Here is a 144,179-nt window from a genome sequence, read left to right as displayed (position 1 = left end):
ACTACTGGTGTAAAAATGAACGTTATAGCAGAAGTAGAAAAAAAGCTCAATTTTTGCAATCGCAAATTAAACTGCTAAAAATCACGAATATTTCAACAAAAAATACATTCAAATATAGCACTTTTGAATTCTCTAAAACAAGCAAAAAAAATTTGCAATTATATCGGACTATCAAAAGTTACAGGCATTCTTGTTTCCACTGTCAATTATATCTGGATACACTTTAGTTCGGCTTTATATTTTGAACGAATTACAAAAAGAAATCCAAAAAGAAGATTTAGGCTTATATCGCGTTGACGGCCACTTCATAGTAAAACACGGAAATGGGCACATTTCAGAAAGGATTAAAAAGAAGCTTATCCAAATTTTCAAAGACATTGGATTGAACATCGATATCGGAGTCATGCTAAAAATTGTTGATTTTCTTGATGTCACTTTCAATCTGCTAGAAAACTCGTACAGACCTTACAAAAAGCCTAATGATAAACTGCTTTAGTCGAACCATCCACCATCTTAAAACATATACCAATTAATATAAACAAAAGACTAAACCAAAACTCTTCAAACAAAAAGATTTTCGACGATGCAGTAATGACATTATTGTTCACCCTCCTTCCACCATTAAAAGATTTTTTCGTAGCATTTTAATTGCATTTCTCATCAAAATACATTTATCCAATTCCGAAATGAGACTTTAAGTTCTCCTCCGAGATTCAAAATCATCTAGTTAATTACTAAATATACGTCGTTATGACGTTTTAAATTTCGAGAAAGATGCAAAAACATGCTATGTATAAGAAATTGAATACTTTAATCGTATAAATTTTAGCGAGACTAATTTTAGCGTTTTAGTTTTCCCTATCTTCGCTAAAATAAATCTCGCTAAAACACGCCGAATCGCCAGATCGCTAAAATTTATCCGCGCGAAATTTCTGGTTGTATTGCCTTGATACATTTTTATCAATGGGAAGGGTTTCAGCGGGTTTCAGTGCAAAAAAATGCTAGAAAACGAATTCAATCAATAATGTAAAACGAGTATTCACTAAAATTTATCCACGCAAAATTTTTTGAAATCGTGATTCGCTAAAATAAATTCAAAAAAAATCAAGATTTTCCTGACAAAAAAATATAAACAAATGAAAATGAAAACACAGGTTCATTTCTAAATAAAATGGCTGCTGGAAAGGAGCCATTATAAATGTGGCTGATGTTTCAATGCAGTTTGAGGTAGTTTTGAAAGTTTTTAGCGTTTGTAAAAGAGGTTTTATGGTAAGTAGTTATGTCTGTATGCCTGGGTTTCCAAAGTTTTGATAGTCTATCAACAGGGGTTCACTCATAGGCAGCATCAAACAAACTGTACCAGACTTTTTTAGTTGCACCAGAGTCTAAAATTTTAGAAACTTTGTATGTTGAGGTAAGAGTTTTTTATATACGCTATAATATACGCTAAAATTAGTCCCGCTAAAATTTTTAGGATTAAGACAGCAGAATTTTTTAAACTTTAACCTCAAAAAATCCACCGTGCCACCAAAAGATTTTCATATACCTCAATTTCAGCTCTTCTCGGTGAGATATTGGAAAACTATTCCCAATTCAAAATTTCGTGTCATTATAAGCATTTTGTTTGATTTTACTCGTCTGATGATGTTTTTCTCACACCAGATTTCATAAATGTATTTGGTTGGTATTCTAGTATTTATTTCAAAACTTATAGCCAGCAAAAGTACGATCAGAAAAAGTTAGAGAATATTTTATAGAAATAAGAGTATTAATCATTTTTCAAAATCAGAGTCCTTCGAGCCGCCATGACAGTTGTCCTGTGTGTAAGGGTGCAATTACAAAACTGCGCAGAAATAACAAAAGTGCGCAAAGAACTTACAAAACTGCGCATAACACCATAGTACATGTGATAACACACGTCCAAATTTAGCGTAACTTTTTATCCCCGTTTCCACTTGTCAAATCATATCACTTCATACATCAAAAGAAGCGTAATTGGAGTGAAGATCACTGGACTGGCTCTGTCATAATTAATTTTTACACCAAAAAAATATAATATTAGGAAAAAATTGCCTTAATTTGCCCGAGCAAATGTTCCCATATTAATGTCTAGCAGAATGTCAGTTCACGCTTTTTTCTTTATAAGAATACACTTTATAAGAATGTCCATGATCAAAATGGCTAAAAAATTAAGAATATGCTACTCAAGCTAAGAATACCATATCTCGATTATAAATTGTCAATTACCCCCGAGTAAGGCTCACTTCTTTCACAAAAATGCCATTTTTCGTCGGATTGTTATATTTTCACCCATTCCTTTAGAGCATCAGCATGGTGGGCAAAAAACAATCACAATCTGATCTCAGGTTATTAGAATCTGTTGGTACACGAAAAGCTTCTTCTCTGAAAAAACCTTCTGCCTTGTCCTACAGTCAAACGTAAGAAAAATGTGAACAATAAAGTTGAATTGTAAAAAAGTTGTTATACTTTGGTACTGTTTTCTTTGTGATAACTTTCTAATATTTCGTGTTAAAAAGAATTTTTTTGTCATTACATTCTTTTTATGATTGTATCATATAAAAAAGTAGTATTTGCTATTATTACAAGATTTATTGATAAATAGTTGGACACCATTAATAAACCATTGAGGTATAAAGAAACAGGAGAAGTATGCTATTGTAACCAAGCTCGCTCTACGATTAAAAAAGTTACGATGTATGCATGCTCATAATCTCATATATCGTGCATTTTTAATGAGCTCTTTTATCCATAGGTGAAATCTTATTGGCTCATTTAAGCTTTAGAAATTAGATGAGACGAGATTCATTGTTTCTGACATCAGTGTAAGAAAGTATTTGGACTAAAAAAAGGCCTGTAAACTTGGCAATCCTTCATCAAATGATAAGATTTTTCAATCAATGTTTTCTTTAAGGTAAACTCTATTGCTTGATACTTTCCTCCAAAATTCTCCAGCGTTTTATGAGTCGTTTATCTTCCAGTATCTTTGATAAATTCTTGGTTTTATGATTTTATTGTGAAACATGACATAAAACCAAGCTGAAATCGCTTAAAACTCAAATATTTGAGATGCTGATACTTACCCAATCGTTTTCAAATTTGATTGCACGTGATAGGTATTAGATTTAACAAATTTTTCGCATCCTAAAAATTCAAAAAAAATTGGAAAATGATGACGTCACCATAACCATTACCGTAAAGAAACGCCTTCTGTTTTTCAGAATCTAAATACCTTAAAGCAAGAAATTTTGGCGGAAAGAAAATTTGGCAGACTTGCGGATTTGGCTAGAATCCGCTAAATTAAGTTCCCGCCAAAATTTCTTTTTTCTGCCATCCGCCAAATTAAATCTTTTGAAAATATGATCTCTTTTAAGGTGTTTTTGCATTTTTTTGCTGTTTTTACGCCATTTTGAAGATAAATTTTTCAGCAAACGCCTAGTCTGAATCGCATACCTCTACAAAATCCCAGGTAGTGTAAGGAGCACGAATCCGTTAGTGGATGCCAGCAGCCTAGCAAACGCCAAATTAAATTCTCTCTAAATTTTTTTTCGGCCATCCGCCAAATTAAATTCCCGCCAAAATTTCTTCCTTTAAGGTAATCTTTATCGGTTTGACTGTGAAAGACATTTTCGTAAATCATAGATCTTGGCTTTTTCCGACAGGTGGAAATTTTGTGATGATGTCATCAATTTTGTGTCATAATGGAGAACATCTGTACAAGTTTTCATGGTCATAGTCTATTTTCGACAAAGTTCTACAGGACTATAGCTCATCTAGTTTAAAAATAATCGAGGGTGGTAGATTCTACCCCTACCCTTGGGCTACAAAAAGCAAAAACGCTTGGGGTTAATAGGTTTAAGATTCTGTCAACAAGGGTTCACTCTCATTCTACTTTAATGGGATTAACTTTCGCGGGGATTAAATTTCGCGGTTGGGCCTATCCGCGGAATTCAAAAATTTCGCAGGGACTTAATTTCGCGGGTGGCACTATTTTCACAATTTTGTGACTTTTACTGTCAAATCATGCATGTTGGTTGTTGAAGTAGACATTATTTGCACTTCTTTGATGCAAGTAACCATTCAAATAGTATTTATTTGACATATTTTGAGTTTTGCCACGAAATACGCAAAATTTAATCCCCGCGAAAGTTTATCCCATTAAAGTATGTCATTCAAACTGCACCAGACTTTTTTTGTTGCGCCAGACTCAGAATTTTAGAAATTTTTATGTGCCCTGTAGTATGATTTAAAGTGTATCCAGATATAATTAATTGGCAGTAGAAACAAGAATGCCTGTAACTTTTGATAGTCAAATATAATTGTGAAAATTTTTTTTACTCGTTTTAGAGAATCAAAAGTGCTATATTTGAATGTATTTTTGGTTGAAACAAGGACACTTGTATAGCTACGCTATACAAGTGTCCTTGGTTGAAAAATTCACGGTTTTTAGCGGTCTAATTTGCGATTGCAAAAAATGAGCTTTTCTTCTTCCTATGCTACAACGTTCATTTTCACACCAGTGGTAGTTCAACCTTAGGTTAAGAAGGATACCAAATACATGATTCCGGAATTTCACGAAGGGCCAAAATTCGACTGTCGAAACAAAAGTGTAGAGAAAAGAACTGGTAAAGAGAGTGGGATTGTCGCTTGCTCCAAACGTTGTTTCCGTTGATGAAAGACACCCATTTTCGGGTTCACACAAGGCTCGACATTTCAGGAATGAAAGCTTAATGTGTCTTAAGTGTGCTTGTCGTCAAATAATAAATAATATTAGAGGGACGCTTCATCGATGGGACAAGCTGGAGTTTTTACAAGCTCTTATTTGATTTGGTTGGTCGTTAAGATGTAATAAAAGAATCTTATTACTTTTTCTAAAGAACACGTCATCTCTATCACTTTAAATGACCAATTAGTGAAGTATCTTGTAAAAACTCCAAGGCATCTCTCATCGATACGTCATTGCAAGGAACCTGGTTACTGAAGTTTATCCAAATTAAAATCATTGGTATTTACCAGACCAGATAACATGAATATGTTGTTAGTAGTTTTCTCTTTTCACTTCACTCCTGTCCATATTAAGAGACAAACAGTGTATCACTCTTAAGAGGGCAATGCTAAATAGAGGAAATACGTTGCGTTAGTCCACGAAAATCGTAAATGTTGTTCTTTTGGACGCAAGAAAAAGTTGAACTACAGTTGAATTACATAAATTAATATATCATTTTCAATACAAACTAATACTTTTTGAAATACAAGCTTTGACTAACTACACATTAAATTCATAAAACATGGTTTCTAATACACAAAAGAAAATTAAAAAAAAGCAGCACCCTCGACTTAAAAACCCAATGGAAAATACTGTGAGTTGACTCCCTATAATGTTATAAATGGGCTATTCCAGAAAAATTTGTACCCCCAGTGTTTAGAGGTCTTTTTTGGGAAGCGTGAACCCCTGGATTATTTTTTTAAAAATTTTAGGACCCCCCTGGATTTTCTACCTAACTTTACCGACCACCCTTGACCTACCGTTATCCGGTAGCAGAAAACGCCTGGAAATATGCCTGGCCGTGGGTCCAAAAGAAATTCATGTGGGTTCGTGGATCATTAATGCTCGTGGGTTCGTGGGTCTTAATTTTCCCGTAGGTCCGAAATTGTTAATGATTTCTGCTTTTTGCCACAAACCCACGAGACATTTTAACACGGACCCACGAACCCACGACACGCACGTAACCCACGTAATTTAGCACACTTAATTTGAAGAGATGCTGAGAAAAAATTGCGCAAAATTATAGAAGGAATATGATTACTTATCATCTACAAGATTAGCACTCAACATTTATCATAATCGCTAAAAAAATTAAAAAGATAACTGCCGTACTTTCAAAAATTTACTCAACATCAATTCGTTTTTGAGCACTACTTGCCAATTTGATACTTGATTAGTGCGATTAATTTGAAAGTTGAGCAATCTTTTGGAAAGTTAGCCGTTAATACGGAACATTCTTAATTCAATTAAAGTCAACCTCAAAAAAGAATTAGCTTTATAAAGCTAATCCATACATATAACATACGAGGCTCTTTCTAAACAAAAGCTAAAATAAAAATATTCATAATCATCAGAAATCCCCTGTTTGCCTACTTACCCACCCCCCCCCCCCCCCCACGGTATGAAAGTATGCACGTTGTAACGCCTAAGATACTGATAAAGATATTCATCGCAAAACCCACCGATTTATTTGTTACCAGATCTTGAAATAAAATAAAAGTTATTATAAAATATCCAAATTTGGTTTGACCTTCGGAAAATTTTTCACATAATGTAATAGTCATCACACGGTACAGAGTAGAATTAGTTGGGTCGTTCAGCATAATTTACGGGAAAACAATATGATCTAGCTGAAACTTTCTCCAGACCTTCTCTATAGGATGGTTATACCTCAGGAAAAATTCCCCTAAAATCCCACTGGTGGAACATCCCTTTTTTGGGACATTTCTATTTTCCCCAGGCAAAATCCTAAGGGCGAGATTTTTTGAACATTTCAAACTTATTTCCAGACAATATCATGTATACCATTCGAAAGCTCTCGAAAAACTATATAGAAGACTTTTAAACGGTTATAGCAGATTTCCCTACCTAACTCGAGATATTTCATGCGCAAGTTCCACTTTTCGCCACACTTTGGTCAAAATTGACCATAAATAGCATCTTCCGCGTGAATTATCTTGACTTAGGTAATGAAATCGGCTATACCCGTTTAAAAGTCTTTTATATAGTTTTTCGAGAGCTTTCGAATGGTATACTTGAAAATGTCTGAAAATGAGTTTGAAATTTTCAAAAAATTTCGCCCTTAGGGTTTTGCCTGGGGAAAAAAGAAATGTCCCAAAAAAGGGATGTTCCACCAGTGGGATTTTAGGGGAATTTTTCCTGAGGTATAAGCATCCTATAGAGAAGGTCTGGAGAAAGTTTCAGCTAGATCTTATTTTTTTCCTACAAACAGCCTGTATTTTTGTAACACGACCACACTAAATATGGGATATATTTTTCGAGTTCAGATTTTTCGTCATATTTATAGAAAAATAGAAAATATAGAAAACTCTTATATTATTATAAATTATATCCAATATTGTACGGGTAAAGTGTGATAACTAGTTTATTGTCAACTTGAAAAATATTAACAAACTTTAGCCTCTCCATTTGTGTCTCTTTTTTTCTTTTTTTTTTTCACTTCCTATATTTCAGTGTATTTTGGTGAAATCAACATTCGACTCTTCAGAAATGATTCGAATGGTCATTAAAATATCAAAACATTCTATTGACAACTTTTGTGAGTATTGAGAGGAAAAAAGAAAACATTCTTGAGAATAAATTTTGGGATAAGATGCAAAAGTAAGTACAAAATATGATCTCTCGCTTACCAGACCCCTTTTTCGAACGCGGTCTTGTATTTGTACGGTACAATATGAAATACAGCATTTATGTACGCGTTTTTAGCCAGTCAGATTGCTCATATTTTTCATGTTGACAATAAATGTATCTAAAATTTAATCGTCAATAATCTCAAATCAAAGGTTTATTTTCATCTGGGTCGACTACCGAATTGGCAATCTGTCGTTTTTGCCGAAACTGATTGACTTCAGTGATAAATTGTCTCATTAGGAGAACAGCGGCAATGACGTCACAAGCAATCAACATATAGAAGACGTCATCCCACGAGTGTGCTGAAATGACACCTGCCATTAACGGTCCTACAGCAGCGCCTAGTGACCCAGTAGCATCAATAATAGAGGTTACAACAGCCATTGCTTTCGTATTTCCTCGTAAGCATTCGTGTGTGCCAAGGCTTGCCGACACAGCGGTAGTTATCAAAGCATAAGGACCATTAACAAAAAAGCCAGATAAAATCATGTAGAAAATAAACAAAGATAATTTTGATTCACCATGGAATTTAAACAAGAATAAGCAAGGAGCTGCCAAAACCAACATACTAACATTGATAATACCTGGGGCTTTAGTTCGGTCAACTAAAAACCCAGCAGTGATCCCTCCTAAAGCGCCTCCAACATCGAAAAGGATGGCCCAGTCTGCAGCCTTAGCATCATCATACTGTACCCCTCCAATAGTGATATTGGTAATGTAAAGGGGCAACCAAAATAAGAAAGTATAGCTTACCAGTTTGGCGAAAAATAGGCATAAGGAGTACTCAATGACTCCAGGAATACGTAAAGCACCCCAGAGTCCGATAGGTTGTGGCTCGTGTGCTGTCAGGTCGTCTTCATCGATAGAAGACCAAGGATTCGGACTGACCAGATTCGACCGCTCATGTTTACGTTTAAAGTTTGCAGAACCAGATTGTGACAAATCATCATCTTTTTTGTTCTCATCCTCCATGTCTACAAAAGAAGGCTCGGGCACCAAGAAAACAATATTCAACACACCCATGACCGCTATCATTGCTCCTGGGATGATGAATGATAATCCCCAGGCGCTTTTGACGAAAGAGGCGGCGATTGCAGACCCTATAATATTGCCGACGGATACGTGTGTATTCCATATTCCCATGACAAAACCTCTGCGACCCTCGGGAAACCACGATCCCACAGCTTCAACGACACATGGCCAACCTGTAGAGTGAAAAAGTGATTTAATTTTATTATCATACCTAATTTAAAATACCAATTTAGTCTAATAAAGTATAGATTTATTGGGTTTGTTTCATGGTCATCACAAAATTCTAAAGAGAATAAGAATATTTAATGAGTATGGATGCTACTGTGAGTACCACAGTTCAGCTTTCTTTGAAATTAAACCTGTGTAAACGCACAGTAAGAATTTTATCGAGTATGCCACAATCAATCAAATTTCCTCTCTATATACGATAAAGAGCAGATTATCCTCATGTTAAGCTTATTTTGCACGTTAAGCATAAATATAGCTAGTTTTTTATGATTATTCTGAGATTAGAAATATCTGTGAATAAGTTGAAATGAGTTTCCTGCAAAAAAATCATTATTACTCTTACTCTTATTGGGATTTGTACTTTTTATCTAAATCAGCTCTAGTTTACTTTATTTGGGAATTGGAAAATGCTTTTTGATGCTAGTTGATCAGACCTAGTGTCCAAATGTCGACATGTCAACAAGCACACCCTAGCTTTGTTTGACAGCAAACATTAAAATGACGTAATTTTTATCAATTAATGTTAATGTATGTGTTAATTTTAATGTATATATAAATTCTTTAAAGTCGAAAAATGTGTACAAATCTGTACTAGCTTTAAAGCTAATAGAGTTCGACTGCCTATTTGAAAAATGAATCATTCATCATCATCTGTTAGTGCCCAATCGATGACGATTTCTTCTGTAGAGTATTTTGGTTTATAATTTGAAGATATTTTTGTTTGGTTTTGCAATTTTTTAACAAGGCGTAGTTTTGTTCTTGGGCTTCCTCTTACGCGCCAATTGAATCCTTGGAAAAAATTCCACAAAACCGGAAGTACCCAGGCAGTCCCCCATCCAAGCACTATCCTGACCAGACAATGCTTAACATTCATGACCTTATGAAGTTAGGTGCTTTTACCATAGTATGTTTCTTTTTTCATTTTGTCAATCAAATTACTTGGAATCAAAGCGCGCGAAATCTGTGTCCAGTCATAGAGGTTGTTTTCACATTTTCAGAATGATAACACTCAAATCACTTTTTAGAGTCCTGACCCGCTTTGTGGATGAAAACTTAAAAAAGGATAACGTGTTTAAACTAGACTACCCCTTTCAAACATCGTTACAAAAAAATTTACCTGGCTTATATAAGAGCGAAATAAAAAACAAATATATTACCTGTTGATTGTGTGATTCCAGTAAGAATTTGAACCAAAAAGAAGTAAGAGAGCTGATGAATCTGCCAGTAAAATGCCATTCCGAACATGCAAGTAAACAAACCAGTCGTAATCATGCCAGAAGCTAAATAAATTCTCATATTTGTATGCTCAGCAATGTAGCCACTGACAAACATAGATAATGCATAGGACATCAAGAAAGCGCAGTCTAACAGTCCAAATATTTCTTTACTATTCGGTGTATCAAAAGGCTTCCATGCATTGCAAGTTTTATTTGGATCTGGATATTTAGTACAATTTGGTGCTAATTCACCTTTCACCACACTAACAGGACGTTTAGCACAATGGTAACATGTGTATGTAATATAGGTTAAAATCAATACAACACCTTGATAGAATAATCGTTTGTTTTTGGGCAACCATTTTTTGAGTAGTTTTTTGTAGACAGGGACGAAAGGGGCTGCTCCATTATCTCCACACATAATTTTAACCCATAAAAGTATTCCTTAAATTCTTTTTCTTTAAGCACTAAAATAAAAGAAGGACTATTAAGGACTGGGTTGAGAAAAGGCACCTAAAGCCTTTAAATGGATAACGGTATCAAAAGTTATATTATTATTGAAAGTCAAAAAGTATCAATTTTTTTATTGAGCTATTCAGCAAAAGAACGCCAAGATGGTGGAAAACATCCCCTGATAAGAATAGGGTTACAGTAACAGAATCCTACCTAAAGTTAAGTCTCAGGTTACAAGTGAGTGTCCCAAAAAAGGTCTTCAGCCTTATATAGACCTTTTCGCCTTTGCGTCCGCCATATTGAATTGTATGCAAAAAAAGAGGAACGAAAATGCCGTGGTTGGATTTAGTTGGAATGTATGTAAAACATATGCAAGTTTACACAAAGATTAAAAAGACAACAAAGCATCTTATAAATAAATATTATAATCATTAGAACAATAAAAGATGGAATTTCTTAATCCAAAAGGAAATATTTACAGAACAACAAAAGCCTTTTAGGAATTTGTTCTTAAAGACATTGCATATTCTGTTTTCATGCCATTAAGAAATTCCACGAAGACGGAGTACACACATCAAACTTTCAAAACACGCAAACTGAAAGCAGTAATTATGACGTCAAACTTTATCAATGTTTTGATTTGATCATTTGGCGGCTCTATTCCCAGGAGAATAATTTGCCGTCAGCCGAATAAGGATTGTTTTTTACCTTTCTTTGCGGGTGATTTTTCAGTTTGAGATTCTGTCTAATGTTATGGTCTTTTGAAGTGCTTGTTCTAAGAGATGAGTGAATATAATTGTTTTTAGTTTTCAAGAGAAGCAAATTTAATCTTTCTTCTACAAGATTACACTTTAATATAATGCCAATTATGCATGTCAGTACGGTCAAGTATCGCTTTTTTTTGTATTACGGAAAACGCTACGCTTTCGTGTTTTCACTTTCGATTTCGCCTAATTTCATAGCAAACCCATAGCAACGAGGTGCACAGGCATAGTTACGAGTGACTGCGCAAAAATCCCAACATAAGATTGATTTTAAAACTGTTTCATTAGATAAAGCATTTAAAAATACACCTTCTCTATGCTGGATTTTTTTCTCGAGTTAATAAATCTCAAGATATTGTTCAAAAGATTTCCCCTTATTTCACAGATAAGAAAAAGTAAAGCTTACTATACTAACGCGAGCGCTCAAAATGAAGAATCACGTGACATTTTACTCTGTAATTAGATTGTGCGTAATACGTCAATAATAAAATAAGAAGTCCGTGAGGAATTACTGGCTGATTGGAATAATTTCACAGTTTATAATTCATTAAAAGCTAAAATGACATAATCAAAGAAATTGTGCATATTAATATATTTAAATCTTTTAGGAAACAGAACACAAAATTAGAATGTGTTCGTAGCTTTAGCGAAAAAGCAATTATAAAATACAACCTTGTTACCCCAAGAGAATCGACAAACTATGTTATGATTTCAACAATGATAGCAAGACTACTAATGTTAGCGGAACTCTCTAGGGAGTCTTGTTGTGATGTAACAATAATTGTCTATGGAAAATATCATTGAAAACTAATGGTAATGTACTGATTGAAAAAATGCAGAAAATGTCATATCTAGATCAATTTTTGGGTGTGTTAGAATGTGTTGAACATTATAATCGAATTATTTAAAGACGTTTTTCGTTGGTTGATGGAATAGCTGTTTGCGATTAGGTAAGTACCAAATGTTGATTTTTAACACCAAGAAACGCGGTCTACGTCGTCGTACGAGGGGTAAATCGATTGAGAATAGGGTCACCTGATTTTTTTACATGCTTCAGCTTTTTTCACATGTACGTAAAATTCTACTGAAAGTATTACAAAACACCTCTGGTAGAGTTTTTCCTCGTTGTCAAAGAAGATGTACGTTTAGTTTACGTAACTTAAGAGAATGAATGAACATCAAATTTTAATCTTGGCTTTTTACGTAAACACTTACGTTTTCTTCGAAATATTTTTCCATCTTTTTATTATTTTTGACATTTCAAAAAATGGACACGTGAATTGACTTGACTTTACCCCTCGGAGATCGTTATATTTGTTAGCCAGGAAACACTGTCTAACCTTTTTCTATTTTCCTGCAACATCCAAAAGAGAAAATGCTGAACAAGGAATTCGAGTGTTTCGAAATTTCCGCCGTGAAGCGATAGACAGGATTCCGGTCTATATATTTGTCTGTTACGGAAATATAAATGGGACAGAAATATACTGTCCAAAACTAAAAATTCAGTTTGAATGGTTTTGAAGTGCAATTTCTGATATTGAATTTTGAATGGGGACGAAATGAAAGTGAAAATGAGGCTGGAATTGTAAGGCTTTTATGCTAAAGGGGACGAAACTTTTATTAAGCTTTCCAGTGTGTCCACCGGGTCTGTCACACAGGGGTGTATAATTATTTGCCATCTGGTTTGTGTATGACTAATATCATAATGAATGTACAAAACATCAAGATGAATATAACACCCCTGTGTCACAGACCCGGTGGACCCCCCACCCCGGTGGAAAATAGGCCAAAAAATCGTCCCCGGTGGGAAAAATATCCTACAATTTCAACCCCACTGCGAAATTGCTCTATGATTTTATCCCCATTGAAAACTGAATGTAAAAAATTGCACTCCAAAACCATCCCCACTGGAATTTTCGAGCTGGAAACAATAGATTTTCTATCCCCATTGGCATTTTGATAGAAATTTTCATCCCCACTGTGGGAAAATGTTAGGGAAAAAGTTCTACCGGGGCACTGAGACAGGGGTGTAACATACAAATTTTTGCTTTTAGTTGAATCATGGCTGATAGTTGTGGGTACAAACAGAATTCTACGGTTGGAAAGACCGTGTCTAAAGCATCAACTTCTAAAAGTATGACTATTGTTTAATTTCATTCTTGTACTTATTTTTAGCAAGAAACTTTGTAAACATTTCATACGAGAGACATTTCTCTGAGTCTCTATGGTAGAACGCGAACTATTTTTATTAACATTCGAATAGTTCAACTAGTCGACTACTTTTTAGCTCTTGAATGTAGGGGTATTTTCACAGATTTCTGTAAAGGCCGAAGGGCTAGACGTCATGCTTTAACCTCTTCCAAGAAAAAAATATGAATATCGCAAAAAATATTGCTGCTAAAACCCGCGAAGCTTTTTATTGGTCAAGCACCTGATTTGGATTTAGCGGCCCAAGCCCTGGTTTAGCGGCCCAAGACCTGAATTACCGGCCCAAGACCTGGGAAACTTTGCGATTTTTGAGACTATAAAAATAAAATTGACGAAATTGCGAAATTGGGTTACGGTTATAAGGGAATTAAATTCACATTAAACGTGTTTTTACCACGCCCTCCAAGAAAGAAAACGTAGACAGAATCGATATATTAAAAAACTCATTACAAAAAGTTAAAGTCCTGGTTACATTTGCTGAAAAGAATTTACTTTTAATAAATATACCTTGCCAGAAAAATTAAATCATAATAAATATTACGTGTTTTGTTTGCATAATTAACGGCTCTTAACAAATTTCAACAATTTTCGGATGGCTGCACTGAATCTGTTGTCGGGTCTCAAGGGAGTAACGCTTCGTTACCATTTTGTTAAATGTCAAGTGAAGAGAAATTGCGTGCTGACAGTATATGGTTTGACTTTGATGTGAAGTGGTATTCTGAAAAGAGAAATAACAACAAAGGTAAGCTAGCCGTCGCTTTTCCTAATACAAAATATTTTTAAACTTGACTTCACTGCATGTAAGTTTTTATTTAATACTTTCTTTTTGCATATGTTTTGCATACTTTCTAAGGAAATTTCACCACGGCAATTCGGCAACCATAATTTTTGCATACAATTCAATATGGCGGACGCAAAGGCGAAAAGGTCTATTGTGGCTCCTGCTGAGCTCCAACGTTTGCCCTAACTGATAATAACTGAACCCTTGTTGTAATTGTGATTTGTAGGTCCGCCACAGATTGAAAAATATCACTTGCTGCATACTTTGGTCTGGTGGTGGATGATAATTAATATTGCTAGCTAATCACAAAGAATCTTTTCCAGTAAGTAGAAAAGTATTGGAAATTACAGATTTTTCACAAAAATATTTCCAGGCATATATTCAAGAAAGCTTTTATGTATGTAGACAGACAAACAGACTGACACCAGCAGTGTCACATGACCGAGCATGTCAGTTAGTCACACTAGGAAATCTAGCTTTCAGAAAAAACAACATCAGTCATCTACAGGATATATTTCAACAACAAGGATGAGAGTTACCTGAATCAAGTTCGCAAGACAATATAAATTAAAACTTGAAAGTTGGAAACAAAATAAAACGTGCAGCAGCCAAAATCAACCAACCAAAGTTTGTCATTCAATTCCCGAGACAGCGCTTCGATTTTTAAGGCCTTGTTTATACGCTAAAATAAAAACAATTACGCACATGTAAATGGGTCATTGTTTGTGGTCCGGCAAAATTTCCGGGAGATAGCCTATCCGGCAGTGCGCGGATCTAGGTGGGTTCCGCCTCCCCCGTAGATCTTTTTCTTGGGAAGTTGATCTTCAAATTAGTTTTCAATGTTGGCTTGGCTCAAATTTTTTCATCTATGGCTCATATTTTAGGCAATTTCTCAAAGTTTTTGAAAATGTTAATTTCATTAAAAAGCGCCGGGTTATTTTTTCATGAATCCCTTTAGAAGTTTTGCGGTGCATTTTTTTGCTTGAGAGTCAAGTAAACGATATAGCGCATTCGCAGCATTAATCTTTGATACGCATTTTGGCGGGACGCTAGTGTGGCTAACTGCATGTGAGATGATACGAGATGATAATCACATGATGACAAAAACTGACATATCAACACAGTTTTTTAAAGTGACTGCTTCAAAAAAGGAGTCTATATTCAATGTCCTGAACATCCTTAACTGTTCTTATTTTTATTTATTGACAACAATCTGAACAATAACATCAGGATGTATGTAGGTACCAATCTATCTGCAATGACATTGTTTTTAAAATTTTTTGACAGGCGGGCCGGGCGCTAAATTGAGAGACGTCGGTCAATCTCGAGATGACAGTTGTTTTTTCTAACATCGCCCGTCTCCAGTGATCGGCGGATGGCGTGTCTCGATGGAAGAAAATGGCACAACTGTTTTTTATTTATAAAATATTCTCCCGGCATCCGAAAATCTCTGCATAATAATTCTCGGGTGAATTGCTTGAGATAAAATAACTTCGGTACCGGTATAAACTTACGATAATTAGAAATTAGAAATTAGAAAATGGCCGACGAGATCTTTGAGCGGTTGAACCAGAGGAATGTAAAGGGATGGAAAAATAGCTTCTTGAAAACAATGGAAAAACAGCTCGTCATATACCAGGTCTCTTGCCCTTAAGGGAGTTTATGTCGAGTAAATAGGTTTCTTTTGTTGTCGCTATAAAAAATCTGCATAATTAGCGTGGTTGTGACAAAATTCTTTTGTGTCCAAGGCAAGGCAAGCCTGATTATGCGCAAACTTTTAGACCTTTTATTTTGGGTACACCTCTCCTATACGAAAAGGTACCTATATCTTCTTGCTCAGAATTTCCCAGCAATTCTACTTATATAACCGCATCATGACCGCACCATAATATGGAAAGCTAGAGCTCGAGAAAATAGACCTTTTTTCAAAGAGGCCACCCTGTTGAATAATTATGTAGTCCAGCAGAAAAACAATGATAAAACCATGCAAAATCATTACAATATGCATGATACAGTAATTATGCATGGCTCTATCATTGTTTTTATGGCTGGACTACATAATTATTCAACAGGACGTCCTCTTTGAAAAAAGGTCTATTATAACTTCTTCTTGATTTCAGTCTGGGAAATCCTCTCAATTACACACTTATGTTCTGAGGGCGTAAGCGCGTAACTGCATGGTTATAATTTACGCCCGCTCCCGCCCCGGTTGAAATTGCTTAGGGATACGATAAATTTCCCAGACTGGATTTTACTCGACTTCTGACAGTTTTACAAGAACCAATTTAATATCAATGCGGTAAGAATTTCTTTTGCTATACATTGGTAAAAATATTGCTCCTTATTCTTAAAAATTGAACTAGTAGTCGGCAAAAAAGGAAAAACAAATTTTCATTTTTATCGTCAAATCATGTAGCTATGGCGAGCCTTCTTTTCTGGACTTTCATTTAATGACCAAATCAGCGTTTTTACAATAGAATTTTCAATTCAAGTGATCGGTGAACTTTGAGTAATCAGAAAAGCTGTTTTTCCATCTCTTTACATTCCTCTGGTTGAACCTTTTCAACGGGGACGAGCCACTTGATGAGTTTCTGAAAAACGAAGCGTTTTAAGTATTCTAAAGAAAGTTTGGTTTTTTGCTACAAGAGCTTCGAAAGTTTAAAGTGTGTCAAAATAAAAATAATGTTTGGAATTAGTAAAGGCAAAAAGTAGTCGAGCTCCAGCTCCTGGGGACTAGACTGGCTGGCTCCAGCTGATTTTTTTCCCGTCAGCGGATGCAGACCTGCGCTGCGATGCGATGCAAATTAGCGGTTGCAGACCTGATTTAGCAGCAGAAGACCTGAATTAAAAACCGAAGATTTGATGCAGTGGTCAAATAGAATACCGTGAGATCAGGTAACTTGCATTTTTAAGTTTAAGTTCTCTTTTGCTTTTTGTAGTACTATTTACAGTGAATAAAAACCTGAGAGTGAAAAGAGCTCATAAATGGGAGCTTTCTACGCCACTCATCAGTATAAAATCCTTTAAAAATATTACAGGAAACTTTTAAAATATTACGGAACGTTTTCGTAATAATAATAAACTAAAGGAATGACTGCCTCTGGGGCAGAATAACTTTTACACGCACAAATGAAAAGTCTAAAGCAGCAATAAAAAAAAATTTAAGATAAAGTAGCTCAAGTTATATAACAAACCAAATAAAACATATACACAATCGATAATCAATGTTTTACTGTGTTCTATATAGCCTATCTTTAAGGTGACTACAGAGGGAATGCGAAGATAATTCAGCAATGTTGTGACAATCAAGTTGATGCCACACTAGAGGGGCGTGGTACATGACCGGGCAATCAGCTTTATTAGAGTGAATAACAAAGACGCTGTTTTTGTCATTATGTTACGGTTGGCTGGGTTGTCGATGTCATATGGACGAGGATGGCAAGTGAATAGATCGGTTAATGATTTGGTTAAATCTTTTTTTTTAAATTTATGTACAAGTTTACAAGCTTCAAGTTTAAATAAACTGTTTATGTTTAGTGGTTTGAATTCGACATTCAAAATAGGTTTTCAACCTTTGTTGTTAATGAAGGCATGAGATTTAGCCATGATTTTGTTAATTTGGTTCAGCCCAGGGGTTTCTGGGCTTCCCCATGAAGTTATGCAGTATGTTAAGTGGGATTGAATTAGGGCATAGTAGACAGGCAGCTGAGGTCACAAAAAAATTGGACGGGGTGCGAACAATCCCAAACCACTTTTAATTGAAAATATACAACCTAAATATCTAGAAACCATCAACCGGAGTTGTTGAAATTACTTACCGGACGTGTCCGGTAATATTTTAGGACCTGGTGACGTCATGCGTGCCCATAGGCTAACTGAAAGTTTTTTGAGAACCAACATAGATATATTATATACCGATCGAAGCGTTTTTTAATGTAGATTAAGAAAATGGTCAGTAACCATATCTGAATATTTTGCTATAAAAAGTTAGAACGCTTTTCCTTTATGTCCGTAACGTCAATTTTACCTGTCCAAGACGAAAAAAAAAATCAAAAATTCAAACTTATCAAAATTGAAATCTAAGACCGCCATTCGAAAGCTCTTAAAAATCGATATAGAAGACTTTTAAGTGGATATATATGATTTCTCAACCTAACTCGAGAAAATCGATCCTAGAGAAAGTGTAAATATGACGTCATCAAAACTTCGGGAGCTTTTAACTTTTTATTATCAAATTTTCAGACATAGTTACTGACCTTTTTCTTAATCTACGTCAAAAAAACGCGTCAATTGGTATATAATATGTTTATGCTTTTTTTCATAAAAATTTTCATTTTGCTTGTGACGTCATCAAATACGAAAATATTTTCGGACGCGTCCGGTAAATATTTTCAAACTGTCCGGTTGATGATTTTGTGTTCAGAAAGGTCATATCTATTGAAAACAACTGTTTAAAGTTTGCTCGCAAACTTTGTAGCTACTGCACTTTTTTATGTGACCTCAGCTGCCTGACTATAGTACAAAGACATTAGATTTCTTTTTGAGATGTCATCATTAAGTGGAGGCAAACACGCATAGCCCTCAAATCCAGAACCCAATCAATCAAACTTGTCGAACAATCGAAACTCCATCGAACGATAAAAGTTTGATTAAAAAATCAGTCGAACCTAATCGAACACTCACAATTTTTAAAGCAATAGCAGTTAGATTAGTTTGGTCAGTAAAAAGTTTGTTTAGGCGGTCATCGAAAAAATGCTCTGTTCGCGACGGGTGTTAAAAATGCATGCGGGCGGACGGGCGGTAAAAAACATTCCCAGGTTTTTTTTTAATCACGCCAGTAACTCAGGGGCGGGTGGTAACGCGAGCAAAACAATTTTTCGATGGTCGTCAGAGCAATTGAGAAGAAAGCTACACTTTAAAAGAACAAATTGCTTTTCCCAGATTTTTTTCCGCATCTTCGCATCGGAAAATCAGCGGAAAATTTGATGCGTGTGGGTGACGCAAATAGACAATTTTTCGATGAGCGCCTTAGTTCTATGATATGAAATCCTCATATCTTCCCTAGCTTTAAAAAACTTTGTCCTGGCACTCGATTGCCATTTTGACAGTTCCTGGACTTAACAGCTTGACATTTATTGTACCCGGATATTTGTCTATCCGGAATAAAGTCTGTAGCCCCTCTGTTGCAATTTTGCGCGCGGCCGAGTGGCGGAATACTAAGCCCCAACAAACCGCCTCTGGCGCTAAAAGGATACAGGAAAAGTGTGTAATCCGCTATCGGAAGTAATTTCCCGATTTACATTCCAAATAATTTGGTTTTGAAAAGAAGCTAATATACGGTGGTGGAGCAGCACAAACTTGTCGAACAAAATTGGTTTATCTAACTGATCAAACCGAAACCCATTGACAGTTAGTCACACTAGGAAATCTAGCTACATCAGTCATCTACAGGATGTATTTGCACGGCAAGGATGAGATTTACCTGAATCAAGTTTGCAAGACAATTAATTAAAACTTGAAAATAAAACGTGCAGCAGCCAAATATCAACCAACCAAATTTTGTCATTCAATTCCCGAGACAGCGCTTCGATTTTTAAGGCCTTGTTTATACGCTAAAGTAAAAATAATTCCGAACATGTAAATGGGTCATCTAGGTGGGTTCCGCCTCCCCCCTAGATCTTTTTCTTGTGAAGTTGATCTTCAAATTAGTTTTCAAGGTTGGCTTGGCTCAAATTTTTTCATCTATGGCTCAAATTTTAGGCAATTTCTCAAAGTTTTTGAAAATGTTAATTTCGGTAATTTCATTTAAAAGCGCCAGGTTATTTTTTCATGAATCTCTTTAGAAGTTTTGGGCTGCATTTTTTTGCTCGAGAGTCAAGTAAACGCTTTCGCAGCATTAATCTTTGATATGCATTTTGGCAGGACGCTAGTGTGTCTAACTGATTGATCGAACTTAATCGAACACTCGCAATCTTAAAAAAAATTTTAATTAATAAGTTTCTTAATCGAACTTTAATCGTTCAATGAAGTTTGATTAGTTCGATTGTTTGGTTGGTTCGATAGGTTCGATTGATCAGGTCTGGTCAAATGAATGACCTGTCTGGTCATTAAAATACAACTACACAGCTCCGTTGCCATTTTTGTTTTGATTTAACTTTGTATTTTAATGACCAGCCAGGTCTTTCATTTGAGGGCTATGCATGTTGGCCTCCACTGATGCAAGTTACCCAATTAGTTAAAAGATTTTAAACTAAAAAGAACGAAAATTAATGCCAATAACTTGTCTCGAACTACACCATCTTTCGTCTTCGATACCACTGCACTAATCTAACCACTAGACCATCGCAACTGATTCCATGAACATGATGCCGAGTGGTTCAAGCTAGTTTAACTGACCCTAACTTATCTATCAGGTATTCGGCCGTTGACTTGCTAAATCAGGTCTTCGGCTGTTGATTCAGGTCTTCGGCCGTTAAATCAGATCTTTGACAGCTAAATCAGGTCTTCGGCCAATAAATCAGGTCTTCTGCCGCTAAATGACAGAAAAAAATTTGCGCAAACACCTTCAAATGTTGGGAGGGGGGTCTTCTCAAAAGTGTATGCTTGCGTACAAGGGGAGGGGAGGGGTGAAAGGAAAATGTATGTACGCAGAGAAAAACTTTTCAGAGCCCTTTTTTTTGCTTTTTTGTCGACTTTTACACTTGTTAGACACATCAACAAGGAAAAGAAAAAGTTTCTTGATAAACATTGAGTTTCGTTCACGTGAAATAAAGGACCGAATCAAACGATTTGAATTTGAAACAAAATTTTCTTCAACCAAGGAGGAGGGGGTTAAATGAAAAAGTACATACTTCCCAGCTGGGGGTATAGCCATTTGCGTACGCTTGCGTACAGGGGGGGGGTGGTACTCGATTCTCAACATTTTAGTGCGTACATACTATGTGGACGGCCCATTCTCTGCGTTGGATCTTTTTTGTCCTTCTGAATTTCGATTTTGAAGGAAACTTTTATAACTTTTAACTTTGATCAAAAAAGTGGCAAGACGAAAGATTGGATACCATGGATTTCAAAGGAAAGTGAGTGTTTGTTTGAGAGTTTGAGAAATGCCAGAATAAGTCTAGGTAGGAGGTAAAAAGTTGTTTTTTTGTGCAAGATATCATTTAGATTTTCTCCCGATTTTCTGCTCTTTTCGGACTTTCGCACAAGAGTTTTTCTTTTTGGTAAATCTCTTTTCCTGCTAATACAAAGACAGCATACATGAGTTATTTTTAAAATAAGCCGGTATTATTTTAATTTTTTTTTCTTTTTATCATTTACTTTTCATTAAAAATGTTCAAATTTTTTCTGGTTATTGCTAAAGTCATTCCTAATATGTGCAATTTCAAACTTGACGTTAATTCTTTAGAATAAGGAGGTACTCAAATTTTCAAGACAAAAAAGCATAGATGAAATGAATTACAACTTATAGACATCAATACATCATTTTTTGGCATTTTTCATCCTCTTTAACATGATTTATTTGTATAGTTCATTTCTGGTTCCAGTATTTTCTACTGGCCTTTTCTATTGGCAACATCAATTTTTTTTAAGCTAAAATCTTTTTTTGTCTTTTCGACTGGAGGAATCTTTGAGCCTAGCTGGCATGGTGAAAATCCTTTACAACCTATCATATCAATATTTATACATCGTTGGAAAGAGCTAGAACTGATCTTTCTTTCTATATATTTGTATAATTAAAAGGCAGATTTCTCTTACCTCTTTAAACCCTGAAAGTTTGTCAATTTTCGTTAAACATGGGGAAAAACTTGTCTTTTTACAGAATACTGAATCTTTTTATCAAGAATCAATTCACAGACAAATTTAGTATTGCCAGAGAGAAGAAAGATCAGACAGTTCAAATATACATAATTTAGCATGTAAAACTTTCAAAAATCTCTAAATAATTCGAGCAACATGTGATGAAAACAGCTAAAAAATTCAAAATTCTCTTTTATTGACGTCAAAAAAGTGACGTCAAACCCCCAGATTTGATAAACGTCAAAACGTTCGACTTTCGACGTTCAAATCACCGGTTGCATTACTTGGTGGTTCGAAAAAAAATATTTTGCATTTTGTGACAGTTCGTGAAAAATAAAAATAAAGAAATAGACAAGGGTATAAATACTGGGTGTGCCACAAATAAGTTACCCTCTTTGATTTGATATTGCAGGCAGTAGCAGAAAGATTTTTCCAAGATTGTGAGTATGAAGATTGTTTCGGAATCATTCAAAGGAAAGCCTAACTTAAAATTTGGTGTATTGCTTTTTAATTCTACCTCAATGGTTCAAAATTTACGAGAGAAACGACTTCTTTTTTACCAAAACATTATAGTGCAACGTCTTGCTCCTTGTAACACTATTTATGTTTTCTTTATTTCTATTGTTTTTTTTTTTACTTCTGTTTTTCCCTTGGGCATAAACAAGATGCCGAATGGGTCAAACCCCACAAAATTTTCAACTTCTTCCCAAGAGTTTCCAAAAGTTTTTCTTTGTATGCATCATGTTGAGAAAGGTGAACGTTTTGAGAAAAATGCTTTGTTTGAACTGTTGCAGCTGATCTCGATTCATAGATGATGAAATATATTTACGAGTTGCATAATCTTGTAAATAAGTGTGCTTTTTACATAATGGAAATACATTTTCTGATGCCTAAAATTGTTTTGTGCCTCTATTTATTACAACCAATTTTGATACTCTTATTTTTGGCCTTTTTCTGTCATTTTTTAAAATTGACATTTTAGGTTTTTGAACATAACTTTTGAACTAATGAAGTAAAATTAAAAAGTATTACACTAAATTTTAAGTTAGGCTTTCCCAGGCTTTCCTCTGAATGATTCCGAAACAAAAATCTCTTTTCTACTGCCTACAATATCAAATCAAAGAGGGTAACTTATTTGTGGCACACTGGATATATAAACAATATTTTACTATGTATAGCAATGTGCCCTCCCGGTTATTACCATAATGGCTTTATGGCAACTCCTGAACTTGGGCACAGGATGTACAATATTTTAAATGTCCCCTTTTTTTAACGTTTTTTGCCTAGACAATATAGCAAACATAGTAATTATAAGCAGACTGTATCTTTAATTGGCTCTAAAAGTTTTCTGTGCCGGTAGAAATTTCTCCAACTTTCAACAATGATAGAACAAACCTATATTTAAACAAAATTAACCAGCACATTTCTTTTCTTTTTCCTTCTTCATCTTCAATAAAAAGCACTCAAAGTCGAACAGTATTTTTTAAGCACCATAGGATATTGTTATAACCATGAAATGATGTTTGCGCTTTCTCTAAGGTGGAGTGCATGTCGTAACTTGTGCGGTAACAAACTCGCCTTCTGTTGGCTGATTATTTTGGGCGTTTTGGCGTTACCACCCTTGAAGCAGCTAGCTCCTTTATCATCCCGCAAATCCGTCCATCATTTTAAATTTAATTGAGTTAACAATAGATCCAAAAGGGCGCTCTCATCAAGGAAGATAATTTGCTTTGGTCTCCAGCTTTGGGAAGTAGTAGTAATGTTTTCGGTTGTTTTTGATAAAAAATGGTAAGAAACTTAAGTTTACAAGTGTTATTTAGTTTTTGCTGGCTGATAAAATGGCAGAATCCTGGATGGCTTCCCTAAGTATGTTGGTTTCGTTTTATACTTGGGGTTGAACTGGTGTGATTTCTAACTCTTTGTCTTTGCTGGTCTTTGGTATTGGCTTGAGGAAACATTGATTGCAAAGGGGGGGGGGTTGTACTTTTACGGTGTGACGGGATTGGTCCTTTTTTAGTTCGGTATTACGGGATTTGACGAAAAAAAAGACGTGAAAACGGTATTTTAAAATCAGACGGTGACGGTATTTGGCCTTATTTTTTGTGATTATGCCGGTATTTGAACCTGTACAAACCGGTGTGACGGTGTTATTATTTTTTTCAATTTTCGGGATTCCGAGATTCAGCAAAAATTTTGACGGGAAAACGGTATTTCGAACTCCTACAAACCCCCCCTGCAAAGGGTCTACAACTCGGTATTGGGGTTTTGGTAGGCATTTTGCAACAAAACTGGTGTTGTCCCATTTTCTCGGTTTGGTGCCATGCTGGTTTTGGATTTGAACTGATTCACCTATGGTCAATGGTTGAAGTGGCTGGAGATCTGTACGGTAGGTTCATAGATTTCTTTGCTGTCGATTCTTCCCGTCTGTCGGCAAGCTGTTGCCATCCTTCGTGAGGGGGGTAGGTCTTTTAGTTGTAAGTGATCTTATATCATGGTCTCCCGTAGAGTGCAATTGCAAGAGACATCTCATGTTGTTGACTTGGTGTGTTTCGGTGGGTTAACAATGCTTTAACTGCTATTTCTTTTTCGAGTTAAAAAAACTGTTTTCTGTATCCAATCAAAGATTCCTGTTGCTTAGTCGCAATAACCTCTAAATGTTTAGACCAATCAAAAGTCATGGACAAGGTAAATATTTATAGCATATTTTTGAGAGCTAAGAAATGACAAGAAGGCAAGTTAGCCCTCCTAGGGCTTGCATTGATTAATCTGCACATTTTTATGATATGGCGAATCACAAATTCTTGAAATTCTTTCTTAGATAAAAATATTTAAAATGACTGCAGACCATCCAGCCGAAAAACATGAGGAAATGGATGTTATTGACCGAGCTGACCTAGACGACCATCCAAGTGACCATTCAAGTGCAGGAAGCCCTGCCCCTTCAATTAGTACTGAAGATGGAAACAAAAAGGCACGCCCAAAGGCCAAACGTAAGCGTCTATTGAAAGATGTCAATGCTCCTAAAGCGCCACTAACAGGTTATGTTAGGTTCTTGAACGAAAAACGCGAGAAATTTCGTGAAGACCATCCTGACATGCCATTCCATGAGATCACCAAAGCCCTGGGACAAAAATGGTCGAGTATGACGCAAGAAGAAAAGCAAGATTATTTGGATCAAGCAGAAAAAGAGAAAGAAAGATATGTGAAAGAACTCGAAGGTTTGTGATGTTTGATCTGGTTTGTTTTATGTTTGTTTTATGCATCTTTGAAGAAATGTTTTCGTTTGTACAGCCATCGTGTAAACTCAACCACAATTAAAGATGGCCTCTACACGTGTTATCGAATATTGAATCTTAGAACACGTTAATTGTTTGAACAATCAATGGAGACAAGGGGGAGCCTCTAATCTACGAATAGCGGTGTCTGAAATACCTTGTCTACCCATATTTATATCTCATCTCATCAATAACGTCATGTCCCCTCTTACCAGTAAACGATTTTTCATAAGATTTTTCATTGGGACCAGGAAGTGCTCAAGCGGCTTTTTTATTTTTTTCGAGATTTCCAGGTTTAAATGCTCTTAAAATGTTCGCAATCTGCTTACTTCATACTTTTTGAGTCAAATTTGTCAAAATTGCTTCATTGGATTTTGAGGTGTTATCTTTACAGGAAAAAAAGAATTGTTTATGTTTATGCCCAAAACTTACTATGGTTTGAATTCTAAAAAATCACTATTTTATAATGAGCTCCTTTACTTCTACCATATCGGAAATCCAGCGTTCAAGAGCAGTGATCTGTGTTTGAAAAAGTATACGATTTAAAAAGTTGAGATAATCAATTAAGATGTTGGGCAAAATTGAGGCAGAAAATTTTTTTTCAGTTAACATCTTCATATTCATATTTATCATTTGTAATAGTACCTTGAACTAATTTTCATATGTTTTAGAGCTGTATCATTCCAGAAACTTGATTTTGTAATTTTTCAGTCTAAAAAGCCTTCAAATTCAAGTTTTTAGTCCCAAAAAAACAAGCCACAGCCATATCCCTTTGAAAACACAGAATCCTGTTTTTTTTTAGCTATCAAAATTCCAAGACAAGCCAATAAGTGATCTAGAAAACTCATTTGGGGCATATTTCCTGGATTAAGCAGTCCACGATTTAATTTTGGTTACGGAATGACGGAAAAATTTTAAATGCCCTATGATTTTAAGGAAGCCTTTTTGGAATGAAATACTTGGCATGTTTCTACCTCTTACTTAGTTCTTTGAAACCAAGCAGAAGTTTATTGCCAGTGAAGGAAGAATGATATTTAATTAAGAAATCGATTTTGGTTATGGAATGACGGAAAAATACCTCACGTTACTAAAATAAGAATTATAAATTTTTGCCTCAACCAAATTATTTCAAACTTTTTTAAAGCTGGTACCATAACTTTATAAGTAAACCTAAACATTTGATCAATCTTGAAAACCTTTCTATTGACTTTAAATAGGGTTCTTAAGTTGAATAATATCTTTAAAGCTGATTCTGTTTCATTTCATGGGTATTGCATTCAAGAAAAATAAAAAAGTCTGTTGATCTTTTCCAAAAATCTCCTTTGATTTATGCCTAGATATTTATACATTGTGAAATATTTTAAAAGCATTCAAATGGGAAAGGCTATTTAAAAAAAAAATGTCTCCTACTTCAATTCTGAAGCTAGGGACCGCAATGATTTTTTCAAATTGTTTTTAGCGCATTGAAACCATGCTCATTGGAAAGAGCATCAAAAAAGAAAAAAAAATGAGGGGTCATTCATCAAAATCGGCCAAGCCGTTCTCGAGATATGAAATTTTCTATCTCCTGAAAATGACCCTTTTTTTGGAACGATTTTCGAGGATTTTTGTAAAAATCATAGTTAAATAGGTTTAAAAGTGAAAATCCGGGGGTTATGTCGAAAAATACATTTTTTGCAATAACTTTACTTCTATTAATGCTATAACATTGAAACTTGGCACGAAGGTTCTCAAGACAAAGTTTTAATTTTTTATCAATTTTCTTTTTCAAAATTCTCGTTTGCCGTACGAATGAATCGAAAATATCCTGTATGCCGGAGAGCTGGCAGATTGTCACTCTCCGTGGACTTTGAACTTTCGAATTGTAAACAAACACGCGCTCGACAATTCTGTAGAATTTCTCGAATACCAATAAACTTTGAGCCAAAAAAGACAGCAGAGCGCGGTTGAAAATGTTAATTTTATTAACAAAGAATATGTAAAAAAGGTTGAAATTTCATATTATCTTTGTCTTAATGCCGGGGAGGACAGCTAAAGCCCTCAAAAGTGGCTTTTCCCAGAAAAAACTGAATAATTTTTTGTAGGATTTGATTGGGTCAATGAGACAAAAAAAACAAACAGCGCTGATCTCTTCCAGTTCCAAAAATGTATAACATCATGGGGGTTTGAGGACGCGCTCACCTGTCTAAATCCAATTTTCTGTTGGTAGGTCGTCTGCCATTCAAAATTTTACAAAATTGCTCATATTTTCATAAAAAATAAAGTTATGGCCACCAAACTTTTACAGGACATTTATTTAATGATAAGAATGCTTCTAAAACTTATCCCATGGTTATAGGTGGTCTAAAACCTAAAAACAACATTTTGGTCGATTCCAACCATTTTACCCCCGTCTTTCGCGGTCCCTACTGAAGCAAGCGATGCTCATGCTTATGGTCAGTTTAGAAAATTCAGTTCTGCAATCCAAACATATAATGTTCCTGTATTTTTTATCTTATCTGGTCGTCGTGCGCGATTCTTGATATTTTTTTCCTCAAAATTTTATCTTCCTCTCGTTTTGGCGGCATTTTTGTACACAGTTAATTCTAGATTTCGCGGTGAAATTCTTTCTCAACCCTTTTCAATTTATCCTTAAATATTTCTGTTTGTGTGCAGGGATTACTAACGGTAACTCCCTCATACTTCCACAAATTTTCATCCCATTTCTCCAGGATCTTTCGTTCATTTTTTTCCAACGTACTTTAGTTTAGAATCTACCCCAAACATTTATTGAGTCCTCTTCTTAAACACTGTTCTTAAACAATCTTTCCTGAAGCAAAAATCATTATACTTTATTTCATTTTAAGCTTTTTTCACATGTACGTAAAATTTTACTTAAGACCTTGAAGGGTGGGAATTCCCCTAAGCTTATGTAGTGTTTTAATCTGAAAAAGCTAATTAAAATTCAGAAAACGCGTGTCAAAAACATTCAAACTGAGTGAGAAATCATTTTACGATAGACAAACAATAAATATAAATCTACAAATTTAGCGGAGAGAAAACCGGTAAGTGAATTTAAAGAAAGTTGAGAAATAAATGGAGTGCGGATAGATGAAGACCAAAGTCTGGCATCAGGTGTGGCCATGAGTAAGCTTGCTCTGCTACTCTAGAGTCACCCGTCATCTAACCAAAGGTTAGAAAGTGTTGATCAAGCACAATCTAGAAAAGAAAAGATTTAGAAAGAAAGACGCATAATCGAAAAGTTTGAAAAGTTGGCCGAGGGCCCGGCTCGGCGTGCCGTATCCGAGTGGCCGTACGGTAGAAAAAGAAGAAGGAAATAAGGCCTTGAACGTTTTGAACGGAAGGAAAACCCACGTAAGACCCTCTTATTCAATTGAAACTGTACGTAATGGCGGGGAATTTCCCAAAAGACAGCTTTACGAATGATTTCCTGTAAGGTCTTAAGTAAGATTTTACGTACATGTGAAAAGAGCTTTAAAGGAGGTAAAAGGTTGAAATTCAGCCTTTATTTTTGAATTCCTAAAGTACATTTCAAATAAGCTGGCAGTAAATTTTCAATTGGTTGCGTATTACTTTTGATAGATTTTGAATTAGATAGCGATTTCATAATTTTGGAAAGGCAATCCGGAGTGGAATATTATGCGTATAAAATGAAGATGAAAAACGAGAAAGAAAAAAATTAGCTTTTTATCTAGCAATGCTATAACCACCATTATTGGAATTGAGAAACTTCAATCTTTGCCCATTTCAGCTGTGAATTTTTTTTCTCGAAAAAAACAATTCAGTCGAAAGATATTGGACACGAAAGGAGGCTAGGTAGGCTTTTCACCACAAAGTAAATTTTCTGTTTCTTTGAAAAATCTGGGGGCAAGTAAATTTCTGATAGTGTAAGGTAATTAACATATCGCTACCTTAATTCAAAAGGGACGATAACTCGGGATACATCCTAAATCAGCTTTGCAACCAAAAAGTAGCTTTAATAACGTTTTAAAAACGTTTTTGATTTACTTATCCAGTTTTTTTCTTACAAGAACCAGTATAACAAAGTATTTAATGCTAGCACAACGGTGGAGAGATTAAACGTTTCAGAAACGTTTTTGATTACTCCTTCCCGTTTTTATAAGAATTTGTGAACCCATTTTTTCTAAAATAGATTATAAATAAACACCAGTTCATGAGAACATTCAGGCTTAGATTTGGAAGAAAAATAAAAATATCATAAAAACATGAACAGCTTGAGAAATGAAGAGATCAGTCGAATGTGCAGCCTTGGACCGTCATTTCATTACGAAAGTATTTTCTGTATGTACTTTGCTACAATTTGCAAACCGCAATCTCATTGTGAAAGTCTTGCGAGACTGTTCCCATTTCGTTTTAGTCTTTCTGCCATTCGAAGTCTGTTTTTTTAGCAGATTAATCGTGGATTTTGAAACCAAAATACTTTTTAATAACTAATTTCATAAAAGATGATATGACGATCGGTCAGTAAAAGTTGTTTTTGTAAAGTAAATGTTAGTTTAGAGTCTTATCATATTTCTACCTCAGCAACCAGATCGCAGAAAGGCAAGCGAGATGTCAGTTCTCCGTGTCATCTTTTGTATTTTACTCTGTACGATTTGGGCAGCTATATGTGAAACTGATGAAATCAGAGCATCTCACCAGTTGCAGGATAGGGAGAAGACATCCTTGAAACCTGTTCTCTTGGAGCTCTTTTATACAAGCATCGATGCTGGGTGTGTAGATATCATTAAGGAGCAGATATTCCCAACCTACTTGTCTCTTTATTCTACTGGAATTCTTCGGATCAATTTGTACCCATATGGATTGACAAGTGAAAAGCGATTATCCAACGGCACATGGTTGTTTACTTGTCCTCACGGTGAACACCAATGTCAAATGAATTTGGTAGAAACATGTGCAATCCATCAATTGCGTCGCAAGGCGAAGTTCGTACACTTTATCTACTGTTTAGAGCAGATGGGAGCCAGTATCGCCAATGCTCGCTCCTGCTCTGGTATTCTGGGTATTGACTTCCAAAAAATAATGTTATGTGCGAATAGTCGCCTTGGAAATCGACTTCAACACAAAATGGCAGTCAAGACAGATTCTCTGAATCCCAGTTTGGATTATATGCCCTGGATTTTAATTAATGGAAAACCATCAGAAGAAATTCGACTTCGCGCATCACATGATTTAATTGGACTTATCTGTGATACGTACTCGGGTCAAAAGCCAGACGTTTGTGGAGAACGTAGCATTATATTCAGTTGATTAGTTTTGAAGATTTGTATGTGAACTTGCACATGATTTGAGAACTTATCCATGAACATTAAAGCAAGGGAGGAACAAATTAAAAACTAAGACAACAGGCTGAAAAATTTCGAATGAACATAAACAAAGAAAGATTAAGCAAGAATGTTGACTGTTTAGTCCTAGAATATTTAATTTTAGATTATAGCTGATTATAGTTATAGAAATCTTAAAATTTATCAAAAATTTTGAAAGGTTATTAATAAATAGTGTTAATTTTGATTTCCTTGCTAACGGAATTTTCCTGGGAAGATTGGCTAATGAGAGCTACTATGTTGTGAAAACATCCTTTGTGTGCACAGACTTGTTATAAGCAAACTAAGTTTTTTAAATGATCAATTAGGCCATAGTTTTAGGTCCATAAGATCACAAAAACGAATGGCGAGAATGGTTGATCATTATAAAAATTTAGTTTGCTTCTAACATGACTGTACACGAAGAACCTTGTTGCTCTCACTAGACGATGTTTTTAATCAAAATTCTCTATATCTGATGATTAAGTAATTTCTATTAACAACTGTCATTATATGCTATCGTTTGATATGACTAGACAAATCAATGTAAACATAGATCAAGGTAATTCGACTCCCTAGCCTTTTTTAAAGCAGATTTGATATCTGTGATAGATAGAAAAGTCTTACAGTTCCTTTGGTACCAAATACAAAAATGATTAGGTGTCCGCATGAGTTGACGTCCAAACTTTACAGTTTTAATGAAAGAAGCATTGCTGTGGACTCTTTATAGGAGAGGAAGTGTCAGACAAGCACGTGACAAATACGTGTTTCCTCGTGTCTCAAGTCCACGTCCGAAAACTATGTAATAAGAAATAGAATAAGCACAACTTTAGCTTTATATAAATTATTTTTTGGAACTCACTGAAGGTCCTTTAAATCAACCATTAGGTAAGCTTTTGAGAGCCTGATTATGCTTCGCAAAAATACTTTTTCCTTAACATGCTTATATAATGCTTATTTTGAACATTTTGCATTCTTTTTTTGTAGACAGTTTTGAAATTTTATAAGGCTAAGCTTGTTTCCCCTGGATTATGCCTTGTTTATCCTTAAAAACATTATGCTTATAAACAAGTTTAGTGTAGAACACGCTTTTGTAAGAAGCAGTTAAGTAGTTAAGGGCTCTGACCATAGTCCAAAAATTGATTTTGGTATTTGAACATAAAAGTTATATTTCAGGTTCCTTAACACTTTTAACAAAGAATTGCCTTTATAAATTGCTTTTTAATCGAATACCTTAAGAGTAATTAAGAATTTAATTGCAAAAATGACGTTATGAACTTTAAAAAGATGTTAATAATATGTTGCATCACCCTCTTTTAGAAAAAGTGCTTAGTTTTAATGGGTAATTAACTTTTTTGTTTTTAAACACTGTCCGCAAAGAATTGAACTATTTTAAATTTTGCGGAAAATTTTTCTAAAAAGATGTGTCAAAAGTTATTACTGTTTTTTTAAGCAAAATCCAGATGAAAAATTGAAGAAAAACCACTATTTTGAAGATTTCGAGACAAAGAAGCATTTAAAAAAATTTTCCGCAAAAATTTTTATTGTTCGGTAAAATATACACCATCTACTGCGAAAAAATTTTCAAAATGTTTTTTCTTCGCCGAAACTAAGCTCTTCAAAGTTGAAATACTCTTCCTCCAAAAAGTCTTCATTTTCTTCTTCATCAAATTTTTTCAATGCAATTTTTGAATTTTCAAATTCAGGAATAGTTTGTCTAAGAGAAAATGTATAACATGCCATAGTTTTGTTGGTTACATCAGTCAAAAAACACATTTTAAACACGGCAATTATGAAAAATATACTATGGTCAGAGCCCTTAAGGTAGAATATAAGGTGCTTTTATCGGCGAGTGCAAAGCGCCGACTACCTACTACTGAATACTTACTAAAAATAGCTCAAAACGGCTCGAAATTACCTTTAAAATATTCAGCATGTTTAAAATAACAAAATCTGTGGTAAAAAAAGTTAAAAGTTTTTCTTTTATCGTACTTTGAAAACTTAAAAATATTTTTTCTATTTTATTTTGTTTTTGGACCTACCCAGGTGGGGTGGAGGTCCTATAAATTAACCTTCGTTCGTTCGTTCGTTCGTTCGTTCGTTCGTTCGTTCGTTCGTTCGTTCGTTCGTTCGTTCGTTCGTTCGTTCGTTCGTTCGTTCGTTCGTTCGTTCGTTCGTTAGCTTTCCTCGTGATTGGCTCATTGGTTTTTTCTGATTTTTTGCACAAAGATGTGTAACTATAAACCCTCTAATGTGACGGAGCCCGATTTTCGAAAAAAACATTTTTTGGGAAAATTTGGGCCAAAAAACGACTAAAAAACGGGTTTTTTGGACTTTGTGAAAAATTGGATCGTTATTTTTTTCTGATTTTTTGCATGAAAGTAGGGTACCATCATAGGTAAAAGATGGCTCAAGCAGATTTTTTCAAAAAACGCATGTTTATCTATAAGAATCACTTTTAATGAGATTGATGATTTTGTGCTCATGAGGGCTTACTTTTGAAGAGTATGTGTGTCTAGACATGAAATTTTGGTTGCTTGGCGTGTTTTATAGAAAAACTGGCCAAATTCGATATTTATTTATAAGCACATTATCAATTACCTAGGTATTAGCTTTTCTCGAGATTTCCTCTTTGATTCTTTATGATTTTTTGCACAAAGATGCATAATTATAAACCCTCGAATGTGAGGGAGCCTGACTTTCAAACAAAAATTTTTTTGGGCAAATTTGGGCCAAAAAACGGTTAAAGAACGGGCTTTTTGGACTTTGTGAAAAATCGAATCATTAACTTTTTCTGATTTTTTGCATGAAAGTAGGGTACCATCATAGGTAAAAGATGGCTCAAGTAGATTTTTACAAAAAATTTTGTTGGCTCAAAAAACGCATGTTTATCTATAAGAATCACTATTGATAAGCATACATCAATGTTCTTAGCCAAATTACTCAATTTTTTAATGAGATAGATGTTTTTTTGCTCACAAAGTCTTGCGAATGAATGAAAAGAATGGCAACAATCGATGAAAAATCCACTGAAAATGCTGAAAAATGTGGATCCTGTACCGCCAATAAATGCTTCACGAATGAAATAATAAAGGATAATGATATGTTACAATGTAGGAAATGCCAGAGATTCGTTCATTATGCTTGTTCGGAGCTTCCCGCATACCAAATTCAGCTTTGTCTGCAATACAAAAGTCGACGCTTCGAATGTAAAAAATGTGTTACAGTCACGCCAATACTTTTGGAAAAAATCAAAACAAGTAAGCAAAGAGTCAGAAGTAACCAAATAACGCAAACAATAACGGAAGCAGAATGTCAAGATGGAGGTCAGCAAATATTTGAATCTGTTTTCAACACTAGATTGCATAATCTAGAGAAGAAAATGGAGGAACTTATAGCTATGAACAAAGAAGACGTCGCTAAAGAACCAAAACGGGCAACATATGCAGATATCACAAAGGAAGAGGTGAAGAAACAGGAGGTTATCATCAAGAAATTTATCAAAAATGAAAAAGAAGAAAGAGAAGAAGATCGCTGGAAGAACTTAACTAGATGTAACATCATTGTCCATCATTTAGGTGAAAATAAAGATGAGAACAAAGAGGAACAGCGGGCCGGTGACAAAGATTACGTGGAGGAAGTTGTAGGAAATCGTATGGGATTAAAGATAAATGTTGTCACTGCAGAACGAATCGGTGCTCGAAAGGATGATATGTTCAAGACGAAAAGATGGCGGCCATTGAAAGTAACGTTGGCCAATGAAGAAGACAAGAAAAGAATTATGGCCTCAGTCCATAAACTAAACGAAGATAATTTCAGTGTAACAGATGACTTATCCAAGAAAGAACGCGAAACCATTAAAGAATGGCATGAAAAAGCTAAAGAGAAAACGAAGAATGAGAAGGATGAATGCTGCGTATGGAAAGAGGTAGCCCTCGGGCTAAGCTCTACTTTAAGAAAATATGTAAAAAGACCGTTATTGATGAACTGTAAATTTGAATTAGATTGTTTCATAGAGGTCAATAGACCTGCGAAATATACTCCTATAATAAAAATAATAAAAAGTCTTGAATATGAAAGAATATTTCAAGAGCATGAAATTTTGGTTTTTAAACGTGTTTTTTATAAGAAACAAACGACTTATTTTAATAGATCGTCACTATTTGTATTCTGAATGATTGTTTAATGGTCACGTTCACGTAGATATCAATTATATATGTGTTAAATGCATAACTAGGTAGGTCCCTAAAAGTATCACTTGTTATAACTTTTTCCCGTGCTTTTTACAAAGTTTACAGACTGCATTTTTCAGACACACTTCTTCGTAGAAGAGGAAAATATTTTTTATTCATTTCTGTTTTATTTATAAGAAATGATCAATCTGAAAAGTTGAAATACTTTGAGTAACCCCTTGTTTCACTGGAGCTCTTGCTGGAATAGAGGTGGCTGAGAATCGTTTGACACGTCTTCACATTTTATTGACAAAATGACCCCTTTGTCAATAGTTCGGTGACATGGTCATTAAATTAAATATGACTCTTGTAAACTTCATTATTGCAAAAATTCTTATTGTCCTGAATAAGATACTTTCAGTATAGCCAGATTAGAAATTTTCAGTAGACTATTGTCATGGTATTGACAAAATGACATTTTTGATAAAAATATTTACACAGTTATTGAATATAAAGCTTCCCAAACCAATTCCAAGAAGTATTTTGGCACCATTCAACATGATGCAGTTGCTTTTATTTTTATCGCGATTTTTAGTCTAAAATGATTCTGTAAAGATCTCGACATGCTTTCCTTCCTGATATGACTTATTGATTTACAATCAGCGTGTCAAGACCATTTTGGAAATCTCAAGCCAGGAATATTTTAATCTGCTCTCATTGGTTTAAACCAATGCAATATTAAGCCTGGTGTTGTTATGTTAATGTTCTTATAAAAACACGATAAGAGCATTGAATGCATTATGGTGTACGAATGATGCACCTAAAAAGTGTTGTTTTTAAACAAAACTTTTTTTCTCTTTATCAATTTACTTGATAAAATACGTTGCAAAGGATCGGATATACTCCCATATACTGACCTACAAGTCCCTTAAAATTAAGAGAATTTTTGGACCTACCAGGAGGTCCTCTATAAATTAACCTTTGTCCGTTCGTCTGTTACCAGCTTTTCTCGAGATTGGCTCATTAGTTGTTAATTTCTGATTTTTGGCACAAAGGTGCAAAATAGTGATGCCTAAAATGTCACGGAGCCCGATTTTTGAAAAAGAAGTTCAAAAAAAAAATTCAAAAGAAGCTCAAAAAATGTCAAATACACCCAACATGCATTATCAGACAGTAAAAGGCACAAGATCCTAAAAATATTGTCACCCAATAGTGCCATCCGCGGAAAAAGTCCCTGCGAAATCTTAAAATTTCGCGGATAAGCTCAACCGCGAAATTTAATCCCCGCGAAAATAAAAAACTTTTCTTTGGGTTTCATATTAATGATGTTCTAAGATAAATCACTCGTTTGAAAATGATTAGTATTCCACTCCTGTTTATCTTTTCAACAAGCACAAAACCACTATTTCTTTCGAATTCTATCAAAAGTTATTGCCGTTTTTGTGTCTGCTGTACATTAGAAATTCACATTTCCGACTACCATTTAAGACATTCATTCATGATAAAGTTTTTCTCGTTCACTTTCAGGATACCAACAAACACCAGCATACAAAGAATTTCAAGAGTTAAAGAAACGTAAAGAAGCGGAATATCAGCATTCTGAAGAACAAGATCCTCGCCATTTACCACCAAAAATTAAACATGATTACCCTTACACAAATTCACCTAAGACAAACGGTGTCCCGCTACCAGCTCCAGCTCCTGGCCCCAAACTAACCGCTGAAAACGGAACTCAAATTCCCATTTTCTCGGAACAGTTTCTAGAATATTCCCGAAAACGTGAATCAGATTTACGACAGTTAAGAAAAGGAAATGCTGTTTTCGAGGAACAAAACGCCATTTTGAACAAACAAATAGACCACATGAAGAATGTAATGGACAGAGTTAAAAAAGAAATTATCCAACAGGAGAACGAAAATATTTCTGTACAAAGCTACCTCGATCAGATACGCAAGATCCTTGTTTCACGGTTTGGGAAGATCAATTTTCCAGAACATTTATCAGCAACATTGAACAGTGAAAATGTTGATAATAAACTAGCGCAGTTGGCAGAGTTTTTAAATGGCTCACGTAGTACTGAGTATGGGGATCTGAAAAAGCGAGTCCGTGACGTAATTTCTAAACTCGATTTTCCTAATATAAAAGAGTGATTATGCACTAAAACAGAGACAGATACCCAGGACATTTTTTAACAGTTTTTAAAGGTGCGAGCCCGATTTTTTACGGATGTAAGTATACAGATCATATTTAGCAATAATTAGGAATGTTATTACAGTAAGTTATTACTTAAACGAGGGACGAGAATTTCAACTTAAGTAAGGATGTGAAGGTCTGTAGCAAACTATGTCGTCATTAGCTTTAATGATTGACAATTGCAAGATTATAAAATGCCAATCCTCATTGAGACGGTTACCTAGCTCTAATACTCCTGTTTAAACACTGGTTACTTTTTGTTCTTCGTTTTAGTAACAACTTTCATTACATAGTGTCGTAGGAAGTATTTTGATATCTGGGGCGGGCGGGGGGTTAGTGAAAAATTTAGAAAATTTGTGAAAAGCTGCAATATTAAGTAGGGTTCTACATTGCTGGAAAATACACAAATATCAATTACATTTATTGGAAAAGAATTAGTTAAAATATTTTGAAAACCAGCTTTAAGAAATTATTAGGACAAAGCCCCTCCCCTCCCCCGGTTGCTAAGGCACTGTTGTATGTTGTATACAGGATGTTGTTTTTGATAGTGTTTGATATAACGGTAAGAAAGTGTTTTTTAATACGATATTTATTACTGGTGTCGTGTCGTTCTAAGTGTTTTGAAATCGCTCCATAAAAAGTAAACAAATTTTAGAGAAGGCTACAGATATGTATGTCTCTCAAGTAAATTCACGCACTTTGCAAAGAGATTTTATATGGTGAAAAGTCGAAATCGGGTGTTTTAGAGTCCTCAAGGCATAAGAATATTCTGAACTTGTTCTTATTTTGGCCATCGAAGCCTTATGTTGTTTGTTTTTACCTTATTTGTATTAAATTTCGTGGGTCATGTTTCAAGTGTATTAAATTTCGCGATTGCCAGTTTTTGGAAATTTTCGTGTGTATTAAATTTTTGTAAGAAATAATTACCGAAATGTATATCACCGTCCAACCTACTCTCATCCGTTAAAACAACGAGTACCCTGTTTTGTGCAAAACCACTAAAACAACAATTATCTCAGTTTTTGCGGCGGTGGTTCTAGCGTATAGCTTTCCATTTCAAAAAGGTATACTGGATAGTGCACCTTCCACAAGGCTTTGTTGTTGGTACACCTTTGATGTTCCATTTCTGCTTGCTTCTGCTAACTGCATTGTAATCATGACCCTTGACAACCCCAGGATAACCCCCCAGAAATTTCCGGGGTGAACCGGGGGTGACAAACTCAACCTATTGTCCATAAACACCCCGGAAAATATCACCCCCGCCCCCGAATAATGGCCCCCAAAAAGCTCTGCTCTGATATGATATTGCTCATGGAATGTCTCCCGCCCCGGGAACCTTGGTGCCCGGACAACCCCAAATCCATCGAATGGGATCTAACTTACTATAGCAACCCCCGGATGGATTCTCCGGAGATTTCCAGGGCCAGGTAGGGTAGGGGATATTCCTGCGGCGACGGGGTGATTTGGGGGCCAGTCTGGAATTAGTGCACGCAGTACAGTACGCCAAATATATTTGACGTGAGAATGTCTTCAGATCTGTTTTCACCACCAAAACATATCTGCAGTGTGGCTTTTGCAGGAACTCCATACTGGTCTCTTATAACCCCAGAAACCCGGAAATTATTTAAAACCCCCGGAAGCCCCCGAATACCTCCGATTGCTCCCGGAAGGTCAGTCGGGTCAACTAGATCAAAAACGCATACCTTCAATAGAGAACGTCAATGATTAAATATTAAATGCTGCTCAAAACGATTGATTTTTTACTCAATTATTACAAAATCATTCAAAATCATTAGCGCTCTTGTTATACAGCTTTAGAACAATCGAACCCAAAAGTTTAGTTGCAATTTATTATAAAACAACGTTGCGGTTTTTAATCGTTCTTTCACTCATGAGGTGAAATTTTTCAGTGATTATTTTAAGGCTAAATAAAATAAAGAATTTCCTGTGGTTCTTCAGAAATCAATACTTTAATGGGATAAACTTTCGTGGGGATTAAATTTCGCTGGTTTTGCGGATTTGGGTGTCATCAGCGAAAATCCGCGAAATTAAATCCCAATGGAAATTTGGAGGGCCTCATCCGCGAAATTAAGTATCTACTTTCTTCGATCCACGAAAATTTTATCAAAATATTATCATCGTTTTTTCGTCCCGCAAAAGTAAATAGGACACTATCATTGTTTTCCTGTGAATACTTTTGAATTTTTATCCTTGTCTATCGAACAATGTATGATGCTTCAAAACAGGACAGAAGCAGTATTCTGTTGCAAAATTTGGAATCACTTTAGAAAAATTAGATTTAATCCTGATCCGAGAAATTACGCGAAAAATCGGGATGAGCTGGAGTTTTTACAAGATACTTCACTAATTGGTCATTTAAAGTGATAGAGATGACGCGTTCTTTAGAAAAAGTAATAAGATTCTTTTATTACATCTTAACGACCAACCAAATCAAATAAGCGCTTGTAAAAACTCCAGCTTGTCCCGAAAAATCAAGAAACTCCTCATCCGCGAAATTAAGTTCTGCTAAATTTTTGAATTTCGCCGATGGGCCCAACCGCGAAAGTTTATCCCATCAAAGTAATAAGATGATAACATACATTTTCACTTCTAAGATGAAGTGCAAGTTACTTATGTTGTAATTTACTTTGCGATCGAGTGCAACTTTATGGTTCTATTGTTTTAGATAAATTACCATGGTAACGACACATGGATTCCCGCGAGTATAGTTTTGAAGCAAATATTCACTTGTTTGTGTTTTACAAATTATGTGATATGCTACTCATACAGTTAGGGAAACCATCCAGGATCCTACCATTCTATAAGCCAGCAAAAACTAAATGACACTTGTAAACTGAAGTTTCTTACCATTTTCCATCGAAAACAACCAAAAACATCGCTACTTCCCAAAGCCCAAATTTTGGAGACCAAAACAAATTATCTACCAAGATTATGACGCCCTTTTGGATCTATTGTTAAGGCCATCTAAAATGGTGGAAAGAGTTGTGGACAGACAAAGGCGCCCGCTGCTTCTAGGGTGGTAACGCCAAAACGCCCAATATGATCTTCCAACAGAATGCAAGTTAGTTGCCGCGCGAGTTACGTCATGCACTCCACCACAGCGCATAACGAAGCGTGCTTCAATGAATATGACTGTCCAGACGATGTAAGTCAAATCATCGAACAATAGAACTAATCGAGAACGATAGCTGTTTGATTACTAAACCGCGTCAAACAGTTATCGAACAAAGAAATCCCGGTAAAGTTCGATTGTGTTCGATTTCAAATCTGTACGTAGACCGTCAATGACCTCGATCACCTCTCGTTCTCAGGGACAGTGACAAATGCACCATCAGGCTGGGGCAGAATTCCAAGAAGTAGTTCATGGCGCCCGCCCTGTAAAACAAACAGTGTTATTTAAGATCTTTAAACTAAAGTCTGTCCAGATATAATTGGCAGTGGAAACAAGAATGCCTGTAACTTTTGATAGTAAAATATAATTATGGAAATTTTTTTTGCTTGTTTTAGAGAATCAAAAGCGCTATATTTGAATGTATTTTTGGTTGAAAAATTCGCGATTTTTAGCGGTTAAATTTGCAATTGCAAAAATTGAGCTTTTTTTCTATTTATGCTATAACGTTCATTTTTACACCAGTGGTAGTTCAACCTTAGGTTAAGAAGTTTGTTAAATTTCAAGGTGAACAGAAAAGTCCTTCGGAAGATATGGGACCCGAAATACCCCTTGGTAGCACTTTTCTGTGAAATATCAAATCTCCAACTTATTACTAAAAACGGGGGTAGTGATATGATTGATAAAACAGTTTTTCGATCATAACACATTTTACGATCTCTTTAATGACCTCATAGCCAAACTGTGTTTAGTGTTTTGGGAATTAGCAAAGTTCTTTAATGACTTAAAAATAACAAAGGCAATATAAGTTCATTCTTATCTTTTCAATAAAAACAATTACACTGTGATTTCACTTCGTTTCGAAATAATCAATGATACCAATAATACCAATGCACCAACACTTAACATTTTCTAACTTTTAATTGCACTGTTCAAAAAAGATAACATAGCCCCCGTTTTTAGTAATAAGTTGGAGATTTGATATTTCACAGAAAAGTGCTACCAAGGGGTATTTCGGGTCCCATATCTTCCGAAGGACTTTTCTGTTTGCCTTGAAATTTAACAAACTTCTTAACCTAAGGTTGAACTACGACTGGTGTAAAAATGAACGTTATAGCATAAGTAGAAAAAAAGCTCAATTTTTGCAATCGCAAATTTAACCGCTAAAAATCGCGAATTTTTCAACCAAAAATACATTCAAATATAGCGCTTTTGATTCTCTAAAACAAGCAAAAAGAATTTCCATAATTATATTTTACAATAAAAAATTACAGGCATTCTTGTTTCCACTGCCAATTATATCTGGACAGACTTTAATAGAACTCTTTTTGAACTCTAAACAGACTTAATCGAACAATTATTGTTATCGAACATAAATTTTCAACCCTCCTCCATCGGGCTAAACCATAGTTGACCCCCGCAGTGTCGCTAAGCCTTAGCCGATGTAATAAAGGACAGAAATCATATCGTAGAAGAGACATTTATATATTTAATGGGTCAAATTTTCATAAATTTATATTTATACTAAACAACTATAAGTAATAAACTAAATCAAAGTTAAATATATTGTATTTACATCAATTCAAGAAAACAAACTTTGAAAAATAATCCCCCTCATGCTAGTCCATGCAATTCAATGGTTACTCATATACTCACACGCTCCATCGCAAAGATTTAAAAAGCCGATACAATTTTGCATAATTCCATCAAAAAATATTTTGTCTACCAATTAGGAGTCTAATTGTTACACAATTATAAGCTGCAGATTTTTGGAATGCTATAAAATTCCTGCAAAACACTTTGTCATGGAAGAACTTTAAAATTGAGTTATTGGAATTATTAACAATATCAAGGGGGTTAACGACAATCTTTATTAGAAAAATATATTTATTATGTACAAAAAAAAGTATTAATTTTTTTACAGTAAATGTTTAAGTTTAAATATTACAAAGATAAATTTAACTAAATTTCTAACTTCGTTAAAAAAATTCCCAAACGGATATATCAGGGGATTTAAAAGTCGTAAAATTAAGTCAGAAATTTGAAAACAAACTTTATTGGACTTATTTCTTTGAACGTAATTTTGACTTAGTCTACGTAGGAAACAAAAATTGGAAACAAAACTCCGAAACCGAATAAATACATTCTTCAAGAGGTATAAAGAGTGATCGCTGGCCTCGTTTTCAAACTACCTTAGCTGATATTAACGAAATAATGATTCACTAATACAAAGGGCTAACTTCCCATAGGGGAATTTCAAGCCGAAAACTTCCACTTTGCAAATTCTATCTATGTTTAATCGAGTTGGAAGTTTGATTGTAAGAATATATTCAAAACGAGGCCTGCAACGATTCCATGCAATTCGAGACGAGTCAATCGATAAAGTATTAAAGATTTTTAATTACAAATCTTTCTGTTTGATTTTCTGCAAGTTGGTCCGGATACACCCACGAAGTAAAATTTGATATGTTGTTGTGGTATCGCCTCGGATGACCAGCTAAAAAATGAAGAACCCAGGCTATTATTGAAAGGCTATATAACAACGTATGTGAACAAACCTGTACCTAACTCATGTAAACTCGTACACAAAAAATGTAATGTAACGGCCACGTAAATGATCTCTGTACTTAGCCTCGTTCATTTTTAGCGCAACACGCCAATCCTTAAAAATCCAAGCATAATCGAGCCAAATTATGTAAGTATCAGCAAATACATTCAAACCCACATCCACATTGCCTTTTGCTTGAAAACGAAGGCGAAAGTGATGAGGCTCATGTTTATGTATTGCTTATGTATATGGTTGACAAGAATAGAATTTGCAACAAATGGAATTCAAAAGAAGTTTACCTGTACAGCTAACTTTAACATTTCACGAGGCTGAAATAAAGAAACATGTATTACTAAAACTATAGAAAAATCGGTCATCTGACCTCAGCACATTCGAAAAATAGGATTATTTTATCCTCTGAAAACTTTGGACAACAGCACAATTAATTATAAGCGTTTAAGGAAAAAGGACCTCTAATGTAATCTATTCAATATCTTAAACCTTGAAGTCATTTTCGAGGTAATAAAAATTAGAAATCTCGAATTCCATGAAATTGATATCTGAACTTTAAACAATGGTTCGATCATAAGTATTTAAAAGAAAATGTTCGATAATGCAATCCAATGAAAATGTCCAACTATAGTTAATACTTACATCAAAATTAGCAGGAGGGGTCCATCTGAAAGTGATAATCTTTTTCGCACCGATGTCAACTCCTCCCTAAAATGATAATTTCATATTCCAAGATGACGAGAACAGCAAAGTAAAATTAAACGCAATAGTGTTACCGATCAAATATTATGATCTAAAAAAAATCTAAAAGCTCCCAAATTTTCAAAAGTCGTGGTAATACAGCACCCAAGAAACTTATTGATGCCAGATCTAGGATCCTGGATAAAGCGATTTTAGGGGTCTCCATAACTCGAACCCGCACGAGGAACAAAAATTTATTCGAGTTAAGTAAATTTCGAGTTATGGAGTAAGGCTTATAAGGGATGAGAAAACTTGTTCGAGTTAAAAAGACTCTACTGCCCCACCAAAGGCCAGGCAACCAGTAAGACTAAACAGATATTTTTCTCCCAAATTTCCATTTTTGTTAGCTTCAAAAAGCGATAATAATATTATACCTTCATTGGTTCAATAGAGAATCCTTTCTCAAACGCTTCTTTTGTATTCTCAAACGTGAAATCACAAGACTGTAAAAATAGACGAAAAGATGGATTGCGTGGTTTGAACTAAATTTGTAAGTAACTTTTAAAACACCAAAAACTTTGAAAAAACCTCAGGAGTCATTATAATTTATGACTCGAGGTTATCCGATAAGGTTTCCGGAACTAAAATACATCTATCAAAAAGAAAACTACTATATGTCAAGTTCCATATCGTTACAAATCGAGAAGAAGCTATTTAGACCATGTTCACTCATAACGGTTCCGTTTCGCTCCGGAACAAAATGAAGTCATTCTATTGGTTAGACATGACGTGAAACTTTAATTTAACCAATAGAATAGATTTATTGAGTTGTAGAGCGTAACGATACCGTAGCGTGTGAACATGGTCTTAATTGACAAGTTTTGAGACTAACATTATTTCTAATCAATAAAGAGGTTTCTTTTCATTTCAGAAGAGATGTAGACGTATTGCGATATCAAGCTTACTTTGCGTGTTTGAATGTTAGACTTGATGCACCCGATCTCGATGCTGTGTTCTGAAGTAGAGAAAGTCGAGTCATCGAGGCAACTGAACATCGTCAAAAGACCTGTCTTGGTTGAAGATTTCTCTGAAAATGAAAAGAAATGTTTCATCATCAACGAGTCAACGGCCCAATTAAACCAAACTTGACCTTTATTCTCTTACAATCTAGTTAAATGTCGAGTATTTTCTTTTCGAAAAACAATGCCTAGCCATAGAGATAAAAGAATTCGTCCATTATGTCATATTAGACCAATGGTAATATAAGGTTCCCAGCTGGCACATAATGTTGTTTCAACGTCAATTTAACATTCACAAAGTCCAAATAACATAAGACGGACGTTGAAACAGGGCTGTGCGTTCCAATATCTACAGAAATTTCATTAAACGCGAGACACACTGATGTTGGCTGCAAGCTGAGTTACAAAAATGCTGAAAACTTTCCACTCTATCTTTGCAAAAGTAGAGACCGGTTATTACCCTGTTCTTTCTCCCTCTCCATTGAACAAGTGTTAGACATCAAAGTTTCTTCTTCGGGTGACAAACGATCGAACCCTTTAACATAAGTGATCGATGGCCATGATCGGCCCACCAAATGAAGCTTCAAAAATTCTCTCTATAAATAAAATACAGTAGTAATAGACCTTATTACGTCACCAACATCACTTGCCTCGTTTTGAAATTATTGCCATGGTGATTAACTCCCAACAGATTTTATCAAAACTACTTCCTATTCATAAAAAAATTATTTAATGTCTCAAGAGACATAATCACCATGGTAATTGTTTGAATAAGAGGCAAGTGATGTTCGAGTAAGCGTAGGGTGAATGAGCACTGCCCTTCTTGAATTATGTAAAATAATGGCAAAAACAGCCTTTTTTTTTAAGAAAAAGAAGCACACAAAGTGCCTTCAAGAATTCGGCCTGACTTAACTAAATCTACAGGCCTTGCAAAAGTGCTTTGTGAATGATTAAGTAGCTCTGGCTATCTTAATCAAATCGGTGTTTAGATCACCATGAATATATTTCTTTGAAAAAAAAAACAAGAATAATTTCATTCATTTGATCTACAACAATATGTATTCATTGTGACAAATTATTTCGATGTCTCAACTTGGCATCATCATCAGTTCTAAATGAAGTGACCTGATGATGCAAAGACATCTCAATATATTGCCAAGATAAATGCACATTGATCACCATGAATGTATCCTCGGACAAAATGAAAAACTTGAAGTGGTCAGAAATACATTGGTTAAAGCAAGGTTTTTCGTCTGAGACGGAATACGAATTTCACACACCAAAAAAGCAAATATTCTTGAAATTTTGATGAATTATACAGTATTTTGGGACGGAAAATCGTCTTGATATAATTCACTGAGACAGTAATCCGTTTGAGACGGAGAGAAGAGAATTTTAACACTGAGAATAATAAAACCCTACAATAACTTACCACACCGTTCACATCAAAGATGAGTTCATCACGAAACAACTGGCTCAAATGATCCGGTGAAAATGAAATGATTATTTCCTTGCTCTCTCCAGGTTCCATTGTACCATGCATTGGTTCACAACCGAACACGCAGATACCTGATTTGTTTGGTGGACCTGATAGTAGAGAAACAGAAACACTGAGTGTTTGTTTGTTTGTTTGAATCATCATCATTTCAACATGGGCAGTCGCTTTATTTTCTGTTTTATCAATTTTCTGCCTTCAAACTTTTAAATTTTCTAGACCATCATGCGATACGCCTGTCCTGGGAAAAGTTCAGTAACCAGTTGACCAGGGTTTGGGGTTCAGAAATCTATTGAAGATATTCAAAGTTGCAATGACTTACTCTTGTCTCCCGAATAGACGCCCCCCCCCCGCTAATTGTTGAGAGACAAAAAATCCACCCCCCCCCCGCTCTTATTAAGACCCCCCGCTCTTATTAAGACCCCCCGCTAACTAAATTCGAATAATTCAATATTTCATTACAGTGTAGATAGACCTTAAACTGATCAAAATTCTCCTTTTTGTTAGTATTGGTTCTTATTTTACGTGTTCATTTGTTAAAGTTTATTTTTTGTTGTTGAAATTGATACCAGTTAGAAAAAATTCTGTCTTCAAATTACCCCCCCCCTCATATTCAACTTTTCCTACCCCCCTGCTTATTCGGACCCCACCCCCCCCCGTCTATTGGGGGACAAGAATAACAATCTAAGGGTTATAGGTTCGATCAACGGTCACCGCCAACTCAGCGAATGAGTAGCTAAGATTGTGTAATCTGATCTAGGTGGTAATTTACTGGAATTTAGGTGTAGCATTCACCCTCCCCGGTCTAGCGCAAATAGAAAAGGGGATAGACTCCCTCACTCCCGGCTCCACCGACAGCCACCAAATGAATATACTTATTTACTTATGACTTTTCAAAGTTGGAAGAGTACTATCTTAAAGATAATTATTTTTCAGTCAATTTTTTAGATAGGAGGGGTGAGGGTAACATTAAGTTTTTTTTACCAATACGGAATTCATTGTCACCATCAATATGTTTAGTCACAACAACGCCGCCATTTTCATCATAAACCTCAATCTCATCATCACTATGGAAACAAGTTCCCTGTTGCTGTGGAGTAGACCAATGTAAGAATTGGGGCATGGTTTGCACACGATTGTGTTTATCGCTGATCAAGCTTCCCATCTTCAGATCGAACACCACTGACAGTTCAGATATGTTCGTCACCTTTCAAATTGAAAACAAAAATTAATAAAATTAGCCCTAAAATATACTCTAAGGTCACAAACAGTAGTGGGTACGAATCAAAATATAATAAAACGAGAGGGGGTTGGAAATAATTCATCTAAAACCCCTTAATAAGGTAAATAATGACCAGAGGATGACGTTCAGTCGGGAAAGAGTATTGGTAATTAGAATGTTCTCAAACAATTTAGCCGCTGAAGCCTTACGAGTGTTCTTATATACCTTATTGGTATATATTTTCGCGTGTTACAAATTTTCGCGAATCGCGAAATTTTTTCGAAAAAACGTGTTTCGCGTGTATTAAATTTCGCGATTGCCGACTTCTGGAACATTTTCGCGTGCATTAAATTTCGCGATTCACTAAATATAAAGCAAGAAAAAGACTGATTTTGCTTGAAACACAACGTTTTTGATGTAAAAATACTAACAAAATACTAAGGAAAATTTTTTCGCGTGTATTTAATTTCGCGATTTTGTAATTTTGAAAAATTTAAACAGTATTAAATTTCGCGAAAATTGACCAAAAAACTCGCGAAATTAAGTACCCGCGAAAATTTGTAACACGCGAAAATATATACCAATAAGGTACTTAGTTATTCTTATATAAAAGGTGTAGGACTAAGATGTTTTTACTTTTAAGGTTTGATGCATGGTATCATTAACGAGTGCATCACCAACATCGAGATATTGATCTGATGGTTCCAACGCCAGTTGTGGTCGAACACCTTGGCCAACCAAACGCACTTCAACTGTTGTGTCCATGGTGTAGATTTTTAACACCTCGTAAAACTGTGGGGATGAAATGATGGAGTCTCCATAACTCGAACATGTACGGGGTACACAAATTTGCACGAGTTATACAGTGAGGTTTATAAGACATTGTTAACTGGGAGGGCCATAAAACTTATTCCAGTTAAGGAGACATTCGAATTATAGAGGTTAAAGAGGTTAGTTTACTGTGGATGATAGGAGGCGGGGGTCAGTGTTCCATGTTTAAAAAATTATCAGTCGTAACAAAACTCAATGGGAATTCTTATCGACCTCTTCTGAGGCTTGATTGGAAATTTTAGCTAGTTTTACGTTTATTGAGGTCTTGAAAGTAAAAAATTAGGCAATACCTTGACCATGACTACGGCCTGAAAAAGTACGGCGGTAAGGCGTTAAACCCTGAGCACTCGATTTTAAACAATCATAGCGTTGAAACAACTCAAACCTTAGTATTATCAGTTGGCGTGAAAGATATCTTGAACGAATGAATGGCTTTCGGCTCCAAGTTTCGCAATGCATTCACCATTTCAAATGGACCAATGGGATCCAACAATGATGACGTCAGCTAAAAGTGCAAAACGGGTGATTGACTATTTAAAGGCGGATTAGTACAATTCCTAAAATCATAGTATGTCCCCGAGATTATTATAGGTTATATAAAAGAAAAAGTAAGTATTTCTTCAGTTTTTTACAGTGCTCGATACATAAGTAGAGCTATGTCAGTCAGGAAGAAAAGACACTTTTTTATACTGCTACTGGCAGTTTCATGCCACTTTGGTGACAATCTTCAGGCTAGAATATAAAAGAAAAAGGGACGACGTCGAGTTGAAAAACGTACTAACCTTGACCGTTTTATCGGAAATATTTTGCATTGAAATCACCTGTGTATGGCGTTGAGCTAAAAAGTCAAAAAAAAATTCGAAAAAAAATTAAAATTAAATGTTTGTGAAAACGCCAAGAGTTGGCAAGGTATACAAGTCTTTGGCCTAATTTGGTTTAAAACGAAAGGGCAACTAATAATACAGCAGAGTCTCTATAACTCGAATCAATTATATAACTGAATGTCTCCTTAACTTGAACAAGTTTTATGGTCCATTCAGTTAATAATATCTTATAAACTCCATAACTCGAAATTTCCTTTACTAAAACAAATTTGTGTTACCCGTGCGAGACTTCACTGTAGAGGGGTCAGCCTTTTTCAACATATGAAGTGACCTTATTTTTAGTTTTTAAATTAAAGAAAAATGTCAAATATTAGGAAACAAAAAGTCAAAAATAAAACATAAATACCCATCGGTACTTTCCCAAAATCTACGAGATTATCACCATTCTCTGAAGCCACAATGAGCGAGGGTTTGACCGATGGACAATGTACTTCCAAGTAAAGCGTGTTGTGAATACTGAGATGTTAAAAAAAGTGATGATAAAAAGGTCTTTGGTACTCGAAGTATATAAAAAGCGAAGTATCTGAAAAATCTAATGGGGGAGTGATGCAAATGGACGAAGATTCAATCTTAATCTTCCTCCAGTTGCGTCACTCCCCTATTAGATCTTTTCGAATCCAGGTCAACTACAGGAGAAGGAAAATGATGCTGCTTATGTCCAGAAAAACGAAATTTAGTAAAAATTCGGTCGCAATTTCGAAGTTTGCAAAAAATATTCAACATTTCCGAAATCTTTGAAGAAACTTTGAAAACTCGGAATCTTGGTGTTTTGTAAAGGCGGCCTGGCGGAATTAAAGGAAAAAATTGACAAAATGGTGGAGTCGGATACCCCCTAAAACCACTCCCTTAAATGGGTTTGTAAAAATTTAGTAAAAATTAATAGAATTTTGAGATCCATTAACATTGGACGTGTCTCAACACGACCAGGTCGATTTTCAGTGAGTTTGTAACTCCCGGGGGGGGTACTACCCTTGTCGACCGACGGGGGTGCTCCGCCGAGGTTCGAAAAATGGACCCTACGTGGGACTCGAAATTTGCGAAAAAAGTGACCCTGAATGGGACTGAAATTCCAAAATTTTCTCAAATTTTCTACTTTTTCCCTAAATTTTCCAAAAATAGGCACCCTACGAGGGACTGATTTTTCTATTTTGGTGTTTTTGCGACCCTACCAGGGACTCGTGGAGGTTAAAAAAGGTACCCTGACCAGCGGAGCATCCCCGTAACCCATTTTGCCCTAGTACCCCCCCCGGGTTGTAACTATTTAAATGAATTTCCTTTAACTTACTTATACTGGTCAGTGTCCAGACTTCCGCATTCTCCTTGCACCAAAAAACAAGGGATTTTGTAAATAGAGAAGACATTATGGAAGCTGTGCTGCAGAGCTATGGACGCTTTATTAATGTAGACTTGCTTGGCTTGGGAACTAAAAATAGATAAATAAGAATGACAGAGAAATGAGGGCCTTACAATTTTAATAATACTTGTTATCAATAAAATTACAAGAGTAAAATTAGACCTTTGGAGAATTTAACAACCCCTAAAATAACTTCCAATATAAAACAGACTGAAGTGAAATCTTACTTTATTTGTGTCTTTTGTTTTATTACTGTCGATGGTTGGGGCGTGACGCCTTTCTGACCTTTAGGACGTGTACCACCCCCACCACCATTTACTTTCGCTTTCAATTCTTTTGTGCTTTCCACAGCCTCTGGCTTTGAGGCATCAGAGACAAAACTTCGACTTTGAAGATCAGCTTGTTCCAGCTCTGACGCCTTACTCTCCAGGAGGTTTGGATCGAGTTTTGGTGCGAAAGTGACGTGGACCAGACATTTCTAAGAAAACAACGGGCTTAGAATTCAATTATTAAAAATCTTTCATAAGATTGACAAAACTGCTGAGTATCAGAATTTAAAGCGGATAAGACCTTAATCAATTTATGTGATATTTTGCACTAAAAGTGTATCTTTTGATAGGATTTAAGATAAAGGTTACTGTAAAACCTTGTTTTAGAATGAGCAATTATGTTTTTGTCAGTATGTCATTTCTTTTTGCTTTTAAAAACGTGGTCTGGTTTTTGCAGGAGAGAGGTTATTCAATACATAGGTCTATGAACCGAAGGGATATCTTCTAATTGATCTCAAATGTGTAAATCTTCACCAACTTTCGCAAGTTTTTTTACAAGAACCAGTAAATCTTGGCTCAGGCTCGGCTGTGCTTGAAATTTTCAGTCTTTGAATAAATATTCCTAAAACGTTCCTAATATGCTTAGATTTTTTACTTAAAAACTCAAAATGGGTTTAAAATGTGTTAAAAAATTTAGCAATTGTTTTAGCTTTTTACTGATCTTTTACACAAAAGAAACATCAAATTAAAAATCAAAAGATGCGATTTTATCACAAATGTGGTGAAATCGGGCTTTTTCAGAAATTTTCCGTCCCCGCCGCCTGTTGAGGATATCCATCTTTTGAGTTCTGAATGCCTGGCTTAAAAATAAAAGCCCTCTGGATATCCTGCCCAAGTGGATAGGAGGGATGAGGATATCAAGGTATTTTGTCCTGTACCCCCTGGATATCCTCTCCCTCTTAGATCCTACCCCCTGGATTTCCGGAAAGCGCAGTGAACCCCCTGGATGTCCAACATCCTCGACAGGGGGGGGGCACATTTCTGGTAAAGCCCATCGGAAATAGAAGGAGAACTGGGAAACATTATTAGAGGAAAGTATTTGCGAGGGATATGGCATATTTCGAAACTGTCACAGTGAAGAAAAAAAAACGGGTTTCCAGTCTACAAGAAACTCAACCAAAAAGGATATAAAGTAACTTTTTTTGTTTTTTGTTTATAAGCAATACTGGTCAAAGTATATTGGAAATTCCGAGTATTTCGTCGTCGTTTTTCAAAATTTGAAGTTCAAGAAATGTGATTTTTCTTTCAATCATTTTATTTCTTAGGACATTTCCATGGAGGGGTTTATTGACTTCCAGGCTACATCCTAAGTGTTTTAGACCATTTTTAAACTGTCATATATCTAATGTTAAAATACTACTTTTCAAAAAACACTTAGTTTTAAAATTGACTGAGAAACATTAGGACCAACGTTGCGTCTCATACCGATTTTGATAGATTAACTTCTCTATCAGTTAATTGAAAGTCAAAGATAATGGACAACAACGAAAAAAAAAAATAACAAAGAATTATAAGTTGGAAAATACCAGAGTTAAACGTTGACGATGGGAAAAAGCAAAAAAGTACAAAACTGACCTCTCCTGCATTGATTGTCCCGATAGCCGGTGAAAATGAGAGCGGTGCTCCTTCCGGTACTACGAAATGAAAGGACGTCGGACCGACGGGGAAAATATCCCCAGTCCCTACCCTGGGTACTGGGTGAGTGAATTGATTAGTACTTGTGTGGTCGTTAATGACGAAAAAGTTTGCGGATGAAATATCGTTGACGGCCGTAGCTTTGAATTGTATCAGTGAGTGTGACAGCTTCATGGGCGGGAGAACACCGACCGCCCGACATCGTAGAATAAACTCACGCCCAATGTGCGATTTACACGCTAAGTTGAAACGATATTCCTATAAAATAAAAGAAAATGATAACACAACATTCCAAATATATAATTTAAATGTATTTTTGATGTTTTTGTATTAGCTTTGTATTTAACATACCCCATGATAATCATGCACGATATAAAAACCTCAAATATTTGCTTTCTCCGAAAAGAAAAAAAAATTGAAATTCAACTTTAAGAAGATAGGTACAGTATTCAAGTTTTGTACTAAATAAATCAAAACTTACCTGCGCTTTATCAGGGCTGAAATAAACATGAAGGTCGATATTTTCGTGTGGTAAGATTGTTCCAAACCCATCATTTGGTTGGATTTGTATGGTCTGTAAAATAGAGGAAAAAACATCGTTCGAAAGCAGAATAGATTTTTTAGAGAAGGAATGCTCAGTAGGCCTAAAAGAGACCTAAAAAAGATCAAAGTTCACCAAAGTAGGATCACAAAAACTACAAAAGCCTTAACAAAAACTACAAAAGGTTACATAAGTATTTAATCGCCCACCATGTCCCCGGGTAGAGAAGCCAGAGTTGAAAACTGCTTACAACAATGTTTATTTCATGTTTGATTGAAATATGGTTAACGTTTTTGCTCATGTTAAAGGTTTTGTTTTTAAATAAGAGTCATATCGTTTTCTTACTGATCAATTTTTAATCACAAGCTTGTTGACATTGGATTGACACGAATGTGGAACAAGATTGGTCAGAAAGTGGAAAAGAAAAACATTTTTTTGCTTATATCAGCATAATGTAACAATAAGCAGACACTGTCCTGATATGAAATACGTGTCTGATATGAAACGGGGACACTTATGTAAAAATGAAACTTTTAATCTGAAATTTCCCTCTGTCATTTCCTCTTTCGAAAAGTTTTTTGTCGTTACATGAATTCGAAGGTTAATTCCCGTTTTTTCCTACTCTCATAAAAGATCATCCATTCTGCGCAAACCTAGCCAGTACCTTCCCACAAACCAATTTTTTTCTTTGTTTTATGGTCAGTTACACTTTGAAGCGTTTGTCGAAAGTTATCGCACTTTATTCGCGATAAAAAAGCGGTTTTCGTCTAACAGGCTAGCGCAAACCAGGCTCTGCTCTAAAGGGATGTGGCGTACGTCAGGATTTAACCAGACAAACCACGTTATTTTGACACGAAAGCTAAATAGACTGTGTTCTAATATTTATGTATATCCGTGGGGGGGGGGGTACTAGGATTGCAGGATGACGGGTATGTGCCGCCGGACTTTTGGCTGTCGGGCCCTTATAGGGGCCAAAACGGACCCGTAGAGGGACTTAAGTGGAGTAAAAAAACCCAAATTTTTCAGATTTAGGCTTTTAAGGGTCACAATATGGAACTTGAGCTTTTTTTCAACCCTTAGGGTGACTGGCATTAGATTATGTAAATTTTACGACCCTTAGTGGGATTTTGAATATCCAAAAAAGGGACCCTTAAGGGTGGCGCACATACCCATACCCTCCTTTGCCCTTTTTGCCCCCAGGATGTATATGTTGACATTCGATTTTGGAGCAATTGTTTGCTTTTGGATCAATTTCCTTCGTCTACGTTTTGAGATTTCAAGAGTATATTCGGGAAATTAATCCTGAATTGCCATCAAAAAAGATAGATCCAAATACAGGGGGGGGGGAAATTTTCGAGATTTTAATAAACAGGGGGACCTAATTCCCAGGGGTTAGAAATTATACTTATGAAAACCCAAAAATAAGGTAAATATAGGCTAAAATCAGGCTCCCTCTTTGAGCACCATGCACAATGTGACATTGTCATCAACAATAAAAGGTGCATCCCCTTTCTATAGCGTTACAAAGATATCTTTAAGAGATTTGGAGATCCCAATAAAAAATAAACCCCTGTTTTGTGACATTTTTACTGTCAGCTACTAAATTGACCATAACTTGGGAAAATTATGTGGCTTACACTTAGGATTGCTTTGGTGGTTAAGCTGACGAAATTATCTATCCATTACATTAAAGTGCGAATTTTTGTGGCTTACTTAAAGGGGAGATACAAGCAAATGAAGCGTGGGCAAAAAATGTTGCTTACTGGTCATGTGGCTGACCCTACCAAAAAATTTTGAAGGCTGAGTTTTCAATAATGGAAACAGTCAGAAATATACTTTCTTTTTAGCATTGACAGCAAAGGGCTGAATTTTTCATTAGCTGCACTGATTTGTGGCTTACAGTTTGTTAAGTGGGCAAAAATGTGGCTTACACAAGGGAAATAGAGGTGAATAGGTGAATATAGGTGAATAGGTGAAATATAGGTGAAATTTTATGTCTCACATTTTTTAAGTTTTTGGTACTCAATCATTAAAGTATAACACCTGTAGGTGTAAAAAATTACAAAGATTTTGTTGTAAGTACAATTTTGTGGCTTGCTTAAAGGGGAGATACAAGCAAATGAAGCGTGGGCAAAAAATGTTGCTTACTGGTCATGTGGCTGACCCTACCAAAAAATTTTGAAGGCTGAGTTTTCAATAATGGAAACAGTCAGAAATATACTTTCTTTTTAGCATTGACAGCAAAGGGCTGAATTTTTCATTAGCTGCACTGATTTGTGGCTTACAGTTTGTTAAGTGGGCAAAAATGTGGCTTACACAAGGGAAATAGAGGTGAATAGGTGAATATAGGTGAATAGGTGAAATATAGGTGAAATTTTATGTCTCACATTTTTTAAGTTTTTGGTACTCAATCATTAAAGTATAACACCTGTAGGTGTAAAAAATTACAAAGATTTTGTTGTAAGTACAATTTTGTGGCTTGCAAAGTCACATTAAAAATTATCGAAAAGTAAGCCACAAAAAACTACATTTAACAGCTAGAAAGTATGTACATTAAACATTTTCTGAAAAATCCAACCTTTCCTCTGCCAAGTTAAGAAAGTCCCATTCTAAGATCTCGTATCTAATTTGTGTGCTTACATTTCTAAAAAAGATACCAATTTTGAGTTGAAGCCACATTTTTAGCTCAATTTAACGAGAAAAAAAAATTTAATTCATAATGTCTAAGTATTTCCCACAACATTGTAAAATTTCAAGACTTATCAATTAGCTATGACAAAAAGTTGTTTTTGGGCATTTTTCAAAATGTCATATTATTTTTGATTGGAATCTGGAGCTGTTTGATAGTGTCTGATTTTTGATTTCGTAGTCAATAACTTTTAGCCGAAAGTAAGAACTGGTTTCTCTGTTATTATTAAACTAGCCGGTGCCCGGCGTCGCACGCCGGTTTAGCTGTTTGCTGAACGCAAGTCCTTTGGATGTTGGGAAGGTGGCTTAAACATGATGAAATCAAAATTAAAGAGAAAAATTATCTTCAAAGTTTGACTTTATCCCTCCCGGGTGACGTATCTTTTAACCATATTTTGAAAAAGATTTTTGTGGCAAAAATGATCAGAAAGCAGAAAAAGGGCGTCATTCCCAAATTACACCATACCGGCGACCAGCGACGTCCGAGACGGCTCTGCAATTAGATTTTTTTCTCGCTTCGCTCGCGTTACATTTGCCGTAGGGAATTCTTGATGTTTAGGAAAACTTTGATGTCAAGATAAGCGGAGTGAAATAATAGACATGGTACGAGATTCGTCGAAAAAAGGCAGCTCGGAGGGGGGGGGGGGGTACTTAGGCAAGAAAAGGGTATGGGTATGTGCCGGCCTTAAGGGTGCCTTTTTTGAAACATGACAGTTTGAAAAATCGGAAAATCAAACTTCAGTCCCACTAAGAATCGGAAAAGTAGGAAAATTTCAACTTTTTTCCCCCAGAAAGATAGAAATTAGTTCCAAAAAGTGAATTAAAATTCACACAATTTCCCTTGTTTCTTCTCCTCTTTATTCTACTAAGGGTCCGAGGGACAGGGCCGAAAGTCAGCTCGAAACCATAGTCCCCCTGGAAGGCAGCTAGGATACGCAGTTAAAAAAGTGTAAGCGCAATTTTATGTTGCTTTTTATAAAATAACTTCGTCATAACTTCGATAACTTTTCAAATTCAACAATGACTTAGATTTACAGCAAAATAATTATCGACATAGATGTTTTTAAAGGTCCCTTTTTACGAAGAAAGAACTCTAGTTTTTACCGCCTTTTGAATTTATTTTTAATGTTGCTGTTGTTCTAACAAACTTGTCTTGTGATTCTTATGTTTTATTTTATATTTGTTCTTTTCTTTAACAGATTCTGTTTAAAAGATTTTTGTTTTGAAAAGAATTCGAATGTCTCAAATCAATAAGGTCGTTAATCACATTCGAAAACATTAAACAAAAGAAAAGAGAGAAAAAAAAAGAAAAAGTCTAATCTATCAATCAAAACAAAGTCTTTATAAAAACGGCGCGAATCTGATTCAACACATTTGTGGAGCAAGAAGCAAAAGTCATCTTTTAAAAGAACAAAACATTGCTTGCGAAAACGAAAGTGACACACAAAAAACAAACCAACAAAAAACAAACCAACAACAAACTGACATACAGACTACGGCTATTAATATATAGATAATATTGGTCAATTTTACAAGCTTTATACCTTTTTCGAAGAAATATAAATTTGATAACTTTTCTGTTTACAAAAACCTACCCAACAAGTTTTTTTTACCAGTGACAAGTCAGTATTTTGGACATCCAATTAACGTCTATCTTCGTCGTTTACAAAACGAAAAAATCTTCATTTTGCTGGCAAATTTGAAGTACAAAAATGGATTGATGAGAGAATTTAGTCCTGCAGGAATAAACAGAAGTCTTTCGTTCTCACCAGAACGGGAAAAATCGAATTTCTTTTCCTCAGGTGCTGTGATAACGATAGAAGCGAATATTGCAAATGGCAACCAACAAAATACGAAGGCTAATACAAAAGCAACAGCCATCATGGCAAATTTCTTCTCTTTCCGATTTCTCACTTCAACAGATACGCTGGGTTGCGTACCCGTTGTTCCAGCTTGTAACCTCATTCTGCTCTTTCGCACCTTACACCAAATTAATAGGTAGGCGGTAAGAAGGAAGACAATTGTCGCGTACACTAAAATTGATATCACGGTATATTCAAGATCACCTTGTCTTTCTGAGCGAGTACCGTATATTCGGTTCTCATACTGCAAACCCTCTTTCCTACGTATCTGTGTGTGTCCATAAGATTCCATAACTTTGACCATTATGACGTCATAAAGATTGCTACCATTGAATTTTTTCAAGAATTCGGTCCCTGTTATATTTGGGCTGGAATAACCTCTTGTTTCTGTACGATCATAAAATCTTGATTCTCTTAATTCATGAACGGTTATGACGGCGTTGTTTTCCAGTGCTATTCCTTTAGGTCCATTATAATCCGTAGTGATTATCTCAAAATAGGGTTTATCCACTAACAGAAAGAATGCATTTATTGTACAAACAGTTATGCATATAACCCACATTGAGAGACAAACAAAAACAGCATGCTGTCTTTTCACACAGCGATATCTTGATGGGAAGACCACGCCCAAAACTCGATCGATCGTCAACGCCAATAGACTGAAAATTGACATTAGGAGCGTAATACGAAATCCTATATTTACCGTTGAATATTGTAATCGTACAAGCTGCCCTTCCGTGTTTGTTCCTTCCACATGTGAGCGATATATAATTGATGTTGCACCAATTATGATAACTGCAATTCCAAGCATCACATCTGATATTGACAGATTAAGGAGATAAATTTGTGATATATGATTTTTCTTCTTCATTGCTTTGATAATGAAAATGATCTCTACTATATTCAAAATGAAAATGATAACACCAAAAATCTCATAGACGACATCATACCCTCCTATGAGCATCGGAAGGTAATCGACTCTTGAGTAGCCCATGGTGTTGAAGGTATAACAGGAGTAGACTGTTCTTAGACTTAATTCAAAGACTTAAGCCAAACACCGTGTTCAGCCTCTTATACAAAGCTATATTTCTTTAAACAAAACGTTTGATTGGTGGTTTTATTGTATCGTACGTCTACACAGTTTAGTAGTGTCGACTGCGCACGCGTCCAAACAATTTTCCATTATTTTGATTTCAGCGATCGCGGGAAACTACGGGGGAGAGCGTAAAAAACGGTAGAAAAGAACTCCTTTTAATCATAACTTCTTTTCCTCTAGATGAGTTTTTGTGAAATTTTCAGGAGGGATCTATAAAATTATCATTGATATCTAAACCATTCTCTTTAAAGGAAAGAAAAAAATTCACATTGTTTACATTCCTCTAACCTTCCACAGTATTAAAGTGAGCATTTTTACCTACCGCCTCTGCGGTGGAGCACCGTGGAGATAGCGAGACTGCTAAACAGTGTATTTAACCCGCTTTCCTTATCTGAAAAGATTATCATCCATTGACGCTTTACTGTATTGAAACATTTGTTACAAATGATTTAATTCATAAGTTGGGGCTTTCCCTTAAGAAATCAAGTATATCTATACAATACATCTCAGAAGATCATAATCCACTAATAGTTATTTGGACTAACATGAGTTAGGGGACTTTTCTCAGGGGACTTTTCTCGAGGATTTTTTTTATTTTCGACTCATTTCGAATAGTGTAAAAAACACGTAAAAAAGAGGTATTTTGAGAATTTACACTATACTAATTTAAAAAGGCAAATCGTCAAGGGGGACGAGGTTATCAATTTGGTTCTACAAATAGGGAAAAATAAAATAGGGAATTTGAGATGTTTTCTAAACCCTTTGGGGACTGGAATTAGGTTATAAAGATCCAAAAAAGGGACCCTTAAGGGTGGCACATACCCGTACCCTCATTTTGCCTAGGTACCCTCACCACGGGTGTATATGATTGGCATTTGCTTATGGATAAATTTCCTTCAGCGAGGCTGCTAAACGGTGTATTTAAACCCGCTTTCCTTATGTGAAAAGATCGGATGGAAATTGTACTTATTAAAATCCAAAAATAAGGTAAATATAGGCTAAAATCAGGCTCCCTCTTTATTTTACACACTACTTATTTGTAAGAATCAAATTTGAATAAAGCTGAAAATTAATTCAAGAAATTGAAAAATTTAGAAAATCAAATATTCCATACACTAAGATTTTATCATGATCTTCATCAAAGATAAAAAAAGTGAATTTTTGAACCAGATATTTTTTGGAAAACATTTTCGGTACTTTACCAACCCTGATAAATGAAAAATTGATTCTTATTTTACCGACCAACCGACCCATATTTTGCTAACGATCTGCCCGTAGAACAACAAATTAAATTGGTCTCGCCTAAAAGGTGCACCTCCTTTCTATATCGTTAAAAAAGATATCTTCAAGTGATTTGGAGCTGCTTGACAGTGTTTGATTTTATAATTCGTAGTCAATAACTTTTAGCCGAAAGTAAAACCTGGTTTCTCTGTTATTATTAAATAATATTGGTCAATTTTACAATTACTATGCTTTATACCTTTTTCGAAGAAATATAAATTTAAAAACTTTTCTGTTTACAAAAACCTGCCTAACAAGTTTTTTCTACCAGTGACAAGTCAGTGTTTTGGACATCCAATTAACGTCTATCTTCGTCGTTTACAAAACGAAAAAATCTTCAATTTGCTGGCAAATTTGAAGTACAAAAATGGATTGATGAGAGAATTTAGTCCTGCAGGAATAAACAGAAATCTTTCGTTCTCACCAGAACGGGAAAAATCGAATTTCTTTTCCTCAGGTGCTGTGAGAACGATAGAAGCGAATATTGCAAATGGCAACCAACAAAATACGAAGGCTAATACAAAAGAAACAGCCATAATGGCAAATTTCTTCTCTTTCCGATTTCTCACTTCAACAGACAGGCTGGGTTGCGTACCCGTTGTTCCAGCTTGTAACCTCATTCTGCTCTTTCTCATCTTATACCAAATTAATAGGTAGGCGGTTAGAAGGAAGATAATTGTCGCGTACACTAAAATTGATATCACAGTATATTCAAGATCACCTTGTCTTTCTGAGCGAGTACCGTATATTCGGTTTTCATACTGCAAACCCTCTTTCGTACGTATCTGTGTGTGTCCATAAGATTTCATCACTTTCACCATTATGACGTCATAAAGATTGCTACCATTGAATTTTTTCAAGAATTCCGCCCCTGTTATATTTGGGCTGGAATAACTTCTTGTTTCTGTACGATCATAAAATCTGGATTCTCTTAACTCATGGACGGTTATGACGGCGTTGTTTTCCAGTGCTATTCCTTTAGGTCCATTATAATCCGTAGTGATTATCTCAAAATAGGGTTTATCCACTAACAGAAAGAATGCATTTATTGTACATACAGTTATACATATAACCCACATTGAGAGACAAACAAAAACAGCATGCAGTCTTTTCACACAGCGATATCTTGATGGGAAGACCACGCCCAAAACTCGATCGATCGTCAACGCCAATAGACTGAAAATTGACATTAGGAGCGTGATACGAAATGCAATATTTACCGTTGAATATTGTAATCGTACAAGCTGCCCTTCCGTGTTTGTTCCTTCCACATGTGAGCGATATATAATTGATGTTGCACCAATTATGATAACTGCAATTCCAAGCATCACATCTGATATTGACAGATTAAGGAGATAAATTTGTGATATATGATTTTTTTTCTTCATTGCTTTGATAATGAAAATGATCTCCACTATATTCAAAATGAAAATGATAACACCAAAAATCTCATAGACGACATCATACCCTCCTATTTCGAGAGGAAGGTAGTCGACTCTTGGGTAGTCCATGGTGTTGAAGATAAGACTGGGTTAGACTGTTTTTAAACTTACTTCAAGTCAAACACCGTGTTCAGCCTCTTCTACAAAGCTATATTTCTTTAAACAAAAAGTTTGATTGGGGGTTTTATTGTATCGTACGCCTACTGAATTTAATCCGCTTTCGTTATCTGAGAAGATCATCATCCACTGAAGTTTTATTGTATCGAAACATTTGTTAAAATCAATTCAATTCATAAGTTATCAAAATATCAATACAATACATCTGAGAAAATCATAACTCATCAACGCTTATTGGAATAAGATGAGTCAGGGGACTTTTCTCATGGAACTTTTCTCAATGAACTTTTTTTAGTTAGTTTTTATATACATCTTTGATATTTACGATATTTGTCACACACACTGAAATGTACTCTTCAATAATGTCCCACATATGATATGCTATGTCATTTGGGGAAAAAAACATGCGTATACAAAAAAGCTAAAAAATTACAGACTTCTTTTTTGTTAAAGGAGAAAAGTTCTCCCCCCAAAAAAATTCTTTTTCACCTTTCTTAACACTCTCCTGGATTTCCATTTTTCGTTTGACCCCCCCCCCCCACAAACCCTTTAAAAAAAAAAAAATCCCCCAAGCAGAAAGATGGGAGGAAACTATGAGGAGGCATGCCTCTTATGCTGAGAAAGCAGAATTGAAAAAAATTGATTTGTGGTCGTGCGGCGAAACAGACTTTTTCTTCCGTCAACGCACGAAGACCTTCAAAACTATAATAACTTGCATTTTTCCAGAGGCCGAAGACCTATGTTAACGGCCTAATACCTTTGAATTAAATGTGCGGTCGAATTCGAACGGCCGAAAACCTGCAAGACTTTAGCAAGAACCTCAACTAAAACCGGGATTTTTCATACTGCGTAAAGAAAAAGCCGTGACATCTAGTATAGGCTAGCAAGACTTGGACATTCAAGAATTTAAATGCAACTAAGCGAACAAATCACATTATTCAAACCGTAGTGCATATCAAAGTAAAAAACCTTATTTTAAGCAGATAAAGAATGACCCTTTTTCCAGTCTCGTACCCAGGGTCTGATTCGATTACAGATTATTTAGAACTTACACTATACTATATCTAAAAAGACAAATCGTCAAGGGGGACGAGGTTGTCAATTTGGTTCTTACAAATAGGGAAAATGAAATAGGGAATTTGAGATGTTTTCTAAACCCTTAGGGGACTGGAATTAGATTATGTGATTTATACGACTCTTAGTGGGATTTTGAATATTCTAATTCCGGCTAATTCCCGGGGGTTGGAAATTGTACTTATGAAAAACCAAAAATAAGGTAAATATAGGTTAAAAAAATCAAGCTCCCTCTTTGAACGCCATGCACCATGTGACATTGTCATCATTGTCTAGTTTTGATTGCTAATGCTAATTCTTAAAGCCAGTTAAGACGAAATTTCTTGAAACTAGGGTATATTGAATCAATCAAACATTCCTATTTTTTCATGACTAATTTTCAAGCAACTAATAAATGCTTGAGTTTATACAAATTTAATAAAAGGTGCATCTCCTTTCTATAGCGTTAAAAGAGATATATTGGTCAATTTTACAATTACTATGCTTTATACCATTTTCAGAGAAATATAATTATTTAATAACTTTTCTGTTTACAAAAACCTGCCCAACAAGTTTTTTCTACCAGTGACAAGTCAGTGTTTTGGACATCCAATTAACGTCTATCTTCGTCGTTTACAAAATGAAAAAATGTTCATTTTGCTGGCAAATTTGAAGTACAAAAATGGATTGATGAGAGAATTTAGTCCTGCAGGAATAAACAGAAATCTTTCGTTCTCACCAGAACGGGAAAAATCGAATTTCTTTTCCTCAGGTGCTGTGATAACAATAGAAGCGAATATTGCAAATGGCAACCAACAAAATACGAAGGCTAATACAAAAGCAACAGCCATCATAGCAAATTTCTTCTCTTTCCGATTTCTCACTTCAACAGACAGGCTGGGTTGCGCACCCGTTGTTCCAGCTTGTAACCTCATTCTGCTCTTTCTCACCTTACACCAAATTAATAGGTAGGCGGTTAGAAGGAAGATAATTGTCGCGTACACTAAAATTGATATCACAGTATATTCAAGATCACCTTGTCTTTCTGAGCGAGTACCGTATATTCGGTTCTCATACTGCAAGCCCTCTTTCCTACGTATCTGTGTGTGTCCATAAGATTCCATCACTTTGACCATTATGACGTCATTAAGATTGCTACCATTGAATTTTTTCAAGTATTCGACCCCTGTTATATTTGGGCTGGAATAACTTCTTGTTTCTGTACGATCATAAAATCTGGATTCTCTAAACTCATGAACGGTTATGACGGCGTTGTTTTCCAGTGCTATTCCTTTAGGTCCATTATAATCCGTAGTAATTATCTCAAAATAGGGTTTATCCACTAACAGAAAGAATGCATTTATTGTACATACAGTTATGCATATAACCCACATTGAGAGACAAACAAAAACAGCATGCTGTCTTTTCACACAGCGATATCTTGATGGGAAGACCACGCCCAAAACTCGATCGATCGTCAACGCCAATAGACTGAAAATTGACATTAGGAGCGTAATACGAAATCCTATATTTACCGTTGAATATTGTAATCGTACAAGCTGCCCTTCCGTGTTTGTTCCTTCCACATGTGAGCGATATATAATTGATGTTGCACCAATTATGATAACTGCAATTCCAAGCATCGCATCTGATATTGACAGATTAAGGAGATAAATTTGTGATATATGATTTTTCTTCTTTATTGCTTTGATAATGAAAATGATCTCCACTATATTCAAAATGAAAATGATAACACCAAAAATCTCATAGACGACATCATACCCTCCTATGAGCATAGGAAGGTAATCGACTCTTGAGTAGCCCATGGTGTTGAAGGTATAACAGGAGTAGACTGTTTTTAGACTTAATTAAAAGACTTAAGTCAAACACCGTGTTCAGCCTCTTATACAAAGCTATATTTCTTTAAACAAAAAGTTTGATTGGTGGTTTTATTGTATCGTACGTCACACAGTTTAGCAGTGTCGACTGCGCACGCGTCCAAACAATTTTCCATTGTTTCGATTTCAGCGATCGCGGGAAACTACGGGGGAGAGCGTAAAAAACGGTAGAAAAGAACTCCTTTTAATCATAACTTCTTTTCCTCTAGATGAGTTTTTGTGAAATTTTCAGGAGGGATCTATAAAATTATCATTGATATCTAAACCATTCTCTTTAAAGGAAAGAAAAAAATTGACATTGTTTACATTCCTCTAACCTTCCACAGTATTTAAGTGAGCATTTTTACCTACCGCCTCTGCGGTGGAGCACCATGGAGATAGTGAGACTGCTAAACAGTGTATTTAACCCGCTTTCCTTATCTGAAAAGGTTAATCATCCATTGACGCTTTACTCTATCGAAACATTTGTTACAAAGGATTTAATTCGTAAGTTGGGGCTTTCCCTTAAGAAATCAAGTATATCTATACAATACATCTGAGAAGATCATAATCCACTAATACTTATTTGGACTAACATGAGTTAGGGACTTTTCTCAGGGGACTTTTCTCAAGGAACTTTTTTATTTTCGACTCAAACCCTCCCAAGTCAAATTAAATGAAATGTACTCTTTAATAATGTCCCACATGTGCCCATGGTGTTGAAGGTATGATTTGGGGAAGAATAACACTCCTGGATTTCCATTTTTCGTTTGACCCCCCCCCCGCAAACCCTTTTGAAAAAAAAAACAACAAAAAATCCCCCAAGCAGAACGGTGGGAGGAAACTATGAGGAGGCATGCCTCTTATGTTGACAAAGCAGAATTTAAAAAAAAATTAATTCGTGGTCGTGCGGCGAAACCGATTTTTTTCTTCCGTCAACGGTTGGAGACCTTCTAAACTTTAATAACTTGCATTTTTCCAGCGGCCGAAGACCTATGTTAACGGCCGAATACCTTTGAATTAAATGTGCGGTCAAATTCGAACGGCCGAAAACCTGCAAGACTTTAAACCGTATTGGCTATCAAAGTAAAAAACCTTATTTTAAGCAGATAAAGAATGATCCTTTTTCCAGTCTCGTACCCAGGGCCTGATTCGATTACTGTTTTTTGAGAATTTACACTATACTATATCTAAAAAGGCAAATCGTCAAGGGTGCGAGGTTATCAATTTGGTTCTACAAATAGGGAAAAATAAAATACGGAATTTGAGATGTTTTCTAAACCCTTAGGGGACTGGAATTAGGTTATGTGATTTCTTCGACTCTTAGTGGGATTTTAAAGATCCAAATAAGGGACACTTAAGGGTGGCACATACCCGTACCCTCATTTTGCCTAGGTACCCTCATCCCGGGTGTATATGATTGGTGTTTGCTTATGGATAAATTTCCTTCAGCGAGACTGCTAAACGGTGTATTTAAACCCATTTTCCTTATGTGAAAAGATCGGATGGAAATTGTACTTATTAAAATCCAAAAATAAGGTAAATATAGGCTAAAATCAGGCTCCCTCTTTATTTTACACACTACTTATTTGTAAGAATCAAATTTGAATAAAGCTGAAAATTAATTCAAGAAATTGAAAAATTTAGAAAATCAAATATTCCATACACTAAGATTTTATCATGATCTTCATCAAAGATAAAAAAAGTGAATTTTTGAACCAGATATTTTTTGGAAAACATTTTCGGTACTTTACCAACCCTGATAAATGAAAAATTGATTCTTATTTTACCGACCAACCGACCCATATTTTGCTAACGATCTGCCCGTAGAACAACAAATTAAATTGGTCTCGCCTAAAAGGTGCACCTCCTTTCTATATCGTTAAAAAAGATATCTTCAAGTGATTTGGAGCTGCTTGACAGTGTTTGATTTTATAATTCGTAGTCAATAACTTTTAGCCGAAAGTAAAACCTGGTTTCTCTGTTATTATTAAATAATATTGGTCAATTTTACAATTACTATGCTTTATACCTTTTTCGAAGAAATATAAATTTAAAAACTTTTCTGTTTACAAAAACCTGCCTAACAAGTTTTTTCTACCAGTGACAAGTCAGTGTTTTGGACATCCAATTAACGTCTATCTTCGTCGTTTACAAAACGAAAAGATCTTCATTTTTCTGGCAAATTTGAAGTACAAAAAAGGATTGATGAGAGAATTTAGTCCTGCAGGAATAAACAGAAGTCTTTCGTTCTCACCAGAACGGGAAAAATCGAATTTCTTTTCCTCAGGTGCTGTGATAACGATAGAAGCAAATATTGCAAATGGCAACCAACAAAATACGAAGGCTAATACAAAAGCAACAGCCATCATGACAAACTTCTTCTCTTTCCGATTTCTCACTTCATCAGACAGGCTGGGTTGCGCGCCCGTTGCTTGTAACCTCATTCTGCTCTTTCTCACCTTATACCAAATTAGTAGGTAGGCGGTTAGAAGGAATATAATTGTTGCGTACACTAAAACTGATATCACGGTATATTCAAGATCACCTTGCCTTTCTGAGCGAGTACCGTATATTCGGTGTTCATACTGCAGACCCTCTTCCCTACGTATCTGTGTGTATCCATAATATTTCATCTCTCTGACCATTATGACGTCATTAGTACCGCTACCATTGATCTTTTTTAAGTATTCGGCCCATGTTATATTTGGGCTAGAATAACTTCTTATTTCTTCACGATCATAAAATCTGGAGTATCTTAACTTATGAACGGTTATGACGGCGTTGTTTTCCAGCACTTTTCTTTTAGGTCCATAATAATACGTAGCAATTATCTCAAAAGAGGGTTCATCTATTAACAGAAAGAATGCATTTATTGTACATACAGTTATGCATATAATCCACATCGAAAGACATACGAAAACAGCACGCAGTTTTTTCACACAGCGATATCTTGAAGCGAAGACCACGCCCAAAACTCGATCGATCGTCAACGCCAATAGACTGGAAATTGACATTAGGAGCGTGATACGAAATCCTATATTTACCGTCAAATGCTGCAATCGTACAAGCTGCCCTTCCGTGTTTGTTCCTTCCACATGTGAGTGATATATAATTGATGTTGCACCAATTATGATAACTGCAATTCCAAGCATCGCATCTGATATTGACAGATTAAGGAGATAAATTTGTGATATATGATTTTTCTTCTTCATTGCTTTGATAATGAAAATGATCTCTACTATATTCAAAATGAAAATGATAACACCAAAAATCTCATAGACGACATCATACCCTCCTATGTCCAGAGGGAAGTAATCGACTCTTGAGTAGCCCATGGTGTTGATGGTAAGACAGGGTTATACTGTTTTTAGACTTAAGTCCAACACCGTGACCAGCCTCTTCTGCAAAGCTATATTTCATTAATCAAAAAGTTTTATTGTTGGTTTTATTGTATCGTACGTCTATACAGTTTAGTAGTGTTGACTGCGCACGCGTCCAAACAATTTTCCATTGTTTTGATTTTAACGATCGCGGGAAAATACGGGGGAGAGCGTAAAAAAACGTTAGGTAAAGAACTCCTTTTAATCATAACTTCTTTTCCTCTAGATGAATTTTTGTGAAATTTTCAGGAGAGATCCATAAAATTATCATTGATATCATGTTCAAATATCTAAATCATTCTCTTTAAATGAAAGAAAAGAATTGACATTGTTTACATTCCTCTAACCTTCCACAGTACTACAGTGCGCATTTTTACTTACCGCCTCTGCGGTGGAGCACCGTGAGGGGCAATCTGCCACCACATAACACGGTTTGTTATTGTCTTTTTTAAACTCGATTACTTTTAGGGTGCATGGGGGAATTTCCAATCGAGGCCTCCGCCCGATCGAGATAATAATATCACATGACCTTTGACGGGGAAAAATAAAAACAAAGTTATATAATATTATGAGAACTGATCAGAGTGAGAGAGAAGGCACAGATTATCTTATAAGATTATCTTCCTTTTTTCAGAAAAAAAAGCAATCATTTTGTTTTAGCTGAAGGCTTCATATAAGATTTTTATAATTACTCTTCCAAAAAATAAGAGTAGAATTTCACTTATAAAATCTCCTAAAAAGGCAGCAAATACACGAATTAGAAAATAAAAAGACATAAAAAGCTTGAATTCATTAAAAAAATGAAAAATTGAACATAAAATTCTCAAGACCTTGGAAAAACTACCAACATTTTGAAAATTTGGCAGTTGGTAGAGCAATGAAAATAAAAATGGACTACTAAAATCAATTTTATTTTTACTTCAATTTTTGGAATTTCAGGGTCGGTCGGGCCCGTAAAACAACTAATCAAATTGCTGTCGCCTTAGTTATCTCAAATTATCTAAATCTCCATTGGCAGTAGTAATTTCAATATGATTTGATTTATAGGTAAAAAAGAAATGGGTTGAAAAACAAAGCACATGGGATAATTTGTATAAGTAGATATAAGATGTTATTTTTTATTGAAACATACAAATGAAATGTCTGAGATGTTTCAAGAAAATCTATGAAAATGTTAGATTATAAATCTAGAATGTTTAGTCCAAAAAAAGGTTTCTCAAAGCTTGTAATAATAACACCAAAAACAAAGGCTCTTTTGTCTTCTCTTTAGAATTATATGATTAAGGAAAGAAAATATTTACAAATTAAAATGTCTATGAATGTCTTTGACAGGTTTTGTCAAAACATGGAAACCTCGAAACGATGCTTTCTTGGACAACCTACCACATAAACACTACTGAAATTATATGAAATAAACACGAATTGTTGATAAACAAGCAATATGCTGAATGGACCTACCTGATGATTAAAGTTAGATAGCAATGCGAAAAGAAAAATGAAAAAAATCAGTCAGAAAATATAGCGTTAAGCGAAAATACACAACACAATAAATTCATCATTGATTGTTGATGGGGGGAGAGGGGAGGGTTGTAGGGAAATAATAAATAGGAAGTTCTGGTCGCAAAAATCAGTTTTATTGACAATTGAATCATGCTTGATAATGAGCATTGTTATGAATAATGGTTTGTGTGAAAAGCATAGAAATATAAGTAAACTAAACCGGAAAAAATTTTTTTCTCAAAAATACAACTCGGCCATGTTTTGAGCATTGCGAATACGCATCTTTCTGCAAAAAATCAGAAAAAAATAAAAATGAAAATTCGAGAAAATATCAAAAAACCGATTTTTCCGACATATTTCCGGCATTTTCGGCCGGAAAATTTTTTTTTTCGAAAATCGGGCTCTGTCACATTTTAGGTATTGTCATATTGCATCAGTGTGCAAAATTTCATAAACAAATATAAAGTACAGCTCGAGAAATTCAAGAAATACTGTCTTTCCGGCGAAAATAGGTTGTTCCGGCGACTTTTAAATTAGTTCCGGCTTCAAAAATCAATTTTATTGAAAATTGAAACATGCTTAATGGTGGGCATTGCTATTAATAATGTTTTTGAATGAAAAAATAACCAATTATATGGAAAAAGTCCAATGAAAATCCAGAAAAACGGCGATTTCCGGCATATTTCCGGCATTTTCGGCCGGAAAATATTTTTCTCAAGAGTCGGACTAGGTCATGTTTTGGGCATTGTTAATACGATTCTTTGAGCAAAAAATCAGAATAAACTAATGATAAAATCTCAAGAAAATGCCAAAAAAACAGTTTTTCCGGCATATTTGCGGCATTTTCGGCAGGAATTGAATTTTTTTTCGAAAATCGGGCTCTGTCACAATTTAGGTATTGACATTTTGCATCAGTGTGCAAAATTTCATGAAAAAATATAAAGTACAGCTCAAGAAATTCAAGAAAAACCGTTTTTCCGGCGAAAATCGGCTGTTCCGGCGATTTTTAGAAAGTTCCGGCTTCAAAAATCAATTTTATTGAAAATTGAAACATGCTTAATGGTGGGCATTGCTATAAATAATGTTTTTGAATGAAAAAAACAACCAATTATATGGAAAAAGTCCAATGAAAATCCAGAAAAACGGCGATTTCCGGCATATTTCCGGCATTTCCGGCCGGAAAAAATTTTTTCTCAAAAATCGGACTCGGCCAAGTTTTGGGCATTGCTAACACGCATCTTTGTGCAAAAAATCAGAAAAAACTAATGATGAAATCTTGAGAAAATGCCAAAAAACCGGGTTTTCCGGCATATTTCCGGCATTTTCGGCCGGAAATGATTTTTTTTCGAAAATCGGGCTCCGTCACATTTTGGCCATTGCCATTTTGCATCTTTGTGCAAAAAATCAGAAAAAACTAATGAGCCAATCTCGAGAAAAGCTGGTAACAGACGAACGAACGAACGAACGAACGAACGAACAGACAGAGGTTAATTCATAGGACCTCCACCGGGGCACCCGGAGGTAGGTCCAAAAATGAAATTAAAATAACCTATCTACGTTGGGGTTCTAGGAAAATTGCCCCCGAGAAAATTGCCCCCCGGAAAACTGCCCCCGGAAAATTGCCCCCCGGAAAATTGCCCCCTAGGAAAACTGCCCCCTAGGAAAATTGCCCCCCAGAAAATTGCCCCCCAGAAAATTGCCCCCTAGGAAAATTGCCCCCCGGAAAATTGCCCCCCCCCCGCCATCTTTTTTTCCACTTTTTTATAAAATCCAATGAAACTTCAAATGGCCATTGTAGCTGTAAAATTAAGTAGTTTTGAATTACTCTTAGGGTACCTAGTAAACGGGGGTCAGCGGGGGTGGATTGGAAAAAAGGCTAAAACAGCATAATCCGTACAAAAAAGAAGTTTCAGATTCCGAAAAATTGATAAGCGGAGGAGGGGTTGGATCAACAATGTCCTGGGTAGAAAATTTTCGAAAAATAGATTATTTTGGTGGGAACTTTTTTGGGGGAATACTGTAATTAATTTTTTAACTGTGGTTGGAATTAATTTTAGCGAATGACAGCGCAAATCTGTTCTATTTCATCTTATTTTGAGCAACTTTGTTGAATTTCAGGGGTTATTTAGCCAAGAAAACTGAAATTTTAATTTTGGTGGGAACTTATTTTGGCGAGTTAGTAAAAATTAGTTCCCTTAGCTTAAGATAGCACGGATAGGGCGCTTAGGGTTAAGAAATGGGGAAAGATTTTTTTGAAAGTGATTTTATTACTCGACTATCTTTCTCCACCTCATACAAAACTTGTAAAAGTCGTTTTTGAGGCGTCTTTTTTCTTTAAGAAAAAACTAAAAACTAAAACATGCAAAGCAGATCAATGGTCAGCGTGAGGAATATAGTAAGAATAAAGTTATCCATTCCATATGACCAAGAAATTTTGTAAAACCATAAAGAAAATACTTGAATAGCGAAAGAAATACAGTATAAAACACATTGAAATTGACTATCGCTAAACAGAGAAAACGCTTTCTCTGTATTCCATGGTTAAACCACATTATTCCTTATAAAAAGCGTCAACTTAATGAAAATTACGGCTGCAACCTGCAACCGTTGGACCAAAATATAGCCCCAAAATATTCTAGATCTCTTAATCCGTTAAGACGCGATCACGTAAAATTGCGTAATCCAAAATCTCCCGAATGTTGAAAATTGAGTTAGATTTAGTTTCGAAAAATGGAAAAATAGGGGGCAATTTTCCGGGGGGCAATTTCCTAGGGGGCAATTTTCTGGGGGGCAATTTTCTGGGGGGCAATTTTCCTAGGGGGCAATTTTCCGGGGGGCCGTTTTCCGGGGGGCAATTTTCCGGGGGGCAGTTTTCCGGGGGGCAGTTTTCTCGGGGGCAATTTTCCTGACACCCTACGTTGGAGCACTAAAAGATAACACCGCAAAAATCCGAACAAGAAATGATGTCAAAAACATCAAAAACATACTCCATGCCAAGATGCAATATGTTTTAAAACAAATACAAGTTCACAGTATTCAGGGAAAACAATCACAAATTCAAAGTGTCTTTAGTCAGGAAAACAATCCACAAGTTTCAAAAGTTTAGAAAATCCACAAAACCTCTGACCTCATGAATGCAAGAACCAAGCATTAAAGACTTTGTTTTGGGGTCACTGGGTAATATAACTTGTTCCAGAGGTGTTGTCCATATAAGATATGAGAGTTTGTATTCCAAATCAAATATTTCTCGTACTGCCCATCTTTCTCATCAATTCTTCAACTTGAACCAGTTTCACATCTCAATAGAATGTTAATACCATTTTGCCAATCATTTAATGTCCAAAGTTATGGGGATGTAGTGTTTTCTTCATGTCAAACAAATGTCTCTAAAATCTTTATGTAGGTTGGTTTAGTTTTGTGGGCAAGGTAAACCATGGATATCTTTGTAATCAGTGATGAAAAGCTCTTGAAATTACTGATGACTGCAGTTGAAGTGTTAGCCTCACATTTCATGTAATTATTGGTCGCCAATTAGATGAAAATTGTATATTTCTTGTTCGTCAGAAAAGAATGATAACTTTTAAAAAGCCAAGAGGGAATTCTCGTCCATCTTGTATTTTGATCTGAAGATAGCTCAATTATTCGTGTCTTGATTACTCGAAAACGTGAGCGTAACATCAAGGTAAGTCCGTGCAATTTTGTCTGAATAACTAAGGCAAATGAAAACAAAAACGAACTGCGCGTTGTGGTGGCAGATTTCCACTTTAACCCGCTTTCCTTATCTGAAAAGATAATCATCCATTGACGCTTTATTCAAAACAAAAATCATAAAAAAGAAATTAGTTTATACCTAAACTAATTACTGTCCTTTCAAAGAGACAAATACCTCATAATTAAATTCAACAATAGTGTTCAGCCCCTTTGAACTACAGTCAACTCTGGCTTATTAGAACTTCGAATATTTAAATTTTTCTATAATTTCGAACTTGTTTCCAGTGTCCGTCAAGGAGAAACCCTCTTTAAAATGCTTTCTATAACTTGAATCTCTCTGTTATTCGATCAAATAAGATTCCCTGTTCAAGTTCGAATTAGCGAAAGTAACCTGTATAAAGGAGGGAGAATGTTGATTTAGCATCAAGCTTAGAGATTGATCTTGTAAATGTAAGATTTCAGGTGGATAACAGAGAAAACCGTTTCGGAGCGTTATTATTCTTCAAATTACAGATAGTTCTGGAGAAAAATCTTATTGAAGTGTTCCTTATCAGTTCAAGAGTGCTCTTTTTAAAGAACATTTTGAAGATTCAAACACATCAAAACCTCGAAAAACATTGTATAAGAACATATCTCTATTAGGTTGACGAAGCCTTTAACCCTTTAAGTGCCGATGTCGTATATATACGACATGGGCTATATAGGAGGGCGAAGCCCTCCTGTAATGCCCAGTTTGAGTTAGAAATCGTTATTTTTGGTCGAACTCGTAGGAATTAGATTGTCATTTATGGTCAAGCAAAAAAAAATTCAAAAGTGAGTCTTTCCAGCGAAATTTTAAGCAAAAAAGTCAAAAAAATGCAAAAAATTGACAAAAATTCACTTTTTTGAGATTCTGACCGTTTTTTGACTATTTTTGGTCAACGAGTGATCCAAGAACCTCCAAATTTGGCCCTGTTTTACTTTATTCTGTCTTCTAGTGAATTGATTTGAAATTTTACAACTGGGCACCTTTTCATCAGTTCAGTCAGGTCCGCGCAGCGGGCCTGACTGCTTTAATTCCCTAACCTACCCCCCTCCCTTGGCCGCCGCCCACCACGCCCTTCCTAAATCGGGCGGCGCCGAAGGCGCCCAAAAGAAAGAAGAGACTCTAAGCTATCCAACGAGCTATATACGAGCTTCTAATTCCTTCTAGATCAGGAGATATAAGCCCTTAAAGTTTGAACTAGCGATTTTTTAAAAAAAACTTAGAAAAAAGGACCCTGGCACTCAAAGGGTTAAACACATCAAAACCTCAAAAAACATTTTATAAGAACATATCTCTGGTAGGTTGACGAAGATTTTAAACACATCAAAACCTTGAAAAAATATTGTATAAGAACATATCTCTGGTAGGTTAACGAAGATTCAAACACATCAAAACCTCGAAAAACATTTTATACGAACATATCTCTGGTAGGTTGACGAAGATTTTAAACACATCAAAACCTCGAAAAACATTTTATACGAACATATCTCTGGTAGGTTGACGAAGCCTTTAAACACGTCAAAACCTCAAAAAACATTTTATACGAACATATCTCTGGTAGGTTGACGAAGATTTTAAACACATCAAAACCTCAAAAAACATTGTATAAGAACATATCTCTATTAGGTTGACGAAGCCTTTAAACACATCAAAACCTCAAAAAACATTTTATAAGAACATATCTCTGGTAGGTTGACGAAGATTTTAAACACATCAAAACCTTGAAAAAATATTGTATAAGAACATATCTCTGGTAGGTTAACGAAGATTCAAACACATCAAAACCTCGAAAAACATTGTATAAGAACATATCTCTATTAGGTTGACGAAGCCTTTAAACACATCAAAACCTCAAAAAACATTTTATAAGAACATATCTCTGGTAGGTTGACGAAGATTTTAAACACATCAAAACCTTGAAAAAATATTGTATAAGAACATATCTCTGGTAGGTTAACGAAGATTCAAACACATCAAAACCTCGAAAAACATTTTATACGAACATATCTCTGGTAGGTTGACGAAGATTTTAAACACATCAAAACCTCGAAAAACATTTTATACGAACATATCTCTGGTAGGTTGACGAAGCCTTTAAACACGTCAAAACCTCAAAAAACATTTTATACGAACATATCTCTGGTAGGTTGACGAAGATTTTAAACACATCAAAACCTCAAAAAGCATTTTATACGAACATATCTCTGGTAGGTTGACGAAGCCTTTAAACACATCAAAACCTCAAGAAACATTTAATAAGAACATATCTCTAGTAGGTTGACGAAGCCTTTAAACACATCAAAACCTTGAAAAAACATTTCATACGAACATATCTCTGGTAGGTTAACGAAGATTTTAAACACGTCAAAACCTCAAAAAATATTTTATAAGAACATATCTCTGGTAGGTTGACGAAGCCTTTAAACACATCAAAACCTCGAAAAACATTTTATAAGAACATATCTCTGGTAGATTGACGAAGCCTTTAAACACGTCAAAACCTCAAGAAACATTTAATAAGAACATATCTCTAGTAGGTTGACGAAGATTTTAAACACATCAAAACCTCAAAAAACATTTTATAAGAACATATATCTGGTAGGTTGACGAAGCCTTTAAACACATCAAAACCTCGAAAAACATTTTATACGAACATATCTCTGGTAGGTTGACGAAGATTTTAAACACATCAAAACCTCAAAAAGCATTTTATACGAACATATCTCTGGTAGGTTGACGAAGCCTTTAAACACATCAAAACCTCAAGAAACATTTAATAAGAACATATCTCTAGTAGGTTGACGAAGCCTTTAAACACATCAAAACCTTGAAAAAACATTTCATACGAACATATCTCTGGTAGGTTAACGAAGATTTTAAACACGTCAAAACCTCAAAAAATATTTTATAAGAACATATCTCTGGTAGGTTGACGAAGCCTTTAAACACATCAAAACCTCGAAAAACATTTTATAAGAACATATCTCTGGTAGATTGACGAAGCCTTTAAACACGTCAAAACCTCAAGAAACATTTAATAAGAACATATCTCTAGTAGGTTGACGAAGCCTTTAAACACATCAAAACCTTGAAAAAACATTTTATACGAACATATCTCTGGTAGGTTGACGAAGATTTTAAACACATCAAAACCTCGAAAAACATTTTATACGAACATATCTCTGGTAGGTTGACAAAGATTTTAAACACATCAAAACCGCAAAAAACATTTTATAAGAACCTATCTCTGGTAGGTTGACGAAGCCTTTAAACACGTCAAAACCTCAAAAAACATTTTATAAGAACATATCTCTGGTAGGTTGACGAAGCCTTTAAACACGTTAAAACCTCAAAAAACATATTATAAGAACATATCTCTGGTAGGTTGACGAAGCCTTTAAACACATCAAAACCTCAAAAAACATTTTATAAGAACATATCTCTGGTAGGTTGACGAAGCCTTTAAACACGTCAAAACCTCAAAAAACATATTATAAGAACATATCTCTGGTAGGTTGACGAAGCCTTTAAACACATCAAAACCTCAAAAAATATTTTATAAGAACATATCTCTGGTAGGTTGACGAAGCCTTTAAACACGTCAAAACCTTAAAAAACATTGTATAAGAACATATCTCTGGTAGGTTGACGAAGACTTTAAACACGTCAAAACCTCAAAAACATTTTATAAGAACATATCTCTAGTAGGTTGACAAAGCCTTTAAACACGTCAAAACCTCAAAAAACATTTTATAAGAACATATCTCTGGTAGGTTGACGAGGCCTTTAAACAGGTCAAAACCTCAAAAAACATTTTATAAGAACATATCTCTGGTAGGTTGACGAAGCCTTTAAACACGTCAAAACCTCAAAAACATTTTATAAGAACATATCTCTAGTAGGTTGACGAAGCCTTTAAACACATCAAAACCTTGAAAAAACATTTTATACGAACATATCTGTGGTAGGTTGACGAAGATTTTAAACACATCAAAACCTCGAAAAACATTTTATAAGAACATATCTCAGGTAGGTTGACGAAGCCTTTAAACAGGTCAAAACCTCAAAAAACATTTTATAAGAACATATCTCTGGTAGGTTGACGAAGACTTTAAACACGTCAAAACCTCAAAAACATTTTATAAGAACATATCTCTGGTAGGTTGACGAGGCCTTTAAACAGGTCAAAACCTCAAAAAACATTTTATAAGAACATATCTCTGGTAGGTTGACGAAGCCTTTAAACACGTCAAAACCTCAAAAACATTTTATAAGGAGCATATCTCTGGTAGGTTGACGAAGCCTTTAAACACATCAAAACCTCAAAAAACATTTTATAAGAACATATCTCTGGTAGGTTGACGAAGCCTTTAAACACGTCAAAACCTCAAAAAACATATTATAAGAACATATCTCTGGTAGGTTGACGAAGCCTTTAAACACATCAAAACCTCAAAAAATATTTTATAAGAACATATCTCTGGTAGGTTGACGAAGCCTTTAAACACGTCAAAACCTTAAAAAACATTGTATAAGAACATATCTCTGGTAGGTTGACGAAGCCTTTAAACACGTCAAAACCTCAAAAAACATATTATAAGAACATATCTCTGGTAGGTTGACGAAGCCTTTAAACACATCAAAACCTCAAAAAATATTTTATAAGAACATATCTCTGGTAGGTTGACGAAGCCTTTAAACACGTCAAAACCTTAAAAAACATTGTATAAGAACATATCTCTGGTAGGTTGACGAAGACTTTAAACACGTCAAAACCTCAAAAACATTTTATAAGAACATATCTCTAGTAGGTTGACAAAGCCTTTAAACACGTCAAAACCTCAAAAAACATTTTATAAGAACATATCTCTGGTAGGTTGACGAGGCCTTTAAACAGGTCAAAACCTCAAAAAACATTTTATAAGAACATATCTCTGGTAGGTTGACGAAGCCTTTAAACACGTCAAAACCTCAAAAACATTTTATAAGAACATATCTCTAGTAGGTTGACGAAGCCTTTAAACACATCAAAACCTTGAAAAAACATTTTATACGAACATATCTGTGGTAGGTTGACGAAGATTTTAAACACATCAAAACCTCGAAAAACATTTTATAAGAACATATCTCAGGTAGGTTGACGAAGCCTTTAAACAGGTCAAAACCTCAAAAAACATTTTATAAGAACATATCTCTGGTAGGTTGACGAAGACTTTAAACACGTCAAAACCTCAAAAACATTTTATAAGAACATATCTCTAGTAGGTTGACGAAGCCTTTAAACACGTCAAAACCTCAAAAAACATTTTATAAGAACATATCTCTGGTAGGTTGACGAGGCCTTTAAACAGGTCAAAACCTCAAAAAACATTTTATAAGAACATATCTCTGGTAGGTTGACGAAGCCTTTAAACACGTCAAAACCTCAAAAACATTTTATAAGGAGCATATCTCTGGTAGGTTGACGAAGCCTTTAAACACATCAAAACCTTGAAAAAACATTTTATACGAACATATTTCTGGTAGGTTGACGAAGATTTTAAACACATCAAAACCTCGAAAAACATTTTATAAGAACATATCTCTGGTAGGTTGACGAAGCCTTTAAACACATCAAAACAAAAAACATTTTATGAGAACATTACTCTGGTAGGTTGACAAAGCCTTTAAACACGTCAAAACCTCAAGAAACATTGAATAAGAACATATCTCTAGTAGGTTGACGAAGCCCTTTAAACACATCAAAACCTTGAAAAAACATTTTATACGAACATATCTCTGGTAGGTTGACGAAGCCTTTAAACACATCAAAACCTTGAAAAAACATTTTATACGAACATATCTCTGGTAGGTTAACGAAGATTTTAAACACGTCAAAACCTCAAAAAATATTTTATAAGAACATATCTCTGGTAGGTTGACGAAGCCTTTAAACACATCAAAACCTCGAAAAACATTTTATAAGAACATATCTCTGGTAGATTGACGAAGCCTTTAAACACGTTAAAACCTCAAGAAACATTTAATAAGAACATATCTCTAGTAGGTTGACGAAGCCTTTAAACACATCAAAACCTTGAAAAAACATTTTATACGAACATATCTCTGGTAGGTTGACGAAGATTTTAAACACATCAAAACCTCGAAAAACATTTTATACGAACATATCTCTGGTAGGTTGACGAAGCCTTTAAACACGTCAAAATCTCAAAAAATATTTTATAAGAACATATCTCTGGTAGGTTGACGAAGCCTTTAAACACATCAAAACAAAAAACATTTTATGAGAACATTACTCTGGTAGGTTGACAAAGCCTTTAAACACGTCAAAACCTCAAGAAACATTTAATAAGGACATATCTCTAGTAGGTTGACGAAGCCCTTTAAACACATCAAAACCTTGAAAAAACATTTTATACGAACATATCTCTGGTAGGTTGACGAAGCCTTTAAACACATCAAAACCTCAAAAAACATTTTATAAGAACATATCTCTGGTAGGTTGACGAAGCCTTTAAACACGTCAAAACCTCAAAAAATATATTATAAGAACATATCTCTGGTAGGTTGACGAAGCCTTCAAACACATCAAAACCTCAAAAAATATTTTATAAGAACATATCTCTGGTAGGTTGACGAAGCCTTTAAACACGTCAAAACCTTAAAAAACATTGTATAAGAACATATCTCTGGTAGGTTGACGAAGCCTTTAAACACGTCAAAACCTCAAAAAAGATTTCATAAGAACATATCTCTGTTAGGTTGACGAAGCCTTTAAACACATCAAAACCTTAAAAAACATTTTATAAGAACATATATCTGGTAGGTTGACGAAGCCTTTAAACACATCAAAACCTCAAAAAACATTTTATAAGAGCATATCTCTGGTAGGTTGACGAAGCCTTTAAACACATCAAAACCTCAAAAAAGATTTCATAAGAACATATCTCTGTTAGGTTGACGAAGCCTTTAAACACATCAAAACCTCAAAAAAGATTTCATAAGAACATATCTCTGTTAGGTTGACGAAGCCTTTAAACACATCAAAACCTTAAAAAACATTTTATAAGAACATATATCTGATAGGTTGACGAAGCCTTTAAACACATCAAAACCTCAAAAAACATTTTATAAGAACATATCTCTGGTAGGTTGACGAAGACTTTAAACACATCAAAACCTCAAAAAACATTTTATAAGAACATACCTCTGGTAGGTTGACGAAGCCATATTGTTGTGGTAAAACCGATTTGTTCGATAATTGAATACTGTGGTGGACCGTCTCGTACACACTGCAGTGTCCGAAATTGATCTCGTCACTGGCGAATTCAAAATCGGACGAAGTCACACGAGCTTTGACAACAAACGGTACCGGTTGAGTCTGTAGAGAAAAATTGTAAAGTTCAAAATATATTGGAAATTTGGGTATTTGGGTATACGTTTCTCGGAACTTAAAGTTCGGGCGAGGATTGCAATTTCAGTACCTCCACTTTATTTAATTGTGAATATTTTGATTATGGTGGATTGTGGCCAATATTCTCTGCTTTATTATCCTGAGAACTTAAGCAGGGAATTCCCATATTTATCAAATATTATGACTTTGACTGCAACACACTATGACTCAAATGCAAATGATAAAATCGCGAAAGGCAAATTCACAATAATGATTATTCATATCTTTGACTTAGGTAAATAAAGAGGGCGAGAATCTAATAACGCCAAAGACAAAATAATGTCCTAATGTTTTTCAATGATATTACCTACCATGTTAATTGGCGTTACTAAAATGACAAGTCATTTTTGTACAATGGGCTATTCCAAAAAAATTTGTTACCCACTATGCTGAGCTCTTTTTTTAAAAAGGTGACCCCCTTGGATTTTTTCCCCATTTCTTTAGGCCACCCTGGATTTTCGACCTAGTTATACTGACCACCCTGGATTTTTTATTTTCCAGACCACCCTGGACGTCACACCTCCTCAACATAGGGGGTACAGACTATTTCTGGATTAGCCCAATACACAAACACGAATCACCGCAAAACAATGGAAAAGGTTCTCCAGTATTCGGCTCAATGCACTCTTTTTGTATAAGAATCAGTTGTTGTTGAGATTGTACTTATTTTTTTAGCACTTTTAGCCTAATATTGTTCTCATCTTTTTCTTATTTCTAGGGCAAAATTGAGGTTATTGTAGGCTTTCTATCTATTTTGCTTAGATTGCTTGAAATTTAGCAATTTCAAACTCAGTATTTTTCTAAAATCGTTCGTACTTTTCAACGATTTCGAGCTTCATAGTTCTTATAAAGAAAGTGTATTCGGCCTCGGGGGAACTTTCTCAACCCCTGTTGCGAGAAAGTGAAAGAGTTTAAGTATCAAAATTAACTTCTCACCTGATCTGCTACGATAATAGTAATTGGGATTTCAACTACTCCGTCCGGATCTTTAATGAAAGACGTCGCATCATTTGTTAACGTTTTACGTGGTAGGAATTTCAATTGAGCTGAGAATTGGGATTCTGCTTGAACGTAAGCCGTGCGTGGTAAAATGTCCAAATGGTTACGAAATTCTTTTGGGATTTCAAACCGTATTCGTAAAGCCGCTGTTGCCCTAGAAAGTGAGAGAAATGGAATGCCGAGTCGTAAAATTTATTGACAGTGAGTTGACGGTAATCTTTGCTTTTGAGAATGAAAGAATTAATTTCTACACACCCATGATGATTCAAACACTCAAATGTTTAACTTAGTCTATTTAAAAAGCACTTGTACGTATTCCAATCAATGAATTACAAAAAATGATCACTAATTCCATGAAATAGTACAAAGATAACCGAGTTTTTGGGAAATAATACAAAATATTTAATATTGTATGTAATTTGAGCAATCTTCTAATATTTTCGGAAAGGGTTACAGCAACAAGATACTATATAAAGGGAAAAATCCATTTCAGTTCCAAGGGGGTAAGATTTAAAATATGTTGGTATTCCATAGGGATATACAAAAATCTATCAACAATAACTAGAATTTCATGGGGGATGATTTTTAAAACTTCTAACACTTGAAAGTCCCTGGAATTGTCATTCATTAAAGGTTTGGCCTTCTTAACTTGATTTATATAGTTTTCTTTCTGGAAAAGTTTATTAGATAATTGGGGTATGAGGTTCGGACGAAAAGCTCTTTATCGAAACGTCCTCACTCTAGGGATGGGTAGGATATAACTGAGTCCATGGTTAATAAAGGTCAGTGAGTCCCCCCCCCCACCACAGTAAAAGATTACGTCATCAAAACAAGAAGAATGAGCGGGGGATATAACAGTAACGTATCATAACTTGAAATAAAAATAATATCATTGATATGTTAAAAAAAATAATGAAAAAGAATCATTTGAAGTTAGTAGTGATAGGATGTTTTTCTTTTAATGAAAAAAAGAACTAAAGCGAGTCTTTAATTTACACCATTATATTAGGTTAAAGGACAAGTAACGAAATCTTTTCATCGCTGTTTTTAACCAAGTTTGCGATTATTTTCGATATTTCGAAACAAAAATTAAATAATTCAAGTGAAGTGGTGTGTGTGGGGAAAAATAGTATTGAAACAAAAATAGTTATTTGAAGAGGCCATTGCTTAATATTAATGTTACAGGAGAAAATAGATAAGCATTAACATTGATTTTTGGATGAGAAAAAAACCTGACGCAAACAACTGCTCTACTGTCCGTAGAGAGAAAAGGTAGTTCACAATAAAGCAATAAAAATAATAGTGTATAAACAAAGAGACGTTCTGAAAAAGCGAGAAAGTGGCAGCAAGCAGAACATCACCAGGCATCAGAGAGAAACAGTAAAGACTAATGTAAGGGAAACTGAAGTCGAGGAAAAACTCTCAAAAATCAATTACAAAACCAGTTCAACCGTTTTAAAGGTCAATAAATCCTTCAATCTCAACAACCATATACCAACCGGCCGAGATGAATGCAACCTCGGTGTTCAGTAGCCGAGACCTGTTAACATCTGACGAAGCATTAGCATTGCAGATCACTGGTATTATCATCTTAATCATCAATATTTGTCTTAGTTCACTGACTCTATTCATCATCATCATCACCAGACAACGTACATCAACCACGTCCAATCGTATCATGTTTTATTTGAATGTGACAGATCTGGCAACCGCTGGTTACCGTTTCCTTACCATCCTCTTAGTCTTCGATTACCAGAAAACTTTCTTCAACGTTCAGTTCGAGATTGGAGTTCAATTTATCACATGTCAAGTAGCTTATTTCTCGGCATACATCGTCCTGTTATTAGCGTTAGACCGTTATTTACACGTACGCTACCTAACCGAAATCCACTCCAAATTTACTAATCGCAAGGTAGATATTTTAGCTTCAGGGGCGTTCATTATAAGCGCCCTCTTTGCAACCGCCCTGACTATTGAAACAATATGGAAGAGGTTCGGTGCACTTCGTTTCTTACGCTATGTAATAAACATCGTACTCTTGATTCTAACAATTGTTTTCTACTTTTTGACAATGTATACTATGAAACAATACAAACGAAAAGCCATACACAAAAAGAACCTTCAGAAACTTAATAAGACTGTTACAATGGCGTCTTCATTATGTATGTTTTCAATCGCCCTTTTCTACGCCCCAATCTGTATATTATTAACCTTGAGAGCTCTCCTAGATAATAATATTTGGAAAAGATACCATTTTGAGTTGTATTTTCACATCACCATCATGTTCGCCCAGCTGAACACTATTTTCAATGCTACAATGTACTTGGTGGTTAATCGAAAAGCAAAGAAGGCTATCCTGGCATTGTTTAATAGAGAGAAGTGGGAAGTCAACTGAGGACGGGCAGTGTTAGAACACGGTACAAGACAAATACTAACTTTAATACAGTGGTGGGGTTTTTTTATTTTTGTTAACTAAAAAATTGTAAGATGTTTTGAAATTTTGAAAGCACTTTTTCGAGTTATCCACAGAATCCCAGTTAATTCCCTCTGGATAACTGAAAAAATAAAGAGAGAAATACTGTAATATGTCTGATTATGTTCTGTTCTGCCCCTTTCTGACAACAAGAAGTAACCCACATTTTTAGGAATTTTAATAACTCGAACACGCAAGGAAAAACTTAAACTTTTGCACGAGGTGTTCTTTATCATTACTTTAACATTATCTTCATCAAGTAAATCATTACTTGAAATTTAATTCACATACCTATTACTAACAACAATAGCATCTTGGTATAATCGGTCGAACATGCAGATTCTCAAATCGATAACCTAAAAAAAGAAAATTTTAGCATCAGTCAATAAAATTCTTGCGGTGAACCCAAGCTTCAATAAAACAGATTCGAATCAGTTCTCTTTTGTCGAAAGTGACTAATAATTTTTGAAAGAGCAGACAAAAGGCCAAACTGTAACCATAAAAATACATCTATCAAATCTTAACGACGCGGTCAGCTTTTGAGGCGACTGGTAATGCAAATAGAAGGAAAATTCTTATCAACGACGGTATCAATAATTTGTTTTAGTTGTAGCCTAAAAATACAAATCTTCCTTGTAAATTCATAACCAGTCCCCTAGCACCACTAAGTGCTGGTAATGAATGTAAACTAACCATTAAATTGTACGAAGAGCAATTATATTATCTTGCTAAAAAAAATCATTCTATTTTATATCTCAAAATCTTCAAAACAAACCTCTCGCTCAACCCATATTGGTAGATCAATAGCCGTTCCTTTAGCTTTGATATAAATGTCTGAAAGTGTTTCGTCGCTGAATTTGATACAAAAGTTATTGGTAACACTGCTAGCTTTGATAGGTGAGAAAATGACATCCAATTGAACGAACGAGAAAGCTGGCACCGTCCCCGTATTAACCTGGAATATAAAAGAATGTCCTTGGATAATAAATCTCCGGGGATCGAACCAACAACCCATGGAGTGTAAGGTGAATGCTCTCCCGACTGAGCTACCCGACCACAAATAATATCGTTGAATAGTATCGTATGTCAAAGTCCACCTACCCTTCGTTGTACAAGGTATTTGATAGAAAGAGACTTAATGAAATAAGTTTTCATCCAATGTGGACAGAAGTTCATGAAGTTGTCAAAAATAAACAGTGCTTAGTATTCTAGATGTTAAAGGTTTTGTTTTCAAAAAAGAGTGATATCGTTTGCTTACTCAACAATTTTGATTTACAAGCTTTTTGATATTGAATTGACACGGCTGCGGAGCAAGATTGGTCAGAAAGAGGAAAAGAAAAACCTTTTTTGCTTATATCAGCATGATATAACAATAGGCAGACACTGTCCTGATATGAAATATGTGTCTGATATGAAACGGGAACATTTATGTAAAAATAAAACCTTTAACTATACATTCTGATAAATAACGAGATTGCTCACGAGAATTTTTAACCCGCGTGAGCAAACCCGCACTTGTCAATCATTTTTTAGACCTGTCAATCATTTTTCAGCTGCTTTTCTTTTCACTTGTGGTTCTGAATAAAAGTGATAATAATAAAAAAAGACGAAAGTCGATTTTTATGCATTTTTTTTTAGTTGTTTTAGTTGTTTAGTTTTGGAATACTGGATTTTCAAGAGAAGGGGAAGTCACGACTCTTGACTCTTGACTCTCCACCCGCTAAACCAACCTGATCTATTTTGCCTATTTTGAAATACTGTACTTGAGTCAAACTGCACTGAGGTGACACCACTTAGAAAATTTTTGTTTCTTAAAAGAATAACGGGAATTTTCAAAAATATCAATAAGAGCTCATTAAACCAGAAAAAGTTTGGTCAATGCGTAAACGTGAACAATGATAAAAACTATGATATCTTTATTTGCCATGACCTGTATAATTTTATTTACCCTGTCAAGGTATTAATTTCTTAAACAAATGATTTTAGATCATTTCCAACATGCGGGTTGACAATTCTCAGGGGATTTACAGGACTCACAGGACTCCAGAGGACTCTTTAGTGGGACTGCTGCAAACGGGCTGTAAACAACCCTGCTATCTGCTGCTATTGCCTGTAAAATTAGAATTTCAATCTGGGGGACACTCTCCAATCTCCTTAAAGTCTCAAAAGACTGAGGAGAGGAGCTTTTTCTTGCATACAGTACCAACCATATAGACAGCAGCAGACAAAATTCACAGAGCGTACACGCGCGGGCGATTAATCACGATCGCGCGGAATGCGGGTCAAAAAATTCCCGTGAGCAATCTCGTTATTTATCAAAAAGTTTAACTATATGTATACAGTAAGCGAACTAGGTAAAATGGTAATTAAAGGTCTTATTTTTACATAAGTGTTCTCGTTTCATATCAGGAAAGTGTCTCCCTATTGTTACATTGTACTGAATAAACAAAAAATTGTTCTTTTCCTCTTTTTGACCAATCATGCTCCACATCCGTGTCAATTTAATGTGAAAAGGCTTGACGAGTGAGCAAACGATATCGCTCTTATTTAAAAACAAAACCTTTAAATAATAAAAACTATAAAATGAAATATACTTTTCCGATTCGCATGATATTTTCTTCGTCCTCTTCGTCATCATTGTTGTCTAGGCAACCAAAAAAAAACTTCAAAGAATTGATTAAGACTACACCAAAAAATATCCCGGCGTACATACACTACCTTCATGCAGACCCGGTAGGATTTTTTCAGCCAGTGGGGATAAAAATAACTAACTGATACTCGATGGGGATTTTCATATTTTTTATGAATGGGGATTTCAATTTTTTTGTTTTCTAGTCAGAAAATTCAGTAGGAATGGGAAAAAGTAAATATTTTGCAGTGAGGATTGGTTTATTTGATTATTTTCAGTGGGGAAAAAAATTGGGGGATAATTTTCCACCAGGGACGATATTTTGGTCAATTTTCAGTGGGAAGGGGTTCCAGTGGGTCTGTGAGAAGGGGGTGTACCTTCTTTCCAGACTTTCCAGTTATCAAGATTCAGGTATAGAGACACACAAATCAAAGATTTTACACCATTTTCCTAAGAAATAGGGTGTTTTTGAGTCCAAAGCCTCAAAATGTTCTTAACTTGTTCTTAACATTTTAGCCAGCGAAGCCTTAAAATATTCGCAAAATGTTCAAAATAAGAACATGTTAAGAACATTTTTAGGCTTAAAACTCAAAAGTTAAGAACATCTGAAAGGCTTCAAAAATATTGAATGTTCTTAAAAAACGTGTGTTTATCTAAACGTATTTTAAGTATAGAACGCGCCGTTGGCAATTACAAAAAAAATCTCCGATTGAGAAAGGAAGCATCGCGCTGCTGGTCATGACAAAAGAAATTCTTGGGAGCCCACGATAGATATCTTGAAAAGGCTTACCGTTATCGTTGGTAGAGATTACCCGTGGCGCTAAAACGGTAAAAACAATTATAAACTTGTATCAACATCAAATTGCAGAGAATATGTAGTAGGTGATAGTTTCAACTTTAGTGACTACTTTTCTCTTGTAATGACTACTTAAAAAAAAATTGAAAGCACTTATTAAAATTTTTTTTGAACACGAAAACTATTTTCAGTTGAGCTACAGTTGAGCTAGGCAGCACGCATCCCCTCTGATATGATTTGATATAGTGGATGCGTATCGTCTAAAATATTTCTGTCCCAACTTCCTACAGTTGAGCTAAAGTCGCAAAATGTTTATTTATGTGTTTGTTTGCTTGTTTGTTCGTTTGGTTGTCTGCTTTTGCTTCAAATTTTGGGGAAGCGTAGAAGGTGGAATAAACCTATCAACCCCTAACGTCGCGTTCGGCTTTTAAAGAGACTAAGGAATTTGTTTTCAGTGCATGGCACTTTTTGAGCCTGTAAAACATCTATTATTCTACCTTGCTACGCTTTCGTTAAAAGTTGCAAACAAAAACAGACAAACACACAACTGAAGTTGTGAGAAAAATAGGTTTTAGATCCAAAAAAATTGTTTTCGGATTTCAATAAAGATTTCGAGCTTTTTAAAAAATATTTCGGGTTTTTATAAAAAATATTTCGGATTGTTTAAATAGGTTCCTTAAAAAGGATTCCCGGTTTCCATAAAAAAGGCATGTTAGCGATATGAGTAAATACCCCTGAGACTTGATAAAAATACGTAAGGTTACCTGCTATTTGTAAAATAGTTCCAGAATTCTAAACGAAATAAGAAATGAAGATTGATTTTATTAGATAAGAAACCACAGGCATGTCTTGAATGTCCATGGAGGAGTAGTAGCTGGAAGGAATATTCTTCAGTGATATCGTAAAAAATAATGAGGCCCCTAGGAAGCAAAAAATCGGAAAGCACCAAGGATAAATCGTTGAAAAGAAAGGGGGCCGATTTCTTAAAAGGAAAGGGTTGTTGTGGTGAGGAAAACAGAATGGCATAATTATAGTTATAAATATTATCATACAGGACATCCCTTTCTCACAGCCCCGGTACGATTTTTCGATGTTCTTACTACATAAAAAGACTCACCACATGTTCATTAAGATTGTGATTATCCAAAGAAACTTCTTGGACTTCCTCATTCATGGTATCGTCTTCATCGTGTACTGCTGCTATCAATGAGAAATAAAATAAGTTGCATGCTGATTGGACCTTTCCACTGACCTTTATAAAAAAAAGCCATAGTCGCCATCTTTGATCGGAGTTTTTAGAAAAGTGGTACCCTAATGGTATTCATGATATTCATGACGTAATGTTTTCTACGGAAAGACCCCGGTCTTTGGCAAAGTAGTGGCAAACTTTTGTCTAGTTTAAAAGTTGCCACTAATGGCAAAAACCGGGGTCTTTCCGTAGAAAACATTACGTCATGAATATCATGAATTCGATGTAGGTCAATTTATAATTCAACAAAATTTACAATGAAAGGATAATCAGTCCTGTCTGGATCCCTCTGTCCCTTGCCTATATATATGTTCGAATGCGGAATCAGGGAGCTTCAAATGCTTTCTTGAAGAAGCAAGTTGTCAAATGTTTTTCAAGGTTTCCGGACTGTTTTAGGAAGTATGGGAAAACAGTCGAAGAATTTTTATATATTTTCAAATTGTAAATCTTTTTTTATCATTATTATTATGTCTGAGGAATGAGCATCGGAGTTATTCGTTTTCTGCTTTTCTTTTTCCCCGTGCGGTCGTCCCGTCGCGGCACGCCGAATCGAGTTCTCGTCCAACTTCTGATTATGTGTTTGACAGTTTTTTGTGTTTTTTTTTTCAATTTTTATGTGATTTTTTCAATTTTTGTGTGAGATGTTGTTTGCTACAAATGTTTGTTTCACCTGTAGTATATGTGGGATAGTTGTTAAAGTGTGTCTTTTTGCCCCTTTATACTGTATTTTGTTGCAGTGTCTGTTTGTTGTTCGTTATTTGTTTAGAAGCTGCTGGTCGGTTCCTTTTTCTGTTATGTTTTCTGAAGGCGACTGAGTATGATATTTCATACTTCAGCCCTGAATACTAATGTATCAACTACTAACGAACAAAACTTGATTTACAAGCGGGAATAAATAATCAAACGACGTTTGATAGCTTGAATGGTCAACTTGATTTTTTTATGATGAATCATACAGATGAACCCATAGCCTGCGACCGGGTGAGAAAAACTTTTTTTTTTCACCCGGCCGGTTTCCGGAAACACTACATTTTATTTTCGTCTTACGTTGAGAAATTGGTTTGTTTTGCTCGCTTTTTGATCATGTGATTAAATCTTAAACCAATCCCAAGAGGAGTATATGGTAACGTGATCAAAAACGTGATCATTTTTATCTTTTGATACTAACAAAGGAAAAAGATAACAAAAAGTTAAAACAATAAGCTTCCAGACCAGGGTTTTTCATACGGACTATTGTCAGAAGTTTTTGCAGTTCAATGTTTCTCCACTATAACTTTTCTTCTATCATCTTCATTTGGATTAGGTTTTTCTTTCACATACCACTATCTAAATTCCCTTTGACTTTTTGCTAAATTTCCGACTGTTTCTGAATGATTTAAAATCAAAAAATTAAAAAATTCCAAAAAAAATCGTAAATATAAATACATAATTAACAAAAATACTCTTCACTTTTTTCGTCTTTATCAGTTTGAGTTATTTATATATCAATACTTTTCTTTTTCTACAATGACAGATAATACATATCTTCACTATATATAACTTAAAATAATATAAATGTATTTGGCTTCTTGTTCACATGAACTGCTTTATCCCAATTATCTCGTACAACTTTAAAATATGCCTGAGAACTGAAGAATAGTTTTGGCTCAATGTATCATCTGTCATGCAGCGAAACTGACGTGCTTCTCGCGCGGGCCACGCAAATTCTGACCATAGTCGAAAGATTGATTTTAGTATTTGAACATAAAAGTTATGGTTTGGGTTCTTTAACACTTCTAACACTCTAACAAAAAATTGCCTTTATAAATTGCTTTTTAATCAAATCCCTTAAGAGTAATTAAGAATTTCATTGCAAGAATGAAGCTATGAACTTTAAAAAGACGTCAATAATATGTTGCATTACCTTCTTTTATAAAAAGTGCTGGGTAATTATAACCTTTTTGTTTCGAAGTTTTTTCATACTGTCCACAAAGAATTGAACTGTTTTAAATTTTTCGGAACAATGTTCTAAATTAATGCATCAAAAGTTATGGCTGTTTTTCTATGAAAAATTGGGATGAAAAATTGGTCAAAAAGCACTATTTTCAAGATTTTGAGACAAATAAGCTTTTAGAAAAATTTTCCGAAAATCTTTTTTTAGTTCGGTAAAAGATACACCATCTACTGCAAAAAATTTTTCGAAATGTTTTTCCTTCGCCGAAAACAAGCTCTTCAAAGTTGAAATACTCTTCTTCGCAAAAGTCTTCATTTTCTTCTTCATCAAATTATTTCTTTGCGATTCTTAAATTTTCAGACTCAAGGATAAAAAATCAATTTTATTGAAAATTGAAACATGCTTGATGGTGGGCATTGCTATCAATAATGTTTTTGAACGAAAAAACAACCAATTATAACTTATAAGGAAAAAGTCCAATGAAAATCCAGACAAACGTCGATTTCCGGCATATTTCCGGCCAAAAATCTTTCTCAAAAATCGGACTCGGCCATGTTTTGGGCATTGTTAATACGCATCTTTGAGCAAAAAATCAGAAAAAACTAATTATAAATTCTCGAGAAAATGCCAAAAAAACAGTTTTTCCGGCATATTTCCGACATTTTCGGCCGGAAATTTTTTTTTTCGAAAATCGGGCTCCATTTTGCATCTTTGTGCCAAAAATCAGAAAAAACTAATGAGCCAATCCTGAAAAAAGCTGGTAACAGACGGACGAAAGGGCGGACGGACATCGGTTAATTTGTACTACCTACTCCGAGGTAGGTCCAAAAATTCACTATGGTCAGAGCCCTTAAGTGGCCCTTAGCGGCTTCAAGTCGAATTTACGGTTTACCGTATTAGGCGAGACCAAATTAATTTATTGAAACAATAATATTCAATTTGCAAAGCAGGAAAATGGACTTTTTGAAAGTCTTTTGCATATAAATATCTTTTAATTGAAAAAATTGAAAATTTGTAAATTCATCCAAGTTACTTGAATCAGAGATTTGGGAAAAGAGGATAAGAAACGCCGCTGCCGCTCGCTGTTTTCCTATTCTTTCCCTTTGAATTCGGCACCCTTTGAAGAAGCAAGGCTGTAGAATAGTTGAGCAAGAAGGAAGGCCGAAACAAAATGGCGTTACGTACAGGTTAACCAATGTTCAAGAAAAAAGTCCTTGAATAAAGCTTTCCAGTGAGTTCTTTGTGAAAAAGAGACTGGGGTGTGAATCTTTGATCTTCTGGGGGTTTCCCCTGAGAAAATCGAGGAAAATCATTCTATATTCTGGGAGTAAAGATGGCGGACATGAGGCATGCTTGAAATTTTGAAAAATTGGGACCAATTTCTTTCTGGCTTGTATTGCTCTGAATGAATTTTTTGTGTTGCAGACATAATTTTTATGGGTAGTAGGAAGGTTGATTGTGCCCACCTATGCCTTAGTTTTCCTGGGCACTCTCTAAAACTTATCGGCATTTTGATTTAAGATGGGCAAAATCGATTGATAATTTTTTTTTTTTTTCAACTTTTAGATGAAAAAAAATAGTGTAATCTTAGAAAAACTTCCTCCATGGTAATGGACTTGAGATTCAGTAAGTATAATTTCCTCTGTGGTACTTTTAGCTTTATCTAGGGAAAACATTGACTTTTGGGTTGGAAATTTAAAGTTTCGGCTAACAAAAACATTGTAAAGTTCAAATAACTTCGACATGTTATATTTATAAAGTCTGACTATTGATGGGCCGTGATTTTGACCGGTCAGTGGATTGACTCACAAGGCTTGGACAACTTTGCAGCCAAAACATAATTTCATCGGTGGACTTTACAGTCTGTGTTAGGGTAATTCATACAGATTATTGCTTATACAAAAACAAAAAAGCCCTCTAGTTTTACAGTAGATTTTCATTTTATATATTTTCAGGGCTAGTTATCGTCATTTTCTCTATGAAATACTGTTTATAACAACACTACCCAGAAAAACCATTCCACAGAAAGTTAAGTATGGGCCATCCAAGCACTGGTGCAATGAAGCAAAGATTGACTCAGGATGGCTCAACATTTTTGCATTTTGACCGTCACGTTAAGGCATGGCAAAGTCTGCTAAAAAATGAAATTAAACCTGCAGAAACTATATTACGTGCATTATTTAGCTTGACCAAAACAGAATGGAATAATATAAATATATGCAGAGGATGTTAATATTTTGCAAATGTTTTCTGGACAACCGTGGTTATGAACAGTTGAACCTGGTTGAGCACCGCCTACATATCCTTTGAAATTGGACATATACTTGGAAAATGTTCTCTGGAAAAAGTGGATTTCCATATACGTATTATATAAATTTGATCAGTCTGGAGAATTTTTATCGAATCTGTATTTATTTGGATGTTTGTTTTGTATCCAGGTTGTCCCTGGAAAGATGGTCCAAACAAGTCATCAGAGCCAGGAAACATGTGGGCCAAAATTACCAAATGTAAACAAACTAGGAGACCCCAAAAGTGCTTCTATTTAAATTCTACAGTTCTACTTGAACACATATTTTCACTTGTTGTTATGTAACAAGTTTTTCTGAGCACAGGCTGATATTATTTTTCCAACATTTTTTCCAAATGTAAATGTATTTAATTTTTTAGCAATGAGTTACACATCTGTTGAATTTAGTCCTCTATGGAGCAATGATATAATTTTCTAGTCCAGCTTTCAAGTTATACAATCCGAATCAATGTACTAATTAAAAATCAGTTGGAAAGTTTTAGTCTTTTTTTATAGTCTTCTCAATTTTATTTCAATGGAAAGTCATGAGTGATATTGATTTTTTTTCATGCAATACATCTTTATTTTCCCAGGTGTTATAAATGAAGGTGAATCATAAAAAACCCTTTTGGGTTTAATCTTTTTTAGAAAAATTTCAAACCATTTTTAGCAGCATTTAAAAATTAAAAGAGTTGCATAAATGTTTTCTACTATACTGTTTTATTTGCTAGATAGATATTTCATTATATCAAGGGAAATCCCTAGATGGAGCTGTTTTGTATAACTATTGTATTTTTTCAATAATGTTTTTGGATTATTTTATGCTTTATTGTTTCGAGTTCATATAAAGCTCTTAAAAGAAAGATTTCATGATATTTGTGATCTTCTAGCATTGATATCATGAATTATCATCACTTCTTTTTTTCTTTCTTTCTTTTGAGCTCTATTTTTGTCCTGTTTTCAATTTGTTCTAATACCCAACATCACTACCCGGCTGAAGAGGCCTCCATGATATTGTTTCTTAGAAACTCTAGTCCAAGAAATAACCAAAAATTATCCTAGTTTTACAAGCTTATCATTTTTGGTTTTATAATGTGAATTTCAATTCTTTTAGCCACAGTATGTATAAATTGATTCGATCATTCTATAAAGAAAATATTTTGGTCAAAGCTGGTAAATTCTTCCCTTCAAGCACAACGACGAAGGCTTGAGAAACACTGCGTTCAAATTGAAAAGTGCTTATAAAAAATATCAAAATCCGCGATTTAAAAAAAATATTATTTCACTTTCGATATCAATCACGGCTGCCATTTTTTGTTTGTACTTCTAGTCTTGTGCGCATAATGAATCAAGCGCTCTGATTGGTCCAGAATAAAAACAATCGATCGGCCGCAGACATTTCAATAGAAACAAAAGATTCTACAGCCTAGCTTCAAATAGATGAATAGCGCATTTCTTATCCTCTTTTCCCAAATCTCTGCTTGAATCATCATTCATGAATTTAAAATAACACGATGAAATGGCACGAATATACTTTAGTCTAAGACGAGTTTCATCTAAGAGGAACAAACGTGAAGACGGGAACTTTTTGACTCTAACCACCGCGAAACGTATTACGTTTTGTAATATACAAACTATGTTATATCATAATAATATATTATACGGACGATAGCATCGTCTACACGAAAGTTCATTGATAAAGAAGAAAAAGTCTACTGCTTCAAAACGTCACAATTTCTTTTTAGATCTTGACCATCCGACCCTATTTATTTTTACCATACCGACCGACCGACCGTCCAATCATATTTTCTGAAGGTCCAATAGAACAATAATTTGTATAAAATTAGATTTGTCACCTTTCTTCGAATAAATGCCCCTTCTAAGAGGAACGCTTAATTGAAACGAGTTGCTGTAAGGAAGTATAATATGCAGGAAAACTTAGATATTTTGATAATTGTATTTTTTTTTAGCTTTTGATCCGATTTTGACCAGTTTTCTACATCCCTATCTATAAAATGATAGCCGTACGTGTGTGAAACCTTTCTCTGAAGGATTTGATTTTCGCTAGCAATTTTAGATTCCGTAAATCTTTTTCCGGGGGATAGGTTTGAAATTTGCATCAACATTTTTAAGCGTTAACACAGACGGTATTTGTAATTCTTTCCCTGATTAATGTGCATGACTTTTATGGATTTTAACAATAGGCTTCTGAAAACTTACGCATTACTCCACCTTGAAATTTGAGTGATCCGTCATCTTTCTAAATTTGTGGTATTTTAAAGACTTTCAGAAGCGCCTCTACTATCTCTCTAAACTATGTTATAGCTTCTACATCCCTATCTATAAAATGATAGCCGTACGTGCCTGAAGCCTTTCTCCGAAGGGTTTTGATTTTCGCTAGCGATTTAAACTGCCTATTTTATTCAAAATACGAATAGACATAACCCCCTGTTGAAGATAATGAACATGGCACAAAATTAATTGCAAAATAGAGAAAATATAACATCACACCATGTACTTTAGACGTACAAACTTTCACCAGCAAAAGCTTTCGTGAGGTCGAAAAATCGCGAAATCTACGACATTTACTTTCGCGAATTTAACAAAAAAAAACTTTTAGCGAGTATAAACTTTCGCGAATGAGATATATTTTTAGTAGAAAATTCAAGTTTTCGGTGCATAAAACTAGTGCTTTGATCGTTCAAATATATTCAAACCACAATTGATGGACAAATTTTATCATTGTTATCATCAAAGAGGAAAATTTGAGTAAATTTCCTTTTCAGATTTTTTTTCGCGAGCATAAACTTTCGCGAATTACCCTCTCAAGAATTTTCAAAGACATTTACTTTTGCGGAAAGGGCTAAGTTTCTGCTCGCAAAATTTTGTACGCCTAAAGTACATATTATCAGTCATCAATGTACAATGAATTCTACGATAAAAGATACTTGAATTTTGCAGACAGAATTCTTTTTTGATTCTAATGACCACAAATTTAATTTAATAATTTAATAATAATGTAGGTATTGTGGTTATACGGTTACACGGTTATATTCCAAAATATTTCCATACAGGGGGGTGGACGAACCTTTTCAAGTCATAAAAAATTTCTGAGAAACGTGTGGATACCCCCTGGAAAATAGCAAAGTTTGCAAAAATGACACAGGGAAAAATTATTTTCATCTCTTAAAGTGAGGGTGGACGAACTAATATTAGTCGTTTACCCCGTGGAAGTTTAAGAATAGCTTTTTACCCCCTGGAAAAATAAAAAAACACTTCCTTAGACCTCCTGGAAATTCTTCTCAGTTTACCCCCTGGAAAAGTTCGTCCAACCCCCCATTGTATGGTTATAAAATGGAATAGCCCATTCAACGCTAAATAAATGTCTCGTTTATTTTAACAAGGGAACATTGAGGAACGAACAATTTTTATCGAAATGATTTTTGCAATTTTGTTATCAATACCCGGATTGGTTTTACTATGGATTTTAATCACTTATGTGGATCAACTAATTAGTTTGAGGAAATATCCATCGGGTCCATTTCCTTTACCGTTGATTGGAAATCTTTTGGTATTGAGTGAGAAACCGTACTTGGATTTCATCGAACTTGGTAAAGTATATCGGGATGTGTTTAGTGTTAGCTTCGGTAAGTTCAATCGCAGAAAAGATGGATAGATGGATAGAGTTGACATTTTACGTGCTGGATAGCCCAGTAATCTATAGGCTACGTCATAAAAATCTTCCTCCGTTTCGAGCGTAAAGTAAGGCCTAAAAGCCTGGAACTATCTATTGTGTAGACTAGGACTTTTAGACGGCCTTTCGATTGTTTTCAAGGGGTTCACTGTCAGCCGGTTCGGCTATCTAGGTACTTAAGTGAACATAGAAAGACGCGTGGAATCGAACTGCGAACCCCTGGTTAAGAAAACTGCGGTAAATAACGGATTCGTGTTCTTAAAAAAAACGAGGTGAAAAAACCAACATTTTTGAAGGGACGACATTATTTTTCTCGTATAAGACAATCATTTTTCTCTATTTTGATAAATTTTACTAAATTCTGTTTATTATGCTTTTTCAGCATAAGGAGGTGCACCTCTTTTCACTATCGTAAGAAAGAATAGATTATCTTTGGGTCATTTTGACTCTAGTCTTGAAATCTCATTTTTATAATGTTTTACTTTCAGGTATGAATCGAGTTGTTGTCCTGAATTCGTATGACGTCATCAAAGAGGCTTTAATCACACGAGGATCGGATTTTGCAGGCAGACCTTCGACCAGTACTCAAAGCAGAATAACAAGTAAAAATTTCCAAAGTTTAGGTCACAAGGACTTTTCAAAAAGCTGGACATTCTTGAGGAAACTTTCACATCGAAGTTTAAATATCCATGGTGTGAAGAAGCTTGAAGATATCATCACAGAAGATGTAGACCAAATGTGTTCAACACTTACTCGAGAAGTTGGCAACCCAATTTTGATCGACTCGTATATAGGTATAACAGCGAGGTTGAGAATCAAGTTATCTACACCGTGCCGTATCTATTAAGTAGACTATTTGCGAAGCTACGAAATAAAAGGCACGAAATTTATGTTATGACAAAAAACTGTCAAAAATCAGCGCGCAGGAATTCAGCAATTTAGCTTGCGCGATCCTTGCAGATCCAAAATCATTGCAGTGTCAAAAAATCTTCAACAGTGAAACCAAAGGTTTTTACTGTAGGGTACACGTTCAGTAAAGATGGTGGATTATTTTGCTTCACATGCCTTTGCTTGAAAAAGACAGGGTAGCTCTACCTAGTGTTTTTTTATAACATGTATAAAAAATAAAATGAATGAAAAAAAACAATTTTAATTTTTTTGCTCGTTTAAGGGAATTCGTTGGTCAACACGATATGCCGCCTTTGCTTCAGCAAGAAATACGATGTTGGCGACACGGAATTCGCTCAGATTTTGAATTTCTTTCATTTAATCAATGACGGATTAACACCAGGTCAACCAATTGCTATTTTTCCTTGGCTCCGATTTTTCCCTGATACAGAAAAATTCAAGAATCTGAAACTGGGATCCAAGCTAAGGCATGATTATACGCACAAGAGTTTCAATGAACATATCGAAACGTTCAATCCTGAGAGAATCAGGGATTTAACCGATAATTTGCTACATCTGTCGCAAAACAAAGAAATGTGGAAAGACGCTGGCTTTGAAAATGTCACACAAGAGCAACTAGAATATGTGGTGAATTCAATCTTTTTCGCAAGCGTTGAAACTCAAGCATCGACCTTCAAATGGTTAGTGCTTTACATGTTACACCATCTCCAATATCAAACAAAGATCTACGAAGAAATCAGATCGAAGATTGGGTTTAAACGTCAAATTACACCTCACGATAAGGAATTATTACCATTTACTAATGCCGTATTACTCGAAACCCAGCGATTAGGATCTGTTGGCCCACTGTGTCTACCTCACAAGACGACTACCAATACATCAGTTAGTGGCCTCACTATTCCCAAAGGAACGACAATTTTCATGAATCTTTACAATGTTCACCGCGACCCAACGTATTGGGATGAACCAGAGAATTTCAACCCACAACGTTGGTTAAATGCTGATGATGGAAGTTTAAAGAAAGAAAAACCGACGCACTATCTTCCTTTCTCAGCTGGACCACGTGTTTGCCTTGCAGAAAAGATGGCCAAAATGCAGTTATTTATGTTGGCAACGAATTTCTTCAAAAACTTTGAAGTTTCATTGGCTCCAGGAGAAAAGTTACCAAATCCCAAAGACGGCAAATATGGAGAAACATTAAATCCACCACAGTATAAAGTCGTTTTAACGCAAAGAAAACAGAACTAAAATGGATTAAAATACGCTTACAATGGGTTAATAGTACCGGTAGAAAATTGTAGAAACATTTCCCAGTCTCCTATGTACGTCGTTTGTAATAGCCTCTTGAATTCAGACAAGAGGCGTGTATAGATTAAATGTAAAATCTTTTTTGAATTTTTAGTTTTTATCTCGGCAGTTGTTATATTTGTAGTGAATAGTTTGTATAACAAAGTATATTTAGCAGGATGATATATTTCGTTTCGTCTTTTTCTGCTTTCCTCCAATTTTTTTTGTTAATTAAAGGTGAAGTATTTTCAGCCAATTGCAACAGGCTCTTTTCAAATTCAATGAAACATTCGAACTCCTGGCTAGAGGCAACTTAGTAAGCAAACTATTGAAAATTTTATGACCTACACGTTTTTTCTTTTATTAGAACCCAGTTTATAAGAACATTGAGACTGAAATTCGTCGAAAAATTAAGAACATCGTAAGAACAAGCCCAGCCTCAGTTTGGAAAAAAATTAAGAACATTTCAGGCTGAAAATTGCTAAAAAAATAAGCACATCTAGGCTCAGCCAAATTTTAGGTGTTCTAATAAAAAAAAACGTGTATAGAGTACAAAAATGGAAAATGTTTTCATTTGCTTATCATGCTTTAGATCTTTTCCTTTTTTTGATTGCTTCAAACCCGAGATTAAGGATATAAAATACCTTATAATACTAAAGGTTTTTGAGCCTATTTTAAGTAACTCGGCAAATATCTTTCAACAAAGGAAGTTTGAAAAAGTAAAAATACCTTTCTTGAAAGAGAATTCAGGACAGAAAATATCTTAGGCTTATAATATTAAAGGTTTTTGAACCTATTTTGAAGTAACTCGGCAAGTATTTTCAACAAAGGAAATTTTAATAAGTAAAAATACCTTTCTCGAAAGAGAATTCGGTGCTGAGCGCTCCAGTGTTCCTTACGGTTATACTCTTCTTGACCGTTTCCCCTGCTACTGTGTTTTCAAAACACACTTCTCGAGTGTCCACTTCGATCTATTAAGCATCAAGTAATAAAAAAGGTAACTGAAGCAGGAGTATATGAGTGGTAACCTTAAGGGCAGATACTAGTTGCTCCGTACAATTGGATTAACTCACTGTCGAACGTACTAACCGCACTGACTCAACTTCAATCATTAAAATCACTCGTAGGCTCAATTGCAAACACCAACTGAAAATTTTGATATAAGATAATTTTTCTCGTTTCGGCGAAAAAATCAAAATTTCAATCAAATCGAACCATTTTAGAAGTCTCCAGCCTGCCCCAAAGTTTTGAGGTGACATACAGACATACAGACAGGATATTCTCAGATTCTAGCTCATCTGAAGTTAATAAAAATATAAAAACAAGAAAGTCTGCCAACCATGCTCGATTTCAATAATTCAATAGAATTATCTTTTTCAACCAACCTGACAACGCTTTTTAAGGCATTTGACGGGGATGTGGAAAATTCCAGATGACGAGAGCATGTCTATTGAACCTTCGAAGTCTTCGTTGATCTAAGTTTTAAGAAATTTGAAATATAGCTGGAAAATAGAACATCTTAACTCGTTGAAATTCGCTTGCAAAAAATACCATCAAGAATGGCTGTGTTTGTCCTAGAATGGATACTATGCACATTTGAATCTCTCTAATTTGAGACTGGACAGAGTCAGAGAAACTTTTTTTTTTTTTCGAATTAGAGAAAGATTCGAATTTTAGGGAATATTATACAAAACTTTTCAGTTGAAGGGGCCGAAGTTTAGTTCGAAAGACTAAAATTACAGAGTCTCTTCGAATCAAATAACTCTTTAATCATCATATTTAAAGGCCATGGTAAAGCCTGCCCTCTGTGTTTTTCTCTCGGTGCTTCACCCCTGCAATACAAGGTTTTCAATGGAGAAAGAAACTTTAACAATCAAGGCAGAGAGAGCTTACCATGGGGGAAAACGTCGCATATAGGTCACAAGTCAATCCAGCAGACAGTGCTCCAGGTGGCGTAAAACTACAAAAGAAAGCAGCGAAACAGGTTACAGACAGGAAGGGAAGAGGGAGTTTATCTAAAGAATTCTACATTTACTAAAAATAGACAAAAAGAACGACAGATTTTATAAAGAACGACAATTTTCGCCGTCCACAACCCCGACCGAAAGTAACTGTAACACCCCTACGTATCCATTCCTTTTTGTTTATCACGAGAATTAACTACATAAAATGGTTAAAAGGACGAGAAATTACGCATGCGTGTTATAATGCAGGATTCTTTAGAGGAACAGGCTGTAATTAATAAGCCAAAGAACAGCACAAATCTTGGATGTTCCTCTTGTTTGGTTGACTGCAATATTTAAAAAAACATGCATAAAAATATAAGATCATCATGGAATATCCACCACCAAAACTGAAGTAATCGAATTTTAAAACCTACTTCGTACCTACTTGATCCACTTATTAGGCCATTCCATTTTATATCCATACAGGGGGTGGACAAACATTCCCAGGGGGGGGGGCAATCTGAGAAGTATTTCCAGGACGTCTAAAGGAGTATTTTTCATTTTTTCCAGGGGGTAAAAGACTGATTTTAGTTCGTCAGCACTAACTTTAACGTATGAAAAGAATTTTTTTCTATTTTCCAGAGGGGATATGGTGATATCCACACATTTCTAATAGTCTTTTTTGACTTGAAAAGGTTCGTCCACCCCCTGGAAAAAAATGGAACATCCTGTTAAATCAGCAGAGAATCTCTTACTTGATTTCGAGGAAGTCTTTGAGGTTATCTGATATGCCGACAAACTTGCACGACGATTGTGAATAAGAAACGTTGGTCAGCAGAATCTTCTTCTTGTAAGCCTTCCCAATGTCAAAGTCTTTAAAAACGACAATCCGCGGTTTACTGTAAAAGGCTGGTCCCTAAAATTTTAACACAAAAGTTTGTAGCATGTTCCCGGAGGGGGGGGGGTACTTAGGCAAAAATGGGTGCTGGGTATGTGCGGACGGTAAGGGTCAGTTTTTTCACCTTTCAAAGTCTCTCTAAGGGTCGGAAAAATCGGAGAGTTTTAAATTAGTCTCTCTAAAGGGTCACGATTTTTAGGGTTATTTTTTGTTTTCGAGAGAAAAAATTGTAAAAAAGTATCTTTAGGGTAGGACTTTAAAAAAAAAATGGAAGAAAATTTTTCCAAAAAGTCTCTCTAAGGATCAACTTTTCAGCTAAAATCAATCAGGGTTGGTTTTCGGAGGTCCTGTTCGCACATACTACTCATCCGCCAACCCTAGTACCCCCCCCCCGGAGCAGCTTTTAAGCTGTAGATCTGAAAATTGATTTAAAGAGTGTTTATTTCATTCGTTTTGGACGAGATGACACATCAAAATAAAACAGAAATTTTTTTTGATACATGCTTTTGACTTTATTAAACTGTGGCTTAAATCATAAACCCTAGGTTAAATGGCATAAAATTTCAAGGGTATCAAATTTCACGGATTACGATTCGAATTTAGATTCATGCAATTTAGTCACAATGAGAATTTAACAAGGTCATAATATCCGCAAAATATCTTGGAAAAAAAATCACCAAAATTGTCAATATACAATTTCAAAAGTTTATTCAAGTTCGATTTCGAACCCAGTCCACGCTAAAACATGCTTCCCGCGACGGTTACTTATCGACTAACTTTTAGATTTAGAAAGTCAAAAGGAACAATAAAGTTGAATAACACACTTGAGTCCAGCAGAAACGATACCTTAAATTCACGACCAGCAGCGATTTGTTGTTGCACGACATTCAACCGTTGCTTTGCCAGCGCTGTTTTCATCATCTCCTGGAAACAAAGGTGAAGAGAAGGGTTAGAAACTTTTTAGGAACCCTGCAAATATCGTTGACGCTCTTTAATTCGACACTCTCTAATTCGACGTTCTACTATACGATAAACTCAATTATTCGACCATATTTGAAGTCACCGTCAACAAGAAACTCTCATATAAATGACGCTCTACCATTCGATACGCTCCCTTATTCGATGAAAATCTAATCCCTCGTGAAAATCGAATTAGAGAGAGCGTCAACTGTTGATGCCAGCAAGATTTCTTGAGAATATTTGAAATCTGGCAATCCTTCAAATTTTTTTTTAAGAATTCGTGTCAACTTTAAGTAAATGAAGGGAAAATAACTAAGAATTTGTCGATTGACATGATAGGGTGTCCATCTAGAAAGAATTCATATTCGAATAGAGCTTTTCATAAACTAGTACTAGTAATCTCATGATTATGAGGGAAATTCGGGATAAATTTCCCGGGGTTAATTTTGAAATTTTTTGAAATTTCCCCAGTGCAACGAGGGAAATTTAAAACATTTCGAAATTTGACCGAGGGTAATTTATCCAGAATTTCACGAAAACAAGCATGGGATTCCTGGTTAATCTCTTGGTTTGGATTGAAATTCTAACAATTCTGAAAGAGGTCTCAAAAAAGTCATAGAAACGCGAATCGAGTTTTAATTGGATAGTATTCCATTTACTTAAGCCTTTTAAGTTAGTAAGAAATGAATTTCCAAACGATGAAAATTTCACTTTTGCGGGAAATTACAAAATCTAGCATGGAAATTACAAAAGCTACGATCTCCCTCGAAATATATTGAGATTTTAGTGTACTTTAACGTTTTTCGGAATTTAAAGTTTGGGCGAGAATTGCTATTTTAGCACTTCCACTTTCTTCCATTGAATATTTCGATTTTAGAGGGGTTTGGTGGCTTCTAGGCTATATTCCAAGCCTCATTCGAGCAAATTTGACATTTTAAATCCTGAGCTTCTAAGATCCTAAGTCTTAAGTCTCATGTTAAAACTCAGAGTTAAAATTCTACTTTCCAACTGTACTTTAAGGCGCTGAAAAATCAATTGTGGTGTTCAAAATTACACCAGGAACTCCCCTTTGTCTCAAATATTTAGTGGACGATTGCAGGAGGGAAATTACAAGTTGGCGGGAAATTACAAATTAACGTAAGCAAAAACATCAATCGAATTTCAATCAACCGTGAGATTACGTCACGAACATCACTTGCCTCATATTCAAACAATTACCGTGGTGATTATGTCCCTTTTTTATGAATAGAAAGTAGTTTTATAATAAAATCAACTTGGGAGTTAATCACCATGGCAATAATTTCTAAACGAGGGAAGTGATGTTCGGGACGTAATTTATAAAAAGGTTTATTGCCATGTAAACTCACCTGTTCGTATTTACTGTATTTATGGGGCCCAGATTTCCAAGCAGCCATTTTCTCAGATGCCATGCGCTGATTAGCACTACTTTCCCACAATGCTTTGAATTCAGGTTGCGCTAAATTCTCCTCCATGTCGTCTTGGTCATGAATTTCAATCTCATCCAAACTGTTGTCGTTTTCGTCCGTCGTCCTACGATGAATAATAGTGAGTTTATGTATTTGGACTTTTGAGGACGGCGGAGTAACTGAGAGATTTTAAATTGTCTTATCGCTAAAGCTCTAAAGAGGCGGGCCGATTTCCCATTAGAGAGGAATGATATCCCCAATCGAGTTCAATTAATAACCTTGCGCGTAAAGCTCAAAATATTTCGGTTGAGCCCGCCAATCCCCGAAAACAAAGGCTGGGTTACCAGACCTCCCGCTGCAAAATCCTTGACGCGGTCTCGCAAAATTCCGTAATGTAAAACCTTCCAGATGTTTAAAAATTTTCCGACCTTCAAAGCTTTAGCGTGTCGGATGAACTTTTCTGCATCTGGGTGCCAGATAAGATTTTAAACAACCCGCAGTTTTGAAGAGCTCAGTCAAATAGGATCTAGTCAAATCAAAAGCTAACCGTCTCCGTCACAGAAAAACACATATACCGGGTGTGCCACACAAAAGTTTCGCTCTTTGAAACTAGTTTTCTGGAAATCTAAAAACTTTAAAAGAACCATGCCTTTTTCATTGGAAAGAAGAAAAATAAACTTAAATCTTGATGGGTCATTTATTAAATTTGCTTCATTAGATCAAAAGTTACGCTCAATTGAATAAAAAAGTTACTTTCAGAAAGTGCTTTTTTGTGGCACACCCGGTACTTAAACTCGATAATGGGATAGAATGGCAAGAAAATTAAAGGTCACAACAAATTCTAAGTTTGAAACAGTGTGATAGTTGAAAAAGGCATTCTTTTCCATTTTTCAAAGAGGATTAGATTTTTTCGAAAATGGAGTTTATCGAAAAGCTGAACGTCCGTCGAATCAGAGAGTGTCAACTGTATATAAAAAAACAAAAAACGTAGAAAAAAATTAACTAACCTTTCATCGTCTCGAGTAGTGGCGCCGTACGGTGAAAATTCAGCTTCCTCGTCTGTAGAGAATTTGTGCAAGTAAGAAATCTTACCCTGCATGAGAGAAAGAAGAAAGGAAAATGTGGAGGGGGAGGTGGACATGCTACCAACTACAAGGAAACTGATGGTAAGGTTGAATCTCGCTAATTCGAACTCAAACGGGGAATCTTATTTTTTCGAATTACAGAGAGATTCCAATTATAGAAAGAATCAAATAATAAAACAAGTTCGAATTATAGTAACATTTGAATAATCGAATAATCGAAAATTTACTGTAAATCATTCAAAATATATATAAAACAATATTTTTAGATATAAACTTTTTGATAAGAGAGATGCCTTTCCCTTTTTCATTGTAAGGATGCCACATGCCGACAGTAACATCCCATCGTGCATTTTTTATGGATCCGTCTTTTCAGAAATTTTACGGATAGCACGTAGCACACTCATATTTGAAGATCTGACTCCTAGAGTCACTGAGCTTTTCATTCGAATGCGAAACCAGGGTGCTTCAAACGCTTTCTTGAAGAAGCAAGTTGTCAAATGTTTTTCCAGGTTTCCTGACTGTTTTATGAAGTATGGGAAAACCGTCGAAGAATTTTTACATATTTTCAAATTGTGAAATTGTTTCTTGTGTATTGTATATGTGTTTGTTTGTTTGTTTTTTTTGTTTTTGTTTTTGTTTGTTTTTTTTTTTGTTTTTTTTTTCTGTCTAAAGAATTAGCATTAGCATCGGAGGTATTCATTTCCTACTTTTCTTTGCCCTGTGCAGTCCTCCCGTCGCGGCACGCCGAACCGGGTTCTCGGCCAACTTACGATTCTATTCTTTTCAGTTTTTGTGTGATTTTTTTTTATTTTTATGTAAGATTATGTTTGTTACAAATGTTTGTATCACCTGTAGTGTACGTGGGATAGTTGGTACGGTGTGTCTTTTTGCCCTTTTGTGCTGTATTTTGTTGTAGTGTCTGTTTGTTGTCTGTTATTTGTTTGGAAGCTGCTGGACAGGTTCCTTTTTCTACTATGTTTTCCGAAGGCGACTGAGTGTGGGCCCTTAAACACGTGGAAAGTCACTATGCCAGTCACAAGTCTGGGACTTCGGGTTTTGTTTTGTTTATGTATCTTTTTTTTTTTAATTTATTTGATGTGTTTGCTTTTGTATTTGTCCCCATTTTGTATGTATTTTGATGAACTTACGGAAGTGTGTTTATCAAAAAAGTTTTTTGCAATTCATTGTTTCTCCACTATTACTTTTCTTCTATCTTTATTTGGATTAGGTTTTTCTTTCACATACCACTATTTAAATTCCCTTTAACTTTTTGCTAAATTACCCTCTGTTTCGGAATGATTAAAAAATAAAAAATACCAAAAAAATCGTAAATACACACAATTAACAAAAATATTCTTAACTTTTTTCGTTTTTATCAGTTTGAGTTATTTATATATCAATACTTTTCTTTTTCTAAAATGACAGATATTACATATCTTCACTATATATATATACCGGGCATCATTTTTTCAAAACTTTTGAAACAGAAATGTTTTGCTTTTTCTTTGAATGTTTGGAATAAGGTTCATAGGATATGTAATTTGAAGCAAAACTGAGCTAGAGGAATCGAAAAATAGACTATATTCTAAAGAAATCAGTCAGTGAATGATTTAAAGAAATATAATCGACTAATTCGAACTTGAATCTTATTTGCCCGAGACATCCGATCTATAGAAAATATATTGAGAGGGCTCTTTGACAGGGAATGGGAATAAGTTCGGATTACATAAAGATTCCAATAATAGAAGTTCGAATAAGCGAGAGTCTACTGTAGCCTAGTTAACTCAGCCCGTATTCACAAGGCTAGGACACACGGATTTTGGCAGTATAGCGTTTTCGGCGCTTTAAAGATTTTTTATATTTACGGATTTTAAGTTTGCCTTGGAATACTATCTACTAAGTTGGTTATTCAGTCACAACTTACCATCAGATTTATCCTGGTGACTGAATCAAACTAGGTTAGATTTCTAGGCTAAATCTTCTGTATCCCTTTTTAAACTTGGAATCTAAAAATGTTGTTATACCCCGACGTCTTCAACATCACCACCGTATTCCATTGATTCTGAACCACTGGATGGTGCGAAACGTGGCTTCGATCGCTTACGTGGCATTCTCTGTAAAGAAATGATTAATTTGTCATAAGAAACGAGACTAGAGGCCAGACACTTTCTTCATCAAATGGTCTTACTTTCCAAAATTTTCAAACAGTTCTTTGAAGCACGATATCAAGATTTTTTTTTTTGCGCATGCGCAATTTATTAAGAAACCAAACCTTCAACACTTTTTGCCATAAATCTCGTTCTTTTGACTTCTTCTTAGAAAGCCCTACCACAACTCATCGAGAATAACCGTTTTATGTGTTTTTTTTCGTATGAGATGGTATGTTTGGTGGGACAAGGTGGAGTTTTTACACGCTCTTATTTGATTTGGTTGGTCGTTAACCAGTGATAAAACAATTTTGTTACTTTTTCTAAAAAACGCGTCATCTCTATCACTTCAAATGACCAATTAGTGAAGTATCTTGTAAAAACTCCAGCTCATCCCTGTTTGGTACGTTTATGTATGACTAAGGATGACGATAAATTAGAGCCTATTTACCGTTTTGTTGCGGTTAAAATTGCCTCAGTCCTCGAAGGCGGGGGTGGGGGAGGCGAACATAAAACACACAAATTAAAGGTTTTATTTTTATGTAAGTGTTCCCATTTCATATCAGACATATATTTTATATCAGGACAGTGTCTGCCTATTGTTATGTTATATTATATATTATCATCGTATTGCTGATACAAGCAAAAAAATGTTTTTCTTTTCCTCTTTCTAGCCAATCTTGCTCCACATCATACCAATGTGAAAAAGCTTATGAATTAAAATTGATGAGTAAGCAAAACTATATCACTCTTATTTAAAAACAAAACCTTTAACAATTCCTCAACTTACCCTTGGTCGATTTTCAGGCCATAATTGAGGTTGTTGTTGGTAACGCCTCTTCATTTGTTTCTCTTCAGTCACTATCTTGTTCACGATTTCAATCTTTAGAAACAAAAACAGATCAAAATATAATACACAATACACCTGTCAACCCTTACGTTAAAAACTGCATGGGAGAGAGCTGGGTTAGAATTTGGCAAGGGGGCGAATGACGTCAATAGTTTGAAATCAGATTGACAGATACACAAATATTTGACGTCATTTCAGATGGTGAACTCGAACATAATCAACCTAAAGCTTAAGTTGGAGGAAAAAAAGTTCAGTGTTTTCTTCTTCTTCAACTTCAAGTACTAAAATTTTTGGAATACTTTTTCCCCAAAGATTATAGTGCTCAGAATTAAACTTCTCAACGATATATAATAAAACAAAAAAAAAAAACAAAAAAACGCACACACAAGGTGTAATCAGATGGTTTGAGATATTTAGATTGCAGAAACCTTCAGTGGTCCTTGGTAAAGCCTCAAAGTATTTTTGTGTACCAATTTTCCAAAATTGAGATATCAAAATTTGAAATTTTTGAAAATGGGTTCTTACACAGTTCTTAAGTTGAAATTCTATTGTTTTCATCCTAAAAGCCAAAAACTTGTAACTTAAATATCTCGACTTTGGAAAATAGTTAGGCAAAAATATTTTGAGATTTTGCTCAGGACAAGAAGTATCCCAAGCTTTAGATATTAAAGCCAAGATCAATAAAAACACCCCCGTGTCACAGACCCGGCGGGACCCCCCCCACTGGAAATATCGGTCGAAAATTTGTCCCCGGTGAGAAAAATACCCTGAAATTTCATCCCCATGGAAAAACTGCACAGAACTCTCATCCCCACTGAGAAAAGTATAAAAAATTTTGGAATCCCCACTGGATTTTTTAGCAGTAAACAATAATATTTAAAATCCCCACCCATCCCCATTGGCATTTGGCTCCTTCAATTTATCCCGCTGGGTGAAAAGTTCTCACCGGGTCACTGAGACAGGGGTGTATAAAATTTAAAATATTCACCTCTCGCTCCCTTTGCTTTCTTTCGAATGCTCTGAAAAATAAAGTAAAGCTTGTGAAAATTATCTTGTAAGATCGTCAAGTGACCAATCATTTCTTCGAATATGATTCTTTGTTAAAATCTTCTCAAGGCGCATTAAAATGACTGCACATCTCGTAACGGAAAACTTAAGGAAGGCCCTATTTTTCAGGACGTCTTTTTACCAAGTACTTCAAAAGTTAAAACCTATTCAATGTGCTTGTTATACAATTCTATTCTTTTCTGATGATGATAAGTTATTATACTCTTCTTCTTCCTAAGTATAATTTCAGCAATTAAGGGAACTAAGCTCCAGAAAGAAAATGGAAAAAAATATTGCTTGGCCGGTCCTTAGCTTGCCCTGACAACATTGTTTGGGGGGAGAGGGGGAGAGGGGGATGCTCATTTTTGTGCTTTGTGCCATAGGTTTTGTCAATGATTTTGGAATAACGCGTAAATTTGGGCAAATGAAGAGTCAAAGTAGTAAAAACAGGGTAAAATCCTTCAATAAAGATGACCTTAATTTTGCCCTAAAATTAATAACAGGATAAGAAAAATCTGAGGTGAAAAGTACCACTATGGAATTGAGAAGAAAAATTTACTAGTTCTTCGCAAACCTAGTACCCCCCGGAATAAAATTCAAAATTTCGAAAGGAATATTGAAAGAACGGGAAAATTTGAATTAAAAATGTTAACCCAAAAAGAAACTTAACCGACATTCCTTGAATGTCATTTTGAGACTTTTTCCTTTCATTCGCAGTATCACGTGGAAATGGAAGAAAAAAGTAAAGTTTATTCAAGTATGTCATGACAGTGTCAAAAAAAAGTAAAATCTTTCACAATGTTTCAAATCTTAATAAATTAACGATTCTCAACAACATTGGAAAGTTTCCAAAAAAAAAACAAAGACGACATGGTTCCGAAAATTTTGCTCTGTAACAATTTGGACTCTAATTATTGCCCTTTTTCCCCCGATGTACAATAAAGCGTTCGAACTAAATCTTGAAAATCGATTTCAAACTTTTTGTAAATTTTGATTTTATTTTCCCCAAGATACTTTAAAAGGTTTTGTTTTAAAACAAGCGTTTTTTAACGTAGATTAAGAAAATGGTCAGTAACCATATCTGAAAATTTTGCTACCGGGTGCGCCACAAAAAAGTTTCTCTCTTTGAAACTAATTTTCTTGAAAGCTAAGAATTTTAAAAGAACCATTCCTCTTTCATTGGAAAGAAGAAAGATAAACTTAAATTTTGATAGGTCATTTATCAAATTCGATTCATTAGATCAAAAGTTATGCTCAATTGAATAAAAAAGTTACTTTCCGAAAGTGCTCAAAAACGTTAAAAATCGACCTATCAAATTAAACAGAAGCATAATTACATGATACATCAGTTTTTGTTTCAGTCGTTAAAAATGATAATTAGCTGTCTAAATGACTTTTTGTTATATAAAGGAAGATTGAAATTTCAATGAAAAGAAGAAAAATCGTCGAAAAAGGCCAAAAAATCTGGTAAAATTCATTAAAATACATCAAATATGGGTTTCGAGGTAGATCCAGTCTTACATAGACTTTATCTAGTCTAGCACCAAAAACCTGAGGAAAATTTCGGTAAAAGTAAATTAAATTGATTTTGATGAAGATTTTATACCCTTTCGACCCTTCATTTTTAAAATTTATGTGTTTAGTTACTGAAAAATGCTCTTAATCATGTAAAGGCTATTGCGATTGCCAAATTTAAAATGAAAATTTGATAGGTCGATTTTTAACGTTTTCGAGCACTTTGTGAAAGTAACTTTCTATATATTAATAGCCGTAGTCTGTATGTGTGTTTGTTGGTTTGTTTTTTGTGTGTCACTTTCGTTTTCGCAAGCAATGTTTTGTTCTTTTAAAAGATGACTTTTGCTTCTTGCTCCACAAATGTGTTAAATCAGATTCGCGCCGTTTTATAAAGACTTTGTTTTGATTGATAGATTAGACTTTTTTTTTTTTTTCTTTCTTTTCTTTTTTTTTATGTTTTCGAATGTAATTAACGACCTTATTTGATTTGAGACATTCGAATTCTTTTCAAAACAAAAGAAAATCTTTTAAACAGAATCTGTTAAAGAAAAGAACAAATATAAAATAAGACCTAAGAATCACAAGACAAGTTTGTTAGAACAACAGCAACATTAAAAATACATTCAAAAGGCGGTAAAAACTAGAGTTCTTTCCTCGTAAAAAAGGGACCTTTAAACATCTATGTCGATGATTATTTTGCTGTAAATCTAAGTCATTGTTGAATTTGAAAAGTTATCGAAGTTATGACGAAGTTATTTTATAAAAAGCAACCTAAAATTGCGCTATCACGCTTTTTTGTCTGCGTGTCCTAGCTGCCTTCCGGGGGGACTATGGTTGCGAGCTGACTTTCGGCCCTGTCCCTCGGAACCTTAGCAGAATAAAGAGGAGAAGAAACAAGGGAATTTGTGTGTATTTTAATTCACTTTTTGGAACTAATTTGACCAAATTTCTATCTTTCTGGGGGCAAAAAGTTGAAATTTTCCTATTTTTCCGATTCTTAGTGGGACTGAAGTTTGATTTTCCGATTTTTCAAACTGCCATGTTTCAAAAAAGGCACCCTTAAGGCCGGCACATACCCATACCCTTCTCTTGCCTAAGTAACCCCCCCCCAGGGCTGCCTTTTTTCGACGAATCTCGTGTCATGTCTATTATTTCACTCCGCTTATCTTGACATCAAAGTTTTCCTAAACATCAAGAACTACGCAAATATAACGCGAGCGAAGCGAGAAAAAAAATTTAATTGCAGAGCCGTCTCGGACGTCGTTGGTCGCCGGTATGGTGTAATTTGGGAATGACGCCCTTTTTCTGCTTTCTGATCATTTTTGCCACAAAAATCTTTTTCAAAATATGGTTAAAAGATACGTCACCCGGGAGGGATAGAGTCAAACTTTGAAGAGAATTCTTCTCTTTAATTTTGATTTCATCGTGTTTAAGCCACCCTTCCAACATCCAAAGGACTCTAAATGCGTTCAGCAAACAGCTAAACCGGCGTGCGACGGCGGGTACCGGCTAGTTTTATTTAATTGAGCATAACTTTTAATCTAACGAATCGAATTTAATAAATGACCCATCAAAATTTAAGTTTACCTTTCTTCTTTCCAACGAAACAGAAATGGTTCTTTTAAAATTTTTAGATTTCGAGAAAATTACTTTCAAAGAGAGAAACTTTTTTGTGGCGCACCCGGTATAAAAAGTTAGAACGCTTTTCCGTAACGTCAATTTTACCTCCGAGACGAAAAAAAAATCAAAATTTCAAACTTATCAAAATTGAAATCTAAGACCGCCATTCGAAAGCTCTCAAAATTCGATATAGAAGACTTTTTAAGTGGGTATATATGATTTCTCAACCTAACTCGAGAAAATCGATCTTAAAGAAAGTGTAAATATGACGTCATCAAAACTTCGGAAGCTTTAACTTTTTACTATCAAATTTTCAGACATACAGTTACTGGCTTTTTCTTAATCTACGTCAAAAAACGCGTCGATTGGTATATAATATGTCTATGCTTTTTTTCATAACAATTTTCATTTTCCTTGTGACTTCATCAAATACGAAAATATTTTCGGACGCGTCCGGTAAATATTTTCAAAATGTCCGGTTGATGATTTTGTGTTCAGAAAGGTCATATCTATTGAAAACAACTGTTTAAAGTTTGCTCGCAAACTTTGTAGCTACTGCACTTTTTTATGTGACTTCAGCTGCCTGACTAATTTGCCTGACTAATTATTTGACAAGATGGGTGGGTATGTTAAGTATTTATTTTGCGTTGAAACCGTCTCTTTATATTCGCATAAATGTCAAAATAGTCGAAAACGATCAAACCAAAGAAAATACAGAGTTCAAAAAGTGAGAGAATCGATGCTCCAGTCATCAAACCAACACAGCCACCAAAATTCGAGAATAATTCTTGCCAAGTGTAAAGTGGTACTTCTTCCGAAAACTCAATTGCAAAAGTTTTAAAGTGAAAGCTAAGTCCGAAGGTATTAGGGAAGCGGGCTTTATGATGGGTAAGCTCCAATTCAGTTTCTTCTTTATAACAAGGCTGTAAATGACATTTAGAATAACATTTTGCTAATAGTGTTTTGTCATTTTCGATTTTTCTAAAGCAAGTTAGACCCTCTGTAGCATTAAGATGTGTCGTGCTTGTGAATTGATGCGGCTCTCTAGCGTGCTTTAAATACATTTGAGGAATGGCACCACATTGCGCAAAAACGTTCTCTAAAAAGCAACCTTTCTTACATTTGTTAACAGTATAGTTGCCTGTAAATATATTTTGAGAATAGGTTCCACTGCCTTTGATGCAATCAGTATAAGGGTGGCCGAGCAGCTTTGTTATCTTTCGTGTCAAAGTAACCGCATAACGCCCTTCGCCAGCGGGGTACATTTTCACCGTCGCCTCTGGGAAAGTTTCTGTTGTAGGGTTGATTTGTAATATACTCCAGAAATTATTAACAGACCTGTTAGCTAGAACTGTAATATCTAAAATACCCATTGGATCATCAGATTCGATTCCATCGACGGTGAAACAGTTTGTTGTATCATCAATTGTGACCAGATTGTTCATTATGGACAATTCAGAATAGTCATAATTGACTTTGTACACATTCAGCATTCCTGATTTATTGTATCCACATGTCGATAAATTGAAACCACAATAATTAACGTTCTCGACTACAGTTCGTGGGCGTGGAAAAATGGGTAGGCCACCATGGAGATGGCGCGACTCTCTAGCTAAACCCTGCCAATCACAAATGGTTATAGCGGGATAAGGCATAACTTCTTGAGGAACAAAATGAGTGTGGGTTATGGTCTCATGACTTAAGAAAGCTTTGAAATGATCCTTCGAAATCGACACAGCAACCACGAAAGAAGCAATAACAAGTATTGTCCATAGAATTCGATTCAAAGGGCGGCCACTGACGATGCGTGTAGCACCATGTATGGTCAGACCTTCAGCATAGCTTTTTCTCTCTTCGCTGATCGTCTGTTCGATCTTTCCTGTATTTTGAGGATTATGGTCAACAACGGCAGTCTGATTCATAGTTTTAAATGGGATTGCATTAGCTTCGTCTGATAAATGTGTTCCTCTTTCAGGCACAAAATCTGCGTTTTTCGCTGCATTGGGTTTAACATCGCAAGGCTTCAGAAGGATTTCATTCACAACATTTTCAACCAATGAGAGCCTATCCGTCAAATATTCTATTTTCTGTTCCAAGGCTCTTATCTCTTGATTAGGCGTAACTGCTTTCTCTAAGCATAATCCGTGTTCTTTTAATATGTTCCGGACAACATCTTCAATTAATTTTTCATCGATTCTATTTTCTTTGTTTGGAACAAAATCTACGTTTCTCGCTTCGTCTGGTTGTACATCACAAGGCTTCAGAATAATTTCATTTACAACATTTTCAACCAATGAAAGTCTTTCTGTCAAATATTCCAACTTTTTTTCTAAAGAGCTAAACTCCATATTTCGTTGTTCTTGTTCTCTCTCTCTTGTGAAATATTTCAATTCATTTACTTGAAGAAATGCTTTCCTCTGGGATGAATTTTTTCTTCGAAAAATAACTCAGTCAGTCACTACAAACAAATGTCTACCGCAGAATGAAAACAAATTCAATACTAAATCATATGAATGATATGAATTCAATCATATGAATCATATGAATTCATAGTGATATTTGAATAAAAAAAGAGACCCAAAAACAAAATTCTTATGAAACAATCACCCATTCATAGTATGGATGTTATAAAATTTAATTCCCAAAATCTTAATAATCATATAACTTAAAACTTTTTGTCAAATGAAACCAAGATACATTTCAAAACCAAAAGAATTCTGAGATTTGTCAAATAAAGATTTCTAAAAACCGACTCTGTCTACTTCGTACGGATACAAAAAAAACAAAAATTTGAATGAGCCAATCACAAGGAAAGCTGATAACAGACAAAAATAAACAAACAACATGCTGAATGGACCTACCTAATGATTAACATCAGATGAAAATAAAAAAAAGTGACAATAATTGTACCAAAATTCAGAATGGAAAAATAAAGCTTGTGTGTTGAATAATGTAAAATGGTAAAAAGGAATTTCCCCAAATACGAAAATCACTTAAACCATTCAGGCTCAAAAAACCTTTTAAGCTGTTTTTGGCCCAAATTTGCCCTAAATAATTTTCCTTAAAAATCTGGCTCCGTCACATTTTAGGCATTGTCATTTTGCATCATTGTGCAAAAAATCAGAAAAAAATAATGAGTCAACTTTGAGAAAAGCTATATTTTTTTATTTGGTTAAAGGGAATTTCCCCAAAATACGAAAATCCGTTTTTTAAGGCGAAAAAGAATTTTCCGGGAAAAACCACTTCAGCCATTCTTTAGAGAATCTTGCCCTCCATCTTTGTACAAAAAATCAGAAAAAAGTAATGACAGGATTTTGCACAAAGTCCAAAAAACCTTATTTTTAGGTAGTTTTTGGCCCAAATTTGCCCAAATAAATTTTTTCTCAAAAATCGGGCTCCGTCACGTTCTGGGCATTGCCATTTTGCATCATTGTGCAAAAAATCAGAAAAAACTAATGAGCCAATCCTGAGAAAAGCTGGTAACAGACGGACGAACGAACGAACGAACGAACGGACGAACGGGCGAACGGACGAACGGACATGAGGTAGGTCCAAAAACGGGTTTAATTGCTGGATAAGGAAATGGACAGATTGCAAACGCCAGCTTCAAAAGATATTCAAATTGAAAAAAAAAGGGAACAAGTAATATTATTTCAAATGAGATGTTTCAATTCAAATGTTCGAAAGTGTCTTCTAGAATGAAAAAGCAACATGCTGAATGGACCTACCTCAGAAAGATAGTCGGAGACATGCTGAATGAAGATGAAAATGTTCGAACGAAAAAGAAAAGATTGTTATATAGCATATATATATCGTATAGCATAGAGATACGTAAGCTTGAAAAACATGAGGAAGCTTGTTTCATGCTGGCTTTTCGATGTTTTAGAGGTAAGGAGACGTGCTAAGTTTTGGGCACAAACAAAAAACAATCCTTTCTTTCATGTAAAGATAACTCTAGGTGAAAAGATAAAATCTAGATAAAATTTGATTCCATATTTACATTCTAAGGATTATACCGGGTGCACCAAAAAAAAGTATACAACTTTGTGGAGATATTGTGAGCTTCATGATTTAATTTTGTTGTTCATTCTTTTTTTATTGTATAGAGGATGCTCTAACTTGAATTTTGAGCTATTATACATTAAATTTGAAAACGTAGTTCGAAAATTATTTAAAAAAAATTGACTTTTTTTTAATGTCGAAATTTCAAAATCCATCAAAAACAGCGAGCAAACTTTTCTCACACATAAAAATACCAAAAATGCAAATGTGTTCATCAAAACTCGTCACGGAATTTAAGAATATGGTAAAACAAGCTATTCCCATGTAAGATAATATTTTTGGAAAAGCTGAAAACTTTTTTTGGAAATCTCCATGGTTTTGATGTTATGCTATGTGAGAAATTTTTGAAAAAATAGATCACCATTCCTCGACTAGTTTCATTGATGTCTGCATTGAGTTTGATGGTGTTGGAAATGTTCATGACGTGCAAATAAGATGGGCAAATTGTTGGCAAAATATAAGATAAGAGAAACAAGCAACATGCTGAATGGACCTACCTGATGATGAAAGCTAGATAATAAGGCAATAAGGAGAAAAATGAAAACAATCAGTCAGACGATATATCGTTTTGCAAAAATGCATCACACATTATATTTTATCATTGATTGTTGATGGGGGAAGAGGGAAGGGGAGTAGGGAAAATATAAATAGAAAGTTCCGGTTGCAAAAATCAGTTTTATTGATTTGCTATCAATAATGTTTTTGTGTGAAAAAACAAAGAAATAAGGAAAAAGCCGAATGAAAATCTGCAAAAACGGCGATTACCGGCGGCATATTTCGCCAAAGACAGACTCGGTCATGTTTTGAGTATTGCGAATACGCATCTTTCTGCAAACAATCAGAAAAAAACGATGAAAATTCGAGAAAATGTCAAAAAACTGGTTTTTCCGGCATATTTCCGGCATTTTCAGCCGGAAAAAAATGTTTTTCGAAAATCGGGCTCCGTCACATTTTAGGTATTGTCATCTTGCATCAGTGTGCAAAATTTCATAAAAAAATATAAAGTACAGCTCGAGAAATTTAAGAAATACTGTCTATCCGGCGAAAATAGGTTGTTCCGGCGATTTTTGAATAGTTCCGGCTTCAAAAATCAATTTTTTTGAAAATTTAAACATGCTTGATGGTGGGCATTGCTATTAATAATGTTTTTGAATGAAAAAACAACCAATTATAAGAAAAAAATCCAATGAAAATCCAGAAAAACGGCGATTTCCGGCATATTTCCGGCATTTTCGACCGGAAAAAATTTTTTCTCAAAAATTGGACTCGGCCATGTTTTGGGCATTGTTAATACGCATCTTTGAGCAAAAAATCAGAAAAAACTAATGATAAAATCTCGAGAAAATGCCAAAAAACCAGTTTTTCCGGCATATTTCCGGTATTTTCGGCCGGAAAATTTTTTTTTTCGAAAATCGGGCTCCGTCACATTTTGGGCATTGCCATTATGCATCTTTATGCCAAAAATCAGAAAAAACTAATGAGCCAATCCTGAGAAAAGCTGGCAACAGACGAACGAACGAACGGACGGACATGGGTTAATTTAAAGGACCTCCACCGGGGTACCCGGAGGTAGGTCCAAAAAGAATAAAAGAAACAATGAAATTGTTTTTTTGTCATTTTGTCTTATTTATTTATGTTTTTAATGATTTTTTGAAGTTTCGACATGGAAAAAAAGTTAGTTTTTTGGAAATAACTTTCGAACTGTTTTTTCAAATTTAATGTATAATAGCTCAAAATTCAGGTTAGAGCATCCTCTATACAATAAAAAAAAAATGAACAAAAAATTTAAATTCTTAAGCTCACAATATCTCGACAAACCTGTATACTTTTTTTTGGTGCACCCGGTATTTTCAAAAAATCTGGAAAAACTAAAGAAAGAATTTCACAAAAAGTAAAGGCACTTTTAGGCCAAAATTTGCCAAAAAAAATTTCATTTCGAAAATCGGGCTCCATCATCAGCTTTTAAACAATCTGAAACAATACCATTTTACATCATTGTGCAAAAAGAAAGAAAAAAATACCAAGTCAATCGCGAGAAATGCTCATTTCCCTAAAAATGACTAAAGGGAATTCCCCCAAAATAAGAAAATCCAATTTTTGCGGTCAAAAAAAATTTCCGAAAAAACAGTATCTGCCAGAGGGGGATAGTTATGGCGTACTGAGTGGTAGTCCAATTTTTTTTAAATTCTTTACAAATCATAGCGTCAGTCCCCCCTGCTAGTTGGAGGGAGGGGAGGGTTACACCCTCCAAAAAGCCAAAAAAAAGGTGGGGGTTAAAGATGTTTCAAATATTAGGGGGACCTAATGTACTTGGGGGGAGCTGAAGTCTCATCATTTAACGTGGGGGCTAAATACTTTATCTTAATGGTTGGCTTCAATTTATCAAATTAAAGCTCATGAAGCTGACAAAATGTTTTATCTTAACCTTCGAACTGCAACACAATTTACGTTGAATAACCCTTTTTTGTGGAACAAAAGGTCGAGGGTCGAAAGGGAACTTGAAACTCAGAGGGGACCTAATTTTTGCCAGGGACCTACCCAGGCTGACGCTACGCAAATAGTTTTTTTTTCCCAAAAAACCTTCTTGAAATTTTGAATTTTGTATATTAACGTCTGCAAAAATTTCAAAATGTGATCAAGTTTTCCATGGGATGAGCGAGCAACAATCAGATCTTTTATTGACCCCTGGGAATTTATACACAGCATTCAACCTTTAGAAAAAGTTATCAAATTTATCGTGGCCAATGAACGATTATTCGATTAAAATAAAACACAAAGATGTGAAAGTTGCACACCACACGGTACAAGAACTTCAATCCTAGAGTTAATATTGTAGAAATAATAGAGTTGACGCTCTCTAATTCGACGTTCTACTATTCGATACAACTTCATTATTCGATAATATATAATATTAAATGTCACCGTCAACGATCCAGTTCCCCTTGAAAATCGAATTAGAGAGCGTTAGTGTCACCTTAAAACTTTGACAAAGTAAGTGCTATTTTTCAATTGCAAACCGATAAAATTTGTTGTTGAACATTGACTTTGAGATCATAACTCCCGCGTTAGGTCTTTGTTGATTTCACCTTTACCTTATTATACAAGTCAAAATAATCGATAAAGATCAAACCAAAGAAAATACAGAGTTCAAAAAGTGAGAGAATCGATGCTCCAGTCATCAAACCAACACAGCCACCAAAATTTGAAAACAATTCTTGCCAAGTGTAAACTGGCACCTCTTCGGCAAACTCGATTGTGAATGATTTAAACATGAATGAGATCTCCAAAATGTTCGGAAATCGCGTCTTATGGTAGGCCAGATCGATGATGATTTCTTCTTTATAACAAGGTTGTAAATAGCATTTTTCATTGCATTGTCCAAGTAAAGCTTTATCATTTTCAACACTTGTAAAACAAGATTCACCTTTGACTACTTTGAAAAGTGTCTTGTTTTTAAAGCGTTTCGGCTCTCGTAAATGTTTTATATACATTTGAGGAATAGCACCACATTTTTCAAAAACGTTCTCTAAAAAGCAACCTTTTTTGCATTTATCAATGGTATAGTTGCCTGTGAATATGTTTTGGGAATATTCACCATTTCCTCTAACACAATCGGTGTAAGGTTCACCGAGCAGTTTTGTTATTTTTTGACTGATAAGGGCTTCGTAGCTTCCTTCTCCCATGAAATAACGTTTAGTAGAAGCTTCAGGGAAAGTTTCTGATGTCGGGTTAATTTGCATAATGCTCCAGAAATTATTGACAGATCGGTCCGATAAAGCTGTAATGTCTAAAACACCCATCTGCTGGTGTGATTCGATGGCGTCTATTGAGAAACAGTTGGTTGTGTCATCATTGGTCACTAAATGATGCAGATAGGTGATATTCGAGTAATCATAATCTGTTTGGTAGACATTGAGCAATACTGAACCATTATATCCGCAATTTGACATATTGAAACTACAAAGCTGCACGTCCTCATCCACCATTTGAGGGCGGGGAAAGATGGGCGGGCCACCACTCAAATGGCGTTTTTCTCTAGCTAGACCCTGCCAATCACAAATGGTTATTGCGGGATATGTCATATTTTGTTGGGGAATATGACTAGTATGAATGATAGTTTTGCGGGTTAAGAATGTATCGAAATGATCTTTTGAAATCATCACAGCTGCCACGAAAGAGGCAATAACAAGTATTGTCCATAGAATTCGATTTAAAGGGCGTCCTGTGGCGATTCGATTAGCACCGTGTATGGTTAAACCTTCGGCGTAACTTTGTCTCTCTTTTCTTATTGTTTGTTCGATCTTATCATTAACTTTATTACTTTTATCCCGCTTATCTCTTAACGGAATGTCTTCTGGTAAGCTTGTCTCTCCATCTCTCAGGGTACTTCCATTTGATGCAACAACCCCTTCATTGTGTGATTTTCTTTGAGATTTCCTCTTTAATTCACAAATATCTTTTCGAACTTCTAACATAGTACTTTCAAGATATCGTAGTTTTTGTTCCAAATTACTTGAATCCATTACAGCTCCAATATCAATAATATGATTTAAAGTTGTTTTATTACGTAAACTGTTGTTTGAATAAAAAAAAAAATTAAAAATTTGAAGAAAATTTGTTGATACGTTTTCTTGACACGAGCAGAACTTTTTTTATAAATAGAGCTTGAAAAGTTTCACGTTAGATAGTCATCAACTATGCACTAATAAGTTCGATCTAATTGAAAATAATTCAAACATTCAAACATTTTAATGGAATGAAATGATATTTGTGAATTATCATTTTCATGTTTCTAAAAAGCTTTCTTCGGAAGATGTTACAACATTCATAAGAACAGAAACAAACAGTTTTTAATAAATTTAGAAGAAAAGAAAACTCACTGATGAGACCGCTACAGTACAGTACAGAAAAGGAAATGGAGTTAGTCTATCAAATAATATAGATGATATCAGAAAATAAATAATTTAACTTCATCTCTGCATGATTTATTTCATGGTCATGAAAAGATATCAAAATATCCGAAAGTAGCTAGTGACAGGTGAATCAGGATTGAAAATTTTATTTTAAGAGTAATTTATATAAACATCTTATAACAATATAAGGCTATTTTGTCCGACAAATAAGAACATTTGACAGCCGGGGCACAAATTTTGGAAACAATCATATCGAATACACGATGTTAAATGAAGACGATTATCCAAGAATAACTCAAATGAGCTGTCCTTATAGTGCCAATGAATGTTTGACAATTTCGGACATCAAAAAACAATTAGAACAACCTATATGATATTATCATCCCGAGGGGATATTCACATTTACATTTATTTTATGTATTTCTCAGCGAGATTCTTCATGGGTTCCCGTCTAGAGGCAAAACCAACAAAGAGTTTGAAATCTTTGAAACAAGTGTCCCCTCCTCTCTGGTCATAACACATTGAAAATCTCAAAGATACGGAGTTGAGAGATGAATGAAAATCATTTGATATTTTAAAGCCTATCATTCTTTCATCAGAAGAACATAACTGATATTTGGTCGCCTCACGAAGTGAAAGGAGATCATTAATCTCGGTGTTTCTTCAGACCAAAAATGTGAAAGTTTGGTAGCCCGATTCGGAATTAAATGTTCGGGGAATCGGGAAATGATTTCCCGCGTAAATTCTTGCATCAGCCGTTTTATCTCCATTATATTGCGCCACGCAAACTCATCAGACAGTATTTGCGGTATTTAGATTCTAATTAGCTCCGTAGTAGTTAGCGTACTTGTTTAATGAAATCTAAATAACGGAGATAATTAAAAGCCTCGTGAAAAGTGTCGAACGTTTCTACTACAAGGGACCTACAAGTGCAAGCAGCAGATAATTCTCGATGTAGATTTTAAATCTACAACTACAATAAATGATTCTTCAAAATTGAAATTTATGGTTCTTCATTGATATTATTCCATTCAAACTACCACACTCGTGATGTTGTTGAAAACAAACCTTCTTTCACTAGAATCACTTTTGAGGTTAAAGATTTGGAAGATGGATGTGTTTGTGTTGAAAAGAAAAATAATATAGATAAGAAGAAGTTTATTATTGTTTCAATTACTCGAAATCTATGATAACAGTTGATAGCATGTCCCAACCAAGATCACTCACTGCATATGACAACCTAACCAATGTATTAATTGCCAGATCAAGTTATACCATGAATTTCTTTAGCCACAATTAGCAGATTTGCAGATTTGAAGTGAAGCAATTTAAAGAACATTTATCACCTAAACGCTAAAGCAAGATTTGATTGATGATTCACCGTTCCAAGACGAGTAATTTTGTGTAACCATTGCAAGTACTGACTTAAAATTTCTTGAACAAACATACAACTGTCGAGTGTCCAGTTGAGTCAATTGCAAATATTGGAGTCTATGCCTGGCTGAAGAACAACTGTCTCTATTTAGGTTACTACTGGCATCTAGTCGAAAATGAGAGTGACGCTATATGTATCCTTTCTCTGGAATGACCCTTTTGATTATTGTTGTTGTTTCCGTTGCATCCATTGAAACATGGATTTATCAAAAGATATTTGCTGGAGTTTTAATTACACAATGTGGCATTGCAGCTACATGAAAAGAAGAAATTTTGGCGGGAATTTAATTTGGCGGATGGCCGAAAAAGTTTTTTCAGAGGGAATTTGATCAGTGAAAGTTATCGTGACATTTTATGACAGAAAGTGTGGTTGATAAACTTGGAGGAAGTATCAAAACAAATTTGTTGTCAAAGAGATTCAGGACGCGCCCTTTTTAACATTTTTGTTTTCATTCAAAATGTCCGGACGCCGATTGGAGAATAAGAGAACGCCTGCCACCTAACCGCCCATCACCCGATGAGATTAACAATTAACGAGTGTGTAACTTGCAGCGCGAGTGACGTGACGTCAAACGTTCCATCGTTAGGCCACTAATATGGTCTTCTTCGTTCCAGACATTCGCACCTGTTCCACTACAGATTTTTTTCATATTTCGATTTAAAAGGCTACTCGGTGCAAAAGAGAAATCGTGTATTTTTTAATACGCTGTTCATTAACTCAAATCAAATGACTTAGGAGGTTCGGTGAAATGGTGGCGGAATTGCCGTCCCATGTTTTGTCAGATAGTCCCAAGTTAGAGCAGTTGATGGTAAATTAAGCGGGAATTTAATTTGGTTGATTGGGCCAAAATCATCCAAATTTAACTTTTACTGCCATCGACCGCCAAATTTAGATTATTTTTTTCTTCCCCATGTTATCTATTTTAAGACAAATAAATTCCTGTCAAATTAAAATTTTCAAGCCAGCAGCCATATTAAATTCCCTCCAAAATTTTTACTTTTGTTTAAGATTACTTCAACTGTATTATTAGATTTAATATAATAATTTATTGAAACTTTCTCGCAGCAATTTTTTATTGTACAAACAAGAAACATTCATTGATATAAGTTAAACATGATATGATTAAGTCTTCAAACTCGAACCCTATAACTTGAATGTGTCCTTAACTCAAAGGTTTTTTTTATTTTTTCAGAACAAATTTAGGCTATTTTCAATGTTAGTTTTGAAAAATGATAACTTTCTGAAAACCTTTAAGATTTTAGGGATGACAAAAATAATATTATATTACATTATTTGTTTCTGAAGAATATTTTTCAGGTTGATTCCAATCTCATTTTATCTTTTCTAACTTTAACTTAAAATCAACTTCAGCCATTTTGACATTAACGCGAATCAAAAGTACGTTGCTGTTTAACGATTTTGCACATTCGCAAATCACGTGTTACACTGTTAAGCTTTTCGTCTTTTACTTTTAAGCTCTTTAAGCTATTCTATTCAGGCGACCTTCCAGCGCAGCTGGTTTATTCAACATTTGTTTATCTTTTAATTTTTTTTTGATAGAATAATCTAAACAATAACCATTCATTCAATTTTGTCTGATTTTTTTTTATTATTCTTTCAACGGGCAAACTGATGATTTGATTTAAAATTAAATTCAAGAAAAAGATAATTCTTTTTTATTCCGTGGCTAAAATGAAAGGAAAAAAGAAACCTCAACCTAAGGACATATAAATGAAGGGACACAACGACACAAGTAGCCAGAAAACAGAATTTGATGAAAATTTTAATCAGCTAAAATTGTTCAGAACATTCTAAGAGCCCGAACCATTCATGTCTTTAAAAACACATTGCTTACCTGGTTTGCAGAAAACATTTTTGAACACGAATGGTTCAGTTTTCATAGTTTAAAACACCAAATTTCCTGTTGAACCCGACTGTTAAAAAAGTCCCGACTGGCTAAATTTCCCGATTTTTTCCGATTATCTAACCCGACTTTTAACCCGATTTTTATCTGATTGGTTCCGACAGGACACTGCAAGAGCTTCAAAATCGTCTTGAAAAACACCTTGAACACCAGAGAAAACACTGAATGGTTCAGAAACTTGCCGGTGTTTCAGGTACAAACATTTTGGCTTGGATTTTTATGGAGAAAATTGAGAGTTGATTTATCAAATCCCAGGAACACAGGAAATGCTGAAAACACAAGGTGTTTTCTGGGAAATGATTTTTGCCAAAAACACCCCAAAAAAAGCATGAAAGGTTTAGAAAAAGTGTTTTCACTTTTTTGACATGAAAGGTTCGGGCAGGTTAAGGCTCTAAAAAAAAGCAACGGGTGTTGCCACGGAAAAACAAGAAATGCAAATTTCAACAAAGAACCGGCGCCACGGTCAAGAAAGCTTTTACGCTTGAAAATCATCAAACTATAGGATTGGTTGGATCACAAAACAAATACAGGAAGCTCAGAAGTAATCGAAGTCATTATGCACTATCGTAATAAATCCAATTAGGAACAGTATTGTGCAGTGTTCAAAGTCGTTCATAGATTCATGACCTAATGTTTTCTACCGAAATACCCCGGTTTTAGCCAGTAGTGGCAAATTTAAACTAGACAAAAGTTGAATAAAATTTGCCACTACTGCCAAAAAGCGGGGTCTTTCCGTAGAAAACATTACGTCATGAATATCATGAATACGGAAAATCAATGTTATTCACACCAAATTCTACAAAATTACTGAATTTTTTCGTGACGAAATTTATGCAGATTTATGCTATTGTTTAAACAACACTGTGTCAATTAAACCAATTGAGACTTTGAGTACTTATGATAATGAAAGTGGTATTGCCACCGCAGTCAGAGACAACTGAACGTTTCCTTTTTCGATAGCTATCAAGCGTTGGGCTGGGCTTCCCTCACATCGTTACTTCTCTCTAAGGCGATTTGTCATGCCTTTTTAGCATCTGGTTATCGGACGCTGCCCCTCTTGAATTATTTAAAAAAATGGTGAAAAACAGTCTTTTTTATAAAAAAAAAACACTTGCAGAAAAAGTGTCCTTTTTTGTTTCTGGCGGACGCTGCCCTGCCTTTCTAGAATTTGGCCTGTTTCTAACTGGATTTTCCCTCTAAAACTTGATCCTTCTCTCTGATACTGACCATACTTTCTTCTAAGTTTTTTAGTATAACCCGACCGGGGGTTGAGACCACGACGTCGAGCACCTTTATAATTAATAATCGAATTCAATCGTTTAAACAAGCGAATCATTAATTGAATTGCGTAGTCAAAATTCGATTATTGTTTTTGAAAAGATCCCTAAAACCGAACGCTCTACATTATACTCTATAGCATAATGAATGAAAGTAAAAACAAAAATATTTTCTTACTCTTTGTCCCTTTCGAATTGTCGTATTCTTTTCCTACGAGTGACCACTTCGTCAGGGTTTTCACCCATTAATAACAATTTTTGTCGTTCGTCTTTCTCCTTTGTATCTTCTTGCTTTTTCTTATACGTGTCACGTGCTTGCACTGCGGATATGTTTTCCTGAGTGAAACAAATAATACAAGATGTAAGTCAGACTTGATACGTCTAAATATAAGTTTGTTTGCTGAAAGATTAACCTTGAACACTCTGTAATTCCCTTTGTAAACTTTTTTTTTGCCAAAACCATTACATTGTGTGTCTGAAAATGGATATTTAAAAAAATTGGCACCGTCGTAAAGATCGTGGAATCAGCTTTGAAATCTCTAAAAATAAGTCTTTACACAGTCTTTACGTTGAATTTCTATTGTTTTCAGGTAAAAATTTGAAAATTCAAAGTCGAATACTTCAGCTTTGGAAAAAGATTGGGTCAAAAACTTTCGAGGTGTTTCTTTAAGACCATAAAAGGTATCTCTAAGTCAAATTATCTGATAATCCCTTTTAAACCATATCCTTTCCCTTGTTTCCTTACCTTGCTCATTTCAATATTTTTCTTCAGAGATAACAACGCACTCATGCGCTGGTTCAAATCACTTCGACTTCTGTCTTCCTCTTCACTTTCACGCTGACGAACTTTGGACATTGTTGTCTTCAGGTTACGCATGGCTACTTCGCGGTTCTTTTTGGACGCAATAATGGCTTGCCGATTACGACGTTCTCGCTCTCTGATTGTTGACATGTGCTCTCTAGAAGTAAAGTAGTGAATAAAGCCATTATCAAAAGAAGCAATTATGATAAAAATTAGGTTAATATCATTTAGTTAGAAGTTTTCTCATGATTTAGCGAAAAATATTGTGTCGAGTTGGTTAAGGAAAAGATAGTTTCAAAATATGATCATAAAATAGTGGAAGTCACAAAAAATCAAAACAATTCATAGTTAAAACATGACGATATTAAGCTGCTAGGAACTACATTTAGAAAATTTAAAAACTCAAGAGTGCTTACTTTTCTGTCCTCTTCTTTCTTCGCTCAAGCATCATAGCATTGGTCATTTCTTTTCGGATTCTGGCTGATGCTTTGTCTGCTTTGAGGCTTTCACTCTGTTTGTCATCTGATTCGAGCATGTCATCAAAAGGTATGAATTTCGCATGCTCAATGTACGTCTGTGCTAGGTGGAGCCTAAACAATAATACAAAAAAATTGATACATTGAGGTACCTAATAAGCTATTAAGTAATAAGGTTGGAAAACGGGGGGGGGGGTTGTAAAATTTTAAAATATAAGCGGGGGTTGAATAAAATGGCCTGGATGAAAAAAATTTGAAAAGGAGGCTAAATACGCAGAATTAGGACAAAGAAGGGAACTTTCAAAACATTTTAAGGCCGGGGCCTGAATAAGCTCCTGGGTGAACATTTTCAAAAATTTATTAGCTAGTCACATTTTGGCCGTGATGCGCAGCTTGTTCAATGATTCAACTTCTTCTAGTTAATAAAGGTACATATTTCTTTTCATAAGCAACCAGGTTGCTAAGGCTCGAGTCCTGAAATGAGCCAAAAGCAAATGCTTTTTAGATAATCTAAGCATGGCAAACGATAGCCCTTGAAGATGGTAAAATAATCAGGGGTGGTCAAAGCAAATTTTTCGGAAATGAGCTAGAATGCTAAGCAACCCTAGCCCTGTTCCAAAAAATAGGAGGTGCTTATACAGACCTGCAAAAGTCAAACTCGTCAATTTAAACAAAATAAATAAATGAATTACTCGGCTGTATCAACGTTTTGTATTGCTCGTTCTTCGACTTCTTTTTCCACTTTGATCTCTGCAACTAAGCGTTCTTTCTTACTCTTCAATCGAAAGTATGTAGCTCTAAAAATCCGAAATCAGAAACTTGATATTATATAGTGGTCATTGTGACATAGAGCGTCGTTTACACAACTGATGCTCAATTTCAAAATAGTGTCTTAAAGAAGAGAAAATCTAGTGCCGCAATTATTTTCCGTTTTTTTGTTCTTGTTTTTTTTGAAAATGGCCTTTTTATCATTTTAAAACATCAAATTAATATCCGTCATTAAAAGTGGCATCAATGTCAATCTAAAGATGGCAACAATAAATTATTTTGTGGGTAATAAATAATTTTGAGTTTGAGCTTGTAGTCATGCGCGATGGAAGAAGAGGGTTACAAAGAATTTTAAATATTTTACCACAGTAAAGTGAGTCGAGTATTATTATTCCCAATAGATCTGCACATTCTACACCAGCGTCTTTAGCCCCTGGCACCCCAAGCTAAGAATTTGTACTTGCTCCGAAAACACCCTGAATTTCATACCCCATTGACAGAGACAGGGTTTTTATAATATATGATGCCGGAGGGGGGGGACTTAGGCAAAATGGGTGCCGGGATGTGTGAGCCATTAGGGACCCTTTTTCACACCCTTGAAAGTCCCTCAAAAGGGGACAAAAACCATTAAAAAGCAAACGAGTCTCTGTAAGGGTTCCAAGATTACAAAAATCTAAAATCAACTCCCTCGAAAGGTCTTGAAATTTGGCTTAAAATTTAAAGATTTTGGCTGAAATATTTGGGGGAAAAGTCTCTCAAAATCGTCAAAGAATGGACAAAATTTTCGAAAATCAGTCTCTCTAAGAGACAATTTTCGAACTTTGGTTCAGACATACCTGTCATCTTGCAAGCCTAGTACCCCTCCTCCCGGATGATGATGTGATGTGATTTTATGTGCCCTTAGAGATTTAGGAGACAGTGAAATGTAAAAGAATGTTTATCATACTTTTGATTGTTATTATCAGCGTCCCTGATTTCCTTTTCAACAGTTTCTAGTTCATCTTCAAGTCCTTTTAAATGATTTTGACACTTTGCAAGTTCTTCCCTAAAACAATGAGAGAAAAGATTTAAGCAAGATGATAATCCCCCACTGATCTATATGGGCCGTAAAATCTTCTTGGATCATTGAGTACTCATCAATCCAAAACCATTCTAGGCCACTAGCACTAAATTTACCTAGCTCAGGTAAATATTGAAGAGCCAGAGATAAAAAGTAAAAAATAAAACTTTCTGCTATGTTCAACAAAAAATGAATACGAAGATCTCTTCTATGGAGTAAAAATAAAAGGTTGATGTGATGTTAAATGAAAATAAGTATTTTCAAAAGATACAGCTTATAAAGGTATGCAATTTTCTTCACATTATGTAACAAGTACATTAGATGGGTTAAGTAGACAGATGGATACATTTAGTACCTTGCTTGTTGTACAGCAAATTCTTTCTCAACAACAAGATCTCCCAACTGATCCAAGTGTTTCTTTAATGCTTTCCTTCTCATCATTTCCTGTAAGACATTAATAAATAAAATTATAGTGATAGAAGGTGGAGGAAATGAATATTACAAACACACACTACAAAGGAGTATTTTGGGGACGGTAATATACACAGTATTGTCACGGGTAGGAAACTTTCAAAATTCCAGACTTTTGCCCAAAAACCTCAATTTTTTCCAGATATTTTTGCTTAAAATCGCCAAATTTTTCCAGACTTTTTCGGCAGACGTGGCAACCCTGTATACATAATATATTCTGAGGAAATCGTTGGTTTACTTTGAAACGTTCTTAACATACATGAAAAAGGACAACTGAAACTCAATTTTTCCATTGCAAATTTAGTCACTATAATTTTGCAGATTTTTCGACCGAAATTACATTCAACAATGATTATCTAAAACACAGCTAAAAAATTCTTAACATTGAATTTGGCTAACAAAAGTTATACTTTAGCCATTATTGCTTCCATTGCCAATTATAGACAGACTAAGGGACAGTCTGATTTTAAAATAGAAGTCAGCATCTTAAAATCTTTCAAATAATTTTAAGAATTTGGATAACTAATAGGGGGCAAACCCTGTTCATTTCATCTTTTGTGGGACTCAACTGTGCACGTGATTGGTTCAAAAGTAGATATGATATTGAATTGAAGCTTTTTAATTCTTAATTTTTTGGCATTATAGATTTCTCAAAATCTCATTCCAAACTTTTCTTCTTTTTTAATAATTTTACCTCTCTTGAAACAGTTGATTGAGGTTCGGAAGTGGCGCTGTCATCTTCGAAATCGTCTTTACCGAACTCATCAAAACTTCTAAAAAATGAAGTAACAAACAGTGAATCATCTTTTATGAATGAATAGAGCTAAAGTTGAAAAGCTCTTTGTCAAGCCTTATGTTGAAAGTGTCAAACAAAAAAACAAAATTTCATTTTAACCTGCAATGTCTAGTCACATCATAGATTTGTTTGGTGATTCTCTCAGCTAACCTTTTGACTTTAGTGTTTCATCTTCTTATATTTTGGATCAATATAAACTTAAGAGGGCATCCTTCTTATAATAGTTCTAATGTTGATTGAGTGACACCTGCCCAATAAAGTTTGTACCCAAAAAGAAAGTATGAAAATAAGTAATTACCCTGCAATAGAGCTTGTCTCTTCATCACTGTAGAGATTGAAATCTGAAGATAAGCTTTCTGATTCATCCTCCATCAATCTTGGCGTCACTAAAAAATAAAAATGGATAATGTTGTGTAAAAAGAACTTATTTTAAGAGCCTCCAAGAAAAACTCCTCAAGTTAAGTTCTCATTTTAAAGCTAGATGAGACTGCATCTGATGATGCTGTGTAAAGACTGATATTATTAATTTAGTATTAATATTATATTTTCAAAAAATTAAAATGAGCAACCTTCTGGCTGTCTATTTTTATGAATTATTGCCCTGTCAGTCAGTATTTTACTAAAAAGACAAATTGTCTGTAAGTGTTATTAGTCAATTTTCATATAGTCCCTGGGACAATTACTCCATAATGTGAGTCAAAATAGGATACAAATTTCAATCAAACAATTGTTGTTTTACGCAAACCTTATCTTTCAATATAACATGAAAACTTACTGAAGCTTTCTGTCAACATTTCTTTGTCATTATAACCACCAGCAGTCCCCCCACTTTGCATACCATTCATTTCTTCTGCAATGTCAATACTACTTTCACGTTGAAGACTACTATCTGATAATGCAGCTGCATCATTTGCTAGAGTCGGTGATGTGACATATTTGAAATGAGCATCTTCAGTGTCTGTTTCATCACCCGTCATTGGACGATTATCATCAATATCTTGCTTATAGATTATAGTTGACATGATTTTTTTGAATACTTTATACTAAATAATAAAGGTTTCTTATAAATTGTTTTCTTTTTAGAACAGTTTTCTAGATTTAGCCTGCTAATAATTAGGCAGGCCTCCCAACAATTCCAGATTAGCCAAACAAATTTGGTCAAACTTTTTCAACATTTTGTGCACAGCTGCCAGTGCATAATGCCAATATTGCCATACCCATATCGTTGTTCACATGATATAAGGTTCAATCTCAAAATTAGTCCCTTACAAAATTTAAAGTTTTACTGTGGTGGTCATCTTTGAGATTGAGATTGACCTTTTTTCATGCAGAGGAATAGACAATGTTTTCATATGACAAAAAGGCCAGTCTCAAAGGCAGAACAAAATTGCAAGATTTCCAATTTTCCAAGACACTTATTTTGATTAAACTTAGATTGAACCTTTACTCATGTGGAATACCTCATCATTATGTAATCACAACAGTTTATTCAATTATTATACACTGGATATAAAAGTAACTGATTTTTGCTGATCTCTCAGTAATGATATACTCTCCTTCCCTCATTTAATAATTTCTTGTAGTATTTCAATCGACTTTTTTATTGAAAATCACTCATCCAATTCCCAAAAGAGATTCAAAATTTTCCTGTGCGTCAGATTCCTCTATTTAATTGCCATTATACCGGGTGGTGGCCCAAAAAAACTTCCCATGAACTTGATTGCTTATAAATTGACGTTGCTTTGTGATGTGTATTTGAAACTTTACACAAGCAAAAATCTTAGGCCAAAATATTCAATTAATCTCGTTTTAAAAGGGTATACTCTCCCATAGGTAGGTTTCAAAACCTGCAGAAATTGACATCAAAAGTTGCTACAGGTTTTTTTGTCTTTCAACATCTTCAAAGCCTTGATCCGGTTTCTTGGGTGTAATTGTTTATGATAAAAAGATTGTTGTTTGTACCAAGGTACATAGTATCATACATACTGAAGACTTCTACAGTCTATTAGCGGACTAAAAGTATTGCCAGAGCCTTATTTTGAGAACCAATGAAAACCCACCAGGGTTTTTTGGTAGAGAAGCTAGACTTTTCTTTTTTGACGTTTTACTGGCGGTAGCTTTGTAAGCAAAGGGGAAGCTTCAATGTGAATGCAAAAGTCTTCAAATGATTTTCCCGAGGTTAGAAGGACCATAAAAAACATTTGGAGGATAAACAAATTAAACAAATTTTAGAGCAAATTCAAAGCTTGGTTTTGAAAAGTTTACAAAGTAACCAAAAGTTGAAAAATTCTAAAGTTGAGAAGTGGTCGTTTTTTTCAAGAAAAAGTACTGTTTAAAAGTTTTTCTCAATAAAAACCTGGTAAGGACTCATCCTTCTTTGTTAATTGTGCCTAATTACCAGTTCCTCTTCCCCTGTAATGAAGAACATGAAAGAATTTAACGTTATTTAAAGTTAAATGATGAGATTTAATGTTTAATGATGAGATTTTAGATCCCCCAAAGTACATTAGGTCCTCCAAGTATTTGAAACATCTTTAGCCCCCACCTTTTTTGGAGGGCGTATATAACCCCCAACTAGCAGGGGGCTGAAGCTATGTTTAATCTAATCGTTTGTTTATGCCACACTAAAGGCCTTTCTAGATTAGCCGCACAAGAAAATCCTGGGGTTGTTATGAACTTAAAGCCCGTTACAGCAAAGGGAAATCGCTTTGAAGAACCAAATATATACTTATAAATTTTAAAAGGTTTTTAAATAACATTTTATTCTTTATGAAAGTGATATTAAAATGTTTGAGCGTTATGAAGTTTGATTTTACAGTTTGTTGTAAAAAAAAACAACCCCCATCTTAATTTTATAAATTTTTTTGATTTAGTGTATTATAAAAATGATTCATTTTGAAGCGTAATTAGATCCTTTCCAGGGAACTGGACCCACATTTTTCAAGTCAGAATTCATTGCCAGCAATGTCACAGCAATGTGTGTTGTAAAATCAAAAAATTTACAACATTTATTTTGCAAATTTGAGGGAAAATGTTTTTCGGAGCATAAACTTTCACAAATTGTTAAGTTGAATAAATGAAAATTCTTGAATGAAAATTGCCTTTTAAAAGTGAAAATTATTCCTTTCAAATCATCCAATAAAGACGATTGCTCTTCGACTTTGAAAAGACATTATAGGATCTATGCCGAAAATTGGATATTTATTTATTAAGATTTTGAAGTTTTAACTAGTGAGTCCAATTTTTTTGAGAATTTTTTGCAAGCATAAAATTTGCAAAATTCGCAAAAGTTTTTTCTTGCAAAAGTTTGTACGCCTATAAAAGTAACTACTCTTGTATCCCAAATAGACGTCCCCCCGCTAATTGTTTAGAAAAAAAAATCCATCCCCCCGCTCTTTTTAAGACCCCTCCTCGCTAACTAAATTCGAATGATTTAATATTTTATTACAGTGTAGATAGACCTTAAACTTGTTAAAATTTTCCTTTTTGTTACAATTGGTTCTTATGTTACGTGTTCATTTGCTAAAGTTTCTTTTTTGTTGCTGAAATTGACATCAGTTAAAAAAATTTATGTCTTCAAATTACCCCCCTCTTATTCCATCCCCCCCCCCGGTTATTAGAATTTAGAAAATTTTCCTACCCCCTGCTTATTCGGACCCCCCCCCCCGTCTATTCGGGAGACAAGAGTACATGCATGGTGTTAAAAGAAACAAGAAATTATGCATTCGTGTTAATAATATAATGTAGGATTCTTTAGAGGAACAGAGATTTGATTGCTCTTTATACTGTAGTATACATAGTTACCAAATGTTCTGCATCCTGCGGGACATGTACTGTGAAGTGGGGTAACTTGCATCAGTGGAGGGAAACTTGCGTAGCCATCAAATGACTAGTGACCAATCAAAGCAGCAAAATTTCAAACAAATGAACTACGCAGCTCTGCTCGCAGGTCTACTCTACCACTTTTGTTTTGATTTTAATTTGTATCTTACTTACAGACAGGTCATTCATTTGAGGGGTATGCATATTTGCCTCCACTGATGCAAGTTAAGCAACTCTAGAAGTTGCGCAACTTTCGTTGACGTCAAACCAAATGTTGCATTTTCCCACAAAATTCAAAGTTATATAACTATTTTTGTGTGTACTGTATGTCCTTTGGTTTTTTGCACTAGTTAATCCGAAATCTCTGCTTTCCAGGGGTATATAACACTAAACACTTGGCCCGAAGATAGTTTGGCAAATTATTCATCTACCCAGGGCACTTTTTTATTTTTGCCGTCCGTGGGAAAAAAACCTTTTCAAAGTGACATTCTTCAAACCTCTCTGGAAATGGAGGAACAAATGGTTGGTGGCTGAAAATTTGTATGTTTATCATAAAAAGGGGTATCAGGGGTACTTTAAGGAATCTGAAAATCACACTGGCTAATTCTAGTTTTTACATTTTCTTACACTTTTTTGCAGTTTTTGGCTATTTTCGTATGGGAATGTCCCTAAAAAAAATTTTTGTTTTGCCAAATTTGATTTTTTGTTGATTGAATGTTTTGTCTTTCATACAGTTTCATAAAATCCCATCTTTTTTTCTAATATTTAGTTCCTCCATTTCCCTGCAGGCGGGTGTATACCAGTGGCGGCCTGGCAGGGGGTGCAGGGTGTGCAGTGCACCACCCAGAAAGATCTGAGAGGGGCGCCAAAAGAGCTTTTAAAGGGGGCGCCAAAATTTTGTTGATGTTTAATTGGGCAATTTGGCGCCCTTCGGCACGTTTATAGCGCCGCTACTATGAGTACAATGTTAATTTTTTTCGCCTGCGGCGCTTTATTTTACCTTCTTGCATCCTTTCTTTTGAATTTTTTCAAAACTTTTATTAATATTGAATCAGAAGTAAGAGAGGTGTTGTGTATCCACCAGGGGTTAAAGAGAATGCTCATCCCCAAAATGAGAGATTGCCAAAATGATCAAAACTTGTTGATTCTCGCTGTGGTTTTTGTGGTCTTATACTGACTAACTTTCTCCGTTTTAGAAGATCTTTTAAGCTGTTTGACCTTTCTTACACCAAATTTTTTTGCCTTCGGCGCCAGAATTACAAGGAACCCTTCCTCCCAACTTCTGATTTTTTCCCTATTTCAGCCATTGATCTTTAATAGAGAGTAGAGACTTTTAGAAAGCAAAAATATATAGACGGATAATCGACTTACCAGGTATAAAATTTCCATTTCAAAGATTAGGGGCGTTACTTTCAACCAGTCACTGCTCTTACAGTTTAGTATTTTCACTTAATGACGGAGGGCGCAAATAAGGACAAAAATACCAGGGGCGCCAATTTCATAGTTTGCACCACCAAGCAAATTAAGCCAGGCCGCTACTGGTGTATACTTTTCCCTTTTATTGTGTCTAGGTTTTTCTATTTTGGCCTTCTGTTATTTTTGTTTTGTCTTTGTTTTTTGATCTCACGCGTCACGGTTAGGCGGCAATCACAAATATCTTCATTTCGCGTCCTTGTTGGGTCTAAAAAGTGAGTCGGTCAATCGGCACCCGAGAATTCTTGGGCCTCTTTGGGCCATGTTCGGGCCGAGAGACCCTATCAATTCTTTTGGCCCGAACATGACCCGAGTCATTCGGGCCATGTTCGGGCCTCCTTTTTCGCTTTTAAGCCTGTCTGGCTGGGTCCATTGAGTCTAATCTAAGTATATACGGAGTAGGGGCGAAGTACTGAATCCTATAAATCTTTCTCTTATAGATTAACGATGAGTTCAATCGATTGCGGAAGAGCAGATTAAAGATGAAAAATTAAGACAGCGTGTCAGTAAGATTCTAGCGATCTAATTGGTCAAAAGACGTCGAGGTGCGATATAGACGGTATCCTGTCTTCTCGCATTCGATTGAGAAAAATTGAGACATTACAGTGACGAATTCTCATTCGAAAATTTGATCTAGATTCTAATCGTTATCAAATCGTTCAAATTGAATCCGTTACTGTAATGGGTGCCAGCAGCCTAGTAAACTCCTAAGTTAGGTACCGTATTTCCTCAACTAAGCGCTGCGGCGCTCTTAAAATTTTTGTAATTTTAGGTGCGGTGCTCTTTAGAGGGCGGCGCTCTTTTCAAGTTTTTTATTTGCTACCTTTTAAAGACTCAAGAAATCAAGAAACAACCCATGCCATGATATTGACAACTGTCCTTTTGATTTTTAGACATTATCTTCCACTAAAGAACATTCTTATTTTAGAATTAGATGTGGAGTTTATTAACAAGAAAACTATAGAATTCAGTTTTCTTAATCTTTTTTCTAAAAAGTGCCCCCTTCAGAGGTGCGGCGCTCTTTAGGAGCGGCGCTCTTAAAATTGGTCCGAGTGTGGCCCGTGCGTGCCCCGCGTGTGACCCGAACACGGCCTGAATTCTCGGGCCAGCTCGGGCCATACTCGGGCTTTACGCAAATTCCAATAAAAGTTTTGGCCCGAGAATTCTCGGGCCATGTCGAGGGTCGTGGAGGAAACTGCCAGCAAGCCAGCAGCCAAAACAAGCGCGTGTAATGGGTGGTTTAAGATTATGAGCTTTGAACACTGTGACCTCCGATCGCCAATGGCGCATGTAACGATAAAGTCAAAATGCTGCGAATGCGCGTGCTAGAATTGAAAAAAATAAAAAAATCAGCAATAATAAAATTTTTGAACGAAGGAAAGGTATTGACAGAAAAAGTCCAACAAATTTACCGACTCACCGACTCAATTCTAATAAATTTTCTAGAGTAGGTCAGGCGACGCGAAACCAAGATGTTTGTGATTGCCGCCTTACGCACAAATTGACGTAAATCGACCTTTTATAAATTGTCCCCCTTTTGAAACTTAGCAACTATATAGTAATAAAATTGGAACAAGTATACCTACCTTTTAAATCTAGTCCAAACGAAATTCCCCAGTGGCAGAGAAGCCCATTCTGCAGTAGTTGTAGTGCTAGTGACAGGCAGACTGGCAGAGTGCAAAGAGTGGTGCAGAGTGGTGGTGTAGCCAGACAAGCCAGCAGAAAATTCCAGTCAAGGAACCAGACATATTCCGTGTAAGGTTCGGGATTTGTCGAAACAGAGAATACTAGTTTTCCGAAATGCTTTCTACTGCTCAAGTACATTAAAGCCGGATTGAAAAATAGCGGGACGAAGATCTTGCTAGGGAGGTCCAGCATTGTACGGATAATTCAAGGTTTGTTTTCTAAAAAAAACAGTAACCAAGTGCCGCCCAAACATACCGCCTCAGGCACCCTACCGAGAGGCCCGGAAAATTAAAACCCGAGTTAAAAAACCCGAGTTAGCTTTTTGTGACGTCATGCATGATATAATGATAACTCGGATTTTCATTGTGCACCTTAATTTTTCGAGTTAAAGTTAATTCAATTTTCTCAAGGTTACCTTTATTATTTGGCTCTATTATTGACAGCTCTGAAAACTATTTTAGGAAAGGTTTACTAAACTAGCTTGCAAAGCTTGTAATGAATTAATAAACAAAATATGGCACTCTAATTTGTCTAACCTCTCAAACTTCATACTTTAAAAGTCTCGTCGAGCCCATTGTTCTGTATGGCTCAAAGACTTGGACCATGTTGAAGAGCCTTGATGGTTGTTATACAAACCTTTTGAAAAGAGTTCAGAATCTTGACTGGCGCAACCAGCCATGAAATTTCTGAAGAAAAAAAAAATTACCTCAACCAAAGGTCCCGAGGTTCCGAATTGAACTATATTAAATCTCTGAAGAAAAAACTTACACCAACCTAAAGTCCCGAGGTCCCGAAGTCCCGAATTGAAATATATCAAATTTCTGAAAAAAAATATATTACCCCAACCAAAAGTCCCGAGGTCCCGAATTAAAATATTAAATTTCTGAAGAAAAAAAGTAAATCAACCTAAATTCCCGAGGTTCCGAAAGTCCCGAATTGAAATATATCAAATTTCTGAGAGAGAAATCTTTTCATCCCTGTCTCGTGTAATTTAATTTGTTTTTACCCCTACCTTTTTCCTACTATCTCCGCCACCTCCCTTAACATCTACCTCACCCCTATCTTTATCTTCCTTTGCATCTCTATCCCGCCCAGGTCTTCATTTATATCTCTGACTGCTCTTTGCGCGTCATGCGTCATCTCATCCTTATTTTCGTGTTGCATCAATCATTTATTAAACTTTACTTGAGTTTCATCCCGCCCGTTTTCCCCTTTGTGTGGAAATTGCACCCTTGTCTATTTCATCCATAGCTCTACTTCGTATTTTCAACAGCCAAGTCACCTCTTCATTCACGCAAAGACATTCACGCACCTAACCACTATCAAAAGTAAAAAATTTTATAGACATTATATGTATTTTGCACAACAAATAACTTACCGCAACCGGAGAACAGGTTAAACCATGCAACTGCCAAGCAGATAACCTGCGCAAGGAGATTGCAGAAAAACTTCTCTCGTATACCAGTGTGACGTCACCACCAAAAAAATTCCAAAACGTACATACATAGGATTGTTAACAGAGCGTGAATTCAAAGTCCGAATTAGTGAGCATTCGGCAACAAAAAGTATAGTAATAGTACAACATTATCGTCTTACGTTCGGTAATTGAAAGAAAAGAACTTGAACGAACTTTTTCGTGGCGTGATGGCGTGAAATTTTGAAAAAAACGGCACAATGGCGTGACAATGAAGTGCCGGTGAGATCGTGAAATCGAGTTTTTTTAGGCGTGATGGCGTGAAATTTGCAGTTCAGCGTGACCGTGACAAATATATTTATTACTTGAACCGTAATTCTGTGTCCATTTTAGTAGACTAGTAAACCACGTCGTTGTATTTCGCTGCAGATTAAACTTGCAATGGGATCTATGTCTTTCCAATCCACTCTCCCGCGGCAATTTCTATTTTTTATAAGAACTCTTTATTATAAGCACTGTTCCCGCGTTCCTGTGTCCAAGGAAAGACAGACGCTTGCTAGTCTAACAGCCTACGGACTATCAGTTGAAATGTCAGGTCCTGTTTCATTGCTTTTGAACGGTGACGTCATATGGGGATATATTTATGATGCCACTATTGGACATACTGTACCTTACACCATTTCAATTGTTGGAATAATTCTTGTAGTTGGAACAACAACATTAACAATGCTTGTTCGAATTTATAATTGGGATGAAAAAAAAGCAGGTAAAAGACCAATAACCCTGAACAAAAGCTCAAAATCACTAATATGAATTTTTTTATAAACGTAATCGATCTTTCCCTCGTTAAGGCCTTTCCCGGGGGGGATACCCCCCCCTCTAGGGTTGGCGGATGAGGGGTATGTGTGGGCGGGACCTCCGAAAACCAACCCTTAGAGAGACTGACTTGAAAAATTTTCTTCCATTTTTGAAAAATATCCTACCCTTAGAGAGACTAATTTGATTTTTTCGACCCTTAGAGAGACTTTGAAAGGTGAAAAAACCGACCCTTACCGTCCACACATACCCAGCACCAATTCTTGCCTAAGTGCGGTACCCCCCCCCCTCTTCCCCCGGGAGGCCATTGTTTCAATCAAAAGGTAGGTTTGGGTACCTCTTAAGTCAAAGAACGTGACAAGGAGAAAATCGAATATGATTTCGGAAAAAATTTGGTTAAATGATTTTTTCAATTCATTTTAAATGAGTATAGAATTTTAAAATCATATAAATTATGAATTATGAAAGTACGCAAATAATTTTTCTAACCGCTCTAAAATTTTGACCAATGATAAAGCTTAGGCTTAGGGGAAATCAATTACGACTCAAAAAAGGAATCGTGATGAAATCAAAAAAAATCGTGTATTTCTATTGTATTTCTTAATCGATTCTCTCATAGATGTAAACACACCTCTTTTCTCTTATTAACACCCGTCTCACAGCCCCGGTGAAACTTTTTTCTTCAGTGAGGATAGAAATCCCTATCGAAATCCCAATGGGAATAGAAATTTTATTGTTCCAAAGTCAAAAAATCCAGTGGGGATGGTCTTGGATGCAATTTTTAGACATTGATTTTCGAGTGGCGATGAAATCAAAGTCAATTTTCCAGTGTGGCTGAAATTCCAGGGTATTTTCCCACCGGGGACCAAATTTTTGCCAGATTTTCCAGTGGGAATATGGGGTCCCAGTGGGTCTGTGACACAGGGGTGTCTTATTCACTCGAATTATATTGAATGAGAAAATGAAATGAAATTTTAGTTACTAACTCAAGAAAGGACACGTCGACTTTCCAACTTAGGTTATCAGCCGGACTTGTTTATATCATAAACAAATATGTTTTCAATCATTTTTATCCTCATAAAAGAATACACGTGTTTTTTATGAGAAAATCCAACATTTTTGAGGCCTTCGGATGTTCTTAACTTTTTTATAATTGTAAGTCTAAAAATGTTGTTAACATGTTCTTAATTTCACCATTCTGTGAGCATTAGTCTCCATTTTCCTAAGAAATTGGGAGACCACAAATTGCTCTCGAGCTCAAGAGCTGCACGATTTGTTTTTGAAATATACCAAAATATACCAATCACGAAAAATCAATGCCTTTGTTGTCGAACCACTGGCAGTAAACCCACATTTTTGATTTAGTTCGCACAATTCGTTAAAACCTTAAGGGCTCTGACACCATAGTCAAAAGGTTGGTTATGAGGTTTGAAGATAAACTTTTTTTTTTTGAGTTTTAACATAAAGCTGTCTTTATAAGTTGTTTGTAATTTTCTATCAAGAGTGATGAACGTTATGAACCTTATAAAGACTTTAATAAACTATTGTAGTACCCCCTTCTCACAAACCCACTGAGACCCCTTCCCACTGGAAAAATTGGCAAAAATACCGACCCCGGTGGAACATTATCCTCGAATTTTTGTCCCCACTGAAAATAATCCTCACTGCAAAATCTTTTGCTATTTTTCCCATCCCCAATCCCCATCGAGTTTCAATCCGTTATCTTTATCCCCACTGGCTGAAAAAAACTATCTACCAGGTCTGTGACAACATTGAGAAGGAGGTTTGCTATATTTCCCTCTTTTACTTTTACAAAAAGTGCTGAGTTTTAAGGCTTGGGGACACTAGAAGTTTTTTTCGCGTTGGTGCAATGCAACATGCTCCATCCCCACCAACCTGAAGTGCTTTCTCGTGTCTCCATCCTATTTTTCTTTCTACCAATAAAAGTGAAATCTCACTTTGTCCCAGGGACAACATCAGCGAATCTTTTGGGTATTTCCCTCACTTTTTGTCCCATGTCAGCCATGAAGCAAAAAAGAAACCATGGGACACACACTTTTTTCTTGTGTTGGTGGGATAGAGCATGTTGCATTGTACCAGCGCTAAAAAAAACTTCTCCTGTCCTCAAGCCTTTAAATGGATAAGTAACTTTTTTCGTTCGATTTTTTTAGAATTGTCTGCAATAAAGATTGAGAACTACCGGGTGTGTAAAAAAAAACGCGCCTATTTTTCGATTTTTGACGTACAAATTTCTATCAAATAAAGATAATTCCGCTGACTTATGTCAAATTTTCATTGTTCACGGATTTTCATAGTTAATTTCTTTCATATAAACAAGAAACTGAAGTACGCTTCGTTTTTACTCTCTTATTTTGTTTCGCTACTATTAAAACATTAAAATAGTATCATTTATTCATTTCATAGGTTAAGTTTTGTTCCAAGGTCAATATTTGATAGATTCTAGCTAGTTCCAACCAAGCCTTTTCTTACGTCAATTGCGACGACAAAAAAAAAGACTTTCAAATCGTTAATGGTGCAGAAATGAACCGATGTTATTACCTTTTGTACAGCAAAATCTTTAGGTTTTAAGTTAAAGTGTTTTGCAAAAAGTTAACGAAGCAGAACAGAGCTTGTGGAATATAATATGATTGATTAAAATTGATGAATCAAAGGTTGGGGCTATTTTTGCTTTTTTTTGCTCGCTCGGAAATTCTTAGATAGAGAGATTTGCAAAGCTGAAAAATGCTTTGAGGGATGCTTATATCGTAAGCAAAATTTTAGAGAAATTTCCAAAATCCAACCAGGTGACATTGACTTGTAGATACCTAGTTTATCAAAAGCCTGACTTATCCGTGTAACTAAGTCACGAAATCAATAGTTTTTAAATTACTCAAATACACCTTTTCGACCGTAACCACCAATCGCCGCTCAGGCCTTTTTTGTCCGCTTTATCCCACTAAAACCGTCCCAGTCCTTTTTTCGCACTAATAGACCATAGAAAAATGCGTCAAAAAAGGATTGGGACGGTTTTAGTGGGATAAAGCGGACAAAAAAATGCCCGCACGACTACGGTCGAAAAGACGTATTCTAAGTATTATGACGTTTTTAATTATGACGATAAAAACCCAAGCTTTTCCTTATTGTTTTTTTTTCAAGATAGGTAAAACTAAAAGTCAATGCTGAATGCTATCAATAGGGATTTCTGAATTATGTACTCAAATACGCTTCTGGTCTTCCCGCATTAAGTTTGAAGCCTCCGAAGGGGCTAAATCTTCAACTTTTCCCAAGCAAGAAAAAGTGAAGCCTAAAGAAATTTCAGAAATTTAATTCACACAACCAAAAAATTGGGTTATTTTCTCCCACACTGGGACCAAAAATACTTAATAATAACTTTTAGGTTACCAAAACTATATTCTTGGTGAAGGAATAAATGATTTTTCAAAAAAAAAAATTAAAATTGCTAAAATTTTCACAACAACCTAGTGCCCAGTCCGTTTGAATTGAAAAATGTGATCTAAAAAGTCTATTTTACATTTTCATTTTGATTAAGTCATTTTTCATTCTACGCTAATCCTTTCAAAAGATACAGCAATTTCAAAATTTTGGCATGGGACTGAGTAGGTGATACGAGGTTGCTAAATTTCTAACCCAAATATTTTCAAAGGAAAGGTAAAAATTTCTCGAAAATAGTTCTATTGGCCTAAACAACTGCAAACTGTCTATATTTTATAGAAATTAACTCTGAAAGGTTTCATTTTTTCTTAATTCTAGTATGAAAATCACATTTTTTAACACAAAAGGTTTTCTACCAAAATTCAATTTTACAAAAAGTCAATTTACTCGAAATCTTGATTTTTTTTTCACGGTGCCATTAAAACACCCTCTTAGAGTTGTCGAAAAATCTAAAATTTTAAAGGTTCCCTATGATAAAAAAAAATAAAGTTGGAAATTCTTTTTCAAAAACAAATTCAACTTTTTTTGGCTCATTCATATGAAGAGTTAGATAATGGAGCAAAAATTGTCTTATAATCAATGTGCTTGTCAAAAACAGCAAAACTTACTCAGGTTGCTAAGTGAGTGGTAGAAAATTTACCGCCGTGCGTGGTTTGAAAAACACGTGAGTTGCATGTTTTGAATGAAAAAAGTAACTTCATTTCCCGCCAGGAGTTTCAGATCTTGCCCTTTCTTAGACTAGAGTCTACTTCTGACTGAACTTTTCTTTTCTATTATTTTGATGGAGGTGCGTCCAGTGCGAAGTAGACTAGAGAATATCGTCATCGTGGATTTTTTCAATTTCGTTTTCAAAAATTACATAAAGACACCAAAGCAATGAAATGAAATATATTTTGAACAAATAAAAGTTATGAAAATATAATGAAAACATGAAAATCCGGAATTTGAAAGAAATCGGTCTATTGGTCATGGTTTTCTGTTTGTTTTTCTCCAAAAGGGTCTATCAAAAACTTTAACTATAACTTTTCCCTGGGCTAGCCCCTTCGGGCCAGTGAAGTAAAATGGAAGCAATCTTTATAACCTTTTTTGTCAAGCAAGAAAAAGTTGAAGCTATAGAATATACGTCGTTTTTTTGACGACAAATTGAATTTAGCGGTTTCTTTTTTTTAGGTCGAGTGGTATGGTATTTTTTTTTTAATCTAGCGGAAAATTTTACTTTCAATCTGGAATTTATTTATATAAAAACCACGCGGGCGGCGTACAACTTTACTTATGATTATCTGATATTCCAATGGCGTATTGGCAGCCGCCCACGCTAAAGCTTTAAAGGGGCGGACCAAAATATGCCCGACCTTCAGAGCAAAGCGTGTCGTAGCATATTTCCACATCTGGTACCAGATAATACTTATGATTTAGCTGCTTCAAATCCTATGTAGGAGATTTGCTTCTTCATAGAAATTTATACTTTCTCGACCTAGACCTCAACCCTGACCCTGTAAAAAGGCCGACCCTCGACCCTTGGAAAAAGCTGACCACGCGCCCTCGACCCAAATACAAGAAAAAACCAACATTTGAGTAGACAGGCGGTAGGGCGGGTGGAATAGGGAATAAGAATATGTCAACCTCGTTAAGCCCTTGGTCGTATTATCTTATCAGCAGCTTATTTGATGGTGCCCCGCCCACCGGGTATATTTTGTCAATAATATGATGTCCCCCCCGCCAGGCCAGGTGG

General features: G+C 35.2%; 5 protein-coding genes and 1 long non-coding RNA gene across 7 annotated transcripts; 2 read left to right on the top strand and 4 right to left on the bottom strand.

Annotated features, from left to right (window-relative positions):
* Positions 1 to 7,257: 7,257 nt before the first annotated feature.
* On the bottom strand, positions 7,258 to 10,379 carry LOC136816692 (glucose-6-phosphate exchanger SLC37A2-like). Its single transcript, XM_067073020.1, has 2 exons — positions 9,853 to 10,379; positions 7,258 to 8,640 (listed from the first exon to the last, which is right to left on the bottom strand). The coding sequence occupies exons 1-2, from the start codon at positions 10,331 to 10,333 to the stop codon at positions 7,577 to 7,579; spliced, it is 1,545 nt and encodes a 514-aa protein (XP_066929121.1). The 5' UTR covers positions 10,334 to 10,379; the 3' UTR covers positions 7,258 to 7,576.
* Positions 10,380 to 13,722: 3,343 nt separating this feature from the next.
* On the bottom strand, positions 13,723 to 14,727 carry LOC136816704 (uncharacterized). Its single transcript, XR_010847972.1, has 2 exons — positions 14,658 to 14,727; positions 13,723 to 14,055 (listed from the first exon to the last, which is right to left on the bottom strand). It is a non-coding gene; the product is annotated as an uncharacterized lncRNA (long non-coding RNA).
* A 9,982-nt stretch (positions 14,728 to 24,709) lies between these two features.
* On the top strand, positions 24,710 to 36,928 carry LOC136816691 (high mobility group protein 20A-like). The gene is made up of 2 exons (XM_067073019.1): positions 24,710 to 25,133; positions 36,214 to 36,928. The coding sequence occupies exons 1-2, from the start codon at positions 24,749 to 24,751 to the stop codon at positions 36,834 to 36,836; spliced, it is 1,008 nt and encodes a 335-aa protein (XP_066929120.1). The 5' UTR covers positions 24,710 to 24,748; the 3' UTR covers positions 36,837 to 36,928.
* Positions 36,929 to 42,321: 5,393 nt separating this feature from the next.
* Positions 42,322 to 130,825, bottom strand: LOC136816688 (cilia- and flagella-associated protein 74-like). 2 transcript variants are annotated; one of them, XM_067073015.1, is made up of 43 exons: positions 130,559 to 130,825; positions 130,082 to 130,169; positions 129,682 to 129,760; positions 128,872 to 128,960; positions 128,403 to 128,501; positions 127,381 to 127,485; positions 126,629 to 126,802; positions 126,156 to 126,369; positions 125,589 to 125,746; positions 108,606 to 108,636; positions 107,558 to 107,650; positions 106,645 to 106,734; positions 104,543 to 104,628; positions 103,476 to 103,659; positions 101,995 to 102,072; positions 101,006 to 101,166; positions 100,198 to 100,264; positions 99,690 to 99,779; positions 99,158 to 99,275; positions 88,063 to 88,145; positions 87,710 to 87,737; positions 86,940 to 86,969; positions 86,115 to 86,164; positions 84,296 to 84,475; positions 83,812 to 83,876; positions 80,985 to 81,201; positions 79,803 to 79,976; positions 52,501 to 52,593; positions 51,960 to 52,277; positions 50,283 to 50,533; positions 49,987 to 50,124; positions 49,048 to 49,157; positions 48,600 to 48,655; positions 48,203 to 48,322; positions 47,623 to 47,778; positions 46,749 to 46,971; positions 45,702 to 45,856; positions 44,730 to 44,865; positions 44,216 to 44,337; positions 43,685 to 43,753; positions 43,212 to 43,277; positions 42,857 to 42,886; positions 42,322 to 42,506 (listed from the first exon to the last, which is right to left on the bottom strand). In XM_067073015.1, exons 1-43 carry the CDS (start codon positions 130,803 to 130,805, stop codon positions 42,411 to 42,413), a joined length of 5,217 nt encoding a protein of 1,738 aa, XP_066929116.1. In that variant the 5' UTR covers positions 130,806 to 130,825; the 3' UTR covers positions 42,322 to 42,410. The 2 variants fall into 2 exon arrangements, with proteins under 2 accessions (XP_066929116.1, XP_066929117.1); XM_067073016.1 differs by having other exon boundaries at positions 88,063 to 88,142.
* On the bottom strand, positions 62,673 to 64,047 carry LOC136816703 (alpha-1A adrenergic receptor-like). The gene has a single exon (XM_067073027.1). It carries the CDS (start codon positions 63,923 to 63,925, stop codon positions 62,720 to 62,722), a length of 1,206 nt encoding a protein of 401 aa, XP_066929128.1. The 5' UTR covers positions 63,926 to 64,047; the 3' UTR covers positions 62,673 to 62,719.
* LOC136816690 (steroid 17-alpha-hydroxylase/17,20 lyase-like) lies at positions 95,784 to 98,341 on the top strand. Its single transcript, XM_067073018.1, has 3 exons — positions 95,784 to 96,061; positions 96,597 to 96,902; positions 97,280 to 98,341. The coding sequence occupies exons 1-3, from the start codon at positions 95,851 to 95,853 to the stop codon at positions 98,263 to 98,265; spliced, it is 1,503 nt and encodes a 500-aa protein (XP_066929119.1). The 5' UTR covers positions 95,784 to 95,850; the 3' UTR covers positions 98,266 to 98,341.
* Positions 130,826 to 144,179: the final 13,354 nt, after the last annotated feature.

This window comes from Clytia hemisphaerica, unplaced genomic scaffold, assembly GCF_902728285.1.
Source record: "Clytia hemisphaerica strain Z4C2 unplaced genomic scaffold, Clytia hemisphaerica genome assembly, whole genome shotgun sequence".
Lineage (NCBI taxonomy): Eukaryota > Metazoa > Cnidaria > Hydrozoa > Leptothecata > Clytiidae > Clytia > Clytia hemisphaerica.
The sequence above is the reverse complement of the archived record's forward strand: the minus strand, read 5'-3'. Positions and strand labels throughout refer to the sequence as shown.

What these genes read in the sequence shown, in the direction of transcription:
- LOC136816690 (XM_067073018.1), top strand. Translation starts at nt 95,851, where the DNA reads ATGATTTTTGCAATTTTGTTATCAATACCCGGATTGGTTTTACTATGG. An exon ending in TGTGTTTAGTGTTAGCTTCG is followed by an intron (nt 96,062 to 96,596) that starts GTAAGTTCAATC and finishes TTTTACTTTCAG; the next exon opens with GTATGAATCGAGTTGTTGTC. An exon ending in TTTGATCGACTCGTATATAG is followed by an intron (nt 96,903 to 97,279) that starts GTATAACAGCGA and finishes TGCTCGTTTAAG; the next exon opens with GGAATTCGTTGGTCAACACG.
- LOC136816703 (XM_067073027.1), bottom strand. Translation starts at nt 63,925, where the DNA reads ATGGGCTACTCAAGAGTCGATTACCTTCCTATGCTCATAGGAGGGTAT.
- LOC136816688 (XM_067073015.1), bottom strand. Translation starts at nt 130,805, where the DNA reads ATGTCAACTATAATCTATAAGCAAGATATTGATGATAATCGTCCAATG. An exon ending in AATACAGTAAATACGAACAG is followed by an intron (nt 102,073 to 103,475) that starts GTGAGTTTACAT and finishes CTTTGTTTCCAG; the next exon opens with GAGATGATGAAAACAGCGCT. An exon ending in CCATGCATCAAACCTTAAAA is followed by an intron (nt 46,972 to 47,622) that starts GTAAAAACATCT and finishes TCAATTTGAAAG; the next exon opens with GTGACGAACATATCTGAACT.
- LOC136816691 (XM_067073019.1), top strand. Translation starts at nt 24,749, where the DNA reads ATGACTGCAGACCATCCAGCCGAAAAACATGAGGAAATGGATGTTATT. An exon ending in ATATGTGAAAGAACTCGAAG is followed by an intron (nt 25,134 to 36,213) that starts GTTTGTGATGTT and finishes GTTCACTTTCAG; the next exon opens with GATACCAACAAACACCAGCA.
- LOC136816692 (XM_067073020.1), bottom strand. Translation starts at nt 10,333, where the DNA reads ATGTGTGGAGATAATGGAGCAGCCCCTTTCGTCCCTGTCTACAAAAAA. An exon ending in TGGAATCACACAATCAACAG is followed by an intron (nt 8,641 to 9,852) that starts GTAATATATTTG and finishes TTCACTCTACAG; the next exon opens with GTTGGCCATGTGTCGTTGAA.